Source organism: Barbus barbus, assembly GCF_936440315.1.
Source record: "Barbus barbus genome assembly, chromosome: 12".
Taxonomy (NCBI): domain Eukaryota; kingdom Metazoa; phylum Chordata; class Actinopteri; order Cypriniformes; family Cyprinidae; genus Barbus; species Barbus barbus.
Window position 1 is genome coordinate 16,466,783 of NC_136740.1, and position 104,989 is coordinate 16,571,771.

The 104,989-nt window shown below is 38.1% G+C and overlaps 2 protein-coding genes and 1 long non-coding RNA gene across 3 annotated transcripts; all 3 read right to left on the bottom strand.

The window, feature by feature from the left end:
* Positions 1-9,815: 9,815 nt before the first annotated feature.
* On the bottom strand, positions 9,816-73,615 carry LOC306878371 (basal cell adhesion molecule-like). The gene is made up of 16 exons (XM_079430685.1): positions 72,395-73,615; positions 29,636-29,763; positions 29,298-29,511; positions 27,257-27,333; positions 27,016-27,112; positions 24,420-24,602; positions 24,212-24,333; positions 23,984-24,128; positions 23,502-23,617; positions 23,058-23,199; positions 16,514-16,638; positions 16,279-16,420; positions 14,961-14,999; positions 13,988-14,129; positions 13,793-13,892; positions 9,816-12,430 (listed from the first exon to the last, which is right to left on the bottom strand). Exons 1-16 carry the CDS (start codon positions 72,456-72,458, stop codon positions 12,428-12,430), a joined length of 1,839 nt encoding a protein of 612 aa, XP_079286811.1. The 5' UTR covers positions 72,459-73,615; the 3' UTR covers positions 9,816-12,427.
* Positions 73,616-84,796: 11,181 nt separating this feature from the next.
* LOC306877661 lies at positions 84,797-89,318 on the bottom strand. The gene is made up of 4 exons (XR_013784894.1): positions 89,235-89,318; positions 87,993-88,084; positions 87,071-87,145; positions 84,797-86,170 (listed from the first exon to the last, which is right to left on the bottom strand). It is a non-coding gene; the product is annotated as an uncharacterized lncRNA (long non-coding RNA).
* Positions 89,319-98,098: 8,780 nt separating this feature from the next.
* Positions 98,099-102,256, bottom strand: LOC306877663 (small ribosomal subunit protein eS19). The gene is made up of 6 exons (XM_079429560.1): positions 102,236-102,256; positions 101,529-101,605; positions 101,312-101,412; positions 99,191-99,374; positions 99,010-99,064; positions 98,099-98,155 (listed from the first exon to the last, which is right to left on the bottom strand). Exons 2-6 carry the CDS (start codon positions 101,603-101,605, stop codon positions 98,129-98,131), a joined length of 444 nt encoding a protein of 147 aa, XP_079285686.1. The 5' UTR covers positions 102,236-102,256; the 3' UTR covers positions 98,099-98,128.
* Positions 102,257-104,989: the final 2,733 nt, after the last annotated feature.

Consider the following 104,989-nt stretch of genomic DNA (forward strand, 5'->3'; position numbering starts at 1 on the left):
GAATCTACGTCACGCCGCGTCGGATTCCGCCATGTTTTAGGTCACGCTCAGGAGCACACAGGGTAAACACGCAAATCACCACAGAAAAAAGACGACCGTTTACTATTAATATTTTTTGAAAACCATCTTACATACTCTTAGAATAAAACGGACTAATATGTAAATATCTTTAAATAAAAAAAAATCGCAAATAGTCATTATTCAGTCTCCTTCACTACAGTGGTAAGTTACTGATATAGGCTAACTAACGCTTTGCTTTGAGTAGCAAAACCATGCCTGTTTTTTTTTTTGAAGGGGAGAATACATAGCTAGATCTCAAACAGTGGGTCGTTTAGCATTGTTTTATATCACAATATTGGCCAGTAAATCTGCTCAGTGCAATGAATTAAGCCATTACAGAGGTAACAGAACAATTACTGTAAGCTGCTTTGAAACGATGTGTTTGTGGATGCTGTGCAAATAAATAATGAACCAAGTTGAAGATTCCTTACTATTAGAGATGCCGAACAATGATAAACGATCAAATAAATGAATGAATGAAACATAATCCTTACAAACAAGTGGCCTGGGATCAAAGAGCTGCCATAAATAATATTTCCATATATGATTTTCTTTTATTTGTAGTGTGAGGGCAAACAGTTTAATGCAAATCACTGTATATTAAATCTACAGAGATCAATTATTAAGCCATATCTTATTTGAGTTGTTACCGAGTTTCAGTTTAACTTTCATCTGAGTTCCGTAGCGAATATAGACAGTTTATAGGCTATTATTTTATGTTTATGTGATTCAACTTAAGATTGCGTTGGAATGATTAACGCTTTCTGTATCAACATGGGGTTAATCAAAAGCAGAGGTATTTCATCCAGACACTGATAAGGGCTAACTTATGGCATCTGTTAATGTCTGCAGGAAATACCTCTGCTTTTTTCAGCTTTCTAAGGCTGAAAAAAGCATGTTTTTCACACCGGCTGTGCAAAGGGCTATGGCAAATTATGTAAAGTGAGCCTTAACCACTCCAACGCGATCTTAAGTAGAATAATAGAAACATTAAATTATATCATCGTCTATATTCACTATATTATCCAGTCTCCGCTGTAGCTACCGTGATCTGAATTCCCAGAATGCATTGCTGTTGTGACGACACATTCTCTATTAATAATCACTGTATAAAGGTCTGCTTTTATTTGTGTACACTCACAATGAAAACAAAACAGATAATATATATATATATATTTAGTATTTTCACATCTTGGTGGAAAAAATTGTAATTTGCACTACTGTCTGTTCAAAATAAATAAAAAGAAACTGAGCATAGTAGATTTCTTTTTTTTTCCCTGTTGTACCAAAATCGTATCGAACTGTGACCCCCGAACCAACGTACCAACATCTGTGTACTGTGCCACCCCTAATATATATAAATACATACATACATTTATTAATAAATTAATTCTACGTGGCACTGATTCAACAAGGTGCTGAAAGCATTCTTTAGAAATGTTGATAGGATAGCATCTTGCAGTTGATGGAGATGTGTGGGATGCACATCCAGGGCACAAAGCTCCCGTTCCACCACATCCCAAAGATGCTTTATTGGTTTGAGATCTGCTGACTGTGGGGGCCATTTTAGTACAGTGAACTCATTGTCATGTTCAAGAAACCAATTTGAAATGATTCGAGCTTTGTGACATGGTGCATTATCCTGCTGGAAGTAGCCATCAGAGGATGGGTGCATGGTGGTAATAAAGGGATGGACATGGTCAGAAACAATGCTCAGGTAGGCCGTGACATTTAAACGATGCCCAATTGGCACTAAGGGGCCTAAAGTGTGCCAAGAAAACATCCCCCACACCATTACACCACCACCACCAGCCTGCACAGTGGTAACAAGGCATGATGGATCCATGTTCTGATTCTGTTTACGCCAAATTCTGACTTTACCATCTGAATGTCTCAACAGAAATCGAGACTCATCAGACCAGGCAACATTTTTCCAGTCTTCAACCGTCCAATTTTGGTGAGCTCGTGCAAATTGTAGCCTCTTTTTCCTATTTGTAGTGGAGATGAGTGGTACCCGGTGGGGTCTTCTGCTGTTGTAGACCATCCGCCTCAAGGTTGTGCGTGTTGTGGCTTCACAAATGCTTTGCTGCATACCTCGGTTGTAACGAGTGGTTATTTCAGTCAAAGTTGCTCTTCTATCAGCTTGAATCAGTCGGCCCATTCTCCTCTGACCTCTAGCATCAACAAGGCATTTTCGCCCACAGGACTGCCGCATACTGGATGTTTTTCCCTTTTCACACCATTCTTTGTAAACCCTAGAAATGGTTGTGCGTGAAAATCCCAGTAACTGAGCAGATTGTGAAATACTCATCTGGCACCAACAACCATGCCACACTCAAAATTGCTTAAATCACCTTTCTTTCCCATTCTGACATTCAGTTTGGAGTTCAGGAGATTGTCTTGACCAGGACCACACCCCTAAATGCATTGAAGCAACTGCCATGTGATTGGTTGATTAGATAATTGCATTAATGAGAAATTGAACAGGTGTTCCTAATAATCCTTTAGGTGAGTGTATATATATATATATATATATATATATATATATATATATATATATATATATATATATATAGTCATTGAACAAAATATAAAATTGCAGCAAAATGTTATTCAGCTCATGTTTAAAACAAGCAAAAAAATGTCTGTTGGGCCAAAAAATAATTTATTTTTGTCTTTGTCTCTTTTTTTTTGTACCTTCTTAAACAATTTTCTTAATGTCTGTCGTTTATTATCATTTATACAGACCAGTGCACTTGCTTTTTAAACACTCCAGTTATTGAACAATCTCTCACACATTAACAGAAATTCCTCTCTGTTTGTCTGAATTTGAAGCTAAAATAGAGATGGAAAGCAGACACTGTGCCAGGACGCACATTCCCTGCTAGTGATGGACATCATTCAACAGAACACACGCATTGCATGTTTCCTACTTTTTCTCATTCATCTGACTATAACCCTCCCTCAATCTGGTCTTTAACAATAAACTGAAGCACATTAGCAACAGATTTCTTACAGCGAAAAAGTGAATGCTAACAGTAAATGAAACAGTAAATGCTTCTGTAGTATAAATGGTCTTTACTTTATATTTGTCTTTTCCATCTCAGACTAAAGGAGTGCGTAAATACTCTCCATAAAGCATTCTGCTGTATCTAAGTGCTTTTTCATCTCACTTTACCTACTGTCTCCATCTGCTCTCCTTCTCTCGTTTCCTCTAAATCAGCTATAGTACAATATTTGTATTCTCCCTCTGTCTAATTACACATATGCTTCACTTAAGATCTATTACAGTACATTAAACGGTTGCAACAGTGACTAGAGTATAATAATGCTGGATTCTGTAGCCCTGTTTTGCATTGCATATAGACTGCCTCCCTCTTTGTTTATCATGTGGTTGTGTAAACTCTCTGTGGTCATTTTCTCCATGCCACCCCTCCCTCTAATGTTTCCCCAGGCCGCTAAGTGAGTGCTGATTCTCTCTTCTGATGGTTTCATTGAAGGGCTTTTAATACTGACTGCATGATCTAGAGTCTTCAACAGCCGCCATATTGAGCTCAAATTGTGTTGAGATAAAAGTACACCTGTGTTTCATAATAACAGCATTCATTCAAGCTCAAGGTTTACCAACATAATAATATGTTTGGTGATAAGTGGATAATGCTTCTGTGGACTTGTTTGTCTTTTGTGCTTGTATAATCCACACTGAAATATTTTTACTAATTTTTTGTAATGTTATGTTAAAACATTTTAGGTTGCAGCACAACTTTGAGTGTTATATTGCTTTTATACAATTTGTATAGTTTTAAAGTAATTAATTTTGAATAAGTTACATTTCAGACAAAACTTGGCCTTGTGGTTTGTGCATTTCTTTTTTGCTAATGAAAATAGTTCAGACAAAAAACGTTGAGTTTTACGTGTCTCTAACAGTGTTGCCAACTGCTTTCAGTTGAAAGTAGCTAAAACTGGTAGCTAAATGTCACTAGATGACATCATAATGGCAAATTCACTGATCTATATAACGATGAATATAGATCAGTGGGAAAGATGAGAACTTAGATAAAGTTTGTCCAAGAAGTTGCTATATTTGTCCCTAAACTTTTGAAAAAAGTCTCAAAAGGGGTGGGGAAGTCGCTAAATCTAGCTACAACATTTCTAAATTGGCAACACTGGTCTCTAAGCATCGCAAGGCTGAAATACGGTATAGGAGTAGAACGAAGCAACAGAGAGTCCCTCGCCCGCTCAAAGCCTTTTGTAATCACCGCAGATCAGATTCACTCCAGCTTTTCCATATCCCATTCCCCACTAGAATTTGACGGAATCCCGCTAAGAGCATTCAGTGAAGAAATAAAATAGCTACAGACTAAATTACACAAATTGAACTGCAGGAGTCTAAGTCCAAATCCACAGTGTTGATTTGTTAACTAAAACTATTACAATCGATTTTGTTAATCGAAAAGAAAAGAAAAGAAAAGAAAAGAAAAGAAAAGAAAAGAAAATGGAAAATAGAGATAAATGTTTCCCTGGCTAAGTTATATTGAAGTACTAAATTACTAAAATTCAAATAAAATAAAATAGAAATATTTTAAAATACAATAAGTAATAAAAATGACAAGAGCACATAACAACAATTACAAAAGCTTACAGAATTAAAATGAAAACTTTAAAAAAAATAAATGCTAATTAAAAATGAATAAAAAGCTACTATATAAATAATAAATAACAGTTAATACAAACACTTGCTTTCGTAAATGAAAACAATTAGTAATCAAAACAGAATTGTTTTGAATAATTTAATATTTTTTTAGGGCCTCATTATTATTATTTACAGCTTTTTCAGACTTTATCATCATTCCAAAAATTTGCAATATTACAACAATGCATGAGCAATCTAATGGAAAATGGAGGCTCACCTCTGGATTGAGTGCAATTTTAAACTACTCAGTCGTGCTGCTTTTGCATTCAATTGGCTTTTTGCTGTTAGAGGACCCAGAGAGATCAAACGGTTTTACCATAAATGTTGCTGAAGAGGACCTTTAATGAAAACAGCGGCCTCACATCTCAAATCTACCACTGCAATAGCAACACTTTGTCTCCTGCTGCCACAGACACATTATCCATCACCAATTTAACCGACACCATTTTACCGCATACCAAAAGCAGTCAATGTTGGCAGCTTTTCACATTTTGAGTATAAATAAAACTCTGCTTCTTACTAGTTTAAAACTATTTTCTTTTTCAATTTATTTGAACCATTGCCTGTAAATATGGGGAACCACAACACATTGATGAGTCAATTTTGGCGCTGCATTTGAAATGGCATGTTTGCTTACACTTAAGCAACCTTTGATGAGATAAAATTACACAGTATTGTGTAGAACAAGCTGTATCTTGTGTGTGCCAATATGAAAACACATTAGTAAAAGGCATGATTGCGTGAGTGCTAGTCATAGAAACAGACATTCAGTGTGTTCAAAAGAACTAGAGTTTCCTATGCAACACCTGTGTGTGTGTGTTTGTCTGGTGTACAGCGTCAAAGAATGCCGAAGGGAACTTGTAGCCCGAGGCCATAAAAACCTGTCGCACGCTTTTTACAACAACTTAAAACACCCAGAATATTCTCTAGAGACTTAACATAACAAAACAAGCGTTCAAGAAAAAAGACAGGAATGATTAGATACACTTTCAGGTCATTTGCAAGTGTGTACAGTACATGAAAATGTGCAAAGAACTGACAATACCTGTCATCAGCTGTTTATAACGGCACTTACAGGAATTCAGATCTTAAAAGCACTCTTTATGGCATTACTAACAGAACCCTGGGGTGGAACACAGCCCAAGTGACAAGGAGCACACTTTACCTGACGTGAGCAAAGTTATGCATATATCTTTTAACATAAGAGCATCTTAAATAAATAAATAGACAGACAGACATTATCTGTCTTACTCTTACAATTCACTTACAGGAATTTAGATCTTAAAGGCACTTTCCATGCACAGACAGACAGAAAGAAGAATAGATGGAGAGACAGATTGATAACACTTTATTGTTATATTGCAATACTGGTACTTGCAAAACCCACTGATACTTATATCCTGTTCCTTGTTTCAGGAAAAATAATCAGAGGCACTATTCAGAGGTTTACCATTACTCTCAATGAGTGAGCAGGAATGCAGCTAACCAGAGCAGTAAACAGGCTCTACCAGGGTCTGCAATCTAAATAAGGGGATATAGAAAATCACTCACAGATTCATTCATTCACACTCCTATTGCATAAAAAGAATCCCCTATCCTATACACAATCTTTCATGGAAGTAGAGATATCCTTAAACAAATCTTCCTATAATGTTCTTGTCCTTCAGCACTGTAAAAAAAAAAAAAGTTGAGCCAACTTAACATTTTAAGGCAACCAGCTTCAGCACATTTTTTCAACTTATTTTTGTAGGAGATTCTCAACTTTTTGTTGAATAAACTTAAAACAACAAGTTGACAAAACTCAAAAATCTGCTGAAGCTGGTTGCCTTAAAAAATTAAGTTGGCTGAACTTTTTTATTTTTTTACAGTGAGGAAGAAATATGAAAGGAACGCACACACATACACCCTCAAGAGCCAGACAGGACATCACGAGTGCTCGGCGTAGTGCTGATAAACAGAGAGGGCTCAGCTATGTGAGTAATGTCAAGGCTTTTCTGCTATCTCTCCTTTAATGCATGAGAAATTCCCTCCCAAATGCTCACAACCATAACACACCCACATTTCTCCTGCTGGTTCTGGTGTCACTGAAATCTCTTCTCAACAGTCACAGAATCTAATTAAAACAGAATAAACTCATCACAAAAGCGGCTAATTAAAAAAAAATGTCTCACTTGAAGTAGCAAAGCGAGATAATTTTGCTAATCTTCAAGGTTGGTTTGATAGCATTCTACTCTGAACCCGAGCACAGCATGGGGCTGTAATGGAGGGCCGAGGATAACGACAAACTGAGGATGTCTCGTTCACTGCATCATTAAAGAGCAAATTGAGTGAACATGTTACATATAATATGCACGCACAAGCACAGATGTGCAATTAGCAGTTTCTAGGAGAAATCCCCATGAAATCAAGTCACAAAACTCTCTCCGATCACAGAAAGGGATTGTGGGTAAGAGAATATGAGTCAGTGGAAAGAGTATGAAAGCTTGTGAGAACAGTGTGTGGGAAGCACTTTTAATCATGCTGTTTACATCTTGATGTTCTTTGTCTAGAAAGACTGGATTTTTTTATTCAAGAATGACCTTGTTCAGAAATGCAAATGTTTAAGCAGTAATAAACTTATTGTCCCTCAGTTTCACAGTAACTCTTGCAAATATCTTTTATCGTTTAAAATGCGTTGCTGCTTCTTGTCTGTCCACAGAGACAGGCTTTAAAGGTGCAGTTTTGAACTTATACTGACATTTCAGTTACAGCAACATTGCAGTTATTGTTTCAACATTCACTCTTACAAGTTTCCAATAACAGGGCTGTTAATGAGGTTAAGTCAGTATTCAGTTGGGCTTGTGATTTTAATATGGCTGCCCCTTAAGGCAACAAGTTCCATGTAAAATAAGACGGCTTCTTTAATAAGTACTACATAAGTACTTTCTAAATGAGGTAAAAAAATAACTGAGTGTACCTTTTAAGTGTTATAATTCAGTTTCCAGCAGTGTTGATATTGATAATTACAACTAAAACTATTAAAATGTTTACAGTAATTAAAGCTGAAATCAAATCAAATACAAATTTAAATTTTTTTTTGCTTTGGCAGCTAACTAAAGCAAGTTCTCAAAAACGGACCTAAATCAAATATGGAAAAAGCACATATAAAATTACTTAAACCTAAACTAAAAATGTAATCTGTAAATTAAAAAAAAATATTTATGTAATTAATACTAAAATAACCCTGATTTTTGGACCACTACAGTAAAGTGGCAATATTTCTCTCTATCTTAATCACTCACTCAAGAAGTACGGAGTGGATCGGTATTAGGGAAAGATGGAGAGCCACTAGCTTTGATGAGGGAGAATCATCGTTAAATCAATGGAATAGATCCAGACATCAGTGTCTCTATTCACTAAATACAAATGCATACCGATGTGCTTGAGAGCATCTGATAGCTGACTCACGTACATCCCCTCTTTCTCTCTCTTATTATTCACATCATTCTCCAAGCATCCTTCCTAATTTTCTCCATCTACAGATCTTGTCCAGCTGCAGCCTATTGTAACATGTCCTTTCTCTTCCTATAAAATGTCTTTTCTTATCTGAAACAATTATGATTTCAATTCTTTTTCAATTTTCCGTCCTTATTGTCGTCTCAATATCAAACTGCATTGACATGTATTTGCCCTGTGCTGCTGGTCTGACAGGTGAATTAGCTCTAATAATAGTGAATTATTAGTGATTGAACTGTCAGAATCAATGATTTAAGAGGGATCCACAGATGCTTCTGTCTCAATCCTCAAACTCACACGGACAGTGCAAGCAAATAATGTTAATCGCGCCTGAGGGTGTATCTGGCTTAGTATGTATTTTTAAAATGATCATCTCAACACAGGAGGAATTTCAGCACCTTGACTGACACCTGGCAGGCCGGGGCAAGGATGAACGAGGCTGTGGGTGAAGGTTTGATGACATGTTGCCTGTGTCATCTTTCCAAACATGCTGTGTAGGTAGGCAGCTTCCTACATTTTAAGACACAATCTTGAGAATGTGTAGAAAATTCATCAAATACTGTACATCATGCATTTTTCAGTGTGATTACACTACACACACTACTTACAGTATACTACAAAATGGCATAGAATATAGCATATGTGTGCAAAATGGGACAAAATTACAGACATGAGACCTCTATTCTGACAGCTCAGTAAAATACAGTCAGTCATTACTAAATATTTTGCTATGGTACATGACTTCTTACATGACTGGTTACAAAATAAAAAAAATGAATGTTTAGATTTAATGAGTGAGTTTGTTTAAATGATTATATTATATGAAAAATAAAGAGCGTGTGGAGAGTCCAAACATAAATCATGACGTACTTTTTTTGGCCCTCTCCAAACCCTTGAGAGGTTTCTTTGTTGTTATTTTTCTTTTTTTTTTACGAGTAATATAATCTTTGTGGTTAACCTTGCTGAGATTTGAGACTTTCACGTTTTGTTCTACAACATAAATGACTTACTTTCACAAACCCACAGTTCAGAGAAAAAACTATCTGGGTTTTAAGATTAAACGAGTTACGAAATGGCATTCCAGGCAGGCCTATGTCGCATCGTGGTGTTCCAGCGCGACGACTACAGTGTAGCAATCATCAGGGTATTGGTTCCTATAGCAAAATATCACTAAATACGATTCTCACAAATATAAAATAACCAAACCCCACACCTATCTGATTACATAATGTAATGATCGTACTTAAAAGTCATTCAATTCGGAAGCGTGTATCTGTCTTCAAAGAAAATAGCCTACTATTTTTACATGTAGAAATCCCTTATGGGGGTTTGGCATTATCATTTAATGATTAACAAGATCATACATGATATAGTCACTTACCTGACAATTCAAACAGATTAATGTCTATTAAATCTGAACTGTCATTAGAAGTAGAGAACAAAAACTGAAACCCAAAAGAGAAACTCGAGATGAATGTTGAGTAACATGTTTAACATACTCAATTGGATTATCTATTTAAATTATAGTTACCTGAGGGTTACAGTAATTTTAGACACACAAAAAAGAGACAGTGTAGGATCTGTTGTTGTAATTGTTGTTGTTTTGCAGTAAACTCTACACAGTTCCAATCAGAAGACGACGAGCTACAAAGTTCACAAATGCATACCACAAATATACAGTATACCTGGAGGGCACAAACAATTGTAGATATCCATAAAGTATGACATCTTATTCAAAACAGCACTTTTCTTTCTTGCAAAAACCAGCAAAATTGCAATCATTCAGTAGTTAAGACGTGTATTCTTAAGAAAACTTTTTTTGTTACACATTACTCTAGAAAATGGGCGTTCAAATATCTTGTATGCAAATATTGACCATAACTATAAATCACACATTGCATTGACAGAACATATGACTACATTTTGAAAAATGAAATCAGTAAATGTAAAAAAGAGCATCAAGATAAAAGTAAAAAATATTCTATGAGGAGTCTAAAACAGAGGCCTTCATAAACGGGCCATCATACATTTTCCAGTGTTTGAGATGTTCAGATATTTTAGCTCATGTTTCATGTGTCAATTAATACATACTGATTCATTAAAATACTCTCAACTACACACAAAGACTCAGTAGGTAAAAAAATAATGTTATATCCAAACCAAGCCCTCTCCCACCCTCTATCCATCTCATTTCTCCTCAGTCCTCACTTTACCCTCATCCAATTGTACCAAACCTTCTGCTTAGAGACTCTAGAATGACTATTTTTTTGGTACAGAGAAACACTGTATGTATACCATATTCAGAAATTGCATAAATGTTTGAAAAACTGTCCTTGGGTGGTGCTTTGACACGCAAAGGACCTGACTCAAAGAACAGCAGATTGTGAATCTGTTATTTGAAGCAAATAACAAGGCTCACAGCTTTGTTTAACAGTAGGGCCTGGGGAAAAAATGACAGGGTTTTCCAACAACATAGTGATTCTAGAATGTTCCAGCTGTGCCACCTGAACAACAGTGTGCTTTTACTGAGAAAGATACAAAATACATATAAATGCAAAACACAGAATCCTGTAACATCATATACAAGCTTAAAGAAATCATTTTTACACCCCATGTTCACTCATATTTTTGGTAATGGATAACATTGATAAATAACAAAAAAAAGATTACTATTCTGGCCCTGCCCTTCAACTTTTACCAAGTTTTCTTGTTTACCTCCTTGCTCTCAGAATTTAAAGTGATCGTTCACCCAAAAAGGAAAATTAACGGTATGTCATAATTTACTCACCCTCATGTCATTCTCTATGTTTTTATTTTACAATGAAAATCAGTGGGATCCAGTTTGGATTTGGGCTCCATTGACTTTTATTATGTACAAAAGCAGTTTAAAATATCTTAATCTGTGTTCCACAGAAGAAAGCCAGTCATCTAGGTTTGGAACGATAATGAGGATTAGTAAATGATGATAGAACTAGTTGTTGTGTGAATCACATAACTAAACAGAAAGCAACAACTTTTACGCCTTAAGAAACGGCTGAAAGTGTTTAATTTGATATGTTTCTCTAAATATAAGTAATGAAAAACTTAGTGATATTAATAGTGTTGGAAAAACTTCACACAGAATAGTATATTGGGACAATATGTTCATTATGATTTCTGCTCAGTGAGTAGATCATTTATAATCACGCTCAGCATTTTAATAATCCAAAAAGAATAGTGGAGTTGACATTATATTAAAAAAAATTAACGATTATTCCCATTAGGATGCATTTTAAAAGACAATATACCTGTCCTCTAACCCATGTGTAATAATTACAAAGTTAGGTTAAAGTCTTTGAACATGTTTGGGCTGTTAAATGGAATTCAGTGTAGTACAGAGGAAATGAGATGATTGAGTTAGTTCTGTAACTCTTCCACAACTCACATTTGAGCTGAATGGGTCCATGTAGTCAGATATATGGTTTGAATGGGATTCTCACACATGATATTTCTTTTCCGTCACCTCTGGCTTTTGGTTATAGCTCAAAACATACAGGTGTGGGACATGTAGGCATGGTCTAAAATATCTAAGGCGTTGAAAGGGACAGCTTGACAGTGTGTATAATGGCACATCCATATGCTCCATGCAGATCATGGCCAAAGCGTATAGTGGTCTGTAGGGTTTACTAATCAGGGTAATGGCATGTGTGCAGTTCACAATCAAAAAAGTACACAGTAAGTGCAGCTTGTAATGCAAAAAGAGGCTGTACTACACTATTTCAACAACATGAACTAATCAACATAACCAGGGTGCAGCCCAGCATGAAGAGCAACATCCAGTGTCCACAGTGAATTTTCTGCTTTGTTTTGGGTAGAAGAACACTGTATTAAGCTGCGCTCTATTTCATAGTTGTTCTACAAAGATTGTCTTGATTACACAATCCGGACACCGTATGTACCCTTATCAAAATAATGCCAGATTTACAATTATTGCCCCTCCCACTTCTAAACTGAAACCCACCCTCAGTTCAACATCATAGCCCCTCCCACAATCATTCAAAAAAGAAAACTGTACAGCTAAAATGAATTCATCTTCTCTTTCCTCCATCTCCTCCTCCTCCTCCGTCAGAGCACTCTTAATTCATCACCATCCTCTACATCTCTGGAGATCTTGTTCTTGTATCTTTTCTTCTTTTTTTATCACTGTGAAAGAGGAAAGGTTGTTAATGAACTATATTTTTACTGGCCATTATTTAGCTGCATAAAGTAATAATATTTTTTAGATTAAAGACTATTTGTCTATTTAAAGGCAAAGTTTACCCAAAAATGAATATTACCCCATGATTTAATCACCCTAAAGCCATCATAGGTGTATATTATTTGCTTCATTCATATCAGAGTTATATTTAAAAAAGTGTTGGCTCTTCCAAGCTTTATAATGTCAGTTAATGGAGGTCGAGATATTGAAGCCCAAACAAGTGCATCCATCCATCCATCCATCCATCCATCATAAAAAGTGTTCCAGTTGTTTCCGGGGGGTTAATAAAGGCCTTCTGAAGTGAAAGCTTTTGTGTAAGAAAAATATCAATATTTAAAACTTTATAAACCGTAATCTCTATCTTCCGCTAACTGTTGTACACGCATTCATGAGAGAGTGGCTTTCCAGCAGATGATGTAGGACGTAGTCATGGTGAAAGCTCCGGTGAGAGTATGCTAGTCTTGCAAGAACCATGTTTTGTTTACAGCGAAGGAAGTCTCCTCTTGACTTATATTGAAATCCTCTGACATTTTTCTTTCCAAATCCTCATTTTGTACTTCTAATTCATGACCAGTGTTTTGTTTTGTTCTCTCCTCTGCACTTCTGTATTCGTTACTTCTCACCGGAGCCTACGTTACGCCTACGTCCTACGTCATCTGCTGGAACGCCACTCTCTCGTGTATGCGCATACAACAGTTAACAGAAGATTACGGTTTAAAAAGTTTTAAATATGGATATTTTTCTTACACAAAAGCATTGCTTCACTTCAGAAGACCTTTATTAATCCCCTGGAGCCGAGTGGACTACTTTTTATGATGAATGGACTTTTTTGGGCTTCAAAATCTCAACCCCCAGCCATTCATTGCCATTATAAAGCTTGGAAGAGCCAGGACATTTTTTTAATATAACTCCGACTGTATTCGTCTGAAAGAAGAAAGTCATATACACCTAGGATGGCTTGAGGGTGAGTAAATCATGGGGTAATTTTCATTTTTGGGTGAACTATCCCTTTGAGGATCACAGTGCAGTCCCAGGTCTCAGGAACTAATTCATTGTATTTTATATCATTTAAAATACAATCAAATTGAGTATGATCACTTATTCTTTTATTTATATTATTTATTTTATTACAGGTCAGAATAAGTATATACTTACATGCATGTATCTGTTATGCTGAATGACGATAGAACATCAATTCACCTGTTTTTTTTTTTTTGTTTGTTTTTTTACATTTTTGTTGTACAATAAACAATTTTGGTATGTACAGCTGAGAACCACCTTGCTAAAATTTGCCTTTGACCCCTCACCTGTTCTGCATGTGGTTTGTTTAGCAGACCAGCCTTTTCATTGCCTTTCTCACTGGACTTCATCTCTACCACAATACCACCTTTCACTTCCCCAGATGCCCTGGAAGGAGAAAGTGACAAAATTTATTAAATGAATAAATGGAAATGTGAACACGTGACTTGAAAATGTTTGTTATCATGGTTCCTGCTACTCACACATCCTTCTTGTCCTTTTTCCCACAGCTCAGCTTGCCCTTCTTACTAAGGAAGAAGAGCAGAGCCACCAGGAGGAGAAGCAGCAGAACACACACCACCACAGCAATGACGACTGCACTCGAACCTCCCTGCTGTTTCTCCGCTGAGAAGATCGAACGAGAAGAGAGTTGGTGAGAGGTTGAAGGTTAATGGCGAGTGTGAGGAAATGAAGAGATTGGGTGGGAGAGGAAGAGAAAGGGGAACACAGAGGGGGAATGGGCCTGTTGAGGAGGATGGGAAGGAAGTAAACCAGAACAATAAGCAATTGTTCTTTTGTCGACATTAAAACGAGACCAAAATAATCAGTGATCAATAAGGTCACAGTCTGAGAAATGCTATATAAACACACACAATCTCACAGCTGTAAGCATACAGACACACACTATTTTATTCTCACGCAAAGACAGAAGGGCAGCAGGGGTTATACAGACCTGTAAACACAGGGTTTCCTTTGAGCAGCATTATGGGAAAGAGAAAGTTGAGTCCGATTGAACAGCACACAGGAAATAAACACTCTACCATTAACCCACATACACACACACAACGAGGCCCATCACCAAGATGAAGACAAACACATACACACACTGAAGTGACCACACGAGCTAAACACTTGACAGCACACTCAAGATGAAAGGACGGTGGTATTAAGAGACAAACACCCAGACACAGAGATGAAGGAAAGAGAGGAAAGTAAAACAGAACAGAATCCTTTATTGTCCCAAATGAGGGAAAAGTTAAAGTTGCAGCATCAACAAAATAGTGGACGGACATCATACAAAGATCACATACGTAATACAATATGCAATATACACAGTGTTTGGTAACAGTACATAATATACAGTGTACAGGGCTGGAAAGCTAGATCACAGAGTATGTACAAGAAAGTGTCCTGAGAGGGAGAGGAGGAGCAGAGAGAGCTGGGACAAGTGTCTACCTTGGTTAGCAGCATTGGGATTTGATGATTTGTCTGGATCTGTACAGAGGAAATAAAAGAACAAGATTTAGAGTAACATTTTGGGTAACATTTTGAGTGTAAATCAGAGTCTGTGGAGATATGTTCAGTAAATCTGAGTAATTACACTATGTTCAAAGGTTTGGTTTTTTTTTTTTTTTTAAGAAATTGATGCTTTTATTCAGCTATGAGCATTAAATTGAGCATTTATTTTTCAAATAAATGCTGTTCCTTTTAACCTTTTATTTATATATAAAAAAACAATCCTGAAAAAGGTCTCCACAAAAATCTTAACCATTTTCAACACTGAAGACTGGAGAAAATTCAGCTTTACTACCACAGGAATAAAGTACATTTTTAAGTATAATAAAATAGAATGAACTTATTTTAAATTGAAATAATATTTTATAATTTTACTGTTTATACTGTATTTTTGATCAAACATGCAGCCTTGGTGAACATAAGACATGTCTTTCAAAAACAAAAAGCATTAACAGAAGTGTCTACAAGGCTATGCAACTCAAGAACAAGTAATCATTTTATAAACAGGCCTCATGAATATCAATTAGGTAACAAAACTAGAGATTTGAATGATCACTTCAATTCATATTCATGAGCATAGTGTTTCTAGATATTGATGTCACAACCCGTAGCCCATAATCCCACCCTCCAAAAAAAATATAAATCAAATAAGGATGACCCATTATATTTTCTAAAATGTGCAGCATACAGCCATGGCACACTGCATAAGATATGGTATCCCACAATCCACTGTGCAGTTAACCTTAAGTTTTGTTTTGATTGGTACATATAAACCAGCAGCAGGGTTGGCACAAAAAGCAGCCCAGCAAAGATGCTGTATACTGCTTTCTGGGGGGTTTTTTTCTTTCAGAAATTGGTATGCAGAATGCAGGAACATTTCAGACAGTGCTTTTGTACAGTACATTGTCACATGACTGTCACATGACCTCATTATGTTGCATGGTTTATTCAGCCAGTAGCAACCAGATATCTCAATTATATAGGAATGCAGTTATTCTGATATTTTTACCCCATTTTGTGTACAAATGTCTGAATTTTGGCAATCCGGTTAAATAGTAAGTTGAGAAGATTTCAAAAATCATGGATATTGCTTCCAGTTCATTTAATACACTGAAAACTGCAAGTTAACCCCATGTTTTCTGACCGATATTTACCCAGCACTGGGTTGCAAGTGGGGTTATTATTAACCCAGTCATTTTTAGAGTGTAGTATTCCAGTTTCAACATAGCCTCAGTCTGTAAGAGTAGGACGCACTAACCTGATTTGATGGACACCTTGAAGTTCTTGCTGTCTCTTCCATGCTTGTTGTATGCTTCACAAATCACACCATCCTTCAGAACCGCAGCAGAGGCCTCAAGAGTGACTGTGCTGATAAATTTATTCCCCGCCACTGTCACTGACTACACACAGACAAACACACAGATGAAAAATACGACGAATACAGTTTTCTGATTTAAGTTCAAACCTAATCTATTTGAAGCATGTTAACGCACCTCTTTGCCAGAAGGTGTCCAGATGAACTGTGGAGCAGGATGACCAACAGCAGAGCAGTTGAGAGTGACCATCCCTCCTTCCTTATCAACAAATCCATTCAGTGGAGCAGCAATCTCAGGTGCACCTTAAAAACAAAAACATGTTTATTATCAGTGGCCAATATTTGAGTTCATTTGCTTTTAACCTGTCTTTAAACCTACCAACAGATCTTAACAAGTTTGACATCTGCCTTTTCTGAGGATTCATTAAAACATCACATTCATATGACATTATATTTCACGTGCTCAGAACCAGGGGAGAATTTATGGACCATGTTATGAAGGGGGGAAGTCGTGGCCTAATGGTTAGAGAGTCGGACTCGTAATCTAAAGGTTGTGGGTTCGAGTCTCGGTTGTGGGTTCGAGTCTCGGGCCGGCAGGGATTGTAGGTGGGGGAGTGAATGTACAGCGCTCTCCACCCTCAATACCACGACTGAGGTGCCCTTGAGCATGGCACCGAACCCCCAACTGCTCCCCGGGCGCCGCAGCATAAATGGCTGCCCACTGCTCCGGGTGTGTGTTCAGTGTGTGTGTGTGCACGTTGGATGGGTTAAATGCAGAGCACGAATTCCGAGTATGGGTCACTATACTTGACGTCATGAATGCCTTGAATGCACCATCCTTTCTTGGAAACCAGGAAATGGTGTGAACTACACCCATGAATACTATAAATGCCATGAAGGCATATAGAACAAAGCCAGGAAATCAACTATAGAATGAAAGTTTTTTTTCTGATGGAACAGATAAGACACGAGACCTTCCCTGGTGTTACAGTTTGTGTCTCATACTGCAGGGTGACAAAATGCTTATGTTTTATTATAGGAATTAGTTCAATATTGTTAGTGGCCTTGGAAATATTCCTCCATTTGGCATTTCAGGAAGTTGCCTTGAACCAAATGTAACATTCGATTTGAATGATAATTGGAGAAACAACAGTTTTTTTATGTACTTTTGAAGTAGTTTCTTATAAAAAAAAAAATCTCTTTCATGCTTTAATGCTACAGCATCCCATATTAGCTAGCTAAGCTATTTACATATTTAGGAATTCTTATCAGAATGAATGTATTTACAAGTTGAACATACATGAACGGCTTAATTAAAGTCTGGGACCATATTTGTTATTTTGTTTCCACCCTGAGTTGGGGGTGTATAAATTAAATTTGTATGGTGGAAGCAAATTGTTATGGATCATAATAAGCTGTAAATGTGAATGTTGACAGTGCCATTTAGTTTGTAAGCATTTTGTTTACTGCCAGACAACCCAACTCATTTAGCTGGTTTATGAGCAGACTAACATTTCCCATCATCCTCAATGGCAGGAAGAGAATGATAAAACACGCAGATCAGCATAAATTACACACCTAATGTGCATTCTTTACTCTGCATTACAGTGCATTAGCACTAAAAAGCTTCCTGACTTTGTTGGGAATATGAAAGATGAATATGAAACTGAAAAAAATTACTCAATCACACGAGCGCACATCATATTGTAATTATAATTTGAAAGAAGGAACTTCCAAGGAGAATGTGAATGCAGCATCTGTTCTCATTTTCATGGCAACACAGACTAACAGTCATGGCCAAAAATATCGGCACCAGTGGTGTAGTGGAGGGTATACGCAGGTATACGGCGTATACCCACTTCTTTATCAGTCGGCATTCCGTATACCCACTTCTAAATCCCCTCTGAGGCGCACCATTCAGTAGTGTCCTGCATTAGCCAAATCACGACAGTCCAGCATATGAGTAACTAATCCAATCGCATGTGAATATGCGCAAATATTCTCTAAAAACATCCAGTAAAGACAGTGATGCGGTCAGGAATGAGACGTAAACACACTCATGCAGTGTATGTTTCATTTATACTCGAAGCCGGATATCCCTGAAACGGCCTCATAGAGGTAACTTACGAGTCACGACGTGTAAGAATCCAGCTATCGCTGTGGCCAAAGCCATCTCTACTGTAGCTAAGCTGAATAAAAAGAAACGTGAAGACCGTAAACGCATGATTGCGACATTATGGTTTGTGTGTTTTTCCAAGTCATCTACAGGGGCCTGTACCATGAAGCCGGATTAGCTGGCTAGCCAGGTAAGTTTCAGTTTAGTTTGCACCAATCCTGGGTTTTAGATACCATGAAAGTGGCTTGGCTTTTAGCTGCGTTCATCGCCATAGTAACTTACACTCCACGGCTAACCTGCTCTGGGGCAGGTTATGTTCTGAGTTAGAGATTGCAAACTGAAATTGGACCAATCAGATGTGAGCAAAGTGACACATGTCTGACACACAAAAAAGTCACTCCCCCAGTTTCTCTTTCTACAAATTAAAGGTCACTATGAAGTACCTTAAAAAAGATACAACAAAATTGTCTGGCTTCACTGATAATTACAATTTACGTATGATTTATATAATTATTATAAGATTTATATTATTATTACTCCATTACACACAAGCACCTTTAGTTTAACAATTATTATAAAGCATTCATTTTAAATAAATATTAATATATACAGATCATATGTAATATAAATAAGTGGTAGAATCAATAGATAATGCTTTAAAATGTGACCTTACATGTTTGAGTCTCTATCACTATATATTAAGAACTATATAAACTAACTTCACAAGTTTAACTTGTGACTGCACTTATAGAGCAAGATAATTTCCTTTATTTGTCCTCTTTCATGGACAAGTACTTCAGTGGAAATGCGTTTAAATTCCTCATATTCTTTAATCTCTTAACCTTTAACAAAATAGTTCTGAATCTCGCTGGCTCTCGCGAGAAGTGAATCACACTTGCTCTGTGTTGTGATTGGCTGTTCGCCGCTGATGTCACACATTCATGTGCACGCGCTCCATTAACTCAGGATTAAGCCTGAGTTGACAGAGAAAGTTGATGATCAGCTTCATGGTACCGACAAAGCCAGATTGGAGTGGTTTGGATTTGTCAACTCAAAACTTATCCTATAACTCTGAATTTGTTCATCTACCATCATGGTACAGGCCCCAGGTAATCAAAAACGGAGTGTCTATTTACACTAAGTGCAAATAGCCCATCTTGTTGGCAAAGGCTATTTACATTAACTCCGCCCACTAACGTGTGATTGAGTTAGTCAAGAATAAAAAAAGATGTTAATTCAATATTAGTTTCAGTGGCGTAGATGGTAAGGCGCATGATTTTTGACGCGATCGACCCGAGTTCGCGCCAACCTTTTGCCAAACATTTTTTTCCCCTTTTAAAATCTCATATCGCTAACTTCTTAAATGATAGAGAATCATGATTTTTTGTTTGTTTCAAATAGGGATCACAATTCTCCCACAATTCTGAACAGACAACTAAACAAAATAGCATGTAATTTACTAGGGATTCTGACAAAATGTCAGTTGCTGCAGTCTATTTATACATTAATTTTAATTGCAAAATCGGCACCTCTTCTGTGGATAATATTATTTTCATAATGATCCTTACTCAAGCAGAAGTAGTTAAGTAACAGAGTGCAAATATTACTGGCCCATTTTGGAGTGAACTAAATATGCAAGACTATTTTACATGTCACAGTTTTTGACACAGGTAGTTCATCCTTTGCAGAGCTGCTTAAAAAAAAAAAAAACCTGGGGGCATAAATTAAGAGTATACCCACTTCTCCAGGCACCACTACACCACTGATCGGCACCCTTGGTAAATATGATTAAAGAAGGCTGTGAAAATTAATCTGCATTGTTAATCCTTTTGATCTTTTATTTAAAGGTGACATATCATGAAAATCTGACTTTTTCAGGTTTTAAGTGCAATAATCAGGTCCCCAGTGCATCTACCAACCAAGGAAACGTGAAAAAGATTAACCCGATAACTTTGTTTTAGTAAGCCTTTTGCAAGCTTCTGAAAAAACGAGCGCTTCTGATTTCGCTCCCTTGGTGATGTGGCAAAGGGATCTCATTATAATATTACCGCCCCTTAATCTGTAAGTTTCCAACTTTCCACCCGCTGCACCGTCATTTTGATTTCTCAAGTGACAACGGTGTACCAGTTCTAATGCCATGGTGAAAGTTTGAGCAAAACATGCTAACTGTTCTGCCTTCGGCTGCACAGACGAGCACAGAACACTATTTAGTCCCAGCCTCAGAGACAACAGAGCAGTGGATTCATTGATTTATTTACTGTATGCTGCTGCCACACAGATCTAAAATAATCATGCGATTTATTTCCCAGCTGTTTACCTTCACAGACATAACTGACTGTTTTTGAAACTCGTGTGTGTTTTTAACGTAAACTTGTGTGTGAATGAGAACTTAGTTTACTCATCTGCTGTGACAGCACCTTTCTGTCCGTGTGCTTCGGATGTGTGCACTCAGAAAACCGTATGTCAGAAGTTTAAACTAATATGGTTTAAAATGCATGATTTCAGCACGATAAACATGATAATCAGAACCAAAACAGACGTTTTTAGCAGGTACGAGCTGAAATGGCGCAGCTCTATTCTGGAAAGGGGGCGGGAGCAGCAGCTCATTTGGATTTAAAGAAACAGGGACAAGGGCATTTTCAAAGTGATATAATAAATGATTTGTGGGGTATTTTGTGCTGAAAATTCACAGACACATTCTGGGGACACCAGAGACTTATTATATATATTGTAAAAAGGGGCATAATATGTCTCCTTTAAAAAAAAAAAAAACACAAAAATCTAACCTTTCCATTGGATAATAAGAATTTAAAATGGGGGAAATATCATTATGAAATAAATGTTTTTCTCAAATACATGTTGGACACAATTATTGGCACCCCTAGAAATTCTTATGAGTAAAATATCTTTGAAGTATATTCCCATTCATATTCAAAATTTTGAGCACTCCAGGGTGATTATGAACATGAAATTATCCAGCCATGGCTTCCTGTTTCACAGAAATATAAATAGGAGGGAAAACAAAGCCCAAATTCTCTTAAATATCCATCACAATGAGAAAAAAACAAAGAATATATTTCTGATGTGCAACAAACGATAATTGAGCTTCACAAATTAGTGAAGTGGCTTTAAGAAAAGGGCAATAATTAAGAATTTCCAATCAACATAAAATGTTACGAAACTGCCTATAAGAGGACCTGTGTGTATATCGTCCTAATGCACGGTGACCAAGGACCACAGCTGGAGAATTGCAGAAAATAGTTGAATCTCGGGGTCAGAAAACCTTTTAAAAAATTGTCAAACAGCACCTACATCACCACATGTTGTTTGGGAGGGTTTCAAGAAAAATTCTACTAGCTCATCCAAAAACAAACTCCAGCATATTCAATCAATCAGACAGGACTGGAACTTCAAATGGGACTGGCTTCAATGGTCAGATGAAACAAACAACAAAAAAGAGCTTTTTAGCAGCAAACACTCAAGATGGGTTTGGTGAACACAGGGATAAAAAGTACCCCATGTGTACAATGAAATATACTGCTGTATTTTTTATGTTGTGGGCCTATATTTCTGCTGGAGGTCCTGGACATCTTGTTTAAACACATGGCATCTTGGATTCTATCAAATACCAACAGATAAAAAAATCAATAAGTGAATGACTCTGTTAGAAATCTGGGCCATGGGCCATGTTTGGATCTTCCAACCATACAATAATCCAAACACAAATCTCAAAAACAACACAAAAATGGGTCCCTGAGCACAAAACCAAGCTTCTGCTATGGCCATTCCAGTCCTCTGACCTGAACCCTGTAGAAAATGAGTGGGTGAACTGAAGAGAAGAAGCACCAACATGGAGCTGAGAATCTAAAGGGTCTGGAGTGATTCTGGATGAAGGAATGGTCTCTGATCTCTTGTAAAGTGTTCTCTAACCTCATCAGGCATTATAGGAGAAAATTTAGAGCTGTTAAACTGGCAATGGAGCTTTCAAAAAGTATTGAATAAAAGGGAGCCATTAATTATGGCCAATGTGTATTAGAGAAAACATTTATTTCATAATGATATTTCCCCAGATTTAAAATTCTTATTCTCCAATGAAAGGTTAGATTTTTGTGAATAAAAAAAAAAAAAAAAAGATCAAAAGGATTAGCAATGCAGATTAATTTTCACAGCCTTCTTTGATCATATTTACCAAGGGTGCCGATATTTTTGGCCATGACTGTATGATCTGACTTATTGAACAGTAATGTACCATCGTTTAACAACCTAAGAGGTTTGTCTTTGAAAGTTTATTATATTGTTTCACATCATGTTATACATAGATTTTGAATTGTGTTTTTACTTACAATTGAGCTTGACTGGTTACTCTGATCAGAAAACAAACACACTTCACTTTTTTCATATGGCATTGAACTCCTACCTGTATCCAAACATAATATCCACACTACGGAAAGCAGCTGGTATAACAACAAGCGTTAGCAGTTTGTTGACAGCCCATAGTTTAGTTCTATCTCTTGAAAGCAATTTTGATACTGATGACAGCTTGTATTGACGCTTTGCACTGATGAACTGCTATAAAGCTGTGTGTGTCTATGTTTGCACTTAGTACCTGTGACGGTAAGGGTGACATTGGCTTGTTTTCGAAGACCTGGCACTGAAGGTACAGCTCCGACACATAAATACACACCAGCGTCAGCCAGAGTCACTGACTGGAGAGTCAACACACCCGTCTGCGACAGCTCCTTTGAGTCCTATGGCATACAGTGAGATCAAATGAGATGTCGAGTCAAATGAGATCACTATTTCCACTGTTTTACTCAGACTTGTGTCGTTCCAAAAGCATTAGGCTTCGGTTCATCTTCAAACACAAATTAAGATAATTTATATTAAATCTGAGAGGTTTCTGTGCCTCCATTGTTGTCCGTTGTGCCTCCAAGGGGAAAATTAACCTTCCCCTTGATTAAAGTCCTATGGGTTTGGATTTACAATAGAGAGAGAAAAAAGTGAGGAAAAATTGGCATGGAGATGGAGGCTTGTTGAAATCGATACATGCCTTTTTCCACTGCAGGGTGTATTCATCAGAGGACTTGGTCTTACACTGAAGCTCCACAGTATCTCCTTTAGCAGCAAGCAATGGCCCTTTTGGAGTCACTGCCACAGGGTCAAGATCTGACAGAGTGACAAAAGAATGAATATAGCTCAGAGGATATGGAAAAATCAATTAAACCTGAACTTACCAACTGATCCTTTGCTAAGTTAAAATATTAACAAATTCTATAATAGTATCTAAACAATACAAAAAGACGACGAAAGAGAAGCATTTGCCCCAATTTAAATATTTGCCTTTGCCACAGTATTTGATCACACTCTTCATTGAAGTCTCTTTTTCATTCCAGTGAGATTGTCTGTAAAGCTTGTCTAAATTAGCACTGGTAATGAAGGAGGGCAGAGGTTAACAAAGGATCAGTTATGTGTTTCATTTAGCAACTCGTCCAGTTTACTGTATTCATTATAGTGTCTAGGACTGATACTTACAGTGCACAATTAAGCTTAGATTTTTGACAAGTTCGACACCTTCTTCAGCATCAAAATCCAAAGCTTCGCACTTATAGATTCCAGCATCCTTTCGAGTGACATTCTTCACTTTTAGCGTTCCTTTCAATTCGACCAGTTGTGTGTCCTTATAAGTATGTAAATACACGAGTGAGAATAATATCGTCAGCTAGATCATTTGGTTGTGATTTGGCACGAATGGTCTCTCACCTCTTTAAAAAATTCAAACTCGGGCTGAGGGTTTCCATCAGTCTCACACTCCATCAGCACATCATCCCCCTCTTTAACTGGCCCCTGATTCTTCAGTTTGAAGAACACAGTTTCTGTTGAATCTGATTGGAGGAGAGCACTGGATGAGGAGTTTGAGGTAAATGAGCATACAGTTGACATATTGCGAGTGTGTGCACGTCAGACTCACAGAGCAGCGAGAGGTTGAATTTATCGGAGCTCTCCTGTTTGATCTGGTTGTTTGGCATGCTGTACTCCACCGTGCAGTGGAAGACTGATTTAGCATCTGCTTTAACCGGCTGCATGAACAGGGTGCTGGTCATGGTGTACAGGCCTGAGGCTTCCTTCACCACACTAGGTATCATATATGTTTCTGAGAAAGAGAGAGGAACAAGATTAAATGCACTGTAAGGTATCTACAGGTCTGTGAAGAGTAGTGAAATGCTCTATAAATGCATATATATGCATATATTCTGAAAGGTACTGAATACATTTCAGTATTTTGGAGGATTTTTGGGTATTGTATTAAGAAGTATTAAATATATTTTAGAATATATAAACAGAAAAAAGTAATATTGTGAAATATTACTACAATTTTAAATAACCGTTTTCTATTTTAATATATTTTAAAATATAATTTGTTCCTGTGACTGCAAATGTAAATTACTTTACTCGTAAGTGTCACATGATCCTTCAGAAATCGTTATAATATGCTGATTTTGTGCTTAAGAAAAATTTCTTATTATAATCAATTAGGAAAACAATTGTACTGCTTAACATATTTGTGGAATCTGTAATGCATTAAAATAAAGTTTAAAATAACAGTGTTTTTTTGGTTATATGTAAATATTTGTCAATTTTGATAATTTGATCAATTAAATGCGCCTTTGCTCAAAAGTTCTTATTTATATATATATATATATATATATATATATATATATATACACGTATATACAGTCCATATATCAGCAGTTTAACTATAGCCTGCAATAAAGACAGATTGTGCAGAGGACTCATCTGGTTCCCATGGTCTTGTCCTGATGGCTGTATATATGTACCTCCCCCCTTTTTCAAAGGACCAAAAGTAAGCCATTTCGTGGACACATGTGGGTTATTCCATTGTTATTTCTACATCAATTAAGCAGGTAAAAGGTCTGGAGTTAATTCTAAGTGTGCCATTTGCATTTGGAAGCTGTTGCTGTGAACCCACATCATGCTGTCAAAGGGTCTCTCCAAGCAAGTGAAACAGGCAATTGTTAGGCTTCAAAAACAAAACAAATCCATCAGAGAGATAGCAGGAACATTTAGAGTGGCCAAATCAACAGTTTGGTACATTCTGAGAAAAAAAGAAAGAAAAAAGAATGGACTGGTTCAGCAACACAAAAAGACCTGGAAGTCCATGGAGGACAACAGTGGTGGATGATTGGAGAACCCTCTCCATGGTAAAGAAAAAATCTTTCACAACATCCAGCCAAGTGAAGAACATTCTCCAGGAGGTAGGTGTGTCACTTTCAAAGTCTACAATCAAGAGAAGACGTCACGAGAGCAAATACAGAGGGTTCACCACAAGGTGCAAACAAGGCCAGATTAGATTTAGCCAAAAAACATCTAAAAAAAACAACTTCTGGAAATGCATCCTTTGAACGGCTAAAATTTAGATCATCCTCTACCAGAATGACGAGAAGAACAAAGTATGGAGAAGGCTAGGAACAGACACAACATCATCTGTGAAAAGTGGAGCAGTGTGATGGCATGAGCATGCATGGCTTCCAGTGGCACTGGGTTACTTGTGTTTATTGATGACATGACAGTAGACAGAAGCAGCCAGATGAATTCTGAAGTGTATAGGGATATACTCTCTGCCCAGAGATTCAGTCAAATGGAGCAACGTTGATTAGAAAGAGCTTTATAATACAAATGGACCATGTCCCAAAACATACAGTTAAAGCAACCCAGGAGTTTTTGAAGGTAAAAAATAGGATTATTCTGAAAAGTCAATCTCCTGATTTCAACCCGATTGAGCATGCATTTCATTTGCTGAAGAAACAAACAACAAATGAAGTCGGCTGCAGTAAAGGCCTGGCAAAGCATCATAAAGGAGGAAACCCAGTCTCTGGTGATGTCGATGAGTTCCAGACTTAAGGCAGTCATTGCCTGCAAAGGATTCTCAACAAAGCATTAAAAATTAATTTTATTTTTATTTGTCCAATTACATTTGAGCCCCTGAAAATGGAGGGACTGTGTATAAAAATGTTTGTAATTCTTAAGGTTTTGTGTTATATTTTTGTTATATAAAGGAAATGCAGCAAACAAGCAGTGTAGTAAATGTAAACTGGTGGATAGACAAGAAGATAATGCATTATAAAAATATAAACAAATAAGACAAATAAGTTAAATGTTATTTAATTAGCATTATAATTGATTGATATTAAATGTTTAAATTAATATAATAATTGATACTTTTGACCATTTTCTTAAAAATGGTTTAAAGGCTAAATTATGAAAACTTTTTTGTTTTTGTGAAAACCGGTATCTTAACTATCAATCAAGTTTTTTACAGTCTTTTTACAGTTTAATATGTTACCATTGCCCTACCCTGCTCATATGGTATTAATTTTATTTGTGCCTGTCTTAAAAAGTCTTAAATTTGATCTTGAAAATCCTGCAGATATCCTGATATGTTTACACAAAATCACAAATTTTTGGTCTTCTCAGACTTCAATGGGCAGAAAAGAGATTTTTAAAGTAATTTAAAATTCTGAGCACTTTTTTGATCCTGCACTTACTTTCCTTTTGGTCCTTTACTTCAGGCAGAGGAGTGGCATCTTTAAACCAGATAATACGAGGCTGAGGGTAAGCATTTCTACTGATGCACTTGCCCACCTAAACAAACATACAACAGACGCTGGATATGGTTACAAGATTTCTGACAAACTTCATTAAGTCATTGTAACCTTGCACAAAATGAATTTACATTTAAAAGGCTTACAGCTATCACATACAGCTATGAACATATGCAAGACTCACCTCAGAGGAGGAGACAGTTTTGGGACTGACGGTAATAGCCTGATTATTTCCTGTGATCATTGGCTTCTCTGGAGCAACTGTGAAAGGAAAAGAAGTTCATTAATAACTTAAATCAAGTCAGAGATGTGGTTTCCTAAACAACTGGCCATATAAATACAAACACATTGAGGGGGAAAGTCACTGAAAGAATCATGACAGCCATTGGCTCTGACCACACTACACTTAATGTATACCCAGGATGCCTAGCTATAATGCTCCTCTTCATCATTTAATCATTATTTTATGTATAACTGCTGCCATGATGTGAGATGTGCACAGAAAGTTATTTGAAATAAAATCCAGTTTACCACCTGCTGCCTGTGGGCGGTAACAGCGTAACGTTAAATGTGCCAGGCAAATTGTGCTTAATTTTGTGAATAAGGCACAACATAATGAGCCTAATTTGCATGGCAAAGGTGTGTTTGTGCTAAAGAAAAATGACATTCACTCAGATTGCAACTAGTTAGTGAATAAGAATCAGGTTTTTGCACTGAAATAGTGTAAAACAATTTGCGCCCACATTTTCCAAACGGAAACATGAAAAATTAAATATATAATATATAAAATAGCCATGCATTAACACTATGACACTTCTAATTCCCTTTTCAAATCGAGCTGCAAGCTCTCCCCTACCCACCAATTCACACGCAAGGTCACCATATCACTGCTCCCAGCTGTCTTCTGGTACAAAAATAAACCGAATCAATTTTAAAAACATTAGTAGTCATGCCATTCTTCCAAGAGCGCTTAGTTTCTCAGTCTCTCTTCTTCCTGCATTATCTTTCTGAACCAAAGCATTTCTCTCATGTCTTAATCTTTCTCAAAATGTGTTTGAAAGACACTTTAAAAGCAGTAGAGAACATGTGTGAGTTTGCATGGAGATGGATGTCTCTTTTTCTCTCTACATAAGGACATGTCCCTCTGGTGCAGCCATTAGCCATGAAGCAGGCAGCAGCATTCGTCTCCTGGGAGGAGATGTCATTGTTTTCCAGTCCCCCTGCTCTCATTCACAATTATTACAGCCATTACTGCCTCTCTCGCTCCATGCAGTCTGGGGTGGAGAATGAACAAAGAGTCCGTTCTGCTGTTTTCTCTGGTCTGCACACACCCACACACACACACACACACACACACACACAGACACTATCCCACGCAGCCAACGCCCTCCTACACACAAACAGTTGTCTAGTTTTTCATAAAGTGTCCCCATCAGTGACTCCATCACACACAGCTGGGGGAGGGTCTCTAAAGAAATAATGAATTGCTGAGCAGGGGGCTGAAAGCTCAATACACTATAATGCAGGCCAATTAGAGACATGCAAAGTCATTTAAAAAAATCTATAAACTGTGATAAATTAAATATTCTATAAATCATGATATAAATACACCATGAACCTAAGTGACTAAAGACTATAATATATAATATGCTTAGTGTTACACCACCTTTTATAGTAAACCCAAGGTTCATTCTATGAAATAAATTAGGCTACATTTTATTTCTGAAAAGGTCATTTTCAATAATTGATGTTGCACACACGCAAGACTGCATTTATTTGGTCAAAAATACAGAAAAAAATGTGATATAATGTTCAATGTTCAACGTTCAAATGTTCCTCCCTTAAATGTTTTCTCAGTGAAAGATCAGACTCCCAATGCTTTGCATCTGATCTGGGATTGGCGAGGCATGGACAGGGAGCTCTGCTCTCAGATCAGTGGTCATTAGTGTAATGCTTAATGCACATGGAGCTCTTTGGCTCTCATAACCCTTAAAATGACATCCATCAAACATGACAAGTGCAATCACTCTATTAATCAATAGTGTCAAATGCAATCTGTACAGCCATAATTGACCCAGGGCAAAGTCATAAACAACACCCAAGGCTAATGAATAGGGGTAAAAGTGGCCGGCCATATGTCTCATTTAGTTCATGGAAATCGCAGTGGACCAAAATGCTCAGATGAAACATTCTAAGCTAATAAGGAGGGAAGAAATATGACTTACAGAAAACCTTGACCTGGGTCTTATCTTCAGAGAACCCCACAGCTCCTGCGGTCACTTGGCAGATGTAGATTCTCTCATCTTCCACCATGACTGGGGAGATGGTGATGGATAGATCGTCTTCCATGATTAAACGATCTGTCATAGTTGTGCCTACATCAACACCAATACCTTGTGAAGACTTGATAGCAATTTGCTTTCTTGCACCTGCAACCTCCTGAGGATGATGGGAACACACATACATCAATGTAGTACCGCATTTTACATGAAGAAATGCAAAACAAAAAAAGATATCATATGAAAAAAATTGTATATTCTCATAAAGTCATTTGTGTACTTACAATCAACCACTGGACCACAATGACAGTGCTTGGTGAAGATGCGGTGTAGCTGCAAGGCAGTTTAGCAGTCTCTCCTTTAATCACTTCCACCTCTGGAGTCACCTTGACCGTGACTGAAGCCAGACATACTGTAAAGAAAAGGGAAAAGAGACAAAAAATTACATGTGTGATAGCAATGATGGCTATTTTACTGGACAGCTAGACTTGGTTTTGGCGGGAAGGATCGAGGGCTGGAGAGGCGGCAGTCATAATAATTTGCCAGAGGGCTTTTCACTGAAGCAGCCTCGGAGTCACATGCAGTGAGAAATGATCCACACGCTGTGAGTCTGAAGCAGCCATTGTGTTCCCGCTGCCTCCAAACATGAAGCCCAGCTGCACAGAACCAGGTGCAAGAGAGAAAGAAAAAAGACTGTCGATAACCCTTTACTCTCATGAAATCGGGTAGTAGGAGCATGTTAGGGAGTCCACAGAGGGAATGGGCGATATATTTTATAATTCAATGTATTTTCAATTATTTTAAAGGCAACAAATTAGGAAACATCATGAATATTTAACAGCATTTAATGCATCTTTTATTTCTCCATCAAGATTAATTTGTATTTTTTTTGGTGTGGATTGCGATATGTCACTTAAAGTGTCTACACTCGCTAAGTTCAAAAGAAGAAAAAACTTCTGTTAAAAAACTTGAAACAAATGTTTTTCTAACAATTTTGATCAATTAATGCATCCATGCTGAAGAAAAGAAAAAATCTTAAATAATAGTTCCTCTGATCGAAAAACAAACACCTAGCTATAAATATCAAAGCTAATGTGGCACATTTTTGAGCTACCCACCAAACTCTCTTATTCTGTAAGTTATGTTTTTCAGAATCTCAGACTACTTTTGTTGTGTAACGAAACCCAGATTAAGAGTCATTTTGTGTGTATGTGTAATATGAGCATGGAGCTGCCTTGTTTAGAAAGATCACAGGAGTAGTGTGGCATCCAGACAGACAATAATCTCTTCTAGAATCCTCCCTCTTCCCTAGATGCCTCTGGCTGATAGACAACACACATAAACACACCCGCTAACAGATTCTCATGACTCCCACAGAACCCAAACAAACAGCTCATGACCACTGTAATGTGTTATACAGTACAGGCTGTATGAGGGGGTTAAAACCAGTTCAGAAGAAACTGACTACTTTCCCTTTAAAACTGAATCAAAACAACACAGGGACCAAAACACACCAGTCAGATCCAGAACGACTGTTTTAGTAGAAGTGCTCCGCATTTGCACTCAACAAGAATGAAATGAGCTGATATGATCATGAAGATAGTAAAATATAAATGCACTACAATCCAGTAGTATAGTTTTGTGTGTGTGTGTGTGTGTGCGTGTGTTGTGACATTCCTCTGGTGATTGACAGAACGCTTCAGAGACCTCTGTATGTAACAGTAGGGTCAAAGGTCAGTATGTGTTGACATTTACAGAGCACAACTCTTGGTCGCCCATACCAAGTTATCCTCTGTAGTCTACAGTCAAAAACAGCACTCTTGTCTTTTTCATTTCCCTTCTCATTTTAACCCTTGATTTTAATTAATCTCCATCACTTTCTATATGGCCCTGTCTGAAACCGGCAGCCTTAGCAGTCCATTCAGTTGTGATATATTTCATTATAGACTGTGTTGTAATATCCGCTGTGAGTGGAGAGTGATCCAAGTGTGAAGGCAGAGGCATCACAAGGGGTCAAGTGCACGGTCTCTGTCACTGCATCTTTTAATGAATTTTAAGTGTAGGTAATTTTAATGTTAACATAAAATTTTTCAGCTTACATTTTAATTTAGTAAAATATACAATTAATTATATAATAAATAACATGTTAATTATATTACTTGTATAACAAAATCTAATTAACCAGTAACACTTCTGAAATAAAGGACTTTGCATTTGGGGGGTTTCTCAGAAAATTTCTTATGTAATTATTTTGATTGATTCTATTTAACAAATCAGTGTCTAATGTAATACATTTAATTATCTTTTTAATTACTTGACTGGTTTGTAGCTCTAAGACAGACCATTTTATGCTCCTAAAAGCGTATTACTTAAAAAAAAAAAAAAAAAAAAATGTGCTTTGGAACTATTTTTAAATCTTTGTGTTAAAACAATCTTTATTTTTGCGGTTCTGTTTGGTGCCTCTAAATATACAAAAATTACATATTGAGATGTCCATTATTGTTTGATGAGGCACTATGAATGTCCAAATGACAGGGAAAACAGCTTGATGACATCACCTCAGAGCAAGTCTTGTGGGTCAGAGCTATCCATTAGAAATCACAGCTGATTTATTAAGAAATACAATATCACCATTATTAGTTATTTTGCCATCACTCAGACACTATTATACATTTTATTAATATTTTATTAGTTTTTTTTAAGTTGTATTAATTTTTATTTCAGTTACTTATTTTAGCACATCAAGTTACACTAAATGTAAGTGAATGCTGCCTTTGCAGCTATAATAAAATAAGTTAATTTTTTAAAGCTTTTTTAACATTTATTTATTTTAACGAAATTATTTTTATGGCTTTAGTATAATAACCCTATAATAATCTAGTATAATAGATATCACATGATACCTTGCTTGGTTTGTGACTGTTATCCAAACAAAACTGGAATCCACTGAATGTTTTTGATGTCTTATCTTTTTAATACCGGATTGGAACAACATGAAGGTGAGTAATTGATGAAAATTTTTATATTTAGGTTAGCTATCTCTTTAATAATAACTGTTTAAAATTCCCACCCCTATTCCACATTCTCTTTTTTATTCTCACTACTTGTGATCTGATCAATAGGCCTACTACTTGTCCACTCGTCTTTTCTGCCTATAGGGGAGCAGCTGGACAGACAGAGGGGCAATTAAGGGGCAATTAGTGCCTCCTCTGTTCAATCTCCACCTCAGCAGGGGCTGGATGGGTGCGGTCAAGGGCAAGTGTGGGTGGGTGCGAGTGGTAAAGATAATCGGATTTAAAGAAAGAAAGAGAGCGCACGTGATGAAGCAGATGGACAGGAGACGTTCTGACTGTGAGCAGCAGACACATCGACAGACACTCACACTGAGAGGAGACCGTATACACACACACACACACACACACACTCAGTATTTATGAAGCGCATCAGGTCGTCACACTGCATTCTGAAAACTCAAGGCTGTTTTCAGACGGATGGATTATTTTAGTACCGCCAATTTCTGGCAAGAGAGTTACAGACAGAACTGGGCCAGCCAACTTCAGAAAGAAGGAGAGCTGCCACAGTCAAAGGCTGCTGATGTACAGTCCGCCTGAAGTTCTGCCCCAACGTGTTAACTGAATACCGTCCTCACACACACAGTTGGAGAACAGACGCTGCTGTGAAAAGAGCCAGCTGCCTCTCCACTTCAACTTTTAATGTCTTTTTAATTTTTTCTCTTCTTACTTCATTTTTGTCTTATATCTAAAAAAAGGAAAAAAATCAGCATGTCTCTTGTTATACAACACTTCTTGTCCTCGTTTGCGTGTTCCAGACAAGACTGTCAGTTTGTATATTAGTGGTGGTTACTCTTCAATAACACTTTCCACAGGTTACATGATCACGCCAGTGAACCTTATTTTGATCATTCATTCAAAGAATTCTGTCGATGAGTGAATCATTGAATAATTCAGTCAACTGATTTGATACCATTAAAAATATATACAATTCTTTTATTTAACAGAATGTTGCAATGTTTGATTTAAATGATTTATCCATGCACATTATCTTTACTATTATTTTTTGATTCACTTGCCCTCTAATCTCAACTCAAAACATTAACTTCAGATGTCTTCTTTTTTTCTTTTTTGTAAATTTCAGTTTTAAACTGTAAAATTTACTGTTTTTTCTGTAAACATGTTTACATTTTCATGCAAGAAATAGCACCTTGTTTATACTAGTGCAAAAATTTATGTTATTCACACAAAGTGTAAATTTAAATATTTAGCACTATGGGTAAATTGTCTAAGTAATAGTGAGCGAGTCAGTGCCATTTTTAATCTAACAATGTACTCTCCCCGCTACTTTATAACCTGCTTTCATTAATGTTCTGGCTGGTGCCACACAAGCACATACAGAGGGATTGATGTATTATACAGTGAATGGTGTGTATACAGTACCTTTCCACTGAGTGGACATACTGTACTCACACAGACATACAAACACACACAGATCTGACAGGCGGAAAGGTGATCCCTCCCTTATGGCCAACAGCTTCAAATGTAAACTGAGTTTTCCATTAACACCCTGTCATCATCAGTCCTTTCTTTGAGTGCTCAAACAACAGGAACAGAGGTTATTGCATGTGATCCGAATGCTGCTCAAATGGGCAAAGCATGTTTGAGTCTGGCTCGTAATAGCTGCTTTGCAAAATCCTAGTCCCTCATCATTTCAAAATAGCCAATAGATCAAAAAACAAAGTATCTCACACTCCTTAAAGCTATGTTGTGGAAAAAACTATGAATTAACAATGGATGAGTTTAGTAGTACTGTATGTTTGGATGCTTCACACAGGTTATGAACTATGAGAGAGAATAGTGTGTCTCGTGAGAGCGCATTTGACATGAGGTGTTTGTGTGAGTGTGTGTGGTTGGAAACGAAACCAAAGACTGTCAAAGGAGCCCTGTGGCTTATCTTAATGGTAGTAAAAAAAGCCACATAAACAGAAGCATTGCTGCCCACAAACTACAGTATTAAAAAAAGATAAGCTAATAATCTGTCCTCCTAATACCGCTCTAAAAGTGTCTTCATTCTGCTACAGTATTTCTATATCTGCTTGGCCACTTTCAGTTTGCTTCTATCATCAAAATAATATTTGACCTTTCACAACTTTCATTTTATATTGACAACCTTTATTATTGCCAGTCCTCAAAATAACCTCCCCGTTCAGAGGAGACTGAATGGATGAACTTGTCTAACTGCTTGTGACAGTAGGTTAGCAAAGCTGAGCAGTTTCATTAAAGTTTCTGTATAAAAACTGTCTCTGCTTGTCATTTACACCACCGGAGAACTCAAACAACACCAGGCTGAAATCAGCCCTTGAGAGCAATCATGATTTTATGCACAGCAAAAATGTCAATAAAATATCTAATCAAAATACAACTTTCTTAATCAGCATATTCACTTTGTTCTGGTGAAAATGTTAAAAAAGGATCAATTCACTTGAGAAGCAAAACTGCATACGATATTACCTTTAACTTTTCAGAGAAAAAATTCTGAGAATTTATTATGAATTAAACTTTTTTTTTCTTAAGCATAAATCTTTCTAAATGTACTCATAATTTGAATTACCGAAAGTAACGTTAACTGCTTTAAGTTTAAAAAAAAAACTCAATTATGGCTTCTGGATACTAACTCAAGCAGACAGATGCTTATATTTAAATGAAATACATTCAGACACAAACCGTGCATGAATATTCATGAGAAAACAACCACCCACACGCATGTACACAAACAGGAAAAGTGTTAACCTTGCTGATTTTTGTGGAGGGCTGTAATTTTCGGTGATGATGTTGTGCTGAACATTATTGCTATGGCAACAGCAGGACTGCCAGGGGGAAACAAGTGAGTGGGAAGGAAGTGGGAATATCAGTAGTTACAGCTGGATGACATTCACTACTGCAGATGCTGGCAGCAGATGTCAAGACTTACCATTTCAGTCCTTTTGGGTTATTGTATGTATTCATAAGACTTAGTAGAACTTAAGATTTAGACTACCTTTCTGCGATGTTGTTACTTTTGTTAACTAAAACAAACTAATAAAAAAGAGTTTTTGTTGTTAAAATGAAGCAGAAATTAAATAAAATCTAAATACTAGATGAAAACTTAAACCTAAATCAAAATGAGAAATGTTGCTTTGACAACTAACTGAAAGAAATTTATATTTCAGTCATAATAAATTACAAAAATTATTAAAATGTAAATAAAATATTTTCAAAAGCTAATAAAAAAGCACATAACAAATTACTAAAACTTAAACAAAAAAAATAAAAATACTGAAACTATAAAGATATCTACTGTATTAGTATTGATAAACACCTAATAGAGTAGTGCATGAATAAGTCTAAAATAAATAAATAAAGTTTTTTTTTTTTTATATTTGAGCTTGACATTTTCATAATAGAAGGGTAGTCTGGCCTAATGGATAGAGAGTTGGACTTGTAACCTGAAGGTCATGGGTTCACGTCTCAGGTCTGGCAGGGATTGTAGGTGGGGGAGTGAATAACCAACACTCTCTCCACCCTCAATAACACGACTGAGGTGAGACCCTTGAGCAAGGCACAGAACCCCCAACTGCTCCCTGGGCGCCGCAGCATTGGCTGCCCACTGCTCTGGGTGTATGTTCACTACTGTGTGTACACTTGGATGGGTTAAATGCCGAGCACAAATTCCGAGTATGGGTTACCATACTAGGCCACACACCACTTCCCTTTCCCTTTCCTTTTTAATATGGAAAAGAGGCCAGTAGTTTCTTCAGCATTTTAAGAATATCTTGTGGATTTAGAGCAACCATGGTGAAGTATTCTTTTTTTCACCATAGAGGTGTAAAATAAAAACAAAACTGATTTATATAATCACATTCAGCATGCAGACTCACAGGACTTCAAGAAAAATATACAGCGTAAAGTAACTTCAGGACAGGAAGTGGATGGCAAATTTAGAACTTCCTTCCTGACATCTTCAAATAAGCTGCCAAATACAAAATGAGCAAACAGTAGATAAAGAAGGCCTGCTGTGAGCATGTGTGTGTGTGTGTGTTTAATGGATGTGGAGGGTGGAGAGGGGCATCATGGGTCCATGTACGGCCTGACATCAGTCATCACTGCCGTGATGAGACAAGAACAGGTGCAAGAGCACCAACAGCAGCTGCTGGCTCTCTCACACCCTCAGTCACATGGCAAAGAACAGGGGGAGCAGAAAAGGACAGACAGACATACACAAAGAATAAGAAGTGAAACTGGGGTTGAGTAATAATATGACATACTGTAAAAGTAGCAGGAAATTGCTAAAAGCAGAAAATTGAAAGTCAACTTTGTTTAGTCTACCAATAGGTTGATCGTAGCTTAATATTTAGAAAAACAAAGTTTTTCCATTTCCCCTATAGTCATCTATTAGACCCTCAAACTAAGACAAAGTGAAACCGTGTGAACTTCATTTACCCTAGTCAGGCCTTCGGTGCATTGTTTGCATTTCCATACACTTCTTGAAGTGTGTGAGCCATTGACAAAACAAATGCAGACATTATACACCAAAGAAAGACGCACTTTCTGATTTTCAAGCTTCCTAGATCAATAAATTTTACTCCGCTTAATTGATAACTCCTGTTTGAGTCAAGTGCACGACTTCCATCAAGCAAAAAGTGCTCGCATCTGAAGCACATCTGCTCCTGGTTACACCACACTTTCGCTGACATAAAACTGAAGTTTGAACATTTAAATTGAGCATTTAGGTTTAACTGACTGAGGTTTACAGACTGTGTGTGTGTGGTCAGAGTCTTCTGCTAAAAAAGGACATCAAAAGATCGTGGGAATTTATCTTTTGGCTCCCGCCGAGTGCTACATTTCTCCGGCTCATGCATCTCTCCCTGCCGTTCTGTTTTCATTTTGGGACCGCGGACCTGTGACAAATGACACTAGAGTATATATTTACAGTCATGCTGTTATGATTTAGGAATGTTATTGGTTGTTAAAACATTCAGCGATGCTTCACATCATTCACTAGCCTTACACACTTCTCTGCACTTCACTTTGGACACAGACAAATCTCCACCCATCACTCTTCCGCACCTTTGCTTGGTTAAAATTGCTGTGAATAGCTGTTTGCAACACATTTTACTTGTGTTAGCTGATGTATTAAGGGTGCATTCAGTAGTGAAGTCATCTGAATGGTGTACACTTACACGAGACTGTACTCATGGTACTTTCCTTTAAAAGAGTTTTAATTATATAGAGAGGGTCACCCCCTCAGTGTATTTTGTCAAGTTGAAACAGCATGATCTGCAGTGTTTCGCTAAACAACAAAGAGGATCTTTACTCTTACAGGCTGCCAACTTTGTAGATATGCTGATAAAACCTAAGATGGCGCCGCTGATGGCAGCTATTGTGCGTTGCTCTCCAGTGTTTGTAATGTTTTTGTTTGTTTTTCCTGTTTTTTGTTTTTCAAATACAATCAGTTTTACCAGGGATGGCCTGCTGAACATTCGGCAGAACCACACAATCTTTTACCGGATTTTGATTTTTCAGACATTTTACTGGACATTGTAGTCGGCGGAGGGCTATTGGCAGGTTCCGTTAACAGCACGAGCATGTGAGATCTCTGCATTTGTAACCCCGAACGACTTCCTGCAGTACAATTGTATGGCCTTTGGGATGCAAAATGCTCCAGCAACGTTCCAACGTCTAATGCAAAAAGTTTTATCAGGTTTGCCTAATTGTGAAGCTTACCTGGATGACATTGTAGTCTATTCAAGTGAATGGGAAGATCACCTCTGTAGTTTGGAAAGTCTGTTTAACAGATTAAGTGATGCTCAGCTAACCCTGAATCTGGCCAAGTGTGAATTTGCTAAAGGTGTGGTAACTTACCTTGGGAAAAAAGTGGGGCAAGGTTACGTAAAACCAGTTACAGCTAAAGTAACTGCTATTGTTGAATTTCCTACCCCTAGTACCAAGCGTCAGTTACGCGGGTTTTTAGGTATGGCCGGGTACTATAGAGGTTTTTGTAAAAACTTTTGCAACGTTAGTGTCTCCCCTTACTGACCTGCTTAGTACCGTGAAGAAATTTGTTTGGTCTCCTCAGTGTGAATGTGCTTTTGTGGCTGCCAAAGACCTTCTCTGCAATGCCCCGGTCCTATCAGCTCCAAACTTTTCTCTTCCATTTAAACTACAAGTAGATGCAAGTGCTGTGGGAGCGGGCGCAGTCCTGCTGCAGGAAGACGGTGCTGGGGTCGAGCATCCCGTCTGTTACTTCTCTAAGAAGTTCTCCAAATGTCAACGCAACTACAGTACCATCGAGAAGGAAGCTCTAGCACTAGTGATGGCACTTAAGCATTTTGAAGTGTATGTGGGAGGTAGTTGTATTCCTCTAGTTGTCTATACTGACCATAACCCTCTCACCTTCCTTTCTCGCATGTGCAACCAGAATCAGCGTTTGATGCGCTGGTCACTCTACCTGCAAGAGTTTAACTTGAACATTCAATACAAGAAAGGCTCCGAGAACCTGCTGGCAGATGCACTCTCCAGAGCCTGTGACGGAGATTAACGTGTTACGGAACCTGTAGAAGAAACTGTACATGTAAAGTATTTACAAGCCATTGGTTGTAAATTTGGTGATGGGGGTGTTACGTCCCAGGGCGTAATTATTATGTGTACAATGTTTTGGTGTTTTTTTTGTTGTTGTGCTCTCTCTCTTTCCCCCTCCTGAGTGCAAATGAAGACCAGCTGACACCAATTACAATCATCTCCTGGTTGTCAGTAATTGGCTCTTGATTGAGAAGGCTTGTGGATAAAGCTGGAGAGGAAAACCCAGTTTAAAGGGCTCCTTTCTGACTCCAGGCTGCCAAGACTGTCTTCTCCTGCCTCACAGCTGTAGCATGTGTGCTAAAATTCTCATTGTTGATTGTAACTTGTTGATTACTTGTTGTTGTTAAGCTAAGCAGACTTGGGCTGCAGTGAAGCTAAGTTTTCTTAACTTCATTTGACTACTGTAAGAGTCTAGAGTTTAAAACATTTACAATTTTGGCTTTGATTATAAATTTTGGTTTAGTTAATTACGGAAGCAGTAGGGAGGTGGATGCCATTTTTGTTTACGTCCATGTTTTCTCCTGTGTTTGCTTAGAGAGGGAGTAAGGTAAGAACTTTGTCACTTATTTTGAATCTTGCTTTGAAAGGTTGGGAAAGTATACCCCCTAAAAGGTTAGAACGTTATGTTTGTTGTTTTGGCCTTGTCCCCTCCTGAAGCCTATTCATGCTTTCCTTTTTTTTCTGTGTATTTTGGACTAAATAAAGTCTTTCTTGAGTGTTACAAAGATCAGTGTGATTTTTCTTTGTAGAGTGGTGGGACAGGAGATGAGAGCTCTTGGTTGCCTACTCTTTAGTAAATTTCTTGTTACTGCCTCCCTGACCCCCTAGACTGGGAGGCGCGTAACAACGAGCTCACAGAGAATGTAACATCTTATATCAGTTTCTGTGAGGTTATGTGCATTCCTAACAGGACTCATCTAATCTACAACAATGACAAACCATGGTTCACTGCAAAACTCAGACAGCTCCGTCAGGCCAAAGAAGATGCTTACAGAAAGGGGGATAAAGTCTTGTATAAACAGGCCAAATACACACTGGAAAAGGAGATCAGAGTGGCAAAGAGGAATTATTCTGACAAGCTAAGGAACAAATTCTCTTCCAGTGATCCTGCTTCAGTGTGGAAAGGCATGAAGGATATCACCAGTTACAAGACACCATCCCCCAGCACTCTGGAGAATCAACAACTGGCAGACGAATTGAACGAGTTTTATTGTCGTTTTGAAAAAACACCCCACACCCGCCCTGAACACCTCCAGCAACCCTCCTCTCCCCCACACCTACAATTCAAATCAACGAAGATGTGTGCCTTCAGAAAGAACAAAAGAAGGAAAGCACCAGGCCCAGACGGTGTGTCACCAGCCTGTCTGAAATCCTGTGATGACCAACTGGCCCCCATCTTCACACAGATCTTCAACAGATCACTGGAGCTGTGTGAAGTCCCCTCATGCTTCAAACGCTCCACCATCATCCCCGTCCCAAAGAAACCCAAAATTACTGGACTTAATGACTACAGACCTGTGGCTCTAACGTCTGTAGCCATGAAATCATTTGAAAGACTGGTTTTGGCTTATCTGAAGGACATCACTTGACCCCTTACTGGACCCCCCTGCAGTTTGCCTACAGAGCAAACAGGTCTGTGGATGATGCTGTCAATATGGGACTGCACTTCATGCACACAACTATAATACATTATCCATTCACCATACTCACTTATTTTATTTTTATTTTCTCATTTCTAATTTGCACATACTTGACCTGTACATACATAGTTGTCTATATTATATATTGTGTTTTTGCTGCTTCGTACATTGCCTATTTGGATATTTGTATATTATTCTTTTATTATCTGTGTCCTGTCCTGTTGCTGTCTTTCTGTTGCACTGTGGAGCTTCTGTCACTACAACAAATTCCTTGTATGTGTAAAGCTCATTCTGATTCTGATAAAACTGAAGGAAAAGCAAATTCAAACAACAGAACACACTTAATATTTTGCTTTCCCAGGAGAGACAATGGGAGAATTAGGACCCGAACAGCCAAAGAAGTAGAAAAAGCCTGAAGTCACACAAAGTCACAAAAAGACAAAGACAAAAACAAGCATAAACATCAGTATGGCATACACAAGGTGGAAATATTTGATGATGAGGAAAATTCTGAGTAATGATGCCCAAGTTGCCCAACCATGGTATCTGTACATAACGTACACAGAGAACACTGATGCTAATGCTCGATAATTTACCTTTAAACAGAATATTCAGAGAGGAAATAAACATGGGTCATGACTTCCATCTGGTCCCATTTCCATCGGAAACTTAATGGATTGTAAAAAATGTAATCCCAAAATGGAGACAGATCAAATGAGAGTTTGCCAAAACAATGTCTGAGTAACTACTTTGCTATTTGCTAATATTATTTAATAGCCCACGTGACCTAACCCTAGTAAAATATATATATATATATATATATATATATATATATATATATATATATATATATATATATATATATATATATATATATATATATATATATATATATATATATATATATATATATATATATTTAAAATACAATTATTAAGTATAGTTAAAATCTATTAATATTTTTACATATTGCTCAAGGCTTACACATACATACTTTACATACAAATTATAATTCAACTTTATTTGGACAATGCACATTTCTTAATATTACACCTAAAATGTGTTTTAACGTCACTACTGATGAGGATTGTGTGATCTTTGAATAATATCAGTCTTTAAATGCAAGATATTTCAAGTGTACCTCAAGTATACTTGCAATAGTTCCACTTTAGCACAATCAAATACTTCAATACTTACAAAGATTTGCTAAGGGCCTAAATATACCACACCTGATTTGTAGATTGGAGGAGTCATCGCTAGTTGCAAAAGTCAGAGCCAGTCGGCAGATTTTGGCAGTGGGAGAATGAAAAATATGGTGAAAAATTGTGTAGTGTCTGATGGGCACAGACACATTGTATCTCATAGCAACAAGTGTTGATTAAAAGACAAACATCTGGAATACCTGATCAATTGTGCACAATAAAAGCAAGAATGTGCATGAATGAACATGATTTCATATCGACTTTAAGTTCATATTTTCCATGCCCTTGCTCTCTCAATGATATAATCTCTATTTTTCCTATAATTAGGTAAAGTGTCTCTGTCTCTTGATCTCTGAGGATAAACAGTGTGAAGTAGGCTACACGCTCGGTCTTTTGTTCTGCCGGCATTCCACCCCAATACTGCAGTCATCCTGACAACAGCGTCACGAGTCAAACAAATTCATTCTGAGGGCCAGCGCAAACTACTACACGACATGAAAGAGAAAAGACAAGTTGGAAACTACATTTACACAAATAACAGTGTGCGGATCGCATTATGATGATCTGTACAATGAATAAATAAAAGATGAGAGTTTATTAAGCATGAACTTCATCATCCTACATTAAATCTATGTACATGATATACTGCTCTGCATCTATAATTTACAGTCTGGTAAATTAGGCTGGTGCATTTAGTCTAAGAAGGTTATGCTGCAAATCTTGAATTAATAATTTAGACAAAATATGTCCTCTGCAGCCAACACAGCTGATGTTTTATTCTTTTTTTACTTAGTTTTTAAGTAGGTTCAAAATGCCTAAGAGAGGAAAATATCCAGCTCTATCATGAGCTTGCACTACAAAACTAAAAATAGAAGCGTATCTGTTTGCCAAAATGACACAAATTCTATCAATATATGATGTATGTCACACAAATCAGATTGTAGTTCGTTATGTGGTCAACAAGAAAGGATGGAGCGCAATCTTAGGGCCTGTCTCAAAAGTTTCAAATTACTTGTTTTGGGAAACTCGATCTGAAATCGCCTCTAATGAAACTCACATGACATGGACAAAAATGAAGAGATGGGATTCTTATTAGGGCATGTCAGCAAAGAGGCAGGGATGAAAAAAAGAGTTAATATTTAATGCTGAGGGACAACTCTCGCTCTCCCGATCACCTCACCGGACCCCAGGCGGTGCAATTACAGCCCTGTATTACTAACTCCGGTTCCCAGACCGAAGCCAAACGTGAGAATGAAATGTGGGGAGGGAAATGGGGTACACGTTGGGGGTTGGGCGGTTACATTTAAGAGCAAAAACCCAAAGATAGATGGATGCAAATGGGGGAATATAAAAAGAAGCTGAGATGTCTACATGGAAGGAGTCTAAACTCTCCAACTGAGTGCTTGTCTGCACTCCCCCAATTTATTTTAACAAAAATTGAGTCTCTAAAGCAGGAGCCAGATATATGCATTGTTTGGCAGCGCAATCAGTCGGGCTAAATGGCAGTTAATGGTCGAACAGCCAGTAATGGGCATCTAAAATGAAGTGAAATAAATAGGAGAGCTCTGAGAGATAAAGAGATGGAATAAAAACTGAAAATGGAAGCAGGCTGCAATAAAACAAATAACTTGATTGACAACAGCGGGGTGGGAGTGGATGAAGGGGTTGTATTAGCGCTTGTATTAGTACAGTTACTGTACGAGAGCTACCACACTGCTGGTGTGTTTTAACGTTACAGCTGCTGCATCCACAATGCACTTCCGTACCACCCAAACTCATTATTGAGATAGAAGGATAAGGAAAAAAGGGAGAGAGAGAGAGCTGAGTCAGAAGATAAATAATAGGGCCATGTGAGAGAGACATTATGGCTTGAGTTAATCTCGCTAAAAGGGTTAGGACAGTCACTGCTGCCCCCTCACTCTCTTTCTCTCCCTCTATCCATCCAGAGCCACTTCTCTACTCCATCTCTCTCTCTCTCTGTCCCAGCATTCCCTCTGCGCAGCATGCTTTTCTCTGAGGGATGATAGTAAGTAGCATTTATAAATATTGAGCAGACACAGTGGTGTGATTAGGGTGTAAATAACCTGAAGGAAAAGGGGTTATCCTGGCTCAAATGAGACCAAATCAACAGAGCTTTGTTCTAGGAGGAAATACATTTCTGAGGAATGAAAATAAAGACGAAATCATAACACCTCAACGTCCTTTGAGGTTCCAGACATCTTTGTCAATTATCTATTACTGAAATATCAACTTTGTCTTTGTCTCTTTTTGTTTCTCCTGAAATCCCTTCATAAGAACAAATAATGAATTAAAACAGAATTATTTTTTTCTTTATTATCAACAATAATTAACAATACTTGACCTTCTTTTAATCTCCATGCTTTAGTGAAACATTTGAGATATTAAAAGATGCCATTTTCTACTATTTCTCTCCTTGTTTTCTTGCAGGTCATTATGAACTTATCAAGTTCAAACGAAGGTCTTTCAGCAGGCCACACACAAAAAACATGTCCCCTCCTCCAGCCCTCTGCTGCCCATGTCAGCTTTAATTCTAGTCTCCTGACTTCAGTTAACACTTCTCCTTTTGTCTGCTCTTTCCATGTTTCTTTCACCCTCCTTCCCTCCGTAAGCTCCACATTTCTCACACTCAGGTGCTTTATTAACTGGACAATGGTGCGGGTGACTTTTGGAGGGGCTATTGGGGGGACTGGCGGGGTGGCTGGCATACAAACCCCATATATACAAACCGGTCCAAGTAAATTTGACTATCTTACTGTAAATTATGGAAGATCCTCCAAACAAACAGAACTGCAACCCTTCAGCCCACAGAACTCATTTCACTCTTCTTCTTTTATAAAAGAGAAGAACTTAAAATCTAAATTAGAGCAGGAAAAGTTTTTCAGTTAAATTAAAGATATGAAGATGATTATGCAGTATACCACATTTTGTTTTAGTAGCATTTTACAAAATACACATAACCTTGTGGTAAAGGCCAGTTTTAAAACTGGGTTCAGAAATGTTTCACATTTGTCATTTTGAAAGGGGGTTGGCAGCATTTCTAACCCTGGGGTATGAAGCTCTGCTGAATTGCTCTGCCAAAACTGTACAGTGTGAAACAATGCGGAGCGAGAGTGTTAGACAGCCAATCATAAATGATACACTGCCTCATTAAATATTCATGTGGTCTGTACAGTCACAGAAACTTTTGTGTGCTGTGTTTAGTTTCAACGTCTGAGGAATCCTGTACAAAATGTCAAACATATTAACTGGGAGGATGACTTTTCACAAATGGAGAAAACAGGTTATGTGCTTGTTGCATGCTGTATTTGTCCAATATATGTTACTTTTATATATTAAATATATTTATATATGATATAATTTTAATGAATAAATTATTTTGGATGTGATTAATCGTTTGACAGCACTAATATATATATAATTTATATATAAAAAATTTAATAAATTTAATAAAAGTGCCGATCATTTTAATTAATATTTTTGTCCTCAATTCTACACACTTTCTCTCTTTTTTTTTTCTCTCCCTCATCTTTCACCCAGTCTGACAGGAGCCCCTTTCTATTTAGTCAGGAATCCCTTTTCCTCTAATGAGCTTGGGTTTGGCAGCAGAGAGGAGCAGAGGGAGGGAGAGAGGGAGAGTGACTCAAATCCCTGAGGCTGCTGATGTTTGACTCTACATCCCCGGGCCTGCTTTTCTGTCAACCAGCGTATAGTTAAGCTGGTGTAGTATTCCTTTCCCGTTTCCAAGTTGGTGAGAATGGAAAGAGAAGGAAATGAGGGAAGCATATAAGAAAATGAGCATCTGTTGTGGCCCAAGCGATAAACGTCGAATGACTATGCATAATTACATCTGCAATGCGTATATTAACAGCTTCAGCCATGAGTGAAAATTTAATCAAATGATACGGTGTTAATCCGACAGGATTAAGGGAGAGTGTTATCGTAACATTGCACGTCTCCAAGGTGACGTAGAATAAGATTCATTTTGTCAAACCGGTCCCGTGAAAACGGAAAGAAAACACCATAGCGATCTCATGAGGTCCACTTACTGGAGGCCCCACCGCTGTAGTGACCGCAGTCTGTGTGTGTGTGTGTGTGTGTGTGTGTGTGTGAAGAAAAGATAGCAAGATGCACTGAGCTGTGTAAATCTCAGCTCTGATGGAGTAAAGCAGAATCTGAGGGAGAGTTTAAAGAGTAGGAGTGGAAGAAGGTAGGTAGGAGGGCTGATAACCTGAATAATTTTCGTCCCATCTCTAATCTTCCATTCCTTGCCAAAATTTTAGAAAAAACGGTGGCTTCTCAATTGCTTTCACATCTTTCTTCTAAGATCTTTTTGAGCCACTTCAATCTGGATTCCGTAAACTCCATAGTATTGAAACAGCGTTAGTTAAGGTCACCAATGACTTGATAATGGCTTCTGATTCTGGCCGTCTATCTATACTGATTCTTCTTGATCTTAGTGCCGCTTTTGACACAATAGATCACTCTATATTAATCACCCATTTAGAAACTGTCTTTGGAGATTCTGATTCTGCATTGAAGTGGTTTAAGTCCTATCTCTCTGATCTAAAGCAGTTTGTTGTGATGGGCGGCTGCAGGTCTGAGGTCGATGTGGTGCACTCCGGTGTTCCCCAGGGGTCAGTTTTGGACCCTTTACTTTTTAGTATTTACATTTTTCCTCTTGGCCAACTTTTAATTTCCACTTTTATGCCGATGACACTCATATCTACATACATTCTAAACCTGATGTCAATATGCTTGTGTCTTTTATTTCTCAATGTTTTACTGAGATAAAACAAATTAATGTCTGAAAATTTGCTCTGTCTAAACAGTGATAAGACCAAAGAGATGATTATTGGTTCCCCTCACCAGTTGCGCAAAGCAGAGTCCGCAACTTTAGGTCTGGATGGCTCTGCTTTACAGTTTCAAACTAAACAAAAAAATCTGGGGGTGATATTTGACGCCAACTTAACTTTTGATCCGCATGTTCGTAATACAGTCAAAGCATCTTTTTTTCATCTCAGAAAATTACCAAAATTGCCAAATTACGTCCCATGTTGACTTTTTCTGTGGCTGAAAAGTTAATCAACACTTTTGTGTTTTCGTGCATTACAATAATCAATACATTTAAAAAGCTACCCTAAGTAAATTACAGTTGGTACGAAATTCAGCTGCCAGAATACTGAATAAGACCAGTGCAAGGGAGCACATTACACCTGTCTTGGAAAAATTGCACTGGCTTCCTGTTAGTTTTCGTATCGATTTTAAAATTCTCATGCTTACTTAAGGCCTTGAATAATCTGGCTCCTCAATATTTGTCAGAGCTTTTAACCCCCTACACACCTACACGTGTTTTACGCTCCTCTGAAGCTGGCCTTTTAACTGTTCAATCAACTCGGCTTAAAACTATGGGTGATTGGGCTTTCTCTTCATTGGCTCCTAAATTGTGGACTTCCCTACCCTCTAAGATTAGAAATGCAGAATCCCTTAGTGTTTTTAAATCGTCCCTTAAAGCTTATTTTTTTAGGGTAGCTTTTGTGTGATTTATGTGATTACTTTGTGTTGGCCTTGTATTATTTTATTTGCTTTTTACTGCCTGTACTTTTGTGTGTATCTTTTTTACTTCATATTTGTATTTGTATGTAAAATGCTTTGAGATGCTACTTTTAAAGGCGCTATATAAAATAAAGTTTATTATTATTATTTATAAGGGGGACAGAGGGTGAAGGACAGAGCGAGAGGAATAGAAGAGCAGGTCAGGGTTTGCTTGTGTCCTGCTGTTTCCAGCACAATGCTATTACAGTCAGTCCTGCACCTGCCTTGCTCTCCCCCCTTCCCCTTCGCTTCAATCTCTCTCTCTCTTCACTTTTTCTCTGCCTCATGTCTCTCCCTCCAGATTTTCTTTTCTTCCCGCTGCTTCTGCCTCTCTCCTATTTTTTTTTCTCTGAGCCTGTCTCCGGTATAAAGTGAGTTTGTTTACAATGTCGACAGTGCTAACAGCAGACTGAGGGCTAAAGGTCAGAATCACACATTACACACACACATACACACACATTCTACACACCCTTTCATGTTTCCTCTCCACTGTTTCAGTCACTCTTCTGTTGCGGATCTGAAGAATTGTTCTAGTCTTTGCAAAAAAAAGTACTGTGGTGGTACCATGGTACAGTGAAACTATCAGATGGTAAGACTAAGGGACTTCAGTAGGAATGCACAATATATTGGGGGCCATATCAGAATTGTATTTTTGTTCTGAAATGGCAAATATTTGAAGAAGGAGAATCGATTACAAATAGTATCAAACATTTTTGTTTACATATTACAATGTTTTAATACCTGATTTCAGATGTGAAAACAAGTTTGTTCTTATAAGGTCATGAATAGTAAGGAGAAGCTGAATGAAAATAATAAAACACATTAACCATATAATTATGCATTAAGGATATTAAAATGAACATTTTCACCTCATTTTGAAAGGTTATTATGTCTATAGATGTGGATTAGATTAAATAAATTAAATATGAGTTACAGGTTTGGTACTGTATTGAGTCACATATTTATAATATCAGCTAAAATATTTACTATTGTTTAATAACATAATATGATAGTCGTATCTGCAGATATAATATAATATAATAAGGTAGTTAAAGAATATAATATATAAGGTAAGGTACTTAAAGAATACCATGTTAGTACTATGACACCATTTCAAAAAACAAAAACAAACAAAAAAAACATGGTAATACAGTTTCATTGTACTTTATTGCTAGTGTCCTTGCCATTCTCCTTTCCCGAGTGATTTTTTTTTTTATCAGTGTTTTTCAGTGTTTTGGGGGGGGGGGGGTTATGTATGATTATGGCTGGGTTTAAACTGGCGGGACAAAACATGACATGCCATCATCACCCGGGACTGTCTGTACAGGTTATCGGTGTCTCAAAGCAAAAACACAGCACTAAGCTTCTAGTATGAAACCACTCTTCCATTTTATCCCTCTATTTTGCTTGCTCTCCTTCACTACTATACCAAGCTCTCTGTTTCACTCTCTCTCTCTTTTCCCTATTAGGGTGGATTAGCTTTATAATGCTTGAATGACCGTGAGTAAGTGGAGGGTAACGAAGTCTTACAGGCACGTCTCTAGCTCTGTAACTCAGGGTATCGAGTGTGTAAACAAGTCAGAGAGTATGACAGAAGGATCGATGCAGCTCATCGCCGGCTAATCCATCTTATCCCCTCTAGCACAGTGCACTCTACCTTTAATGATTCCACTTCTTCTCTCCTGTGCAATTACTGCACAGATTCACATCTTTCCTCATCTTTCTACTGTACTTTCTGTCTTCCTGTCTGCGCCAAGCTGTCAAGGTTTTTGTGAGCCACTTTGATTGATTAAAACAAAGGGTCACCACGCTAAAATACACAACCTCACACACAGATGCAGAAGGGTACTTGCAGACTTTCATTCATTTCGGCAGGAAATTCAATTTGTTGTGAACTGAACTTAATTATGCTAAATATTAGCAAGAGGGCATGTGAACGGTGCGGAGTGGAAACGGAGTTGTGCGATTTTGCCTGGAGTTTTTATTTTGAAAATCGAGAGTTATAATGACTGTCTGACAGTTCAAAATGTAAATTAGATATATAAACTGACACAAAATATGAGTACGAGTTAACATTTTAATTTGAATATGTGAAAAATAGATCATAGAGTGCTGCAAGAAACATACTATAGCACTACAACAGGTAGGTTTTTGTCTACCTTTAAATATGAAAACATTCTGATTAAATATACAGCTTAAAGTTTATGAAACATTTTACTGCAGAATGCTGCAACTGACTAATCAGAATGAAGCATTCCTGACTGCCATGTAATAAATGTAGCCGTCTGTGTTGTCTCTCACTCTAAAATTGTTTCAAAACCTCTCCATCACAAGCTTACCACTTTAACAGCCCATAATAGAATTGCACATCAGCAAAAACTCACTACAGGTTAAACAGTGTTAATGGAGCAGTTTCATCACTATAATAATGCATCTCTCCCGCAAATGTACGGAAATTGCACAAAAATGATTTTAGATAATACGTCTGGTGCCCATGATATTTAAAAAACTTTACAGAGGAACAAACCCAAAGCAAGAGAGAAAGAGGAAATGGAAAACCTGGGGCGGCGTTAAAGTGAAATGATTACAGAATGCTTTTAGTGTGCAATGGAAATTGTCGAATTACTCTACTCATGTACTCTTATTAATGGCATAACACAAAAACTACTTTGTGTTTATGTAAGTGTTAAGTGCCAGAAAGGCCTTTCGTTTTAACATCTTGCCTAATCTGTAACGCACACACGATATAGCGAACTCACATGTTAAATACAAACATGTGATCATGTTACTGTACAGTGCGTTTTTGCATTATATTTTGCACTAGGACGTGTGTTTGTATCATGCGTTCATTACCTGCGTCAGTTCCATGTTCTGTCATGTGAGCAGCAGCATACCACAAACTACATACATAAATGTATCTATACGTTTGAATTCCATGCAAATTGATGTTAACGATAGGACACAGATGAACCGATAGGACAGATGAGTGCAGACACATGAGTCGCCCACCAAAGCATTTCCCCAGTGTATCTGTGTGGAACATTCAAAGCTAATCTATCTAATTATGAGACACCTGGCATCTATCAGTCTGTTAACATGCACACACTCAACCAACACGTTCACTTGCCCTTTCCATCCATGTCACGAACAGAGTTCAGCTATATCTATTCATACATAAGAAATTAGAAAAAATGAATGCTTCCCATTTTGTAATCCGCCGGGAAAAGCCCTAAAATTTGAAGGGCGGAGAGGACAATAATAGAATGTCAACAAGGTTACAAGCAGGGGTAATTGTCTTCGTAGGATGGTCACTAAGGGGACAGAGAAAGATGGGGGAGGGTGTGTCCCCTTTGAGGCGGGATGGAGGACTGAGGGTCTAGGGTGGGGTCAGGTCACATTCAGGTCTGTCCTCATTGATTGCTTTAGATTTAATCTGACACTGCTGGAGGTTATAAAGCAGAGTTCAGAATTAAGACATCACAGAAAAGACAAATAATGTGACACGCCACATGACTGATCTATATGATATCACAAAAACCTTCACCAAGAATCAAGAAAATTGGTGAAGTATATGTAAAAAGTATGTTAACTATTATATTTTATATTTTTTATAAATGTAAAACATTTAAATATTATTTAAATAAATATTATACTTTTAAAATTCATATGAACAATCTTTGATATCTCATAAACTAGTTTAAATTAGTAGCATATAACACAAAGAGGAGCAATGCATCATGGGACAAAGTAATAAGGGATCTATAAAATCTGTGAGTGATAAAAATTAAAGATGGAACAGTTAATGAATTGTAAAATACTGTTATGAGAAGATCCACATGGAAGCTGTGGCTGCAGGACTCCACACGAAGTCACACAGATTACCACAGCCTTTGCACACCCATAATGACCTCTGAGCATCACACTTGTCTTTATTTCTTATTTATTTTGGCTAAATAGGATTTCCTCTCAGCTACAGGGTTTAAATCCATTCCATGGAATTCCAAAGATTTTCCTTCCAAAATCAGCAGTAAAACACCTACGTCTAAGTGAATAGTAAAAGCATTGTAAAAGTTTAACAACAGAGCACAGCCCAAACTGGCTGAGCTGCGTTACAGATTGGGATCTGCAGTGTGAACTGCAGAATCGCCCTTATCTGCATTACAGACATAACGCGTCTCGACCCGCAGGAGCCAGGAAGTAGAGAGATGATAGATAGAATGGGGGGGGGGGGGGTGGAGAGTGTCAGGGATAGAGTGCTATAATTAATGAGCAGAGCCAGAAAAGTCTGTAAACACAAAAATGGAGATGAAAATGGAGTGTCAGTGCACACACACACAAAGTGAGGGGAGGTGGAATAAAACATCCTGCTGAGGACCACACATGGAATCCATGACACTATCCCAGACTGAGATAATCACACACACACACACACACTCACTCATCGCCATAATCCATCACTCAACGTCGGATGTGGAGACAGGGATTCCTTAAGGCTGTGGATGGGATATGAGGATCGGATATACATATTATTGCATCTTTCTCTTTTTATGATCATACAAAGAGGTTCCTCTGTTTCTTGGAAGTGATTGTTGCCCACGCCACCTTCCAGTGTTGCTGTTGTCAGTAAACTTCATCTCTGTTTTTGACTTTCAGATCTAACTAAGACATTCCACTACCTGCTGAAAACAGTGAACTCCTGGATTTACCTTCTTTCTCTTTGACTTAATATTGAGATTACATATAAAAGCACAGCATGGAAAATTGGTGGTCATGTACAATAAATGCACAAATGTTTAACACCAAAATATACAAACATTTGATGGTAGAATGCTGTGACTGACCAATCAGAATCAAATATAGACTGTAGTCAGTTTAGACTCATATAGAATTTTACATGGATGAAAACAAGGCTTACAGTCTTTACAATGCCATGCATGCACTATATAAAGGTCCTAGATCATGTAATTTCACAACTTTCAAAACTGTTACATGGAGTTTTGTCTTTTGAAGTTTATTTTCAGAAAGACATTTCATTCAAACTGTATGTTGTGAAACAACAAAAAAGTCCATTGAACGCACTCAAAAATTAAATATGGCACTACCCTAAGGTCTATTCCATGTAATAAGTGTGGCATGTAATAATGAAATGCATATGTTTTGTCTGCTCATACCAAAGACAATGACAGACAATGGCAGAACAATAATCAGATGTCTGACTTTCAAGGTTAGCCAGAATACTAATTCATCACTGCCTCAAAGTCACCAACATAAAAACAGATACAATACAGCTCGTCGCACCGATAGAACTGCCGATAACCCATACGCCCACAAAATAGACTTATAAACACGAATAGGGCATGAATAGGACTGGGGGGAAGAGACAGGCTGGGAGTTCATGGTCTGCTGAGAAGCAGATAAGTATAAAGATCAAAACGCGCAGAGAGAACAAAGACATGAAGGAAGAACCAACATTGCATGATTACAAAAAAATATGATGTTTATCATTAGGGCAGCAGGTGACAAATTATCACTTTAATCAGAATTCCAGCTGGACAGGGAGAGAGGAAGTGAAAGAGAGCAAAAGAGAGAGAGAGAGAGACAGAGAGGGAGTATTTTCACATTTTGGTGGTCTGACTTCAGGAAATTAAGCTTAAATCTCCCAAGTGGAACTCAAAAACCAAAGGTTGGGGTGGTCTTAAAATAATGCAGCATAAAAATCTGGTTGGGACTAAAAATCGTTCTTGTAAGTTAAATTGAATTGCATGTCATGAATACATTTACCACACAGCAGACTCATGAAGTTCGTCTTGAAAGTTATTGAATTGAAACTGTATTTTTCATCAGATGAAAAATGTAAGATCACAAACCACACTTTAAGTGAATATAAATGTAAATATGCAGACCGTTCAGAAGTAAACGCTTAAACTGACAAAACAAGTCGTTTTATCTTTGGGGGCAGCCATCCAAAACGTCAGCCCCCCAACCCCCAAAGCAAACCCCCTTGAAAGTCATTGTGTAATGAACTCATTTTAAAACTATGGATTCTAGCAACTGTGGGAGAGAGATCTAATTGTAAAAGGAAAACAATGAGGAGAAAAGCTATGAAAAATGGATGAAATTGAACAGACTGCTCTGCCTCAACTGTTCTGGCAGGATGGACAGAACCTCGGGCATGTGGAGATAAGAGGAGGGATAGTCGGAGAGAGCCGTAGTGAAGAGCAGTGAGCTGGAAACTTGAGTGAAAGAAAGCGATAAGAACAGAGGCTACTGTTTCCTCCTCTGTGTCCCATTATGTCTTTTGTAATTCAAACACACAAAATCAGATATGTGAAGTCGCTAAACCGTTGCGGCACATTCGCTTGCAGCATTTCAATTCTTGTGCCATGTTACCTGATTTGCATAATTCCGAACAGTGCTACTACGAAGCAAACAGCGCATGCAAATAAACAACACTATCAGTGGGCACAAATCCTTCTTAGCAAATTTAATTTCTAAGAATGGAGAACCTTCCACAAACGCAAACACTATAACATTTCAAAAGCAAAAGAAGTCCGATGCAGAGCTCAAATATGAGAAGTATTTGAAAAGCATGATAAAAAACAAACATTATAGGAGCGTGATGTAATCTCTTTCTTTCTTCTGCACTATGGCTCATTGTCTGACTGGTGAGGTAGGCGATGCACAAACATCTGACATGAAAAGACATGCCAAAGATTATCTGCTAAACATCACACAGACTGTCGAGGTGACTGAAACTGTATCAGTGTGTGGCAGAAGGAAAGGGAAGTTTCAGATATGGAAACTAGTCCTTCTTTGCTCTATTAGACCTGTCAATAAACCCCTAAAGAGCTTTAGGAAGGAGAGTTCCACCTCAAGGAGTTGCAGGATTATTCCGAGCGATTCAAAGCTTACTACAGGATTTTGATGCTTTGGTAGCAATACTACAGCCACATATTTAAAAGAAGACCACCAATTTCAGTGACCCAATTGTTCCTGAACAGAGACTGGCAGTATGTCAGGTATGGACACACGCGCCAAACTGTGGCATCGGAAAGGTGCGTGCTAGGCATTGAAATCAGCATACAATTTTGGCTTTCGCTTCTATGGTGGCTCTGAGTTGTCAAAACACCTCTGAAAATGCTTGCTACGGATGCATAAATGAAAATCGAATCCTATCTGAATTTTTTTAGACGTGTGTAAACGTGATTGACACAATGTGAGGTCGCTCAGGTCTTCGCACATTGAGTCCGAAATTCTCGTCCGAAATTTTTGCGTGTTAAAAAATAAATATGACTTTACGTTGTGTCAATCACGTTTACACACTGCCTCTGAAACTTTCGTCCGTCATTAAAAAATTCGGATCAGGTTTGATATTCTGCATTTTCGCATCCATAGCAAACATTTTGACATGAAATGATGGTGAATACGAAAAAAAAAAAAAAAATAAGGCATACGAAAATTTTGGACTCAGTGTGCAAGGACCTTAAGGCATGTTAGGGTCTTATGCAGCTTTTAGCTGCATCTGAAATCACATAGGCCTACTGTTTAATCAGTACTATGTTTGGTTTGAAACTTACTTTGCAACCATTAAAAAAGTAGGCTATGTATAGTTCTATATAGTATGAATATGGGTAGTATGAAGGTAATTTGGACATACATCACCATGTTTTCATGTGACCTATCAGCATCAGTTCTTCACAACTCCTCTCCCATGGCCTCATATTCAGACGCTGTGTGTAAGTTAGTAGTTTTGTTTAGGTTAACTGGTTTATAGCTGGTCAAAACTACTCATTTTAGTATTAAGTATTATACAATTAAAGTATTTATTAATATTTTGAATAAGCTTTTATTCTTAAATATTCCATTTTTATTTACCTTTAAATATTTTTTTTATTTAAGCTTTAGTAATTTTTGTACTTAAACATTTTTTTTTACAATGACAACACTGCTAATCATTACTAGAACACTGCTAGTTGGTCTAAGATGGTAGACCATCTTCGGCCAGCAACAAACTTTCTTCTGGTCATAACAGCTTAAGGTGGTCAACAAATAACTAGCTTGAATCAACTTGGACCAGCTAGAGATCAGCTACTGTGTACTATGTTCCAAAACAAAGCTGACATCTTAAGCTTGTTCCCATCTTAGAGAACACACCTGGAGAAGATTGCACGGCCCCAGGGTGTGTCCTAACTCTTGGGTAAAGCGTGGATTTTAGTATGTTTGCTGAAGGTGGGGGTTTTACGAGGCTGGAGAGGGGAGAAGACAGGGTCTATGGCCAGGCAGGTATGAAGAAGAGAGACCGGAGTGACAGAAGAAAAGAAAGAGAGTAAAAAAACACAGCCATCTGTCACCTCAAAAAAAGGGGGTGCAGAGGAAGAGAAGGGGGCAGGGTGTTGGGGCAGTTTCTGCCTGTCTGTCACTTAATCTGCACCCTCTAGATTTTTCCATGTGCAGTCCGCTCCATTCTTTATCAATGAATGAAACAGCAGGGGCTTGAGGAGTCATGGCTTTAAAACGTGTTTCCATTTGAATGTGTGTGTGTGTGTAGACAGGGGCTCATGGTTACTGCCCCAGAGCAGTTTCATCCTGTTTTCATGACTTCATTGTTTAGTTGTGTGTTTGATGTCAGGCTTGAGCTCCACTCCAGATAAATCAACAAGATGACAACTCTGCCGTAACACATAGAACCATATGTGTGTAGGGAGTTTGTTTAACTGAAACAGAGCAATGGTCCGAGCAAATAAGAGAAGTGGAACGAAAGAGACAAGGGACAGAAAGAGAGGGAGACTGCAGCCAGACATGCCAGTGAGTTTGTGTAAGCTGATCTTTGGAGCCATGAGTGTCCAGCTGTCTCTCTCCCTCTCTGTCACTCCATCCAGAGCTCAACACACTTTAAACTATGATTCACACATACAGAAAGATGGAGAGATCAAGAGACAGTCAGAGGAATGCAATAAGAAAATGATAAAGAGCACACAATCTTGCTTGTTCATTAGTGCTCCAATCAAAGACCTTTTCTGATGCCATATGTAATCTGACAAACAAAAGGCATCAACAAAAACATGAATATATTTAATAATTTTAATGATATTCAGTATATAAATATATTTATGCATTTGCTCTGATTTTTGATCAGCAGAATCATCATTTCAACCAAACAGCCACTGAGTTGTTAAGTGAAATTATAGTAAGAATTATATATATATTTTTTATACTAAAATAAAATAAAAGGAATTATCTGTGTGTCAACCACTGGCAGATGAGACAAAACAAATGCAACGTAACAAATGGCAAAGAAATTACACACTTCAGCTTTAAATTAAACATTAAAATTTTTGATGTTAAATGTGGCGTATATTTTTACTAAGAGCTATGGTTAGGAAAGATTTCTGAAATGGGACACCAACAAATGTTAGATTGAACCCATTTGCCCAGCACATAGAGGAAGCAGATGGAGAGATGGGTGGGGATTCGAGGAGGGGTGAGGGCAGAACATGAGGTAGAGGAGGTTGACTTTGACATTGATTACACCACCTTGTGTGTTGGAAGGGTTGTGTAGTAGTTAATGCCAGGACATGTTGCTGGTTGATGCCACCTGGCCATATAGCAGAGATGGCATGGCTGACATTGGTTGGCAATGCGGTCCTCACCATGGAAGCACCAAACAAGCAACCCCCGCCTTCCCCGCCTGCTCTAGTCCTCCCTTTCTCACACACAGATCCATTGCAGATCCGATCACCAGCTGGTACTGCTGTCGTTATGCTGGGACCTCCCAGGCATTCCACCTCCTATTTTTAAATGCAGTTATATCCAAATTCCTTTCTGGAATAACAAAAGGCCATTTTCTCAAGATCCTGTTTGATAGGAATGCACCCCACAGACACATTTCCACCTCCAATGTCAACACACACAGTATACTGCAGTATTAGTTCTATCTGTAAAAAACATATTCCTGACACTTAAAGGGATAGTTCCCTCCAAAATGAATCCTCTATTATCATTTACTCACCCACGCATCATTCCAAACCTGTGACTGTTCTTCTAGGGAACATAAAAGAAGAGTTTAAGACTTACCATACAATTACAATCAATGGGGAATGGAGCTTTCAAAAAGGATTGTAAATTCATCATAAGAGTGATCCATGCGATTTATGCACTACATTACAAACCTTCTGAAGTCATCTGATGGCTTTATATGAGAAACAGTCCAAAACTGATCACTGTGTCTGAGTTTTGAATTTGACCATTCAGATTCATGAACAAATCATTGAGACAGGTGCTATCAAGCACTCTCACACAAAGCTACTGTATGGCTTCAGAAGATTTGAAATATCAGTCACATGGGCCACTTGTATAAAACTTTATATTGCTTTTGTGTCCTTTTTGAAGCTTGAAAGCTTTAGTTTTCATTCACCATACAGTAAGTGCACAGCAAAAGTACAACCTTGTCCTTCACAGCCAGACATACAGTTTTGGAACAACATGACGGTCATTTAATGATGACAGAATGTTCTTTTTTATGTGAACTTTCCCTTTAAGTATACACAGTAAAATCCCCAGTGTTAAATCAACACTGCTTCAGAGTGTATTTGGTCCCACTCCAAATAGTGTCAAAGTAAGTACTGAAGCAGAGTTAAAGTTAATGGGATAATTATGTGATTAATTAAGTGCTGATTGAGCATCAGTGATGAACACATGCTGTTAACAAGCAGAATCACCGAAGAAAAGAGAAACACAAGAACTACAACTGACTTCAGCCACAGCCTTAGATAAAAATCAACAGACATAAAAGAAGACATTAAATCTCTGAAGATCTCAGCAGAGGAGGATTAAACAACTCCACAAACAGCATCACCAGCTTCACTCATTACTGACCAGATAGACTTTATTTCTGTCAGATGACTACAGAAGACTACACTACAGGTTTAAACGTTGATGTTTTATTGGTTAAAAACAATGCCACCATCATGGAGATCAGTGTTTACTTTAGTTGGGCTCTTGACCCTTGAGTTTCTGTGTTAGATTTTTCTTTGCAACAATGCATATGTTGTTGTAAAGCAGAGAGATCAGTGCTTTACATTGAGCACATAATAGATTTTGGAGGAATTTTTTTTTATTATTATTAAATTGTTTTATTATTATTATTCCATTTAGATATTTAGGTTTTGCACAACTAACCTCTGATACAGCATGAAAATAAAATGTTGCAGCCAACAGTTATCATGAATGGTTTTAAATCCATGTAAATAATGTTTTTGAAAAACTGTATCATATAGACACACAGACATCAAGAATAAGCATATGAATCTCAACAATAGTAACAATCAACAAAGCACTTCACACTGCTATGCATGCTGGGTAACACTATAGTACAAAACTCCCATCATGCACTGCAGTATGCATATTTATTGTCACCACTGTTGTGGATCGTATGAAAAGTGTTCATGTCTAAAAACTTGACCCGAAACTCATCATTGAAAAATTACAGTGCCATAGGTTTAATAATATATTTTTTTTTTGCTGTCTAGTAGTTGATTAATTTCAATCAATAACCAGAGAGGGAAAACACTCTGTGTTAATTATTCAAACGCTTTATTCAAATGCAGAAAGTGCAACTTGCAACATCAAGCTTCTGATTCAGCAATGTTCAAGTGTTTGTAATAAAACACTATTGCAATTACTTAGAAGCAAATTATTTAGAGGTTCTAAAAGGGTCAAGAGTCCAACTACAGCAAACACTGACATCCATGATGGTGGCATCATTTTTTAACCAATAAAACATCAACATCTGAACCTCTGTTAATTCTCAGTACGAGCTTCTGTAGTCATCTGACAGAAATAAAGTCAGTCTGGTCAGTAATGAGTGAAGCTGGTGATGCTGTTTGTGGGGTTGTTTAATCCTCCTCTGCTGAGATCTTCAGAGATTTAATGTCTTCTTTTATGTCTGTTGATTTTTATCTAAGGCTGTGGCTGAAGTCAGTTGTAGTTCTTGTGTTTCTCTTTTCTTCTGTGATTCTGCTTGTTAACAGCAGGTGTTCATCACTGATGCTCAATCAGCACTTAATTAATCACTTAATTATCTCATTAACTTTAACTCTGCTTCAGTGTTACTTTAACACTATTTGGAGTGGGACCAAATACACTCTGAGCAGTGCTGATTTAACTGTGTAGAAAATCAATGTGGCCATAGAAACCTCTCCTCAGTTCTGTTTCAAAACAATTCTTCCATCTCCTTCTGCAATATGTTCCCTTTCTGTACCTCAATCTGTCCCACTCCATCGCTCCATTCTTCCCTCATTTTTCCCCAATCCAGCCCCTCTGTCCTTCGTTTTTCCTTTCTGTCAACCCCCCCCCCCTGCGCTCATTCTCTCGCTGTGTCTAATCACTCTGCATTAATACCTGCATTCCAGCAGTCCCAGGAATGTCTTAACAATGTAGCCTTGTCCTTTAACTGCTGCACAGGTACAAGAACATGTGGATGTGGATGTGCGTGTGTGTGTGGCCACATGTAGACAGAAAGTGAGAAGATATGAATTTAGATGTCCTGGACCCTACATAACCAAATTAAAATAAATAAATAGGCCTAATAATACACCACCATTCAAAATTTTGAGTCGGTACAATTTTTTTATGTTTTTGAAAAGAAGTCTATCATGCTCACCAAGGCTGCATTTGTTTGATCAAAAATACAGTAAAAACAGTAATACTACAACTTAAAATCACTGCTGTTGTATTATGTATGTATGTAGTATAATGTATTATTAAAAATGTACTTTTTTTTCCTGTGATGGCAACCCTGTTGAAAAAAAAAACTGCATATGCTGGTTAGGTATGTTTTTAAACATGGCTGCTGGTTTGAGCTTGGTTTGAGCTGGTTTAAGCTGGTCCTGTGCTGGTCCTAAGCAACTAGCTTCTGCTCAGGACCAATTTAGGACCAGCACATGGCCAGCACTTGACCAGCTTAAACCAGCTCATGACCAGCTTAAACCAGCTCATACCAGCAGCCATGCTTCAAAACATACCTAACCAGCATATGCTGGTTATTTCAACAGGGAAAGCAGAGTTTTTAGCAGTCATTAGTCTTCAGTGTCACACGATTCTTCAGAAATCATTCTAATATGCTGATTTGGTGCTCAAGTAACATTTCTGATTATAAAGCACATTTTAAAACAACCAAAAGGTTGACCAAAGTGCTGTACAGGAAATTGAAACAAAACAGCAATCAAAATATAGACAATGTACAAAAACACAGCACAATAAAAAGATATTTTTTCAAATATCTTTTATCTTTTGCTTCAAAAACAGCAAAAGCTCAATCACCATAATGTTTCAGTCTGGACCTAGGAACGGATAGCAACAACCACAAGATTATTTAGTCATTTAAAAACCAGAATTAGTATTTTAAATTCAACTCTCAATTTTATAGGCAACCACAGCAAAGAGATCAAAATAGGTTCCAGTCAGCAGCCTGTCTGCTGCATTTTGGACCAATTGTAACCGCTCCATAGATGAACAATTAATCCCATATTAAAAATAATTACAATAATCCAAGCGAGTAATAACAAATGCATGAATTACTTTTTCAAAATTCTTTGTTGATAAGAACGATTTCACTTTAGCCAGGTGACGAAGATGAAAAAAACATGACTTAACTACACCATTTATCGGTTTGTCAAACTTTAGGTCCAAAAGCCAAACCAAAAGCCTTCATTTTTTGCACAAGGAGTAACCCACCGATGCAAATGACCAAGGTTATAATTACTAGTATTAAAAGCATCACTGGGTCCAAACAAAATTACTTCAGTTTTACCTTCATTTAACATCAGAAAATTTTCTGTAACCCATGTTTTTAGTTAACAGGATACATGCATACAGATCTCCGAGTGTATTTACTCCGTTAGGTTTAAAAGAAATATACAACTGTATATCATCAGCATATACATGGAAAGAGATGCCATATTTCTTGAAAATCAACCCCAAAGGTAATACAGTATATGTAACATAAAAAGAGTCGGAGCCAAAATGGAGCCCTGAGGAACACCACAAGACAGAGAGGCAATGGAAGAAGTGCTTTGTCCAATACGTACAGAAATCCTTCGGTTCGTTAAAAAGGACCGGAACCATTCTAACGTAGTGCCTCGCAGGCCAATACAGTTTTTTTAAACTACAAATAAGTATGTTATGATTAACCAAGTCAAAGGCTGAGCTGAGATCTGTGGCAAATAAAATTATGAATCTGTGGCAAATAAAATGTAATTTAAAACTTTTATGAGGGCAGATTCTGTACTATGCAACTTACATAGCAAAGTACAGAATCATTGTACCCACTGTGTAAACTTTAACGAGTCAATAAGGTTGCAGAAGTCCCTGGGAAATGGCTTATTAGGGCAGCAAATATGGATATTAAAATCACCCAGTAATAAAACTTTTTCAAATTTAGTGACTACACTGCCCAAAAAGTCAGCAAACTCATTTAAAAAACATACCATTTGATTTCGGAGGTCTGTAGATTAACACAGAGTACAGAATCGTCATTCACTTCAAGTTGAACCATTTGTAGCTATAAACTGCCGTATACCTCGGCTGGAATGATTCGGCCGTGAAAACAGTCCTTAAAAATTGCAGCCAAACCTCCTCCGCGACCAACCAGCTGAGAAGTACTAAGAAATGTACAATTCGAGGGGACCAGTTCAGTGAATGGGCTCAAGTCGCCCTCCTTTAACCAAGTTTCAGTCAAATTCTGTAATGTAAAATAGTCTCACAAAATGAAAGTCTTATTAAGCAGTGACCAAACATTTAGCAGTACTGAAGAGCGGAAAATCGTGGACTGGTTCTAATCCTCGATTTAGTGAGTGAAGAAACTGAGCATTTACACCTTCACGTCATGTCCGATAACAGGAAATCTGTAAAGGCATGTGGATAGTCTCGGGAACAATCAGACTAATCCAACGAAAAGTTACCTCCTGGATGTGCCACACGCTCCGACCACCACGATACTCCCGTGTAATTCTCAATCTGACTGCACGGCCACTCCGTTTACCACAGCGTCTGCGGCGTTTCCTCAGTGAGACAACAAGAGGCTGGCGGTGCAGGTAATCAGGGATATCTGACAGTAACGGTGGGAGATATACACGAGAAACATCCAAAGCAGCATTCGAAACAGCATAGTCCAGATCAAAGACTAAGTTTCTAATCTCGATAAGAGATTGTCGATCATAAATAAGTGTATCCGAGCCAAGATAGGCTAAAACAGTGCTTAAAAGAGACCAAACCAACAGAAGCGAAAGACGGCATGCCAAACATAGCAGCGCCATCTTGAAAATTATTTAAATGAGAAATCTTGAAAGAATGCAACATTATAAATATCTTCGCTGTCACTTTTGATCGATTTATGTGTCCTTGATAAAAAAAAAAATATATATATTTCTTTAAAAAAACAATACTGACCCCAAACTTGAACTGAACAGTAATTATAATTTTTTATCAGAGCACAACTGCATGATGAGCTGTATTTGAGCTGTACTTCTACTGGATTTTATTCTCTGTGTTCTAATTAAACTGGCTTGTATGTATGACATTCACTAATTGTACTGTATGACGTCACTGTCTAAAGAGTATAGTGACTGAGCAGCTAAAAAGAGGATAAAGATGAAAAAACAGAGAGAAGGAAAGAGGCTTCCCCAAAAGAAAAAGAGAAATGCTAACAAAGCGAGTGAGAATGAATGAAGGACAAAGGAAAGGGCAGAGCAGTGTGAGAAAGTTGACTTCAGCCCACTGAGGTACAGTATCACACTCCCAAACCAGCAACACAAGCATTTCAAAGAGACTGGGAGAGAGAAAGGGAGGAAGGGAGGGAAAAATCTCCAGATCCACCATCTGATCTAGGATGGAGGATTTTAATGAACATGTGTCCTCTGTTCTCGCTCCGTCAGCCCTCCCCACCACACCAGTCAATATGCGCCCACACGCCCAGTCCTACTCCCACTCCGACTGTTAATTGACTAGGGAATTCCATGTGCCCGTCGCCATGGTTACTTGGCAAGGAATGGAGGGGTTAGACTGACCGCTGTCCCAAAAATGTTCAGCCGAGGTGGGGAGTGACAGCCGCCGCTGTCAGCAGACGTTCCACACCCCATACGGGACACCAGGAGGACCAAAGACACCAACAACACCAAGGTACCTCAAACATATGCCCAACAGATTCTGATCTTCCAAAAGATCTTCCAAAGCGTGACGACCTCTTCCCAAAATAACAGTCTAATTAAGTCTGTCTTAAAGAGTTAAAGTCCTGTGTGTCTTAGCGCAGAACCATTTCATGAGCTTCTGTGTTTTTAACGAACTAAACTAATCCATCGTAAGCCAAATGCCACCGTTGTCTGCATAATTGTCTTTTAAGAGATTCTGGACTCTGTGAGGAATAGACAGCAAACAAAGAATTACTAGCCCACATGAAAGCTAAATTTGATCGCACAAAGCCCATTTCCTTTGATAATACATAAGATTTTCATTTGCGCTACATGAGTTCTTCAAACTCAATAAACCAGTAGATTATGATCTTCTGAGATCCTAGCGCTGGTAAAAATATCCTTCCTATCGGAGTTGAAGCATAATGTAAACGTTACAAACTTCATCTGTGTTCTCTGCTAAACGAAAATTACATCCAAGTCTGATTGCTGGCCATTAATAAGATTTCATTTCAGAGCAAATGGATGGCTACAACCTTTAACAAATGACAAGGTATGAAACCTGAAACTCAGTAGGAAGTGTAGCCATGCTAGCTGTCAGTCAAGCTAGTACTGTACAGGGAAATCACTGATTGGTTGAGATTATGCAGGGGGAACCAATGCCGGGGCCCCGCAGGCCTGAATATGATTATCAAGCTGAGTGTCAATCAGCAAGGCAACAGAATTAGAGTTGGCGCTGCGCTCCTTGGGGTCCATCAAACCACCTTTCTGATTAGCTATCAGCCAGGGACACTCATTAACCACAAACAAAAGCATAGTGCTCGCTAATCTACAGGGATGAAGGGTTTCGATACAGAGGAAGGAGAGAGAAAAAGAGCAAACCCCAAATCATTTTTTGTCATGTTTTCCATTAAAGATATATAAACATCTTTAAAACCGGATAAATTAAACAAGCAAAGTTGCATTAGATTGCATAAGACGTGTCAAATTATTTTCATTAAATTAAGTTTATTCTATTCCCTATTTGCAAATAGTTTTTTTCTTGTTTTAAGTACATACATTATAAGGAAAGACATTTATAAATGTTAAAATTTAAATATTTCAAATAAATGATGTTCTTTTGAACACTGGTATTAATAAGAAATGTTATTTGACCACCAAATCAGCATATATATACAGTATATATATATACACACATACACACACACACACACACACACAATCTTATGCAATCTTATATCTTGTTTTAATTTTGTTTACATATTTTCACTAGAAAGACCTATACTGCTTAAGTAAGTGATTTTTTTATGTGTGAGAGCAAAAAGTTAGTCATTTGACTCTTCAGCGCTTTGCTATATAACAACTTCTAGTGCTGGTCATATTCAAAGTCATGTTCACACAGGTTTTACAACATACGGGACAGCAGAGTGTGTGTTACAGAGACAGAGCAGGTTGTGGGGGTTGAGGTTAGGTAAAGCGAGAGACACTCTTCTCCCGCAGGTAATCACCTGAACGTGTCTCCTAAATGAAATGTGATCTGACACCCAATCTCAGCGTGTGAACGGGGAAGCCCCAATCACAAATACTCAAACCTTCTCCAAATGTCTGTCTGACTCTCACAAACACACAATCCCTCTGGCCACGTAATGTGCAAATATTATAAATGTGGTACTTTTACACATTTGAATAGCCAGAAACCACCTTGCTCCTCTGCAGCATCTTTCATTCATGCAATTCAATGCACCTCAGCTACAAACAAAGTCCAAATGCACTCATTTAATCATTTTAAATTCAGCAGAGGGTCTTGCGGTACTTCACGGGTCAAGCATTGTTAAAGCAGCAATGCAGCTTGTCAAACAGTGACCATTTTCACTGAAGAGGTTAACAATGCTTGGCTAACCATTAACCAGATTAAAAAACTGCAAAATGGAAAAAAAGCATCCTTCATGTTAAAGGCACACGCTGTGCAAAAGGAGATTGCTGATGATAAATCACAGCCGGAAACAAACACACAGACACACACACAACCTGGACATTTAGTTTCACCCACTGAACTATGATTCACCCCAACAAAATTTAAACAGTGATGCAAAAGTGAACATCGAACAAGAACCAAACCTGTTTAATAAAATCACTTTTTTCACGTTTCTCGCACTGAACTATTTGTGTGTATATTTTTCAGGTAGAGCAAGTGCAAACAAAAGGTCAGGATTACAAATAGTGTTTGTGTGTGTTTAATCTCCAGCGAGACCACATCTTGAAGGGTCTCTCGAGTGCGGGACAGTGAATAGCTCAGCCCAGGGGTGCGCTCGACTAACCAAACAGCCGTAAGCTGAGGGCTATAAAGGCTTTTCTCTCCCTTGCGTCAGTAGACTGTACTCCAGGGAATGTTTGCCAGCTGATACTATGAAGACAATGGTCATAGTCTGTGTGAGGAAAGGGATGTTTGAAGAGCTCTTAAACAAGCACTGTTTCAACATGACTGTGTTTTCAGGCAAATCAGGTAAAGCTGGCACAGTTTAAACCAGCTGCAGTGGAGGTCCAACTGAGATATGAGAAAAGCAAGAAAGCAGCCTGTGATATACTTAGAGCTGGACGATACATTGAATGTCGATTACATATTTGTGATGTTTTTTACCAGTATATTATAAAATATATCACAATTTGTTGTTATACTTAGCCATTGTGTTTCCTAATGTTTCACAACTTTTCCTTCTCTCACAACTCATGACTTAAGACTCTCATTCAAACTTCAGAAGACATCAGAATTATTAAGTGTGATTAATGTCTGTGAATCAGCTCTGATTCAACAATTTGTTTGCAGCCTATAAGAAGGCCCATTTAGCAAAATAACGTGTGATTACTTATGATTTGTCCATTTTTTTTACAAAATGTAAATTTTCAATATTTAAAGTCTAATGAATGGCTGTTTAGATGAAAACATAATATATTTTAAGGCAAATATGTGAGAAAAAATTCAATTTTTAGTGAATTTTGAAAAAAATTCAAAATTATTATTATTTATTTTTAAAAATACATTATTTTTTACATTTTATATTATATTTGAAAATTTTAATACATACATATTTTAAGGCAAATATGTGAAAATATAGAAAAATATATTGTAAAAAAAAATGCATTTACATGTGGATTTTTAAGTCATTTTTTATTGCCCACTGCTAATCACACCACAAAAGCAGATCACCTATGACAGAAAACGAGCTGTAGAAGTGCGTCAAGATAAAGCATTTCTTGTAAGCCAAATCCCCAAACACAGTTAGGATAAACAAATCAATTCAGAACAACTAATGTCCATCTCCAAATCGATATGGGTATAATAGAGCTAAGGGAGATGCGGCAATTTACTACAAGATGGACGATAGTGTAGCACGATCTAAGTTCCTTGCTAAAAAGCAATATTTTCCCCAAAAGGAAACCCATCAGCCCTGAATCCATTAGGAATGCCTGAGAGAGGCCTCAGGATTTGCGTCGGCCAATCACCCTGCCGATCTCCACAGTTAAATGGATCAGCCGCTCTTAACCTTGTCTCCCCAAAGAGCCTCCGAAGCGCCTATTCTTCAAAGCACTATAGCACAACACACAGATGCAGCTTTTCACTGTGCCTAATATTCTTCTGCTCCCCACTTTAGTATCAGACCACTTCAACATCCTTTACAGAAAACAGCCATAACGCACATACAAAATATCTTCCACATTCTCTGTTTCCTGTACGCCACTAATAACAGCCTTGAAGCCGCAGGCTTGGTGAAATCAAAGGGCAGCGGGCTACCAGGCTTCCTCTATCTCTGTTTCTGCCTTGCCCAGATACTTTGTAGTGTGGGAAGGGTGTTTGAACGCTGAAGGACTGGGCAGGCCCAGATTTCATGAAAGATGGGAGGATTGGTGGGGGGGGGGGGGGGGGGGGTGCTTGAGTGCAGACGGAGGGGAGGACTGATATAGGGATACTGCTTTCTTTTTTGAAAAAATTACAGTAGTGCTGGTTATAAATTCTGAGTGAAAGAGCACAGTGGGTTTGCATGAATAAATTCTTTCCTGCCAGCACAGAATCTATAGACACACTGTCTGTCTTCCCAGTCAACTTCTCAGTTATCTATGCTGGAGCACATATAATACCAACCGTAAATCACCCAAAACATGAATGGTCACCCACTGATCACAAACAGCATCGCCATTACTGAAAACAAAGAGAGAGACTAAAAAAACACAGAAGCTATTCAGACAGAGCTAATCCACAGCATTAAAACTCTGTGTGTGTGTTTTTTGTCTGTGTGCAACATCTGCAACAGCATCTGAACTGCTGTGGCTCAGATCAGTCAATGTGTTTACATGTACTTCAAAAGTTCAATTTCAGTTGGACCAAAACAATCATTTGTTTCTTTCAGAAAACTTACCCTGCCTGAAATTTTACTTAAATGCATAGTTCACCCAAAATTGACAATTCTGTCATCATTTACCCATCCTCGTGTCTTTCCAAAACAGCGCGGCTTAGTTTTTTTCTGCAGAACACAAAAGAAGATATTTGGAAGAGCTGGTTTTGTCCATTTAAGGAAAGCCTGTGGGGTCCAAAAATAACTTTGAATCTCATTGACTATCATTGCATAGCGAAAAAAACACTGGAGACATTTTTCAAAATATGTTATGTTCCGCAGAAGAAAGTGAGGGGAGGAAATGCTGACAGAATATTATTTTATTATAATTTTTTATTTTAATACTTCCAACAGCAGGTAGGCCTATATTTATGCTAAAGCTTTTGATTTTGCATTAATAAACCTTTAAAAAATACTTAATATAAAAATGACTATAAATGATAAATCTTCTCCATTCTCCAAATCTTCTGCCATCAGAACTGTTAAAACTTGTCAAGCACAACAAAGCTCAGGTGTCTCCTTAAAGAGTAATTTATTGTTTTTAGTTTAAAAAAGTGACTTTCTGAAATCTTTTGTAACCTAATGTTATCATAATAACATTTAACAATGTTAAATTATACTCAACTTATACACATTATAAAAGTTTAAAAAGTAACACATTTATGATTTGGTGTCGATGAGAGGGTGCTTGTGCCTAGATTGGGTTGTGGAGATACACAAGACAAAAAGAAAGATCAGGAGAAACTGGCTTAGATGATATTAAGATGAAAAGACAGACTGCTTAGTATCTTTCTTTCTGAGTAAGCATGTGGGTGCTGCTGCTTTGTGCCAGAGCAGTGAGCAGCGAGCTTTCCTCAAACCGGCTGCCAAAAGAGCTGCTGCCAATCCAAAAACAAGCTTTCATGATGGATCTCCAAACAATTAAAACAAACCCAAATGCTCTTTGATTATTATTCAAGGCCTTTAACGAATCATTCAGCTGTAATTCTATCAGTTTCTTATAAGTAACGAATATGCATACTTCTCTATTATATACAGTTTGTTAAGAGTATATTATATACAGTATGTTAAGAGTAACATGTCCAAATTAACAGTATACATAACACACAAAAAGTATCCAAATTACCTATTACTTCCAGCGAGATTGAGAAGTGCACATCCAATGGACACTTTACCATCCCATAAGGCCACGGGAGAGGATTTGTGAACAGCAATAAAGAGACGCAACTGAAAAACCCAATTGCATTTTCTCTAATAAAAAAAATGCCACATGTTAAAGTATCAGGGGTCTGTCAAACCACTAAAATGTGATCGCCATGTAAAAATGCTTTATGGTCTAGCAGCAAAGTGCCATATTGTGATCTTGGATTAAAACCAGTGTGTTGTGGTTGCGTGACTTGCTTTCACTGGCAGCCAGCATGTCCATCTGTGCCGAACGAAAGAGAGGCAGAGAAATAGAGACGGGATAAAAAGAGAGAGAATCTGGGGGGTTGAAGTGTCAGGGGGCGAGGTGTAACCTGTCCCCTGCTGAATGCTTCTCATTCCAAGCAGTGACTCCCCCCTCCTAACGGGCATGAATCATAAAGCTGATACAAGACACTGGGGCCCACAGCAAGCGAGCCCAATCATACACTTTACCAGCTCTTTCCACCACTACCATCATCGCCGGCCAAATTAGCACCTTGGGTTTGCACAGTTACACAACGTGTGGGCTTATGCTGCACACACACAGGTGTGCATGACTAGATTCACGCGCAGGTGAGTGCGTGATGGATATCTATTGGAGCTTTGAGCTCGCAGAAGCCACCTTGGCTTTTATCTGCTGGCCCAGCACAAAGAGCGGGTTTTAATTTGAAGCCTCCTAATTCCATAATAATTACTGCCGACTGCAGGGGGTGACGTGTGTGTGTACGCACTTGTGTTTGATGCCTCTGCGGTTGGGGAGGTTCTGCTGAGGACTAAATTTAAGCAAGGAAATGAGCAGGGGCAATAGACAAAGAAGGGAAGAGTGTTGTTTCTGCAAGGCTTCTTAAACTCAGCTGACAAGCTGTCTCAATGATTTTTTCCGCCACATTCTGACATCCCACCACGATCAAACGCGCACAGTCGCGGAGGTGCTGCACCGATACCTCATAGGAATATGCAACTGAGACTTGAAAACGCAAATGATATTGTGTAAATGTCATCTGGGATGGAGGGTATTGCTTTGGTATCAGTTCTTGTGGTTACAGTAACAAAATCAGGTGGCTCCAATATGAGGCTGGACGGGAACCATTTTAAATGCTAATCAGCGAGACTTCCATTATAAGGCAAATTATATGAAAGCTCTAACAGTGACTGGCGTACCTCTGGGAGAGGTAGGCAACAAATTGAAATGAACGGGCAGAGTTCCAGCAGCTGTCATTTGGCAGTTAAATGCTAGAGATCAATTGAAATTTATGCCCGGAAAGAGGATAAAGTCGTTAAAAGAGGTTTTCCTGTTGACGCACTCAAAGAAAAGAAGCTTTGGAGCTTGTGTAAGTGCAGCAGTTTTCAACCTTGCTGAGTTTGAGGAGTCACGGATCATGTAGTATGATACTAGAAACTGCCAGAGCAATCTGGCCATCGGATAGTTTGGCATTAAACTGAGGATCCCCTGATCGGCCCAGTTAAAGCGCATGCAAAAATGAGTAAATTCTTAATGACGTTCGAGTTAAAGAGAGAGGGGAACAACAGCTACAGAATAGAAGATCTCAGAGGACCTGCTTTCAGAGCAACAGCAGCATCACAGATCAGTGTATTAAACCCAAACGCAGCACCCTGGAGCCTTGAGTGAGCTCATCAGAAGAAACACTTTATCTGTCTGTTGCTCTACACGTATTTTCATACTGGACACGAGAAGAGCCTCAAACAATGGAAGAAAGGCAGGGCGCTGAGGGATAAGATAGGTAGGTAAAAAAAGACTGCAGACAGCCGCAGTATTGAAAGAAGGTGAGAATGCTGGAAGAGCCAGATACACAGTAGGGGAGGGGAGCGAGAGAGCCTTAAGAGCAGATCGAAAGATAAAACACAAGTACCTCTGGGATGGGGAAGAATGTCTGCCTGGGAGGGTTATTTTTTGGAGAGTGCTTCTTTATATGAGTGTTTTCACTCAAAGTCAGTCATGTTTAAGTGGAAAACATGCAGACTTTCAATATTGACTTAAGTCAAATCGCCAGACATAAAATGTAAATTTGGTTTCAAAATGAAAAACTTATCCCAATTCAAACATGTGATAATTTGCATTTACTTCATTTTTAAAGTGATAATACGTGAGAAAGGTGGTAAAGAGGTCAGTCAGAGAATGGGCGGAGTTAGAGGCGGGGCCACAGTTCCTCCATGCTGAAAAATCATTGGTCATAGAAGCCAAACACTTCAAAGAAGAAAAAAACTGCTACCAACTGAACCGCAGGGTGCAGCAGTTATAGACTTGATAGCTTAGAGCAGGTTCACATATTCTCACAGAATATTAACAACAGATATTATTTTCTGTATTAATTTCTTAATGAATAAAATAGGCTACAGATACTTAAAAACATTTTGCGGGAAATTGATGTAGGACTATTACTACAACTTGATTGGACTGTGCTTGTTGAAAATCTTGCATATTGCAGGCTACATAAGATCATGGTATCCAAACAGTACATAATTCTGTACAGGGTAGTTTTATATCTACACAAGAAATGTATATGTTTTTAATTTTGGGGGGTAATGAATATTTATAAATCCAAAAATAGTTCAATGCTATAGATTTAATTATATTGTGAACCCAATTGTAAACCTCAGATAATGATTTAACTAGAATTTTGACATTTATTGTACGCCATTTCGTATCGATTTAGAATAAAAAAATATAGTAATACATATGAGACCATTTAGCCTACGTGATATGAATTTAGAATGTCGCAGCCGCACACTTGAACTCAGATGAAAGTACGCGCGTCTGTCCTGCAGCGGAGCAGGAGCGTCCCTCCCCTCCTCAAAGACCAAGACCAGTCCGGCTTGTTAACCCTTGAACCATTCCCTGACTTAAACATGAAACCCTCAAAGACGCCAACAGCCACAAAAAACAAAAACAAAAAAACCCTGTTTATTTTAAGTAAGTGTTTTAAAATGTCTTCTGCGCAACGTCTCGTGTAAGTCCCCAAAGTTGCTTTCGACACTTGCGCTCTTTTATCCTCCATATAGGTTCCAAGGTAACAGGTTGTTCCAAGAACCAACAGAAACGTAACCTATTCTTAATTTACTCCACGTTCAAACATGCAATTTACATTTATACTCACAAAGTAGGAAAACAACATAAACTTAGGCTTTTAATTATTTAGTACAATATGCTATTTTTTAAAGCATTATCATTACTACTTACCTTGCAGCGCTACAGCAAGCAATGTGCAGCAAATCCCGAACCGTCCCAACATCGCTCTCTCCATAGTTGCGTCTCAACTTGGCGTCTTTGTTTCGCGTCGCGTCGTTGTGTTTCTTTGCAGCTTCTCGTCTCGGTACAGCTCCTTCACCTTCTGCTCTGCTGTCGCGCTCACTCGCAGTAGTGCAGTGCGCTCCCCCGTCCTTCTTGGCGCAAGAAATCTGATGCGGATGGCAGTGACTTGGCTGATATATTTGCACAAAAGGTGACCGTGCGCCCCTCCCCTCTCCTCTCCTCTCCTCTCCCTTCCCAAATGAGTAAATTGCTGCTGGAGTGAACACGTACGGCCAAGAGACAAGATATTTTTACAGGTTATTGGCTAATTATTAAAGGGTGATGCATTGAATAACAGTATTTCGATTTATTTTTGAAGGCACTAAATTCATCCAATAAGGCTTATTGGTATGACCTCTAAATCTGCAAGTTAACTTACTCTTGTACAAAACATTTTGGTAAACATATATATAACATACTGTAAATGTTGAAAATACAGTTTATTTTATGATTGACAAGGATGTAGTGCAGTTTTAACTCTTTCACTGGTTTAGATCATTCATTTGTGTGTCCCTTTAATAATAATAGTCTCTCAGTTCACACTGGGTTTCAAACAGGCATTCCTGGTATAGCTGGAGCAAAACAGCTGCTTCACTTTTCTCAGAGCAAGAGTGGGGTGCACAAGAGAGAGAGAGAGTGCGTTATCGAACCCGATAAGAGGAGAGAGGCTTGGGAAATGGAATAGGGCAAGTGATGAAAGAAGAGTAGAGAGAAGACAGGAGGGTGGAGCTTTTGTGTTGGATAGAGAGGATACGGTGTGATAAATTCAGCTGTGTCATTACTGTAACTTTGTGTTATTCTTGGGTCATGACAGCACAGCAATGTATTAAACTGCTCATCTCGTAACACTAGAAGTGACTCGTTGCACTTCAAAGTCCACACAGACATTGCTAATGCACAAGCATTGCTTTACTGTAATGCCATCCAGTGCAAATCAGGGAAAGTTAGGGAATAGTCATAGTATCCTTCAGGAGAAATGGGTCAAATACCATCAGTTAAAGCCTGTTTTCAAGAAATGGCAGTACTGATAAGGGCTTGCTCTGGGAGATTTCATTAAAAAACAAAAAAATTAAAAATAAGCATTTTCCAGTAACAGCTACATCAGAGATCAGGCAAATTGATATGAACAGGTTGGCTGTTAAGGGGGAAAGGGAAGTGGTGTGGGGCCAAGTATGGTGACCCATACTCGGAATTTGTGCTCTGCATTTAACCCATCCAAGTGTACACACAGTAGTGAACATACACTCGGAGCAGTGGGCAGCCACTGCTCCGAGGATAGTTCGCCCAGAAATGAAAATTGTATTATCATTTACTCACCCTCAAGTTTTCATGTTGTTTCTGTTTCGGTGGAATACAGAAGAAAATATATCAATTTTCACACAGCTCTATGAGAGTACATATTTTGATAGTAGAGATAGCGATAGTTAAGCTCCAAAAAGAAATCAGTAGAATGTGGAGGTTTTCTGACATTAGGCAAAATCCTCACTGGCTGTCCTCCAACTTTCCAGATCCCATTCCCAAATATATAATAAATTATAAAAATAAAAATATACAATATATAAAATAATAACTATTTTACTACTAAAAAGTAAATTCTACAGATGTCATGACAGAGATTGTGCAACATTATTTTTTTATTTCCTGATTCCCCCTAATAATCATACCACCACTGAAACTCAGTAATCTCAAACCACTTTGATGTTATTGATGACAAACCCCATTGGTCCTCATGTGACCAATCACAACTTGCCAAATGAATATGTGAATTGGATAATAAGATTGAAAGGAATAGATCACTCAGAAATGAAAATTCTGCCACCGTTTACTCACCCGCGTGTTGTTCCAAAATAAAAGATACATTTAGATTCTTCAAAATATCTCCTTTTGTGTTCCATTGGAAAAAAAGAAAAAAAAAAACATTACATGGGTTTGGAAAACCAGGTAAATCTACATTTCTTTATAGTTATTTTAATAGCAGTTATTGCTGTCAAAGCTGCTGTATGGCACAGGGTTGTGAGGTATCCAGTCTCAACCTGGACAAGACAACATACTAGTAACTGAAACCCACTCTGTGACCTTTCCACGGCCCAGACTTTGCTCTTTGAAAACATCAGAGCCTTGTGTTGACCCAGAATGTTTTGGTGATTTAATGTGTTTGTGATTTTCACCAAAAGTGTCATTTTCCTCGGGAACAATGCCATCATAAGTACATGGAGATGTCGGGTTGACGAAGAGATGTAATGATAAAATGATGAAAAGGGAGAGAAGAGGTTAGAAGAACTCTTTGATTCTTGTGTCAGGGTGTGACTAGCATGGGGCCTGGGGGAACAACGGGATACAGAACAGAGGAGCGGAGAAGAGAGAAACAGAATGATAAATTGGGGCTTAAGGGAGAGGAAAGAGGCCTGCACACCAGGCAAGTAAATCAGCAGAAAATGAGTAAAGACAGAGCAAAGGGAGCATGGAATGAGTAGATGTATTGAATTTAATGTGCTTTTTAATATTATTCTCACAATTATAGGTTGTTACGTAAGCTGCTCTCACATGCTTTCTTTATTTTGTATTTGCCTACATCTTTTCAGGCAAGTATTTGTTTACCCTCCAAACCAATTTTATCTCAAAGAGTATTCCTGCAATTTTGTTTTCTGGTAGAACCGCTGAATACAGAGAATATGCTGGGATGAAAAAAATCTTGTTACCAGAGATGGCTTTTTAAAATGTCTCTTTTTATAGACAAAACTGGTATGGGAGCAGGGAAAATAAACCTATTCAGAGTCTAAATGAACCAGTGCAAAAACGCTGTGGGAAGAAAACCCTCTTGGTCACTGAAAGATGCACAATATTGTTCACATCAGAAATACACATTGAGGTCCCGATCACCCTGTTGAGGTTTATTTTCAAATAATGTCCATTAAAAAAATAATAATAATTGAAAAAAAGTCCATTGTAATATACAAAACAATCAGACTCACAACAGGATGAACACAGCAACAGTATTGCAGTAATATTACTGGTGAAGTCCACTGAGGTCATTTTAAATACAATCAAAATCATAAGATGATGTCAGGTGTGTTTGTATGAAATATGAGAGCAGTTATGAGGAGTGATATAATTGAGGAAGTTTCAGTTACCTGGATGAGCAACCTGACAACAATATTAGAAATTATGGCAATTAGACCACGTACCAAGGTAGAAAACAAACAAACAAATAAACACTGGTTACCAGAACCACATATATTTGGTACAAGAGTAACCCACACATAACACTGAAATAATATAATAAAACATTTAAAGCTAATGTTAAATTTCCTGCACTGCACTGATTTACTCTCTGTATTGCGTGGGGTGATACTGTACAAGGTTCCTGCAGCTGAGGGTTTAGTCAAGGACAGATCCTCACTTTCCAGGAATGACTGCCACCATACTAAACCCACAGGATACATGTATCCAGCCTTTAGATCTAGCCATAACACTGTCATCGTGGCGGAACAGTGTCGGGATCCAACCCAAAAAGTTTGCACATTTGTGCCAGTCATTTCGGTTTGGCACGTGGGTGGATGAGCTGACATTTCGGCTAGAAGGTTCATCCTCATGGGGGCTTTCAGTAGAACAATACAGCCTATCATTCCTTCTGCCCACAGCCTGACTGAACATCTTTCTCTGCACATAGAGCTGATTATCATAAACTACAAACCACACAGATCAGAGCTCCATGTGTGTGAACTGACCTCAACTCATGCCAGAGGTCAAAGAGCAACTGGGGAAGACATGGAAGGCGTTGATACTCTCAATAAACACAGCAGATTAAGACTTCACGGTGGAAACTCAATAACAGCCTCATTAAGCACAGTCAGTGTACAACAGGATTCATACGGCTCTGCACTCAAAGACATTTACATTTACTGTAAACTGTGATGACTCACTCAAAAGAACTGTGGGTTCTATATGCACTGCCTGTGAAACAATGCACGCAATAAAAGTTATATATTACATTTTAAAATATCTTAAAATAAACTTATTTTACATGGTCATATTTTACAATATCACTGATTTCACTGTATTTCTGATCAAATATATTCAGCCTTGATGGGCTTAGATGATTCTTTCAAAAACAATAAAAATTTGTTAATAGACAGATGTATATAAATGAGTGCTGTCAAATCGATTAATTGTGATTAATCGCATCCAAAATGAAAGTTTGTTTACATAATATATGCGTGTACTGTGCATATTTATGTCTATATAAATACACACACATACATCTATATTTTTTAAATATATAAATGTATGCGTGTTAAATGTTCATGATTTATATCAATATAAATATGTATTACATATATATACACATGTATGTGTGTGTATTTATATACAGTATACATATAAATATACACAGTACAGCCACGTATATTATGCAAACATAAACTTTTATTTTAGATTCGATTGATCACGATTAATCAATTTGACAGCCCTAATGCAAATGCTTTTTTTGATTTTGTTTTACATTTTTTTTTTTTTTTTTTTTTTTTGCACAAGAAAATAATCAAATTTAAAGTATTTAAAACAGATGTAACATGCTTGAAACATAGCAGCCAACTGAATCTCTTATGTAAAAAACTGTACTGCAAACTTTAAAAACTTACCGCACATTAAATTCCATAAATTAAATAATTTCTCTCTGAGAAAAATATTGAAATATTCATATGCTGAAACAACATGCCTGGAGAATTTAAACCTTTATCTATTTTTAGCACTGTCTGTTTCCATACACATACGCCTGCAACATGCCTGAGGTCCATTTCAACACAGCGTCAGGAAAAAGTGTGTGTGTGCTGGAGTATAGATGGGGGTGTTGGAGCTTAAGGCAAATTCAGTGAAAAATTCCTCAACTTACTTTAAAGAGAAATAATAAAAGTTCCATGGAATGAATTAAGAGGTAATTATGGATGAACCAAAGCATGACTGTTTACTTATGAAGCATATTAATGAGGCAGCCAGTGCGTGCATCAATAAGTCACAAAGACTGATCTGCGGGCACCTCAAAACATATGTACATCTACAGTACAGCTCATTGCACACAACGTATAAACCACTACAGTACGTAGCAGAAACAAGAGTGCATTTTTACAACTCTGAGCTCAGATTTCTTGCCTCTAGAGTCAGATCATTGCAGTGTTTGTCCACCTGTGCATCCATTAGCCTGTGCTTCTGTCTGTGTGTGCTAGCTGGTTCATATCGGGGCCCATCTGTGTGCAGGGCCGGTTTCAGTGCCAAACCCCACTGATGTCACCTCCCCTGAGTGGCCTCCTCCTTTGAGAAGACCCCCAAACCAGCTCACACACAAACTTCTGCTCTTTATCGACCCAACCAGCGTGTTAATCCTTGCCCATTGCTTTCTTTAGCCTAGTTTTCTTCTCACAATCTTATTTGCGTCCCCATTTCCTTAACTTAATCTCCTTCTATTTTCCGCCTCCTTGTTCTGTTTATCCTCATTTCTGCTTTCTCCGTCACCCAAAAGCTCTTTCTTTATCATTCCATCTCCATCCAGTTCGCTCTCACCCTTTATTAGTCATGATGATGGCCATTATCGTATTAGCCGCTGATGATGGTGCATTCAGGGAAGAGAACCTATGACACACGCTGGCATAAATGAAGGTTTGAGACTGAGAACGAAGAGAGAGAGTGCTGGAAATCCCAGCCTGCAGCAGTCAGAGCAACCGATCCCCCCTTACCGCCATGATTTAGCACTGTGATCTCTGCTGCCAAGCTCCCAGCATGCCCGCTCATCAGGACCAGTGTGGCAGTGCAGTGGAATGCCCACGTGCTCTTTTAATCAACTTACCAGCTGATTCACTCACAACCGCTGGCGGAAATAGATTGACTGGATTGCCGAGATCTGCAAAAACATGACATTATTCAGGTTAAAAGAAAACTCTGTACCGTTTTCAAAAGCCAAGTACAGCGTCATAACGCTCACTGCAGTAATTTCTTGAAAAGGGTTGAGATTTCATTTAGTGCTTAGGCACGGGCACATAAATCAATAGGAATCATAATCAATATTCAGCATATGGTGAGGCGCAGCATCCCGGGAGAGAGTGTGTGTGTGTGTGTGTGTGTGTGTGTGTGATTGTGAGTGTGTTCATCAGGCTCGGTTGGCTTGAGCTGCTTCTGTCCCTTTGATCAAGCAAGCAGGTCTGTCAGACCCCCTACAAGAGCTCACGCTCACTCAGTCTCTCTCTCACTCACACACACACACACACACACACACAGACACAGACACAGACACAGACACACACACACACAGACACACACACGCATTTAGACACGCAACTTTAGTTGGATTTACAGTTGAGTAAGCAGTAAGTTAATGCACATTGTGGTAATACAGCTTGGCTGTGCATTAATTATCAATAATTCAACAGTCAGTTATTCTGTCAGTTATACCGCAATAAGCACATAAACACATCTTGTGTGTAGAACTACTTTCTTACACCACAGAAAAAACACAAACCGAGAGAGAGAGAGAGAGAGAGAGAGAGAGAGAGAGATAAAGAGGGGTGCTTTCCATTTATATAAATTGCAATTGATATACTAATTTCTTTATCATATTTATTTGTGTGAAAATAACTGAAATTGGCAAAGTGATATGAAACTGCAAAATGGTCAAGATCGGGAACTACTACTTAGTTCTTCTTCGGAACACAAATTAAGATACGTTTGATGAAATCAGCAATGCAATGCAACTACAATGTTCAAGGCCCAGAAAATTAATAAGGACATTGTTAAAATAGTCCATGTGACATCAGTGGTTCAAATGTAAGTTTATGAAGCTACGAGAATATTTTTTGTGCGCAAAGAAAAAAAAATTGTGACTTTATTCAACAATTCTTCTCTTTTGTGTCAGTCTCTGCTGCGCATTCACGAGAGTCCCACGACACATGCGTGTGGTGCTGCTGACGCAGGATATGGCATTCTGACATAGGACACGGATGTTCTGTATCTTATTCACAAAGAGAGGAATGCACACACATGCGTTGTGGTACTGTCATGAACGCACATCGAGGTCTGACACGGAAGAGAAGAAACTGTTGAATAAATTCATTATTTTTGTTTTCTTTGCACACAAATAATATTCTCGTAGCTTCATAAAATTGTGGTTGAACCACTGAAGTCACATGGACTATTTTAATGATGTCCTTACTACCTTTCTGGGCCTTGAATGTGGTAGTTGGTCAGAAAGCTCCCAGATTTCATCAGAAATATCTTATAGGTTTGGAAGGGTGAGTCATTAATGACAATTTTCATTTTTGGGTGAACTATCCTTTTAAGCAATCAACAGCAACAGGTTTGATATGATATTTTAATTAAAAACCTGAAAAAATGATATGCATTAATAAATCGTTCACATAAAGATAAATAACATACATTTATAAAGTAAATGTGATGATTTACATGCATTTGCGTGTGCTGTGTATATATGAGGGGAAGTGACTTCATACATCCAGATAAATCACCTTGGGACCAGATGATTAAAATTAACTGCAAAAATGTTTCAGAAAAAAATATTTTAAAATTCTGTCAAGTCTAACCTTAAGTGTCAAAATATTTTTTGGGGGGCCACTGTATATTTGTGTAGGTGTTTCTGAAATGGTGCAGCTCTTTAACAATATTTAGAGCACATAGTTACACATTTCAACGCGTCATCTCTTATTCACACTTACTCACATCCTCACCATCTCTCATGATGTTGACGTCATCAACAATAGATCAACTATTCTGTCATAGTGAACACTGCTCACCACTTCCTGCTAGAATAATGCTGTTTGATGCTCTAAGGTTATGGGGAATCTGACTCAGCATCTCTCATTTTTCCCAAAAGAGATGACTTCACACTGCATTCCACAAAATGAGCGCTACCACTGGCAAGAATAAAAGAGAAAGGGGGAAAATACAAGAACAATCGATCTGTTTATAAGTGGAAATAATAGATTTTTGCTGAGTGCTTTTTAAAAGGGTACAAACAGATACACTCTTTATATTTCTTTCCTCAATTCTCTTACCCTTTCTTCTCTTTTACTCCTCCCATAATCCCTCGTTCCCTCCTCCTGTCTGTTTGCACTTTTTTCCCCACATCGGGCTGATCCATTCTTCATCAGCATGCAAAGCAGTTGGGTTCCAGCTGTGAACAAGGGATTGAAATGGAAATAAAGGAGAGAAAGAGAGCAGATTACTGTCCTCTAGCACACGTTTTGCCTCTTGGTTGGAGAAATTGGGGAGAAGGGTCAGAAGAAAAGGGGAAAGAAAGAAATTGTATTTAAGTTGGGTCAGAACTGGACTACTTAGGCTGGTATAATGCAGGGCACAATGCAAGAAGGGCACTGATGAGGGCACTATTTGTTTACTTAAGCTGCTAAGAGCACATTGGAAGAGGTTAAAGAATAAGGGGCATTAAAAGAATGTTCATAATGGTCATTTAAAGGTAATTGGAAGGTTTTGAAGTGGTATTAAAGCTAATAGAGCTAAGGAACTAGTGTACATATTTTGTGGCTTTAGGAAATTGTATTATCCGGTGCTCAGTCTGTCTCTCATTTATCACAGAACTGAGAGTAATAGCTATATGCAAAATAAATTACTATATATGAAATAAAGACCTCATACGAACATACATATAAGGACAAGATGGCTTATCTAAATGATATGAATTGAAAAATAAATAAATAAATGAAAATAAAAAAATTAAATAACTAAGATTACTATAATTCTTGCAATAATGGTCAAATAATGTTAAATTAATAAATAACAAGATAAATTAATAGTTATTAAATCCTACATTTATTATTAAAATTAATACATTTACACATTTAATAAATAATAAGAAATTAATAGTTGTTAAAACATATTTATTATTCAAATTAATACATTTACACATTTAATAAGGTCAGGGTTATTAGAGTTAACTAAAACAAAAATATTTTTGTTGCTGAAAATAAAATAAACGTGAACTTTATTAAAAATAAAACATATATAAATATATTGTTTAATTTGATGTTAAATAGTTATATATAGTTAAAACTAAAATAATATATAAACAAAAACTACTAAAAATAAAAAGTACTAACTAAAATTTTAATTAAAATGAAAATTAAAAAAAAAATACATATACATATATATATATATATATATATATATATATATATATATATATATATATATACATATACAGTATGTACATATATAATAGACTAACACATAAATGCTCAAATACTGTATTTTTAATGATCAGAACAATTCAAGCTTGAAGTAGGGCCTACCATGTTCATGTTTTAGTTTGCAGTTAGTCAATGCATGCCACACTTATGTTTTTTTAAAGTTAATCTGATTTTAACTTGATGCTTTGTTTTATATGATATATGATCCTGATGACAGGATCAGATGATCCTGATGACAAATACATGTCAAATATATTACAAAATTGCACAAATGAATGCTATGGAAATTTATAGATTACTCACTGATTTACTGCAACTATAATGTAATGTCAAACATGATCTTCTTCACTTAGGGTCTTTACTCAAATTAAATGATTCATAAATGATTAATTAGACATTACCATTTACATAACATTTTAAAATGAGTGACTGCTAACAAACAAATTCATTAGACTGTTTAAATCTAATAATCATTTATAGTAAGTACGGACCAATGTAAGTGCAGATTATACCTATCCCAAACGCACAAAGAAACTCATCCTGCTCCAAAGTCAAGGCTGGAAATGACGCAACGGTTCAACAAACAGAATAAAACATGCAAAAAAAAAAAAATTCAGACAGCAAGAGCTGAGTGGCAGTTATGCTTGCAGGTTGCAGGACACTTTAATGGGCAGAGTCTTTGTACCCACCCAACCATTACTCCCATAGGGCAAGGAATAGCAGAGCATTGTTATTCATGAAATGCTGTGTGTGCTATGCTACAGATTTAATACACGGCCAGACACGAGACACAGCTGTAACAGAAGCACTGCGGTTGTGATGAAAAATGAAAAAGAGGGTCATTCATATATCAAGAGACAGAGAAGCACGACTCCCCATTACTGTAGAGGAGAAGAGCCTCGGGCAAATGCATAATGTAACACTAAATGTCTGTCTGATACATTTGCGCACCCCTAAAGCAGGTTCAGGCCTTTCATCTGCTTCTGAGTATGCAGATGACAATCTGAATGGGACAAAGTGAGAAACAAAGTTATAATCACCCAGTTTGCTCTGGAGAGCGCAAAAATTATTCAGGTAGTTTAAATCCACAAATTACAATTCCTGTTCTGTAAGTCATGTTTCCTAATTAACTTGTGAATTGAAAGTGAGGTGTCTGCTATATTACAAGTTTTAAAGTCTCTTCTCTCCCTTTGAAAAGACAACGATGGGGTATGCGACACAACCTGGCATGCTAATGGATCTCAGAGCAATGACACAATGTCTCCTTTCTGGAACACTGTCCCAAAATTTCACTGTCCTGACTTTGACTGTAGTATTAGCATTCCATGTGAGCTCTCTCCTGAGCTTTCTCCTTCAAAAGCAAGGGGACAGTCAGTGTTCTGTATCCAGAGAGTGGTCTCAATGTCCCACTCTGGCTCTGCACTACCTGATAGAAAAGCTCTAATACTGAAAGATAAAAGATCTCAGACCTGGTGCCTGCCTGCCTCTCTCTCTCTCTCTCGATCCACTCTTCCAGTACTGATATAGCTCAACTGCATGAACATGCTACCTACAGTTTGTAAGAAATAACAGGAATTAGAATGAGAAAAGGAATAAAGAGGAAAATTTACTGAAAAGACCATCACTGGTGACCACCAGCTTTTGTGGTTGCAGGTGTTCCTTCCAAGCCTCTTACACTACCGTCAAAAGTTTGGTTTCTCCTTACGTTTTGTCATTTATTCCTGTGATGGCAAAGATACATTTTCAGCAGCCATTACTCCAGTCTCCAGTCAGTGTCACATGATCCTTCAGAAATCATACTAATATGCTGATTTGAAATTTTATTATTATCAATGTTGAAAAGAACTGCTATTTTTGCATAAAACACTACATATATGCATTCTTTCATACACAGTGTCACGGTTCAGGGTGCCTTCTCGACTCCTCGTACTGTCTGTGTTGTCCTGTCATGTTCGGCAGCTTGTGGTCTGGGCAATCAGTGCTGATCGTGCAGCGGGAGGGCACGGATCACGAGCTGACTCTCCCCCACCTGTCGCGCATTCCCCCACTCCCATATATGTCCCTGTTTTTCCGTTCTTTGTTGTGAGTAGATTGTTTTGTCCGTACTCGTGTTGTGTATTATGAGAATTACACTTCTCAATTTCTGACTCTCTGTTCCCTTGTGCTACAGGATTCGTAGCACGGAGATCCAGCAGCTTGTGTGGTCCGCAGACGCTCCCGGCCAGCTCTGGAATCTCTGCTTCCTTAAGCCGCCGTTATATATTGTTTATGTTATTTTGTGTTTTGGTGGCGAAAATAAAAGTTTTCTCCTGCTCACTCTGCATCTGAGTCCTTTTTCACTCTCGCCGTGACACAGAGAAAGTTCAAAAGAACAGCATGTGAAATCATGTCATTTGTTTTTTACGTAAAAGTCTGTCACTTTTTTTATTACTTTAATGCATCATTGATGAATAAAAGTATTATTTTCTTTAAATAATAATAAATGATAATAATAATAAAAAATTTTACTGACCACAAACTATCGAATATTGGTGTAAAATTGAACTGAAATTCCAAAACACATGTCGGTACACTAATGAGTGAATGAATGGTGTAGAAAATTCTTAGAAATTGCCAACGACAAGTATTACATTTAATTAAATGTGAAAGTAAAAGAGTAAAAGACTGCATAGTATTTTCTTCTAAGATGTACTCTAACAATCTTTATTTTACTTGCAACTTTGACCCCTCCCCCCAGAGGATAAGGAAGAATATTAACTATACCTGATTAATCAGTGAGACAGCAAGCATATCAGCAGTCTATTATGATTACAATAAGAGGAACCACACTAAACAAAAATGCTTCTAAATAGCGCTAAAAGTGTTTCATTGGCTTGTAATCATATGGGGATGCCCTTTAAGTGCTATACAACAGCACCTTTATCAAATGGTGCTATGTAGAACCATAAGAGGAACCACATTCTCCTCCTTAGATTTTAGATGTCTTACCCACTCTTATACCACTCTCATGTATGCCTTTCTGAGGTCCAGAAGTCTCGTGTGTTACGGTACTGTGGTTTTAGAATAAATGCCACGACGAAGGAATAAACAAACAAAGAAAATTTAATCTGCATAAACACACTTTCCATTCATTAACATCAAGCTGAGACAAAGACTAAGGGAGAACTGAGGACTTATAAAGGAACGGAAACAAAGGAACAAACGAGATGATTAATATAACACAGGTGATGAGAATGATAATTAACTAATGACTGGAAACTAGAACAGGAAATACCAAATAAGGGCAAAACAGAACTGAAAGGAAACAGACATGTGACAGATATTGCCCCCCCAGAAGGTGCATCCCGCACCGTAACATACACATAGGGGAGGGGGGGCGGGCGCCCTGGAGGCTAGAGCAGAGCCAGGACAGGGAGGAGACACGGGAAGCCTCCTGGGCGGATCAGGGGAATCCCCTGATCCGCCCAGGATCCCCAGGAGACTTGGGGAGCCATGGCGGGACTGGAGACTCGGAAGGCCATGGCGGATCTGGGAGCTTGGACGGCCATGGCGGATCCGGGGACTCGGGAGGCCAAGGTGGATCAAGGGGTTCCGTGGCCTTGGCTCTAGGCCCGGCCACACAGGCAGAGGGTATATGGCCCCCCCAAAAAAGTTTTCTTGGGGAAGTTCCCCTCTGGGAGCCATTGAGGAGGAGCGGGCTCTGTGGGGCGCTCTGGAGGAGCGGGCACTTGAGGGCGCTCTGGAGGAGCGGGCACTTGAGGGCGCTCTGGAGGAGCGGAGCTGGACGGAACCAGTGGAGACACAGGAGAGCTGGACGGGACCAGCAGAGCTCTTGCGAGGAGCAGGCACTGGAGGGCACTTGCGAGAAGCAGGCACTGGAGGGCACTTAAGAGGAGCAGACTCTTGGGGGCGCTCAGGCAGCGCTAATTCCTGGGGGTGCTCGGGAAGCGCTAATTCCTGGGGGCGCTCTGTCAGCATAGGTACAGGAGGGACTGGCCCTAGAGAAGCGGGCACTGGAGGGACTGCCCTGGAGAAGCGGGCACTGGAGGGACTGGCTCTGGAGAAGCGAGCACTGGGGAATGCTGACTAGGAGCGGGTACTGGAAAGTGCTGGCGTGGCGCGGGTACAGGAGGGCGCTGTTGAGGAGCGGGTTCTGGGGAGAGGACAGGAGCCAGGAAATCAGGGGTTATTGCCGTATCCAGAAGCTCCAAGTTAGGAACCGGCGGGTTTGGGAGAGCCCCGGGCAGTGGCGTAAACCTTGCCGCGGGCAGCGGAACCGTCTTCGTCGCGGGTGGCGGAACCATCATCGCCGCGGGCGGAATCATCATCGTCGCGGGCAGCAGAAACATCTTCGTCGCGGGCGGCGGAAGCAGGCTGATGATCCCCGGACCTCCCTTGCGGGGAACCAAAATCAGCCGCCGCCTCATCTTCTGTGTAGGTTTCAGCTTCTGTTACGGTACTGTGGTTTTAGAATAAATGCCACGACGAAGGAGTAAACAAACAAAGAAACTTCTGCATAAACACACTTTCCATTAATTAACATCAAGCTGAGACAAATACTAAGGGAGAAATGAGGACTTATAAAGGAACGGAAACAAAGGAACAAACGAGATGATTAATATAACACAGGTGATGAGAATGATAATTAACTAATGACTGGAAACTAGAACAGGAAATACCAAATAAGGGCAAAACAGAACTGAAAGGAAACAGACACGTGAAATCGTGTGGAGGCCCTGGAATATTTCCTTATGGGGGGCTTTGCGGGCATAGAATTTATCTTCATGAAATACTTTATTTTAATGTCATTTTTAATCCTTTCCCCAACTAAACTAAGAGACTAAGAGGGAGTTAGAGAACCTTTAAAGAACAATACAGGGGTTTAATGGGTTTTTTGTATGGCAGTGGTGCTATATAGCACCTCAACCACCCTAAAGAACCACTGAAGAAGCAAAATGTTATTGTGTATAGATGTAGGAACGAGTTTTATCTAAGGGACCGCCTACCATCCTACATTTTGGAAATTCGTGCCCAAGGGTGTAACCAAGATGGCCACCAAATTAACTGAATTGCCTTAAAGGAAATTTAGCAATACTTCATTGTGTCAGTTTCAAAATCTACTGACAAGGCTTGTCAAATTTATAATGCATTTTAATCCATTTTAAATAATTCCAAACATTTGTATGTGTAAGTTGTATTTGTAAGTTGATAAACTACCCCTTTAAAGGCCAAAAAAGGGCCATTTATTTCGCATCGGTCAACCGCTAAAATAAAACAGTTTTCTCAGGTTGGGGGCAGACTTAGCTGTCCGAGAGAGAATGTGGCAATTTTACAGAGAAATACAGTCCAACACACATACCTCATATCCAAATCCACAGCACTGCATCCACCTAATTATCAGGCACTCCTACTTCACAAACAGCATGCCTGAACTCTGAGGGGACACGAGGGGAGAGACAAATGGGAGAACTTTGCCCCAAATCAAAGAAATGTACTATTCCATTCAACACACTGCTAAAGCTGGAGAAGAACTATCACACTATCAGCACTGACCATTACAGCAGCCATAAATAATCAATTTCTGTGATTCTAGAGAGTTCACCCGCTCTAATAATCCTAACTCATGCATGTCTGCTCTGGTTGCTCTTACCAACTGCAGGGATCTGGATTGTCATTCGAGACTTAATAAATAACCGCAGGTATGCACATGGCTTATGTTCACATTCCTCCGGACACTGTTCGAGTAAATATTTAATACCGGGATGTTGCAAAATTCATATACCTGCACGGAGGAGTGGTATGGTGAATGTGCATTGACTGGATAAGTGAATGGGAGAGGAATGGGCTGATAGCAGTAAACGAGAGCGGACTGTGGGTCAGACGCTGTTAAGATAAGACCACACATACTCGGGAGAGATCAGAGCAGCTGAGAGCTTACAGTGAACAGTGGTTTGAGTTGAAAGAGAGGTGAAGTGATGGTAGACACTGAAGGGGGCCGGCAAAGGTGAGAGAAATACGACGGAAATAGAATTGTCTGGTTATCGGTTTGTGTGATTAGATCAGGAGGACTTGTTTAAGAGCAAAGACAGAGACGGATCCTTAGTAACCCCAAACAAGCATGCATGTGACTGTTGGGTATTTGGGTGGGTGGGAACAGATTATCCCTCAGAATGTAGATGTTTCTGATAACATGTTGCAAGAACACTACTGGGTGTCATTTCACACCTTACTATATAATTCACTTTGTAGGACTTATGTTTATATAGTTTATATAGCCTCACCTTTAGAGATAGCCTGTTTTCTATCTCAGGAGTTTTCAAACTTGATGCCAAGGATCCGCTAATACAATAATCTCTTGTAAAGGATCCATTTGCTGAAACAAAGAAAGGTACATATTTATACCAGACATGCATACAGGTAAGGGGGAAAAAGGTGAGAACATTGCGCTGATCGGGGGTATGCTCCACACAGAATTTATTTTAAAGATTTATGTCTATTTATAGTTACTTTAAGGCATTTTTTAAAATATTTTTTATTATGTTCTATGTCCAAAACTGTAATTTTTCACACACTGGTAATTTTTCTTGTTGCAACATTTTACAAATATCAAGATTGAATATATTTGGTCAAAATCCCATGTTATAAAATATAAAGTGCTATGCAGACTATTTCAGACAATATTGGCTGATTAGACAGTAATGCTGACCTAAAATGCAAAATGTTTGCCTTCTCTCTCTCTCTTCACCATTCCCACATCTCAGACCTCAAGTACATAAAATATTACCTTTTTTAGACAAAGTTTTTGAAGTAAAGAGTAAAGAAATTACTATACAAAACTTATTGAAACAACCAGGGGCCAGTTGCATAAACGTAGACACTATGTTAAGGCTGTGTCTTAAGAACTAGTTTGACCAACTAGCAGTTGCCAAGGGTAATCAGTCTTACTTTTCCAAAACAAATAAGACCAATCTACCTTTTTATAACTGAATTTAAAATTTTATGACCAGTCTTGAAGAAAAAACTAATTAGATGACTAACTTTTTAAGACTAGATCTCAAAAAAGTGAGTTGTCACTGAAAGGTGAGGAGTTTGTATCTATTTTTTTTTTTCTTCCATTTTTGTTATTTGTATAACTAGAAGTAAAAGCTACTTGGGACGAGCATGTTTTTATGCATTTAGTTTTAGGTAACTACAATATCCTTCCCTGAAAGAACTGCAATACTTGTGCTATAGCATTAAAAACAATAAAATTGCTGTAGAAATAAGTGAATTTTGCAAAGCATATCAACAAAAAATATTTTGTCTAAAGGCAAAGCCTGTTTTTCATTAATGAGAATAATCCTGTCTGAAAAAATGATAAAATTTTATTAAAATAAATTAAATTCTTACTTTTTCTTTTATTTTTAGGGGAAAATATGACGTCATTGATAGGTTTTATGAGATTCACCTGTATATACTGAACGCATCTTGATTCTTTTAGGAAAAAAACAGCTTGCCTGATTTTCCTGCCTTTGGTTTCTTACCTGGTGGTAAAAGTCACCATCATCAAAAATGTCCTCGTCCAGATCTTTAAGGTGTACATTAGCTTTCAGTGCCAGTTCAGCTGCCTGAAACAACAGAGAGTGAGCTCAACGAGTCTTCTAGCATGATGGGCAATGTTACTTTTAAAAGTAGTTAGTTTTACACTCTCCAATTAAACCAGCAGATACAATTAAATCAATACAACTAAATCAACGCAATACAATTAAATGAACACATATATATAACCTACTGAATTGGCTGGGTTATTTAGCCTAAAAGTGTTTTCAGCTGCTATAAAGCTATAGCTAATGTGTTTTTTTTTTTTACTAAGTAAGTAAGTAAGTAAGTAAATTTTATTTATATAGCACATTTAAACATAGCAAAGCTATCCAAAGTGCTTAACAATGTAACAGAAATTAAAATGAAAAAAGAAAACAAAAAAGGAGCAAACAAGACAACCAATAAAACATCAATAAAATTGAAATTAAAATGCTAAGGAAAAAAGATATGTTTTCAATCTTGATTTAAAACTGGTAATGGAAGGTGCAAGGCGGCATTCTAGAGGTAACTGGTTCCATAGACGAGGGGCATTAACTGAAAAGGCTCTGTCACCCTTGGTTTTCAAACGGGAGCGAGGGACAGATAAAAGAGCCCTGTCAGTGGATCTTAAACGTCTGGTAGTTGACAAAGGGATAAGAAGAACTTTAAGATAAGACGGAGCTTGATTGTTAAGAGCTTTAAAAACAAACAGCAGAATCTTAAACTGAACTCTAAAATGGACAGGAAGCCAGTGTAGTGAAGCCAAAATTGGAGTGATGTGGTCATATTTCTTTGCCCCAGTCAGCAGCCTTGCAGCTGCATTTTGTACCAACTGGAGGCGTGAAAGCGATGACTGAGGAAGACCTGAGTACAGAGAATTACAGTAATCTAGACGTGAGGTAATAAAAGCATGAATAACCTTCTCCAAATCTTGAAAAGACAAAAATGATTTAAGTTTGGAAATGACCCGTAATTGATAAAAACTGCTCCTAACGACCGAATTAATTTGTTTGGATAAACATAATTCTGAGTCTATAATAACACCCAGGTTTCTAACTTGTGAGGAAATGGAGGGGAAATGGTTGCCCAGCTCCTCAATGATACTCATTCTCGTTTTTTGGGGACCAAAAACAATAATTTCTGTTTTATTCTCATTTAGTTGGAGAAAGTTATTTGACAACCATAATTTAATATCTGAGATACATTCCAGCAGTGGTTGAATGGACTCACCAACTTTTAGTGGGAGGTACAACTGTGTATCATCAGCATACAGATGAAAAGAAACATTGTGCTTTCTGATAATATCCCCCAGAGGGCGCATATATAGGTTAAAAAGAAGTGGTCCCAAAATAGAGCCCTGGGGTACTCCAGTAATAATTGGGGCAGATGATGAGGAGAATTTGCCTAGCTCTACAGAAAAAGACCTGTCTTTAAGATAAGAGTTGAACCATTGTAAAGCTGTACCCCTGATACCGATCAGATGTTCTAACCGCCCAATAAGAACATTATGATCCACGGTATCAAAGGCAGCTGTAAGATCGAGTAGAATCAGTACTGCATTTTTACCAGCATCAACTGCAACCAAAATATCATTGAACACTTTAAGCAAAGCAGACTCTGTACTGTGATAAGCAGTGAAACCAGATTGAAAAGGTTCAAATAAATTAGCAGTATTTAAGAATGTGATCAACTGTGATTGGACAACTTTTTCTAAAAGTTTTGACAAAAAGGATAATTTCGAAACAGGCCGAAAATTATTAAAACAACCTTCATCCAAACCTTGCCTCTTAAGCAACGGCTGAACAACCGCATGCTTAAAACAATTAGGAACCACACCAGTATCCAAAGATGAGTTAACCAACGCTTGGATACTGGGTCCAATTACTGGAAAGGCTGCTTTTATGATCTCAGGAGGAACAACATCTAGTGAAGAGTTAGTAGTCTTCATTTTGTTAACGAGATCAGAGAGTTCAGTTAAAGAGACATGTTGAAAATTACAAAATAAAAATGGACTAGCAGGCAAATTTAAAGACAGGTCTGAGAGCTGTGAAATAAAAGATAAGCGAATGTTACTCACTTTATCAACAAAAAATGTCAGAAATTTCTCACAGAGCCCTGCTGACAGTTCCCTAGAATACTGGGAATTTGGATTAATAACTGAATTTATCGTGGAGAATAAAATCTTAGGTCTATGACAGTGTGCCGAAATCAGCTCCGAAAAATATTTTGATCTGGCTGATTTAGCAGCGCTCTGAAACTTAACCAGACACTCTTTAAAAATCTCAAGAGACACAGTCAGCCGATCATGCTTCCATCTCCTCTCTGCTTTACGGCTACTACTGAACAGTACATTCAATTACATATATTGTGAACCACAAACAGTGTGATTTCATAATGGCAACACTTATGCAATATTAATTACATTTGTTTTGTATTGTCTGCATCTTCGTTTTGCCAAAGCAAAAGAAATTTAACTTCTTTAAAAATAATATATTAAATATTACAGGTATAATCCTGAAGAGAAACATTTTCAGTTCAATTCAAATTTATTTGTTTAGCGCTTTTCACTATAAAGAATAACACTAAATGAGCATAAAGGAGACCACGGGAAGAAGAAACTACAAAGACACAAAACAAATGCAACCTATTCTTGAATTTGTTTAAAAAAAAAGGAAGGATAGATAAACGCTTAATAAATTCCAAAATACTTTGGTTCTTCATAATAGTTTTTCTTTAAACTTGACTCTGGTCTAGTCTTTGACAGGTGTTTGACTATGTCTGGCAAACTTATGAACCCAGATCAAGTGCTAAACAGACAGTCAAACACAGTGTTTCTAACCTGCATCTGTTCGCCTCTTGCCCTCAAAACAGGTGTTATGTCCAATGGAGAAGGCCATGCCATGCGCCTGTTGAGTAAAGACAACACAGGCTTGTCTGCCCTGAGGCTGTGTCCCACACACACAGGGAGAAATCACAGCCACATTTGCGCGCACACACAGAAGATTAATACACAAAAGCACCAGGACTTACAACACCACCTGCCCCAAACACAAACAGAGCATGATGGGTAGATTAACAAAGAAGCCAAGCAGAAGCTGCGAGTGTCAGTGACAGTCTGACAGAGAGAGAAAGACACGCAGAATGTGCTCTTGCATTTAAAAAAGCAAGCTGAGGATTGGAAAATTCTTTCACATTTTTACAAGTTGCACTTGTTGTGATGATGCAGCATATTTAAATTGTGGTAAATTTTTGTGAATGGAAACTAGTCATTTTAATAGGAATCTACACGACTGGGCAAAAATATCCCAACGCAGATTTTGCAGTGGGTTCAGAATGGTCGCACAGATTTGCCTCGTTACCCAGCAGAAAGCTGTTTGGTTTGAAAGTGACTTCTGTGAGAACTGTACTTCATACATCATCACAACATTTGTTTTGTCTGTGAAACTACGCTAAGGTAACCACACCTGGTCACATTTACCATTGTTCACCAAATTTTCAACAGCAAATTTCTACCAATTATCCACTAGAACTTTTTTCTCAAAACAATACACCTCTAACGAACAAATTATCAAACAATCAAAAAGTCCCACTTCTTCCCAAACCAACGGTTAAGCCAATGTTTTTGCATAAGACTATGGGTCACTCAAAACATGTTTTTAGAGACAAACACTCAGCTTGGTAGTAATGATATTTTATTATAAATAATTTATTTAAAATTCAATGATACCCATAGTCCATTACAGACAATTATAAACACACCCATACAGATAGAATGACAGACCAACAGACAGACAGAATTAAATAAGACTCAATATATAAATCTTAGTCGCTGTGAGTCACTTAGATGCTATATATTACTTTGCTTTACTTGTTGTCCCCTTTTGAGAACAACTTTATTTTCATTTTTGCTGTGTAAGTTCCCCATATTTTTCATTACAATCTCTTAAAACAGAAGTGAATGGCATTGACTCTTTCTAGAAGTAAACTGCAGTTTTACGATGTTTCATGCATGTTATCTACTGTGATGTCACATTATCATGTGCATGTTCTCTACAGTCATTCATAAACTCCGGATTTAGGACTCAGCTGACAGAGAAAGTTGATGATCCGTGTCAAGATACCAACAAAGCCAATATGGATTGGTTTGGTTTTGTAAACTTGAAACCAACACTTTAACCCCAAGCTTGTTCAGCTAACCTCATGGTTCAGGCCCCAGAGGAAATACTAGCCACTGAAAGTGTTTACATAATGAGTTTTGTGAGTGTTTCTACTCAATTCATTTGCTTTCTTTCTCCAATAAGACATTCAACACCACCAAAAACAGCTGTTTAGCCTTAAATGGTTAGGACAGAGGAAAACTATATATTTACCCACACTTGTGTGAAATGGAAGAGCTCTGTGTGAATGGATTTAGGACGGCTCATACACACAACACAACCAAACAAAAGCTTTAACAGGAGCATTCGATTATATCTTAATCTTATTATGCATTATTCTGTCCATGTGTTTACCCACCTGTCAGCCTGACCCGCTCACAGATCTCTTTTCTGTACTTAAAAAAATAAATAAATAACTGATAATACGGTTATTTTTGAGGAAGCAGCACACGGTCCAGAAATCCTTAAAATCAGCACATCTGCAGTGGAAAATGCAGCCAGCTACCCTTTAAACAGTTTCCCACTGTTAAACAGACATGCCATATTACCTGAGAGCACAATAACTTCATTATCTAAAGCCATAATTGCAGTAATTATAGTTTTTAATCTGCTTTATATGCACCCACAGGCTCCATTATGACAACAATGCCCTGAAAAAGTTAACAAACTGCAGGGGCTCAGACTGAGTCTATGTCTGCGGCGTCGTTGGGGGCCTAGCCGCGTTCAGACAGTAGCAAGTGAACAAACAGCAACACCTTCTTCTCAGCCAGCATTCTTGACATTCTCCTCTATCACTCAAAGACATGTTTATCTTTCTCTCTTGCTTCCAAATGACAGGGTAGAGACAGAGAGAGGGAGGACTTCAGGTGCTCCAGAACAGCTGGCGAGTTGAAGCGAGAGAGAGAGAGAGAGAGAGAGAGAGAGAGAGAGAGAGAGAGAGAGAGAGAGAGAGAGAGAGATGGATATGAAAATGTTACTTATGAGTATCTCTTGAAAGATGAAGGGTAAACGCAGAACCGCTAGTTACGCGATGACCGATTCTGTGGAAGGGAGATTCTGTGTACACACGGTCATAGATAGCCTGGCCTGGAGCTGCATTGTGGACTCAGAGATTAGCAGTTTTGTTTCCCAGGGAACATCTGAACACACAGTGTGTCAAGCAAACACAGTACAGTAAACAACACAAACCAGCACTCAAACACAAATCCCCCAGTGCAGTCACACCGGCGCGCGAACAAACGTGTTGATATCTCTTTCTGTTTTGAAGGCATGCAATGTCTGTAATAAGAAGCTGTTCTACTTGCACCGGTTAAAAAAAAATAATAATAATAAAAAAAATCATTCATTAGGAGCAGGCTACTACATTCACGTTGATGCAGGTCAACAGAGCAATCAATATGCTTACATATAAATCTTGATATTTGCTGCCCTCTGGTGTTTATTAACCGTAGTAGCTACAACTAGGGTCAAAAATACTGATAGATAGATATATATATATATATATATATATATATATATATATATTTAAAATATATGATAGATATATATATATAAAATACCTATATATAGGCTAATGTTCTCTATTATAGATCAGTCAAAAACCAACTTTTTGCCACAGGAATAACATTTCCAGCCTTTAACTGTACTATTAACATTATACATGTTTGCAGGTAATTTCAAAATAGCATTATTACTTACTATTTACCGAATAAGGCAGAAAAGACAAAGGGAACTCTGCTTATCAAGCGATTGAGTTCTTTAACAAGAATCCAGAACGCTAGCTAATATATAACTGTAGGCTACATACTCTGAGGTGAAATGTCTAGAGAGGAATTTGTCAAGTCAGATAAAATAAGTCAAGTGAGACCATTTCTACAAAGCACTACCACAAAATTCGTTAATGAATCGGACCAAAGCGCTAGCATCATTTTATTTTGTGGTGCCTCAAACAAATTGGGTTTGAATCAGGACCTAGTTTAAGACAAAGCTGGTAAGGTTATTTCATATAGTAATTTATGTACAAGGTGTCAAAAAAAAAAAAAAATCAAAATCAATAATAATAAAATCGCTGGAATACTTAAAATATATTTTGTCAAAAGCATACTAGACCATGCTTCCTAGTTTTTCCATGATCAATATCACAAAAAAAACAAAAAACAAACTACAGAGCATTTTTCCATCAAAATGGTAGGTGAGATTTACATATAAATGTAGCATTTCTATTACTTTTGAGAAACATGAGAGCAAAGTGAAGGACACATTTCTCTTTCAGAATTCAAAACAAATCAGTAGTACAGGCATAGAAAAACACTTCAAAAGCTGTAATTGAATTCTTTTATCGTGAAGTTATATCTCAAAGATGCTACAGCAAAAAGTTAAAGAAACAAAGCAGCAACATCTTACACAGTTATGGCCAAAAATTACCCTTGGTAAATATGATCAAAGGCGGCAGTGAAAATTAATCTGCATTGTTAATCCTTTTGATCTTTTATTAAATAAAATCACAAAAATCGAACCTTGCATTGGACATTAGGAATTTTAAATGGAGGGGAAATATCACTATGAAATAAATGTTTTTCTCAAATACACATTGGCCACAATTATTGGCACCCCTAGAAATTCTTATGAGTAAAATATCTGAAGTATATTCCCATTCATATTCCCAATTTTGAGAATCATAATTGATCCCAGGGGGATTATGAACATGAAATAATCCAGCAATGGCTTCCTGTTTCACAGAAATATAAATAGGAGGGAAAACAAAGCCAAAATTCCGTTAATCATCATTCACAATGAGAAAAATCAAAGAATATATTTCTGATGTGCAGCAAAAGATAACCAAGCTTCACAAATTAGTGAAGTGGCTTTAAGAAGAGAGCTAGAGCAGTGAAAATTCCCATTTCCACCATCAGGGCAATAATTAAGAATTTCCAATCAACAGAAAATGTTACGAAACTGCCTGGAAGAGGCCGTGTGTCGATATCGTCCTAATGCACGATGAGGACAGTTAAGAGTGGCTATAGACTCTACCAGAAAATAGCTAAGTCTCAGGGTCAGAAAACCATTTTTTGTCAAACAGCACCTACATCGCCACATGTTGTTTGGGAGGGTTTCAAGAAAAATTCTCCTAGCTCATCCAAATACAAACTCCAGCATATTCAGTTATCAGACACGACTGGAACTCCAAATGGGACTGACATCTATGTACAGATGAAACTAAAAAAAAAAAAAGCTTTTTAGCAGCAAACACTCGAGATGGGTTTGGTGAACACAGGGATTAAAAAGTACCCCATGTGTACAATGCTGTATAATACTGCTGTATTTTTGATGTTGTGGGCCTATATTTCTGCTGGAGGTCCTGGACATCTTGTTTAGACACATGGCATCATGGATTCTATCAAATACCAACAGATAAAAAATCAAAAAGTGAACGACTCTGTTAGAAATCTTATAATGGGCCGTGTTTGGATCTTCCAACCGTACAATAATCCAAACACAAACCTCAAAAACAACACAACAATGGGTCACTTAGCACAAAACCAAGCTTCTGCTATGGCCATTCCAGTCCTCTGACCTGAACCCTGTAGAAAATTAGTGGGTGAACTGAAGAGAAGCACCAACACAGAGCCAGGAATCTAAAGGGTCTGGAGTGATTCTGGTGTTCTCTAACCTCATCAGGTATTATAGGAGAAAATTTTGAGCTGTTAAACTGACAAATGGAGGTTTCAAGAAGTATTGAATAAAATGGTGCTGTTAATTGTGGCCAATGTGTATTAGAGAAAACATTTCTTCATACCCCCCCCATTTTAAATTCTTATCCAATTGAAAGGTTAGATGTGATTAAAAAAAAAAAAAAAAGATTAATCTGCATTGTTAATCAAAGGATTAACAATGCAGATTAATTTTCACAGCCTTCTTTGATCATATTTACCAAGGGTGCCAATATTTTTGGCCATGACTGTATTTCCCTGCACAGTCGTGATTTGAACACCTTAGGTCAACATTTTCTGGATGGGGAAAACGCAATTGTTTTAACATTCTAAAAGAACTTTGAAACTTCCCACAACAGGTTCCAACTTCCAAAATTGGAAAAATTTAAACAAAACCTCAGACCTGTAACGGGATGGGATGATTTTGGAACCAGTGAATTTTAGCTATCATCATAAATCAAACGGATCATATCTTACAAGCCCACATGATGGCACTGTTATCATGCAGCAATAGCAGTTCAGCTGAATACACAGCTGTTCGCCTCGCATGCATTTGTCCATTAACTGCTCCAAATTCCTCTGCCAAAACTAGCAGCAGGGAAATAAAGACACTTGTCTTAATGAGTAAATCAATCAGCATTCTTGCCAAGAACTGATACAAATCCAGCCTTACAGTTCATCAGACTCTAAGATGATGATGCAAGCAATTTGCCTGAAGCACCTGAGACTGAATTAATGTGAAATATGACTCAAAGACCCAGAATTGAAGAAAAAAATAAAAGCACATCAAGTTAAAATAGGAGGGGGGAGATACAGAACATTAAGCCAATGGTTTTAGGAAAACCATTCGATTAAAGCATTCGATTTTTAGCTTTCGTCCCTGAAGGAAAGTCATACACAAAAAAATGTCAATGTCAAAAATGTCAAACAAAAAAAAATTACTTAAGACAAAGACAGGGGTTGGTTTGTCACAAAAGTTTATTTTACACTTCAAGATTTCTTGCTTGCAGCAGCAACCTGCAACAGAGCATAAAGAAAAGGATAAGGATTAAGAGACAAATCAATCACATCAGTCTGGTTATTCCTTGCACTGTCGCCCCAAAATCCTTGAGAAATTAACTGTGGGGAAACATTCAGGAGCCTTTCAGGTCCTGGACGTGATCTCAGCCAGGAGATTAGGAGGAACATTCGCTTCTACACTGACACTGTTTTTGCTCATGCCACAAATGAGAAGCCAAGCATATCAACAGTGCCCTGGAAAGAGTCAGAGTGCAGACGACACAGCCAAGGCAAGCACAACACAAGAAAATCACATTAACTGATCTGAATTCAGCTCATTAAGGGGATCAGGCAGAATAAAACGCCGCCATACGGCAGCCCAGCGAGCATGAAATTCAATCGGCTTGTTTACTTCCTCCAGCATCGGATTGGCGCACAGCGGTAGCTTGCAGGGAAAGCGGAGGACCAACAGAGGGGCGAAAAGCAAGCAAAGGCTTTGGAGGAGATGTGCATGCATTTCCTTTTTGAAGATAGTACCGTGTCCACACACTAAATCAAGCTACTGCAGTTAAAAAAATAACCATGAGGCCTTTTAACTGAAAATAGGTTCATTACATTCAGTACCTGAATCTGCTCGTTCTTATGCTGCATTGCGCAGCAACATTGTTTTAATTCCTTTGAAATTTGATTACACAACTAAGGTGAAGAGAATTTAGTGAATTCTGAGAACCACCATCTGTTGTACGGTATCTGACTAACTTCAGAAGCCTGACTTGGAGACTAAATCAATAGTGCCTTGAATCCGATTTTACAAAAATCGATGTTACAAATGCTCAAGTTCACAAATACAGTAACCTGATAACACTACTTACCTGCCCAGCAATTCTGTCCAGGTCTCTGGTGCCCTGAGGGGTCAGCCTACGCCCACTGGAAAACAGCAACAAATTTAGAGTTAGTGGAACTCAAAAACAAAAACAACACCACCTGCAATAATACAGATAATAGCATATAGATAAATAATACACAGTCAAAAGCAGCCTACAGGCTACTCACCCATTGGGGTCTTTCTCCACCATCTTGAGTCCCTCGAGGGCCTGGAGCACTTTACGGGCAACGTTCTTGGAGCCCACACTGAAGTGAGAGGGGCGCACGCCGTTCCTCTTACGCCCGCCATAGATCTTGGTCATAGAGCCTACGCCAACACCTCCACGCAGGTACAGGTGACGCACTGTGGAGGCTGAGAAAGGACAGAGAGGGTCAGGAGAAGAGATTTCTTCAGGGCAGTGGAGGACAACAGGAGGCAGCATGCCAAGAAACACTTCACTTTTGCTTCTAAAAGAAAGAACCAACGCAGGTCTGTTCAAACTCGCAGCAAAAAATACAGCACACATGGCATAAAATCTGTAATATCAGTTCCTAACCTCACAAACTCAGCTCTTAATTTTACACAGTGCGTCAAGTGGGAACTTTGTTTCAGAGATAGAAAGTTTCATCAGTTTCTAAGCACAAAGCAGAAACTGCTGATACATTAACAGGACAAGGTCATCAATAACGGAGCCGGCTGATAGCACACGTACTTCTCCGAGACGTCTATTTGATGTCTGCATTTACATCTGCAAGACGTATTATTTAGGGTGTTTGCTCATCTGCAATACGTCTATAGGACGTTTCCTTTTAGATGTCAAATAGATGTCTTTATGATGTTTATGATTTAGAATGTATGTAAAACTGACATCTGAAAGACGTCTGCCAGACGTTTGTAGACAGCAGATGCTTTCCAGATCAAGAGATCTTTAACAGACATCTTGCAGACGTACGTGTGCTATCTGGAAACCTGACACAATTGCTTACATTAAACATCCATTGTTTTCCACCAGATTCTCAGAGTAAACATTTAAAGCCACTAAACTGTCATTTGAAAAACACTACAGCATTCAAACAGATCATCAATAACAAAACAGCAAAACAAATTAACCATGCTTATGTGCATACTATAAAGCAAGCTAAATGTGTTTTTGCTCCTCCTTACTGCGCACAAAAAAAAAAAAAAAAAGCATTTCAGTGGTAAAATGCATTTAATGGCCAAAATGCACACCATAGCAATATATGAATGTAAACTTCATTAGTCGACAGCCATAAGTGAATGTAAACAGGAACATTAGGTGGATATTTTGAAGAATTTAAGTCAATGGGAACTGAAGCTGTTTGGTAATCAACATTTTTCCAAATATCTAGTGTTCCGCAAGAAAATAAATAAGTCATACCGGTTTTGAGCAATACGAGTACAATTTTCATTCAAAGTATCTCTTTAATTTTAAACAAGACCTATTTCGCTGCATATTTCCTCAATAAATGCGTTTGAAAACTTGATACTATTGGTACATACTTGCACTTAAAGCATTGTTAATAAAAGTCTGTTACAAAGTTATATTGTTTTTATATACACCAGGGACCCTCAAATCTGGCCCACGAGATCCACTTTCCTGCAGAGATTTAGCTGTAACCCTAAACAAACACACCTGAGCATGCTAATCAATGTATTCAGGATCATTAGAAAAATCACAGACAGATGAGTTTGATCAGGGTTGGAGCTAAACTCTGCAGTGGATTGGCCCTCCAGGATAAGATTGAGAAACCCTGATATACACCATTGCTTTTCACTTCTGACCGGTTTACATCACTACTTACTGAAAACAATAATGTAACACTCGAGAAACACTTACTGTTCAGTAGCATATTAGTGTTTACTTTGAGTTTGAAACTATCAAGAACCATGAAACCATGTCATGGCATCAAGACAAACATACAAATTACAAGTTCATTGTGGACAACACTGACACGTATGCCTCAAATATTTACAAGATAATTCAATTGTATGTAACAAAAATGGGACTAAAATGGGGATATTTCCATACAGACCTGGCACAAAACTACTGACTGTAAGACCTATTTACTAGCTTCTGACAGATGCAGATAATTACATATGATTTCCTGACATATATTGCACAGAAAGCTAAGTGTGGTGCATGGCTCAGGTTAACAGATGCATAGCCAGCATCCTGGTTCTACAGTACGAGAGGTTCTGCCTGGATGGATTTGCACAAAATGCAGTGCATTAAAAGTCTTACTTTCATGCATGTCCATGAGCTCTTATAAAATACACATCACACTCACCGGCTCTGATGTAGAACCAGTTCTCATCGCAGGGAGCCAGCTCTTTATGCTTGGCCAGCTTAACAATGTCAACCCAGTCTGGCACCTTCAGCTTCCCCGACCTGTCAAAACACCAGGGTTCAAAATGAGCTTCAGTACACACAGCCAAAACTATTTTATCATGGTGTCACAAGCTTATAAAAGTAAGAACATAATCACTGAAGACAGTTAAACTGACTTCTTGAGGAATGCTGCAAGCGCGCGGACAAACTCCTGCTGGTTGACGTCTTTCACTGTTACACCACCACCTGGCATCTGAAAACCATAAACAATTTTTAATTAATATCACATACAGGTATTTTACAGTTCTTTCTAACAAGAGCAAGTCACATGTATAACGTTTAGCTAGCTAGCTAACATGAATAAGCTATATCTGAGGAAGCCTAGAGACCGCGTATATTACAGAAACCAACATTATTAACTTATTAAAAGTATAATTATAACAAAATAAACGTAACATCTCTTTTTTAACATCTACGTTTTATGCGTAACTGGATATTCAGAGGCATCGAATAAGCAAAGCGGTTAACGACCACGTTTACGTTACCCTGACGCTGAAATATACAGCATACCACCAAACTCTAATGACTAACAAACAACAAGTTACAAGAATAAAGCCTCTTATTGCTGCTAGGTAAAGTGATACATGTTGAGTAGACTAGGCCTCGATGCGGCTGCATGGGCGCAGCCATTGAACACCGGGCATTCATAGCATGCGATCTAATTTTTAATTTTCAAAAAACTACGCATTTCTGTATCATTTTATTGACAGTCCAGTGTCAGAAAGAGTACTACTACATAATAAGTCAGTTGTAGGAGAGATATAGTTGCAAACAATGCTTATAACTCCCTTTATAACCTAGAAAGATACGGAGTATGATTTACCTTGCGTGTGGTCAGCAAAAGGAAGAGGGACGTGCAGGGTTTCCTATGCGTGTTAACAGGGGCGAGTCTCGCGTTTGTTATCGCGAGATTTGAACAAGCTGCAGACAGTATGGCCTGAGTTCTATTCAACTTCACGAAGTATGCCAAATGTTGCCAGAATGTTTTGTAAACAACAAAAAGAATAACTATTATGTAAATATAAGTTATTGCAGCTTAGTATAATGTGTGTTCACTTTAAGCACACATAAAACATAAGTGTTTAAGAGCTTTGGTTTTCATTTAAGGAAGTTCAGACAAATTATGTTTTAAAAGTTATTTGAGACAAATTATATTATAAAAATAAATAAAAATCAATATAAATGGTCTATAACAGAGAGAGTAAATCACAATGATGGCAAGTATGCTATTAGCCAGCAAAAAAGGATCAGTAGCAACTGGAGGGTTGGAGGGTCTAGTTAGTCTGAAGGCCTTGATTAACAAAGAAGAGTTATTTTTCTAGGCACATAATTTCATATTTGTATAATTACGTCCTTTTGCTAAAACATTTATTTATATAACTAGACCCTGCATGCAATCAGGCAATTCAGCTCAACTTGATGAGAAAAATGCACTCTGGCTACATGCACACTGCTTTGGAAGTGAAGGGCATTGATGTTCAGCATATAGTGAATAAGTATAATAATGATGGCTATAGCAACAAGAAACATATGAGTGGCAAATTACCAAATTATATTTTTTCTGCCATTTTTGAACAAACTAAAGCCAGTAGTGGTTTGCATTATCAAAATACACGTGAGTGCATATAAGTCTGTATTTTTTTCATGCTGTTTGCAAAAGGATATTTGTTCCTCATTTCAGGTAGTGAGAACTGAACATAAGCCTATGATTTTCAACAGAGCAGTTATTTTTTTTATTTTTTTTTTTCATGCAGTGAGAACCAATAAAGAACCTTTATTAGTAGAAGAACCATTTGGGTTCCACAAAGAAATATTTAAAAAAATAAAATAAAAATTCTAATTGTGAAACCCATTTTTTAATAATCTTAAGAACCTTCTGTGCAATGAAAAGTTTCCATAGATGTTAAAAATTCTTCATGGAACAATAAATGCCACAAATAAACATTATTTGAACCATACCATTATTTTTAATAACCATACACCTGTATATGACTTACACAGGTCTTTTGCCATGCGCATCAGCCGCAGCCTGCATGCAGGTGGGACCTTGATCAAGTGAATGATTACACTGATTGGCTTCATCACTCTGTCTCCTCTCCACCAGTAAGCTGGTGTGTGGTGGGCGTTCTGGCGCACTATGGCTGCCGTCGCATCATCCAGGTGGATGCTGCACATTGGTGGTGGACGAGGAGACACCACCCCTCACAATGTAGAGCGCTTTGAGTGCTTAGAAAAAAAGCAGAAAAGCGCTATATAAATGTAATGAATTAAGTCACAGTATGCCCATCACTGCATCCATCACTTTAGACCAGGGGTGCCCAATCCTGTTCCTGGAGATCTACCTCCCTGCAAAGTTCAGCTCCAACCCTGATCAAACACACAGGATTGGGCACCCCTTCTTTAGACCAAGGGGGTCCAATCCTGCTTCTGCAGATTGATGTCCTGCAGAGTTTGACTTCAACACACCTGCCTGGAAGTGTCTAGTTAGTCTGAAGGCCTTGATTAACTGGTTCTGGTGTGCTTGGTTGGAGCTAAATCTTGCAGGACAGTAGCCCCCCAGGAACAGGTTTGGACACCCCTGATAGCCCTCCTTTACGTACACTTTTCATATTTCTGGGGTTCTCAGAAACAGAAGTCGTCATAGTTGGGTAAACTTCTAACGTAATTTTTGAGTTTCCATTTGCTTTAATAGCAAAAGACAAAATCCACAATAACGTTTTTATGACTTTACAAAAAAAAAAGGGAGGGGGGGGGGGGGTATTGATTACATTCATCAGAAGAGAGAAAGATGTCAAATTTATCTCTGTCACTTCCTCAGCCATTTTAAAAGCACACAGCAGCGTCAACCAGTTTTCTTCAATTTAATGTCAAGAAAACAAGTATAGGCCCGGTTTCACAGACAGGACTTAGACTAAGCCAGGATTAGGCCATAGTTCAATTAGGACATTTAAGTAATTTTTATAAACATGCTTAGAAAAAAACATTACTGGGGCGCATCTTGAGACAAAAGAAAGTCACTGATATATTTTAAGATCAGTCAGTGCAAGTTTATTTCATTTGAAACAGCTAAGATTTACATTTTAGTCTAGGACTAGGCTTAAGCCTTGTCTGTGAAACCGGGGGATAGTGTTATAAGTGTACATTAATTTTTTCAAAGGATAATATAAAAAAGCTAGATACTATGTTAATATCCATCATGAAAAAGGTATATTGTGCTGGGCTCAATAAGACACACATTTGCCATTTGAACTGCTTGAAATACTGGTTAAATCAGAAGTCTTCCACCCTTGCTTCTGCAAAGTTTATTTTCAACCTGCCTCAGCACACCTGCCTGTGTATTTTCATGTGATCCTGAAGCTTCTACAGGCTTGTTTGATTAGAGCTGAAACTAAACTCTGCAGGACACTGGGTTGCAGGAGCAGGACTGAAGACCTCTGGGTTAAACTATTTATTTCTTCTTCATCTGACTTTTTCTCATTTAGAGTCATGAATGTACATAAAGTTTTGATACATAGATGTGTTTTGGAAAGGCTGTATAATTTGGTGACTACATTTGGTTTCTATGCAATTCACAAAA

Bases quoted from the DNA above. Each gene is read 5' to 3' on its own strand.
- LOC306878371 (XM_079430685.1), bottom strand. From the start codon at position 72,458: ATGGAGAGAGCGATGTTGGGACGGTTCGGGATTTGCTGCACATTGCTT. The intron at 29,512-29,635 runs GTAAGTACACAA...CATCATCCTCAG, and splicing joins TTGTGGTCCAGTGGTTGATT to GAGGTTGCAGGTGCAAGAAA. The intron at 24,334-24,419 runs GTGAGTCTGACG...TCCTCCAATCAG, and splicing joins ATTCAACCTCTCGCTGCTCT to ATTCAACAGAAACTGTGTTC.
- LOC306877663 (XM_079429560.1), bottom strand. From the start codon at position 101,605: ATGCCAGGTGGTGGTGTAACAGTGAAAGACGTCAACCAGCAGGAGTTT. The intron at 99,065-99,190 runs GTGAGTAGCCTG...GCTGTTTTCCAG, and splicing joins GTGGAGAAAGACCCCAATGG to TGGGCGTAGGCTGACCCCTC. The intron at 98,156-99,009 runs GTAAGTAGTGTT...GCTCTGTTGCAG, and splicing joins TGGACAGAATTGCTGGGCAG to GTTGCTGCTGCAAGCAAGAA.